Here is a 120,820-nt window from a genome sequence, read left to right as displayed (position 1 = left end):
GGTGCATGAGGTTGAAAATCTGCTCGTCTAGCCACTAATCCGTATATATATATGGGTTTAGTGGTTAAGACACTGGCGTTTTAGGCTCAAAGCTTGGGGCCAGTGGCGTAAAAGGGACAGATCGGGGGTGAGGTTCCTCCCCCCCCTGGTGGGTTTCACCTGGAAAATTAAGAACGGGAAAAGGGGGAAAAAGAGAAAGAAACGGAAAGGATAAGAAAAGGAATAATATGAAGAAAGGGAAAAAGGGGATAGGAAACCGGGGAAAGAAAGAACATAATGAGAAGAAATGGAAAGTGGAAGGAAAGAGGGAAAGGAAGAAAACGACCGTGTGAGAAAGAAGAAATTATCACGAAATACTAATTAATGAATGAGAAAGGAGAAAACATCTAGAAAAGGAGCTTTTTCATGAAAATTGATTTCTTTTGAAGCAAAAGGTAAAGTTTTATATCATGAAAGGGGACATTAATTTTGTCAAAGAAAAACATAGGGCTAGGGTGCACAATTTTTCCGGCCAAAATGGGGCACACTACATAGGCTCATCCTGATCCGTTCATAATACATTAAAATGTATATAATTCAGGCTTTCTTATTGATGACATTATGTTCACCTAGTTGAGTTGGTTCTCGTCCCATCATTTTAACAGTTGTCACACCTGATGTTCCTGGCATCGAGTGTGTTGTGTTCAGACCGCCGAATCGTTGGATGTTACCTACTTCATGATGCTGCCGATAGAGGGCGGATATCTAAAGGGAGAAAGGAAAAGGTAAATGTCACAGCACCAGAACATCTCCAGGTACGATTTCCACGTAAACATTGTGCGAGAGCACATACACGGAAGCTTATATAACTGACAACCAAATGACGCGTATCTTCCAATATTACTACTACTACTACTACTACTACTACTACTACTACTACTATATACTACTACTACTACTACTACTACTACTACTACTACTACTACTACTATACTACTACTACTACCACCACCACCACCACCACTAAGCCTACTACTTCTACCACGACTATTTCTACCACTCCGCTACTCAACTACTGAGAATGGACCGTGCTGGAACAAAAGCTAACGTGAAAAAACGTTTGGAGAGATATTGGACATTTTAGCCCAACGTATGTCATCGCACGCATGGGAAGCATTATAACTACTTAATCGTATTATCGAACATATCCACTTTTTAACAACACGAAACAATAATATTTATTGATATCAAGAAACGTGATTGAATGACTAAACGTGATTTCCAAGTTTTCGCATCTGTGGATATTATTTTACCTTGGGAAGGAAAAGTGTACAGAGAATAGTTGTCGCACAAAAGATGATGAACCCAGAGGTAACGGCGTAGGTCACGTTGAGGGAGTTTACGTTGAAGAGTGACAAGGGAACAGCCACAGCGCAACACAGGCAAGCATTGTATATAGATAGCCCAACATAGTAACTGTCATTCAGTCCAGGAACGCTAATTGTCCTATTCAAACATATCAAAAAACAAATTAGAAATTTAGAAAAGAACAAAAAAGTAAGACTGCGCTATTAATTATGGACGTCGATATGACAAAGATCCCCCATACTTCTTTACTTTACTGAGTTCACTTTCAGATTTTCGCATGATAGATACTTCATTATATTCGGATACCTTCACCCGTGAGCTACTTTAAATGTGTAAGTAGATTGTTCTAATATTACAATTATTACACGCTGATGGAATATACAATATATAGCAGATCAGATGGCCACATTGGCCGATCTACCTGTATCACACTTCCTACGTTTTCCCAAGCGATCATTTAAACAAAAATCAGAAGGGGGAGAGTAAAAAGGGCCAATTGTCTGATGACAAAATAAAGAGTATCAAAGCCCTTTCCATGCATTTTATTCTCTTTTGATGAATAATGTTATATTCTGCCCCTGCTATATCGAGATACCTTGGAGTCGGATTCGACCCTTCACAAACTTCATGAAATCATACACAGGCAACTACGTACCTCGTCTGGAAAGACAAGAATGCCCCAAACACCATGAGGAAACTCTTGTATACACCCAAGATGATAGTCCAAATTGTATTGAACTTGGTAGAACATCGTCGGTAAACATGGATGTACAGTACGAAATTTTCACGGTCTTTCTGGGTCTAAAAACAAAAACAAAAAAAGGATTTTTTTTAATAACGTAGTTACTGAAACAGGCCATGGAAGCGGCTATAGACTATAGCCGAATTCATATTACAGCAATAAACTCTTTTGATATCACTCAGGAATGATGTTATTTAATTTGAAAGTGAAGGTAGATTATGTCTCTGTATATGAGCAACCAAAAGAGTTCACCTGTACACACTAGGGCCAAATTTAATGGGCATGGTGAGTTTGTAAATTGTAACTAGGACACTTTGGTGTGTGTGTGTGTGTGTGTGGCCGAGTGGTCTAAGGCGCCTGGGTATACATAGAAAGTCTGGGGTTCGATCCCCGGCCGCGGCACCTATGCCCGTGAGCAAGGCATTTAATGTACAATGCTCTTTTATCCTGCTTATAAATAAATGGAAATGCTATATGCATTATTGATAACTTGGTGTGCACTTGTTAAAAAAAAAGTGTGTGTGCGTATGTGTGAGTGCAGTGGCCGAGTAGTCTTAGGCGCCTGACTATACATGGAAAGTCCGGGGTTCGATCCCCGGCCGCTGTACCTATGCCCGTGAGCAAGGCGTAAAATCGGCAAAGCTATTTTATCCTGCATCCACATAAATGAAAATGCTACAAGCATTCTTGGTAACTAGGTATGCACTTGTTATTTGTTTTTTAAGTGTGTAAATGTGCCGTGTTCGAGTGGTCTGAGGCGCCTGGCAATACATGGAAGTCCGGGGTTCGATCCCCAGCCACCTAAACTATTTTATCCTGTAATCAAATAAATGGAAATAATAATAATAATATACAGTTCTTGTATAGCGCATAACACATTATAAATAACGTCTCTATGCGCTTCCAAAGGACTTGGATATTATTACCCTGGCTTGCTTTAGGCTTTATTGGGAACTAGGTGTGCACTTTACAAAAAGTGTGTGTGTACCTACTTAATTTGTCTTTTTTCTCATTTTTTTTTTTGGGGGGGGGGGTGGGTGGTGGAGGACCTACCCGTGGTTGCTCGATCAGCTCATCAATCACGTGATAAGGATCAGCGATCTCCTTGGAGCCCAGAATGATAAGGTCAATGATTAAAAGCACCACAATGATGCCAACCAGATGTCGATCCTTTATCACCTCAAACAAACGAAAACAGATCATCATGAAATACATAAAATACCAACAAGCTTCGGCTTTGTTGAAAACAAGTAACTTGTAGGAAATTTGTTGAATTATATTCATATATATAGCTATAATTAAATTTATCTACACTCTAACGGTACTAATGATATCGATAAGAGGCTTTTATAGAACGCTTTCTATCTTGAATTCTATTCTGACCAGTACATTGTAGGCTATATACTCATTATACGTATGATTCTTGTGCAATATTTTATTACATTTTAGTGTATTTTTAAATGCAAAGTAAAAAAAAAATCGCAAGACTTTCAGTAATAGATTTTTCGGATAGGCTGTATAATGAATTCAAACGGTTTCTATTTCACTTGCATGGTCTAAAAGCAGTCAGCCTACTTCTCAGAAGATAGTCTATTGCTACATGGATGAAAGCCCGTGTTGGTCCATTATTATAACCGCTTGATCATGCAGAACTAGACTAATGTACATTTAGTCTAATTATTTAGTGCCTACATAATCTAATTTTTGCCTTTTCTTTTTATAATTATGTAAATAATTCCACTGTTTTCAGACTGTACATTTTTAAATATTGTATATCCATGTGCAGTTTAGTCTTTGTAACTGCATGCGATGCATGATTTAATAAATACCATACCATTTGTGATTTTGCACCTTGTCAAATAATAATTTGGTTCATAAACTGATCGTCTAATCATGCTTACAGACTAAGTGGTTTTAAATGGCTACTAGACGACATGGATAAAATATAAATGAATATTAGACAAATGGTGAGTGGGCTAAAAGGCGATTCGACGAAATAGTTCATTGAAGAAGTAGTTGAAGATGGACTATGATCAGTGGCGTACCTAGGATTTTCCAGAAGGGGGGGGGAGCAAATTCGTCCGCCAAAAAATTTGACAAGCAAGAAAAAAAAAGGTCTTCAACCACAAATAAAGGATTTCGTACCAGAAAAAAATTGGACAAGCAAAAAAAAAAGGTCTTCAAGAACAAAGGAGCGGGCCATTTGTGGCTCGTCGGGGATCAGTGGGCAGAAGTGGACAAAGTGGGCAAAGCTTTAAAGGGCTGGTCACACCGCCCGAGCGTTGTTGGAGCGGTCGTGGAGCGGTAGGGATAGAGGGTCGAATTTTGCTCACAAAATTGGGGAAAAATCGAGAAAAAAAAACAATCGAAATCGAAAATGGTGAACGGGTAGCGAGCGGTGATGATTTTTTCTCTCCGCTCCACGACCGCTCCAACAACGTTCGGGCGGTGTGACCAGGTCTTTACCGTCTCAACTCGTTTTCAGGAGACCGAGACGCAGCAATACCCATCAGATTTATATCTTATATCTTAATATTATAACTTAATGCTATATGTATATCTGATACTCGGATCTTTACCAATATGAACAATATATGACAGTGTTTATACCTTCCTGATGGTTCGTTTGTTGATGATGATATGATAGATCCTCCACATTTTGGTAAACATTCCTCCGAATGCTATAGTGAAAGCAAACGAGATAAGCCACACACGCGCCTGACAGAAAGAAAAAATATGAAGCTAATTTAATTTCAGAATGTCAATTTATTTCGTTTTCGAACTCCATGGGAGCTGATCCCCAAGCTATTCAAGTATTTTGCACTTTTATTGATTCCTAGTTGAAAATTACATAAACTAATAAATATTTGTAAGTCAAATCTTAATTCCTAGTTGAAAATTACACAAAATAATAAATATTTGTAAGTCAAATCTCAATTTTCTCAATTTTACTCAACTCTATGAACTGCCAGTTAGTAACAAAATGTGTGCGTTAAAGTGTAAACACTACAGTAGATCATTATCGAATGACAAATTGATATCTTACCCCGCATATGATGTACTGATGTTGAGGTGTTAACATTCCAGGGTCTATACCAAGTAAGATCACACATACATATCCTAAAGAGATTCCACAGATGGTGAGGTTGTTCAGATTTGGACTAGACATCTTAATAAACCTGATAAAGTGTTTACATTTGTATCAAACGTACAAATGAAAAGAAAAAAAATGGGAAAAAAGAAATAAAAAAGAAGAAATACGAATATGATGAACTACTCAGAATCCAATGGCGTCAGTAGTTGGAATGGGTTCGATTCCATGTCGTGCCTCAAGGGTCTGGGAAGGATATTTAAAGTGGGGGTGCTGGTTAATTCAAAGTTTCAAAAATACACCCCCCCCCAAAAAAAAAAAAAGGATTTTCACACCCAAATGAAGGGTATTTTTAGCAAAATATAATATAAAAACAAAAGTGATTTGGGCCAAATTTCGACAGGCGACGATGCGTACCCCAAAAAAATCTTGGGGTGCTTCCCCGCTTCCCAGGGAAATTTCTTCCCTCCAAAATGAATGGAATGAATTGGTGCAATCCTAGAACTTGCCCTGGGTGCCAATTTTGCATAGATATGCCACTGGGCACACTCCTTCATGGGTGTCGATCCCGGGGGAGGGGATGGGGGATATATACCCCCAATATTTCAGGTAAGGGGATGGCCTGTGTAATCAACCCCCCAATAATTTATGGTCGATAATTATGATATTTTTAAATGATGAATCATATGATAAGTTATATCAGAACTATAACTTTCCATTGCGAAGAAGCGGGTGAATACGCCCCTCTGGGAACTGTAGACCAGCACGGGTTGAGCGTGTTTTTGCCTTGGCTTTCCACTCTTACAACTGCTATTATAATTATTACTATCATTATTATTATCATTATCATAGTTATGACTCTCATTTCTTCATTCAAGTCAAATAAGAGAAGATAATAAAAATGAAATGAGAATTGAAAGAGTGTATACAAGAGATGTAATCATAAAAACCGACATGAGTCCTCAAAATGGTCAATTTTCAGGCCAAATTTTTCAAAAATTTCAGCTCGCGCTTCGCGCTCCCAATATTGATAAGCCCTTATACGTAGCAAGTCTTGTAGAAATAAAGTTAGACGTTATACTAAAACTTCGGTCTTATAACAACTACCCCTCCCCCATACAGACCTGGCATTCGGAGGCCATGGACCCCCCCCCCCCCCGAAAGTGTCACGACCAAGAAAAGAAAGAAATGGAAGGAAAAGAGGTGACTTCTAGATATATATTTTAAAAAATATCATGTCAGAATCTATCACAAAATTCGTTTTTGTATTTAAATGATCAGATTTTTTACTCGCTCGCAGATTTTTTTTTAAATGACACATTTTGCCATGTCTGGCTGCGTAAAAATGTTAGACCCGTAATGCCACTGACCCACCTCCCCCCCCCAAACTAAATGATAAAAAATCCCTCACCGACAGAGAACAATATTTGCGTCAGTCATCCCATGGACCTAGGTCCATGGTCACCCCCCCCCTACCATGAACACCGATCGACACCCATGTACCCCTTCAACTATTTCTGAATACTGTAGTCTTTGTGACTTTGTGATCTATTTCGAATAAAATACAATATTTTGAATTTGGTTGGGGTATAGATAACACAAAGATTTCACTTTCTTTTAATACGTTTTAACTATCTTTTAATTGCTCCCCACCTTCACGAAAAATACTCTAACTTTCATTTCATTAATTGGTTTTTGCAACATTTTTCATAACAAAATTCTGGACAAGAAAATACATATATGAAACTTGACATCAAGATAATGAACAATAGTTTTGTATATAAATCCTCAAACATATCTTACATAAATGAAAATCATTAAGTGGTATTTTCTGTTACACAATAAATAGGATGGTTGCAAGGGTCGTCACAAAAGCAAAGCTTGAAAACGTAACAACCCTGGAAAATAGCCAAAATAATTAATGTCTACTGTCATTAAACGTGCAGGTGCATGAGGGACGGGGGGAGGGGCATTGGCGGCGGAAGCCAAAAATTTTAGGAGGGGACAACAAAATTTTTTTGACAAGCAAAAAAAAAAAAAAAAAAAAGTTCTCAACCAAAAAAATTAAGGGAGGACGTAGGCAAATAAACTGACAAGCAAAAAAAAAGTCATCAACAACAAATTTAGGGGGGGGGGCCGTCCCAGTGCACCCGCTTCCGCCGCCTATGGGGGGGACTTGCATCCTCATTCTCAGTCATATACGACTATAAAGGCTTCCACTATACATTTAATTTAGGTAATCATTTGTAAGAAGTGTTTTATTATTCCACTTTTACCTATTCTTCCTATTTCTGATATTGAAAATGAAGAAGAACAGTGATAAAGACACTCCCATTGCAGCAAAGACGCTCATTATGATAACCGATATTTTAGAGATAGTTTGGACTACCAAGATCTCATGCGTGCGGTCCTCGTCAAATGGTGGTTGTCCGTCTGTTCGTAAAGAGAGAGAAATGTTAATGTTTCTTCCTGTATCACATCGAATGGGTGGTGAGAAGACCATATTTACCACTGTCGGGGATGGGGGAGGGTAATTGCTACATTTGCAACTTTCAAGGGGCGGAAAATTGTAAAAGAATGATCATGATAAAACAAATGAAATAATAACAAATAAAAACAATATAAACAAACAAACATTGAAACACTTGAGTATTCATCATCTCAAGAATGAAACAATCACCAACATTCAAAGGGGTTAGGCTCCAGAAATGACCATCCCCCCCCCCCCTTAAAAGAGAAGAAAACGGTTAAAAAAGCTGATTTCCAAAGTATGGTTCTTCAATTAGTTCGATATTTATCCATATATTGTCAGCAGGACGATATATATATAATTATTTTATATATATATATATATATATATATATATTATATATATATTTATATATATATATTATATATATATAAATCTTTGTGTAATAAATCTATTATGTGCATTTTAAGTACGAGAGTAAGAATCATCAAATTCTGTGCACAAAATAATAAGCTTTTTCCTCCATATCTTAAATTTTGTAAAAGTGTCACCTCGAAAATAATATATGTATTAAATGCCCTAATACAAGACAATAATAGATTTTAGATTTAGATTTATTTCCGTTCAACAATTTTTTTTTTCAAAATACAATCAAAGTAACAATATATATTCAATATAATAGATATTACAGACAAATCAATGACATTTCGTAACAAATGTTGAATATAAATTAAACAAAACTACAATTTGTTGCAGTAATTATATCAATGAAAAGAAACAAGAAATGAACGGAGGGACTTGCCAAGAAAAGCAAAAGCTTGTAAAGAAGGCAAGCCCCTAAACTTAGTTTCAATGCTAATTATAAACAAACTATATATACAACTATATACAAAAATCGAGACGGACGCAGAAGACAAACTTAAAACAAGTTATCCACAAAATGTCAAAATAAAACGAATAAGCGACAAAAAATAAGAGAAAGTAGTTCAAATAATAATAATTACAGTGGTAACACACAAAAAAGGACTTACAAAATTATAATAGGGAGGGTAAAGTGGCAAAGGAAAGAAAGAGGGAGATAAGGGAGGTGCAAATAAAAAGTGCAAATGAAAAGAGGAAACATGGCAGGTGCACAGGTCGTAATGTATTGTATCATGTTGTAGTGTTGTTTTTATAAGTAATGTTTGACAAATTTTAAAGGTTAAGTTATTATGTAGTTTTAGGTTATGTGTTAGTTTGACTTGTTGGTGTGGAGTATTGACAAATGAGCATCTTTTTAAGTTTGCGTTTGAAAATATTAAGGTTTGTAGATTCTTTAAAGTCGTTGGGCAGTGAATTCCAGTACACAGGTCCAAAAAAGATAAGAGTTTTTCGCTAATATAGTACGGGTAGGGGGAAGGTGATAACAGTTACGTTGTCTGGTTGGGTAATCGTGTATAGAGGAGTTTTTACAGAACATATCTGAAAAAATTGTTGGGAGATCATCTTTGTTTAGTTTATACATAAATTGGGCGAGTTGGAAAAGATATAAATCGCTCACTTTAAGAATATTATTTTGGAAGAATAGTATATCTGTGTGTGATCTGAATTGGGTTTGAAAAATTATTCTAAGAGCCTTCTTCTGCAGCAACAGTATTCTTTGTAATTGTGTTTGGGTCGCACAACCCCATGCCAAAATGCCATAATTAATGTATGGTAATATTAATGTATGATACAGTGTAAGTAAAGTGTGAGATGGGAGAAAATATTTGAGTTTGTTGATAATTCCGATGTTTCTTGAAATTGTTTTGCAAATATTATTGATGTGTGGTTTCCATGATAGCTTATTATCAATAGTACCCCCAAAAATCTGGTCTCTGAAACATTTTCAAGAACAGTGTTATCAAAAATTATGTTATCAGGTATTGTATTTATTCTGTTACTAAAAAGCATAAAATTCGTCTTTTGTAAGTTAAGTGATAGTTTATTCGCTTTAATCCAGTCAGTGACATGTATAAGTTCTGAGTTTACAATTCTTACAAGTTGGTTTAGGTTATCATGTGAAAAGAAAATGTTCGAATCGTCAGCAAACAATACAAATGTTAGTAAATTAGAACTTTTTTTAATGTCATTAATATATGTAATAAAAAGAAGAGGACCTAATAAACTACCCTGTGGTACTCCACATGTAATGGGAAGAGTAGAAGAAACAACGTTGTTGACTGACACAAATTGAGACCTGTCTGTTAGGTAGCTCTTGAACCACTCCAAGGCCTTCCCCCTGATACCATAAAAAGAAAGTTTATGAAGAAGTATTTCGTGGTTAATGGTATCGAAGGCCTTGGAGAAGTCCAGGAAAATACCAACAGTATGACAACCTTTATCTAGGGAAGAAGTAATTTTGTTAATAAAAGTCAAAATTGCATGCGAGGTGCTATGATTTTCGCGGAAACCAAATTGCGAGTTCGAAAAAGTATTGTATTTATTAAAGAACGTAGTTGTACGAGTATGTATAAGTTTTTCGAGAATTTTAGATAACGAAGTGAGCAATGAAATAGGACGGTAATTAGAAACAAGCTGATTATCACCTTTTTTGTAAAGGGGGATGACTTTGGCTATTTTCATTAGGTTAGGTACCTTCCCTGTGTTCATAGAAACATTAAATATGTGGACCAGAGGATCGACGATAGTTAAAATAATTTTTTTAAGTAGGAAATTAGGAATACCATCGAAACCTGGGCTTTTCTTGGTCTGTAGGTTATTAACAATATTAATAATTTCTCTTGTGTTAGTAGGATTAAAAAATATAGAGTTTGGATTTGGGTTGTCAAGAAAACTGTTGAAAGATTTATGAGTTTGAATACAAACTATCTACGCCAAACAAAACATTTTATAACAAGAGAAAGAGTCGGTTTTAATGTAATGTATGTCCTTACTTGTAATATGTTTTCAGATCATTTAGCGGCTTATTAATTGCATGAAAATAATTATCTTATATACTTACTATTTTGCTCCCATATTTCCTCGTTAGGCAAGAGCCATTTAATAACTTGGCCTTGTTCTAAAGTTCCTAAGACTACACGTTCTCCATCTTTAATTGATCATAAGAAGAAAAAAAATGGGGGGATATTTAATTCTGGATGAATGGGATGAAGTAGAAGTGCGTTGTCTTACATACGTATTAAAAACAATTACGAAAAACGTCAGCAGAATCAGCATGATAATCTGCTCTGAAAAAAAAGACATTTTTAAAATAAATGTTGGTACTTTATAGAACATACGATATACCTGGGCAAACTTTTGCCTGTATATTGGTGATCAAAACAGCAATAGAGCAATTGGTCAAAGTATTGGTCAACTGGATTGTGTCTGATATCACCTTGGCTCGGAATTATCTTCTATTTCTCCCTATTTATTATTGATATCAAGCATTGTCTTCAATTCAAATTATCTTATAAAACGCGTGCTTATCCATGCTCTAAGAATGGAACAATAATTACCTTTAATTTGTTCAATGACGAAAAACCCTGTTCTGTCACCGTCTGCTTGGAATCCCACCGGTCCCTAAAATCGATAATATCTTAAATCTTAGAACTTAAAATCCATATTTTATTGTTCGAAATACACATGAAATGAAATACTCCGAAAATTTGCTTTGCCCAATTGATCGTGGGCCCGGCAGCCGCTGTGCAGCGCCAGATCGACGAGGCTCTATCCCTTTAATCGTTGAACGCCAAACAGGGTAGCAGCAACTCCCATCTTTTAACGTCTTTTGGTCTAACGCGGCCGGGGTTTGAACCCCCGACCTCCCGGTTGTGAGACGGACGCTCTACCAACTGAGCCAACATCACACCGGTTCCATAATCCATAAAATACAAAGATAAGACGAATGTGGGAAATGATAGAATTTGATGAATAAGTAGATTCATCAAATTTAAGCATTATGTGCCTAATTTTGTAGTAGGATATTTAGAAAAACAATAAGTCTACTCTTTGATTCCAACATAATTTTTGTCCCCTTTCGCCAATCCCCTTTTCAGCGTTACAAATGGAATCTATGGGAATAATAAGAAATCTAGAATTGCGAGGTGCTAAAGTCGAATCACATTTCTTTTGGCTGCAATGTTACACGAAGAAGCACATGAGAACAGTCATAAGCCGATTCAGAAGAGAATGGGAATTCACAAGGCTTACCGATACACCATAAAACTGTGATTTGAGGATGTGGTTGTAGAATGTTCTTGTCATGTTCCTGTCATTGTACGTGTAATCGTGTAGACTTCGATTACCAATAAAGGCACGAGATTGGTTGAGACCGTATCCGATAGCCCAGATACCATCGTGAGCATTCGCTGCTACATCGTGGCTGGTCAATATCGTCGAGCCCAGGAACCGGGACATCTCCTTTCGAAAGGACAGGGACGTCTGAGGGTATGTATCGAGAATCAAGAGGAAGAAAAATGGAAGAGAATATGGAATTGAGACGTATCCCTAAGGATGAACTTAGTTGATATGAACATGAATGACGAAGTATTTTTTTTCTTCGATTTATATATCCGTCTCAGCAATTGATGTGCAATAGAGTACAGGAAAGAGACGTCACATCGATTTATAATGGTTGCTAACGAGGAAAACTCTGTCTCTAAACCATATATGCCCAGTGTGAGGATTCCTTGCTTAGAACCGTCGTAGACTGTGAGATGATAACTTCAATACTCTAGTGGAAAGGAAGACAATGCGTTTCGTCAATATCCAGTTCCTCCCGCCTTTTTTCAAATAGATTTGTTCGTCAGTACTTGCGACCAAGACGCGAGAGGTCGCATTAATATAAGCTTCGTCCGTCCCGCCTCATCTCACCTGTGCCGTTGCGACTGCAGTCCTTTGCCTTGCATTCATGTTGAAGTATACGGTAATTACACTCTGCAAGACCGTCATCATATCGTCATCTGTGCACCCTAGATCCACTGGTTTGTCTGAGGTTTTCCACCAGTTGGACTCCAGAAAACCGCGAAAGATGAAGATTCGTTTAGGACCGTACAATTCGCGCATAAAGGCCTAGAAATGAAAATATAAATTTTAACCTAGTCGTTTATTTTAACAGTAATTCCTATATAGACGCGGCTTGGAAATGTCGTTATATGTACATGAACACATAAAGCGCAAAAGTACACACTTAAAATGCTGGGCAACATACTGTCCACTGTGTCGGGCAATATATATATATATATATTCTGGGCAATGCAATTGAGCAAATTTATCACCCAATTATTAGTTTTAATGACCCAATTTGGACAGATTTTAACCAATAGTTGTGTGGACAGTATGTTGCCCAGTGATGGTTAAAAATTTGGCATTTTTGCCCAATCTTTTTAAGAGTGTACTCTCTAAATGCAAAAAGCTAATCTAGTCCCGTATCATACTCTCGGAGTGATAGTAGGGACCGATCATTTTCATCAAAATAATAGAATAGGAAAGAAAATGAAAGAGAGAAGGGTGAAATATGATATTATTTTTTAAGTGTGAAAATCAGTTACACTAAGCTTGCTCGCTTAGTTCGCTTGTAACCTTTTATACATTTTGCCCGATAACCTATATCTGGTTCCTCACAATTTTTGGCTCATTACGCCACTGGTGTGGAGGAAATTAACTATGGCCCTACCTGGGAAGCACCCCTAAGATTTTCTTATAGGATGCTGCGTGTATTATTCTCCATAGGTAGCACCCTGGAATTCGGGTAGGTGTGGAAAAATGTATTCAAAATGGCGTACTTTTTGTCTGTAGTGACCCCCCCCCCTTTTTTTCTTCTTTTTTACTTTTCTATTTCTATCTTAATTTCTATAATTCATTGAGCTCGCGATAAGCACAATGCGGTTGCGACTTTGCCTATAGATGACCTCCTTTATAAGCGCGCAATTATGTTCAAAGTCGTCTTTTCCGTATTGTAACACCGTTGCACTAATCATGGAAAAGACAATGAACATCATTATTGGTGCGGTCCATCAAAAAAACAAAACTCTGCATATTAAGATTGTACAAAGTCTGTTTTGCCGTCTATGCACTTTGCGTTGATCCTGGAACGACAAGAATCATGCAGTGATTATGGGTGCGTTAAAAGTTCATCTCGCTCTAAGTTGTTGCTATTAAAAAACGGAGGGGGGGGGGGGGTGGGAATATAAAACGAACATGTAGGCCTATTAATAAAGGATTTACCTAAATCCATTAAGGAATAAAAAAGAGATGAATTTTCTGAATTTTTATTTTGAGATATCACTTGCAAGCGGCTCACTAATAATGTCATGAAATTTTAATCCTGCCCCCACAAATTCCCGAAAAAATATTTCTAAGAAAATTGAATGCTATTTGCCACTGCATCATGGAATGTCACTATAGAGACACATAGGCGGAAAGGGGGGGGGCGCACTGCCGAGCGGCGCACATATTTTTGCACTTCACCGATGCCATAAAAGAAAATGTTGAAAAAGGGGTAAAGTCTGACCCTGTCAAATAGGCCTATTCCTTTCAAAATGTAAGATAATATCTCCGGGGGGGGGGGCAAGACTCGAACATATTTTTGAAAAAAAAAATAAAAACGATAGAGTAAACGGACCGAGCTATAAATGTATTTGGTGCACATCTCACATTTGCACATTTTTCATAGTTTTCATGAATGTTAAGGAAAAAAATGTGTTTTCACAACAGCTGATCGGGAATCCCCCCCCCTTCCCCTTGCTGTGTACAACCATTCCCTGAAGTCAACTTATACATATCTCATTATAACAGAAAATATACATCAATTTAAACATGTAATCTTTCTAAAACATATACAATGTATATAGAGAGATTGAAAAACTTATTCAAGAAAGAAACAAGCAAATGTAACACAAATTATGCATGTTATGTGCGATTTCAAAATCTCGTGTACTAACCCTTTTATTGCGATGAGGCCATATCTTTTGTATATTAATTGAGATACTATTTTTCAACTACATATATATATATATATATATATATATATATATATATATATAAACACACACACAGGGGCGTCGATCCTTATTTTTCAGATGGGGGGGGGGCAAAATCATGAATCAACTTTCCAAAGGCGCTCGATCACAAAAAGCAAACAAACCTCACACACACAAACACACACACACAAACACGCACACACACACATGCATAAATATATATTTATCTATATGACTCATGAGATAGAGACACATATCTCACCGAAAAATTAATGCCAGCGCGAAGCGCGAGCTGAATTTTTTTTATAGTATACTGACCTGAAAACAGGTAAAGGTGCCTGTTTAGGACTGTTTGTAGTAACTCATGAGGAGGATACACTACACATATATCTTTATATTCTGACCAGAAAGCTTGATATTCTAAGCATTTTTGGTACCAATGATTAAGATGGGTATTTAAAAGAAACAATAGATGCGAGCGTGAAGCGCGAGCTTAATATTTTGATATTTCGATCTGAAAAAAATGACAGTTTAACTTGGACGTTTTTAATAAAGAACAAGATTATATCCAACAAAAGATTATTGCAAATCGAAGCGGGAGTTCTTTTGAGGTTCAGAACTGAAAACAGGGCATTCTATTCACCTATTAAATCATGAAAAGTATGGGGTTTTGCTACAGAAATTATGCGAGCGCGAAGCGCGAGCTGAAAATATTTATATTCCAATGTAACAAGCGGACAATTTGAGCACGATTTTAAATAAAGAACGAGTTGTGTAGCTCAATCTCGCTTGCTGATTTCTGTGTAACATTTACCATCTTATTGTATGTTTGCACATGCGGAATTATTGGGGGAGGGCAAAACGATATGTTTGCCCCCCCCCCTATTTTCATTGGTGGGGCGATCACCCCCCCCCCCCCCGGATCGACGCCTCTGCATATACAATGATACTACATCATGAATCATTTGGAATACATCACCAATCCAGGTTTATATATCATCATTCAAATTTCATGAACATGATGTATAGGCCTATATACAGAATTTGGTATTTATATATATTGTGATGCTTTTCACTAAATCTAATGCAATTTGTAATGATGAGTAATTTTTATCTAATTATTTGATGAAACTGGATATAATTCTTATGACCTGAATTCAGAAAGAGATCCTTCAAGACAGAGCTTTGGAAAGAGTTCTCCAGTTTTACAGGTATCGTTATCCTTGTTTTAAACTTCTTCCAGGGTGATCAGATGAATAACTTTTAACTTCATGGAAGATGAAAATAAATCAAATTTTGTGGCGTAAACATTTAAACGTTAAAACAAAGGTATTGACAAACTGTATTTATACATTGAAAATCATATTTAGTGGTTGAAGGTCTAACGAATATAGGTCTGGTTGCGTAATTATACACTCCCGGTATAAGCAACGGGTTTTAGCAAAGTTTTGGACTAAAATATCGAGTCATCTTCATAAAACACTATAGTAGCTGTCTTACACTAAAGGCCAAAGATGTGGCACAATGTGGAATGTGTAAAGAAGAAACGTGACTGACTTTTTCTCACTAAAGCATCGGAAAATAATATCAAAATTAAAGGATTTGCTCCACAGTTTTGTATGATTCTGGGATTTTTTGAATAACAAATTAAAGATTTCAAGACATCTGTGGGCAACTGTCCCGAACCAGTCCACTCTGTAAGGGCATGCGGTAAGCTTTGTTATTCGTTATGACCATTCAACAATAAAAGTGCCGCTGATCATTCTTGACCGGCGCCGATCTAGATTTGGTTGGCAATAGGCCCTTCTTCTTCATTATTCTACCGGCGCCTATTTATTGGAATCAGGGCCACTGATCATTTTGGCGCCGGTTAAGACAAAGGCAGCGCCGATTTGTCTTGACCGGCGCCGATATAAACAAATAGTGTTAATTTTTTTTACCGACGTCACGTAAGATACAGGCAGCGGCAATTCATAATCGACTGGCGCCGATGTAGAACCAGGAGGCGCCGATTATTCTTGACTGGCGCCGATTTTTAACCAGGTGGTGCTGATTATTCTTGACCAGCCCCGATTTAGATATAGGTGGCGCTGATTATCCTTAATCGGCGCCGGTTAAGAACTCAGGCAGCGCCGATTTTTCTTTACTGGCCCCGATTATTCTTGTCCAGCGTCGATTTAGATTTAGGTGGCGCTAATTATCCTTGATCGGCGCCGGTTAAGACTCTGGCAGTGCCGATTGTTCTTGACTGGCGCCGATTTATAACCAAATAGCGCTGATTATTTTTGATTGGCGCCAGTTATATACAGTCAGGGCACTGCTACCGGCGAAGTTGTTGGGGGAAAAACGTTGTTAAAAGAAAAGATAAGGAAGATGATATGATTGCGCTTTGTTGGGGAAAGTCTTTCCTTTACTGTTGCTAATGTTATATCAGTGTATGATTTTTTTAAGCGGCGCCTTTTCTTTCTTTTACTTTTCTGTTATTTTTTATTTAGACCGTCGCCAGCCCTTCGGCGCCGCTCAAAAATTAGGGGGGGGGGGGCGCACCCCCTGGATCCGGCGATGAGACATTACCTAATACATGCTCATATGAGAAAAATACTTTTAATACATCTCATAATTATTATCATGAATATATACTATCCTTATCATCGTCATTATTACTATCATTATGCTTATCATTGCATATTCGTCATCTCGTTCACTTTTATCATCAGAACTTATGATTTTCACTTATTAGATTTTATACACATTATTTCAATATTTTTTCATTCCTTTGTGAAATTCAATTATTCTTGTTATATCCTATGTACTCTTAAATCCTATTGATATATCCCTTTGTAGCAAATGCATTCATCATGAAAGAATGAGTCCTGATTTGTTTTTAATTCAGTCCTTCAAGATATCGCATCCAATTAAGAGACAGCCAACTTTATTTTGCGGTTAATATAATTCCCTAAGAGAGAGAGAGAGAACATGCGGTGATGAGGAATAGACTTAGTCGTCGATATGATTCCATAATAGAAATATGATGAATGACAGTGAAAATGACGCACAACTACACTTACCTCGCACAGTACTTTTCTCGCCGTCTCCTCCGAGAAGCTAGCTATCATTATTCTCGCGTCTTTAGACTGAGAAGACAATAAGATGAAGATATGTAATGCATTATTAATTTCAATTGATTTTTTCTAAAAAAAATATACAGAGAATTAATTCAAAGAGTCATTAAATTGAAGGAAAGGGAAGGTGCAAAATGAAAGATGAAATAGAGTGAAAGTTATAGCAAAATGAGTTCTATAGTGTATAGAGAAAAATATCACATGTTTTTTAAACATACTGTGGACTCATATACACACTTAGTATTTTCTCTCTTTCTCTTACGCACACACACTTAAACAAGTGCAGTAGTGCACCCTCGCATAATTATGCATGAGTCCACAGTGTGTTTAAAAAATATGTGATATTTGTCTCTTTTGATTTGCTTTAGAACTACTTTTTAAAAAGTTTACTTAGTAATTGTCTTCTTTGTATCGAAAAGAAAGGAAAACATGTATATTTGAGCTCTTATAAGGTAGTCCTGCATGGACATAAAGACATTATCTCCTCATGTCCGATGCATGGGCCCCATGGTGAATCATTTTTCAATTCACCGTCGGCATACATTGCCATATCCAAATGACATTTACATGGATTTCAAAAGCGTATTATTCGAGATTCAAGACAATTTATTGTCATGCATAAGAATACACAAAATATCGTCGGCCTTATGCCAAAAGGGCCTTAACTGCTTTTGGCCATTCCGAGATAATGGCGTTTAAAGGTTTTGGCCTCTCTAATAATCAAAAGTTTGTGGTCGTTTTTTTTGCTTTTGAAGCCAATTTCGATAAACGTGTTAAGTTATTAAGTTTTACATGAAATGTGTTAAATTTATTATAAAATATTCAGAACCCCTAAAATCGGGTTAAGGCCCTTTTGGCATAAGGCCGACGATATTCGCTTTCGGGAATAAAGTTACAAACATGAATACAATAAACAATGGCATAAATAATACATTTGACGAACAATCATAACTGTTAAAACTGGTAATATGAGGTTCAATCGACCGATATGCTCTTATGAAGTCTAAAATTGGCCTAAAGATCATAACTGCACCTATCAAATTGCCGGACAGATCTTAAAAATCCTATAGGAAAAAGAACGAACGTCTTTATGTCTCTTCCTTCAACCCCCCCCCCCCCTCTCTCTAGTAGCGTACGCAGGTGGGTTATAGGGTTACCCCCGTAAGAATTAACCCCCCCAAAAAAAAAATAATAATAATAATAATAAATAAATAAGAAAATAAAAAAAATAAAAATGAAATAAAATAAAATGATAAAAAAAATGAAGACCTTTTTTTTTGTCAACATTTCATTCAGCTTCAAACAACCCATCCCCCTTTAAAATTCCTGCGTCCGCTGCCGATTGATATATTGATAAATTGATAGATATTTGTTTCAAATCATAATTCATTTAACGACATTCATGATACCCAACATCAGGAATTGGAATAGCATGGAGATTGGGCTGGACGAGATGTAAAGAGGGACAAATACACGGGCGATTCATTACACTTGCCTTTAATCTGTCCATTACACCAGCTGGGTCATAGTAAAATGATTGCCTTGTTACCAGAGTGATATTCCTGTCATCTAATAAACTGTGCAAATCTTCCATAATCTGAAATAAGAATATAAAACCATTTTTTTAATGTGAGTAGATTTTAGTCAAATCAAGACCGGTTCATATAAATTTGGATATATTCAAACTCATAACATTACCAGAAGCAAATGACAATGAGCATTACTCAATTATGCTGATTATTTAGTTACAATAAAGTGACTAGACTTCCAGTTGAACTGAGAACAAAATTTAAGCGACATAACAGTAGCAACAACAAATATTATTATACAGTTTCACAAATATTCGATTATTCATTCTGTCATAAAATTTTCATCGTTCTTGTCTTTGTCATTAATCCGTGGGCCTACGCTCAAATCAATGCTAATTTTCATCCAAATCCACAATATAAAAATTATTGCTTCTTAGCTGAGTAATATCATCGTTAGTGCCATTATTTATTGGTTGAAACAGTTCATAAATCATTCTTTTGAAGGAAAAGATAGAAGGCTATGATTTGTTTAAAGATTATTAAAAGTTTTGGGTTAAATACTGTCAAAATTTGGGGATATGTTTTTACCGCAATAACAGTTAACAAATTCTAAACCAAACCAGAAATCAGTTCATATTTTACAAAACGGAGCGTTATAGCTTACCCCCCCCCACACACACACTAACCAAAACACACCACACACATCCACCCGCATCCCCCGATACACACACACACATACGCACGCGCACACCCACTTAACTCCTCCCTGACTCACTGACTTACTCCAGCATGTGGCTCAGTGGCTTCCGTTATGGTGGAAATCTTCGACCAACCAAACCGTTCGCAGATTTGTAGTTTAACCTTGTTCAGATCAGACGAGCTACCCATCGTCCGGATGAAGAATGGATAAAGAAGGTGATCAGATAGCCCGATAGCAGAGTTAGCAAAACCCATCTACAGATGCATGGAAAGATGGGAACCAAAATAGGTCCCGTTGTAGAGTATGGACAAGTTTGGGCAAGGTATGCATGCATATATCACAATTTCCACACAATTCATTAAATGACTTGCGAACATGAAAGAGCACCACTTCGGGAACTTTGGGGGAAATTGCAAAAGGGGGTAAGTGTGCGGCTTTAGAGCCACCCATCATCCCCAGCACAGTTATTCTACATGTATATATTACACTCATCATACATAATGTACGTCCGGAAGAACACTCTCTATTTAACCGCCATTGGTATGTTTACAGTTTATACTACACAGACCAGATTTTCATCATACTTGTTTTCCTCACTTTTCTTCTACAATATTATGGATACCTTATTTTCGGATTAAAAAATGTCTCAAATTTATTCTAATGCTGCTGAAAATTTGATTATGTATTTACGATTGCCATATGTTAAACGTATTTAAGTATCAACAACTGTCCGAGAAAAGTGTATTTTTAAAGTGTTAAGATTGTTTAAAGTGTACAGATAGATACGCCAACGTCATTCACCTGAATGATGCCCCAATTACCAGTGACTGCAGCTAATATCTTGGTAGTTTCGGCCTCAATGCTTCCAACGAATGCTATCATGGATGGCTTGGATAGTATCATCTCATAGAGCAGGTTCAGTGCAAGCGCTGTAGACCCCTGTCACAATGGAGGAATATACAAGGAGATCAATGTCGGGTAATACTATATTCAGCATACTAAGGGGCTGGTCTATATGAGAGAATGGAGTATGGGGATGCATAAAGGTTTATAATCCAACACATTATTTCATTCATCTCGAAGATAATCAGGCAAGGACGAAATATCGTGGTTGATCACTAGAGAAATCAAAGGATGAGGATTGGGTGTATAAATATCTTTTACAATTTTTTTCATTTTTTCTCAATACCAATTACGATAATGCAGTGTAATGATAAGAATTAGAAATAGCAAATCAACCGTTCATTCATAATAGTGTTAATATGATACTTACAACGATGGCGTGTGGCTAGGAATTTGGTAGGTCGAGTTTGTGTCCATGTACATATATAATTATACAATTTTGTCAGCTGATGTTTGGAAAGCAAACACTATTTTATCATGGGTGACTTTTTTTTAATTAATGGACTAAGATTGTATGTCATATAATAATGATTATGTAAATATTCTTTTCAACCTTTTCACATTTTCCATTGATTAATTATGTAATTTGGCAACGATATTAGATAACATATAGCCAGTCCCAAAAATGTCATAGATGCTGGTATCATTACAACAGGTGAAAGTGATTACTGATTACCTTACCCCTCTTGTCATAATTGAAGTTCCTTTTATCACGAATACGAATTCAAAGATTTATTTTTTACACATTTACAAAAAAATATATATAATGAAAGCTTTCCAATAACAAATGTTAACATTTAAAAAAAGACTGATAGGTCATGGTTTAATACGGATATCAAGAAAATGTGCAAACGAAAATAATTTTATATAAGAAAATTTGAAAGAACACCACTTCCTAAAGAGAACATGTACATAAGATCTTCATTTGTAAAAAGAAACGTGAATTCTATAATTACAAATTTGAATGTAAAATGCAATTCTAGAGCCACTCAGCCACATGGAAAATAATAAATATTATTTCAACAAAAAATAAGAAAAGAAATATTGATTATAGTATTGAAAACAGTGGAATAGTGACTGATAAAATTGAAGAAATTATAAATATACTTGATGATTTCTTTTTAGAAGTATTGGTTCTAAAATACATAAGAGTACAAGGTTTATGAAAAATGTTATTTGCCATTCTATGTACTTAACTCCAGTAACAGTGAGAGAGGAAAATGTATGATGTTATTTTAAAATTGGATGCGAATAAAAGCGCGGGTTACGATATTATCAGTCGTAAGGTAGTTAAATATTCAGCTCATGCAATAGTTTCTGTTTTATGTAAAATTATCAATATGTCTCTTGAAAAGTGTATTGTTCCGAACGCTTTTAAACTCGCTAAAGTAATTCCTATCTTTCAGAATAACAATAAAACATGAGTAACTAACTACCAACCTATATCCAGTTTATCAGTTTTCAGCAAGGTATTAAATTGATAGCATTTATTTTGAAACACAATATGTTATATAACAAACAATTCGGTTTCAGACAGGGATGCAACAGTGCTCATGCATTGAGTAATTTTAATTTAGAAAAATAGTTGAGGAATTTGAAGACAAATCATTCACGATTGGAGTATTGTTAGACTTATCAAAAGCATTCGCTTGTATCGATCATTATCTTAATTGATAGGTTTTCATCATACGAATTCAGAGGGACAGTAATGGAATGGTGAATCAGTTAATGAAGAAATCGAAAATAATGTGCATGCATCAACAAAATTTATTCAGAGTTTCAGGATATAAGAGTAGGGGTACCACAAGGGTCTAATCTAGGCCCTCTTCTTTTTCTATTGTACATAAATGACCTGCAACACGTCAGTGACATTTAATTACTTATTTGCAGACGTTACAAGTGAATTCTTACCTCGTAAGGATCCCATTCAATTACATAATATCTGAAATTCTGAAATGGAAAAAGAGGTCACTTGTGGTTCCAAGCCAACAGACTTCAAATTAACACAAAGAAGACATCTTTTATGATTTTTAAGCCCAGAAATAAGAAAATTAAAGAAAACGCAATAAGACTGTGCATCAATGATTTCGAAATTTAGAAATTGCAAGATACAAAATTCCTAGGTGTCACAATCGATGATGGCATGAGTTAGAAACAACATGTAAATAATACTTCTATGAAGATCTCATCAACCATTGGCGTACTTAATACAATTAAAGATGACTTACCATTGCATATTCGTGTAAAATTATAATGATATCCACGCATCTCTTCCGTTGCAATATCGTATGGGGGACTATGCAAATTATTGACGGTTATTTCATAACAAATCGCAATCTAAACAAATATAATACGAGAAATCGACAATTTAAACATTCTCTTTTACCGTTTTACTTTTTCTAGAACAGCCACAAGTCACAGCGGACGACTCGTATGGAACAATTTGCCCCCTAAAATAAAGCAATGTCCTTCGCTAAATCCATTTAAAACAAAATGTAAATCATACCTTTTAGATACTTCACCATGCTTTCGATGAATAAGTTGCCTGTTTTATTTGTATGTTTTTTTTTTATTTTTGTATTTTAGTTGTTGTTTATTCTTATTCACTTATTAGTTTGTTGATTTTGAATATTTGGGTTTCTTGCAATCTAATAAATTCACTGTAAGATGTTCAGTAATAAATATTAAGCAAGGAGTAGCCTAGATAGGCCTATTTGCCGTTTTGCTATACTCTTACACATCCCATTCATTACCTATGTATTTTGCTATTTTTGTTATTTTGTCGATATTCATTGTTTACTCCATTATCATGGAAACATTCGATTGATTTGATCTCGATGTACTGTATCTTGTATGTTTTAAGAGATTTTAAATAAATGATTTTAAATTTTAATATTTAGAATCAACAAATTATTTCATTCATCTCAAAGATAATCAGGCAAAGGCGAAATACTGTGGTTTATCACTCGAGATAATTATTAATGGACGCTACTCAGGAAATTTTTAATTAAAAGAGGACATCTTTAAGGGGATGTGTCGTAGGTGCCAGGTAAAACTGGCAGAGGTAAAACTGGCAGAGTTAAAAATGGCAGAGGTAATAATGGCAGAGGTAATAATGGCAGTGGGAAAATGGCTCTGCCATTTTTTACCTCTGCCATTTTTACCTCTGCCATTTTTACCTCTACCATTTTTACACCGAGCCGTGTCATACACGTTTGGGGTTTAATGAAAATAGTGGACATACTGATATGGTAAAAAAAGGGGGGATCGAAAGATTAAATTTTAAGATCTCTCAGAGTCTACACCTTCATAACTTGCAAAAAATAAACCGGCTATAAAGGAAATAAAAACCATGTTCCAAATTTATACCAATGATTTCCCGAAGATAATCAGACATGGGCGAAGAATTGTTGTTCATCACACACAAAAGAGGATGCGATTCCTGAAAAAAAGCACATTTCATTTCATTCGTTTATTTCCATTTTCAACAATTACAGTTTCTTCTGTACATGTTGACATATATAAATAACAAAACAGATTTCAAATATTCCTGTACAAAAAATTATATTCAAGATTATTACAAATCAGGTTGGAAATGGAGGAGGCTGCTAAAAAGCGGAGCTTGTAGAGTGCAGCCTCCTAATAAATATTCTTGCAGTTGTTTAGCATATAAAAAATAAAGTAACAACTTGAGCATGACCAGTTGAATTAAAAGGTAAAATGGGAAATAAAAATAGAAAAGGAAATAAAAAAAAGAGAGATTACAGATCTCCAGAATCCAGCCCCAGCACTCACAGACGGACCTCGCCGATCAACAGGGAAACGAAAAGAGATGTAAAAGTGTACGTGACATGATAAACATGTTTGATTAAAAATACAAGAGTTTGAGTGATGAAGAGTTAAATTCAATGGTTATCTTGAAGAAATTTTTTGAACTTATATTTGAAAGAATTAAGGCTTGGAGATTCTTTGATGTTACTATTAATAGTTCCCCAGAGTCTAGGGCCTTCAAAAGTAAAAATTGATTTTGCAAGGATGGTCCGGGGTAGTGGTAAATGAAATTCATCGGATTGACGTGTGGCATATTTGTGAAGGTTTTTTTTGTTAAATGAAGAATTAAATATGGGTGGTAACATATTATTGTTTAACTGATACATGAATTGACCTAAATCATATTGGTACAGTGTTTTTATTTTTAGAATGTTATTGTTTAAAAACAACTCATCTGTGTGAGATCTCCAGGACAAGTTGAAAATAACACGCAATGCCTTCTTTTGTAAAAGCAATATTCTATCTAGGTAGGTTGAGTCTGTGTTTCCGCAAACAAATGCTCCATAATTTAGATATGGTAAAATTAATGTTGAATAAAGCATTTTTAGGGAGGAAGTTGGAAGAAAAAACTTAACTTTGTTGATAACACCAATATTGCGTGAAATTTTACGACATATAGAGTCAATATGCGATTTCCAATAAAATATTGTCAATACCATCGTGACCACGGCTTTTTGTTTTGTTTTTTAAGTTGTTCACTATATCTATTATTTCATTTCTATGTACAGGTACTAAAAATAAAGAATTTGGATTTGGTTGGTGAATGAAATCCGTATATTTCTTCTGTGTTAAAGGTATATATCTGCAAGACTTTTTCCAATTTGTGTGAAGTATTGATTGAATATATCAGCTATACGAAAAGAATCGTGTATTTCAACATTATTGTGCTTTATTGTTTTTATGCGTTCTTTTGTGCTTTGTTTATTTATGGCAGTGTTTATTGTTTTCCATGTTTTATTGATGTCGTGTTTGATTAACGAATTAATTGATTTGTGAAATATTTTCGTTTTTCACTCCGCAATAGTTTAGTGAGGGTATTTTTATATGTAATATATTTACGATGTGACTTTTCTGAGCGATTGATTTTATCAGCATAGTACAAGTTATTTTTGCGATTTATTGATCGTAGTATTGATTTCGATATCCAAGGAAGTCTTGGACTTTTTTTTATAATTATTACATTTACTGACCAATGGTACATGTCTATCTAAATGTGAAGTAAAAATTTTCATGAATATATTATATGCTGCATTTGTATCTTGAGAACTGAACACCTCAGACCAATCCGCGTCTTCAAGACCATCTTTCAAGCTCTGTAAATTATTTGGTGTTAGTCGTCGGAATTTATGTTGCTGGGTATCTTTTTTTGCTAACCTAAAGGGAGTTCTTGAAAATATCGGGAAATTGTCAGAGATATCAGATAAAATTATTCCAGACTCGGGTAAAGTAGAGACATTACTAAAAATATTATCAATAAGGGTTGAAGATTGGTTAGTAACCCGAGTGGGTTTTGTTATCAATGGTAAAAAGGATGATGTAAGCATGATATCCAAAAATTCATGTGATCTATTGTGATTATCTTGTTTGCAGACGACACAAATTTATTTATCTCTGGTAATAATGTCATAGAAATGATCTCTACTTTGAATCTTGAACTTAAGTCTATTCATGAATGGTTCACAACAAACAAGCTTGTACTTAATCTAACTAAAACATTTTATATGATCTTTAAACCCAAAAATAAGCATATAGATGAGGAAAATATTAAAATATGTATAAATAATTATGAAATTCAGCGAACAACCAATACCAAGTTCTTGGGTGTCTATATAGATGAAAATCTAAGTTGGAGTATACACGTTAATGATATTTGTTCCAAAATTTCCAAAAGTATTGGTGCAATGAATCGTCTTAAGAATGTAGTACCCAAACAAGTCTTATTAACTTTGTATTATTCAATGATCTTGCCATATATCTCTTACTCTTGTATTGTATGGGGACACTGTGCCGATTACCTATTGGATCGTGTTTTAAAATTACAAAAACGTGCAGTCCGTATCATTAGCAACGAAAATGCATTTTCGCATACTGCTACAGGTTGCTATATTCATGTTCTCATATTTCAAAAACATCTTGCATTCAAATTTTAATGAATCTTTAAGGCTTAACAGTTTTTTTTCCATTTTTATGATACAAGGACCAGTAGCCATTTACGCTTGCCGTTATACAAATATCAATTTTCTCGTACAACTATATCTTTTGTAGGAGCGAAATGTTGGAATGACATACCAAATGATATAAAAAATATGCCCACTTTATCGTCTTTCAAACGTAATTATAAAATGTACCTTTTCTCTCGATCTCAAAACAATGCACTTAAATGATTTTTTTTTAACTAACTCAAAAATATCGAATTACTTGTTTGTTCGTTTGTCTGTTTTGTTTTGCTATTTCCTTTAAAATATTAATTAATGATATAAAAATATGCCAACTTTATCGTCTTTCAAACGTAATTATAAAATGTACCTTTTCTCTCGATCTCAAAACAATGCACTTAAATGATTTTTTTTTAACTAACTCAAAAATATCGAATTACTTGTTTGTTCGTTTGTCTGTTTTGTTTTGCTATTTCCTTTAAAATATTAATTCACACATGCAACTCAATAATTTTACTGATATCCTTTCGGGGACTAGCCCGTGATAGACCCTTGGCCTTTGCTAGTTCCATCATACTCTCAATTGTTATGTTCATGCTATTGTTTAAATGTTGAATACTCTCGTTTGTACTTGTTTTGTAAATTTTGATTGTATTTGATGTTTTTTATTGAGATTATGAAAATAAATGAACTGAACTGAAATGATTAGATTTAGATATGTCTATATTAAAGTCACCTACCACATAACAGTCTTTATTATAAAAAAAACCGGATTTGGTAGAAAATCTTGCAAGTATTCAAAAAAATAATTTGTGTTGGAGTTAGGAGGTCTATAAAATACTGCGATCAGTATGACCCCCCCCCCAAAAAAAAAAGAATTAAAAAAGGAAGTGATTAAGGTATATATGTCATGTGAGTTCGGAGTTAGGGGTAATAAATCTTGAATTATTATTAGTAAATAGATCTGGTGATGAATCAACAATAACCTTGTTCTTGCATGCACTGACCTTGGTATCTCTTATGACGAGGTGGATGAAGTGATCAGGTAGGATGTCAGTTCTGTTGTTCAGGTCATCTACTGCTAGATTCATGGCTACCATACTCTGGTTTGCATACTCCTCCTCCCATCCATTACTACTTAACGGCAGGAGAACACCTATGTAGAGGGATATCAGCCCGGAATCATTAGATACCTTTGCTTCGATTTCTTCCACTTCAAAGTGACCCGATATCCCAGGAGTCATAATTGCGATGCCCATCGCCAGTGTACACAGCAACAAGTGTTTATTGATAGGGGGTCTTTCTGGTAGCCAAGTCATTGCAGAAAATGGCCAATTATTGTTGATGGTAAAGCCGCGACGAAACAAATTGAACCACAATGCGCTTCTGCATGCTCCAGAGATTGTCTTGATCCGTGTTTGAATTCCTTCCTTCCTAAGGAAGATGATTCAATTCATTCTCCAGAAACTTCTGAACGCGATGTGATGACAAACGCTCATTTTTCTTAATAATATTAAAGCCTTTGTAGACGATACATCTTATCTTAATGATCATTTCTAGACATGAACTGATCTGATTATCTGAAGATGAATCTTGATGTAGGCCCAGCCTACTTATTTTTTTTCATGATGGAAATCTTCAGAACTAATTGAAAAAGTGAATGTGCTCACGCATGCGCGAAAAGAAGATGACGGCAGCGATTTCTGATCGACGATCAGAAACCAACAATATGTTATTATTTTTCTGAACAGTGAATAGTAACTTCCTATTCTATCCTCCTCCTTCAACCACGCTTTTACATCTCCTCTTAACCACGCCCTCGCCTATTCATCATGAACGATAAAGATATCACTACCCCAAGGTAGATGACTGCATCCAGTACTCTTTTATTACTTTGTGGTTTCCATAAAAGTTGTTAAGTGAACACGTTTCGTGTTTTTTTTTTTTCAATTTTGCATATCATAAGAAAGATGCATTTCTGTATAGAAGCACAGATGCTGAAATCAGAATAAGAAGTCATATGTAAAGATTCCTTTCCCATCTTCTTTCTTCTGCTACTTCTACCCCCCCCCCACCATCCGGCACCTTCTTCTTCTTGAAATATCAATACAAAACCTCCCTTGTGTGAATAATTTTGGTAAGATTATGTGTCAGTTTCATTTGGTGACAGAGGTCATATTTTGACCATTTGTCCAAACCATAATTCAGATTTATTTATTTCACACCTCTTTAAAATACACAAAAATACATAAATATAAATAAAATTCTTATACAACAGAACAGATATTGACAGTATAAAGTATAAGTAGTCATAAACAGAGAGTAAAACAGTAAATAAAAACAATGATTTCCGCTGTACGACGGATGTGGGGGAAAGGCAAAAAGCCACACTTATCAATCCCGATTTTGGAAATCTTCTAGGGGTCGCGGAACATTTTTCAAAGGAGGGGAAGGGCTGACCATGTAAAATAAAACACATCCATATGGTCATTGTTACGTTTTTGTACATGGTTTTGGAACAAATTGGGGGAGCCCAACCCCCCCCCCCATGTCTGCCGCACGTCTTCCGATCACTTGTGGTAAATTTTATTTATACCTCATTCAGAGTTGCACAATCCTTTGTGCATATCCCTTGAAAAGTAAGTTTTGTATATTGCTCATATTACCGGACTATAGTGGTATCAACAAGGATATATGATTTCAAAAGCATGTTTTTCTTATGAATGATGTACGAGAATGTCGTCGGGCAGGAATCCTTTTCTATCCATCTGCACGATCTGCAAGGAAAATTGAGCAAATAAAGCACATTTCTGTCAAAATTCCTACAATGAAAATTTCCACAATACAAATCAATCACCTCTTCCATCGTCTTCTTTTCAAAGTATATAATCATCCATTTCAATCAATTGATTTGTATAATCTCTACCCTCATTCTCCCATTATATATTACCATCACCATCTTTCCATAATTTTCTCACATCTATATTCTTCCCCCTTGCTCCTCTTCCTCTGAATCCCGACCTCTCTCTCTCTCTCCATCTATATTTATCATTCATCTTCTCTTCCTCCTTCACCATCGCCTCTCTTCTATCCCCTTTGCTGCCCCTCTCTTCTCTCTCCCTCTCTCCCTCCCTTGCTCTCTCCCTCTCTCCCTCTCTACATAATTGCTCTCTTTACCCCCCCCTCTCTCACTCCCACTCTCCCGCTTCTTCCGCTCTAGGTATCCCCCATACCTTCAAAACTATCAGTGTTTTTAGTTATGTACACAGTACATGTACTTGATTTCCACACAGATGTGTATGGGTCAGTTATCACAATGACAGTTGTCAGTTAACTGAACATGATACATCACTATTTTCTCTCCAATGTATATTTGCTTCAAAAATTTTTAATTTACTGAACAAACATGTATATTTACATGGATTCGTCTAATCAAAATGCTTAAAATGCATAACAGAAGATGCGAGTATAGAACATTGAAGATTGTGAAACCTGTCCAAAAATCGATACTTATTTAGGTTTACAGGTACACTTTGAGAAAAGTGGCTAAACTAAGGAACTGTAGCAACCCCACAGTGGGAGCACCTTCAATGGGTGAGATGTGCACATTTCTGGTCTGAAATTGTGGCTGTGCATCTTTATGTACTGTTAAAGGACAAGTCCACCCCAACAAAAAGTTAATATGAATAAAAAGAGAAAAATCCAACAAGAAAAACACTGAAAATTTCATCAAAATTTGATGTAAAATAAGAAAGTGATGACGTTTTAAAGTTTCACTTAATTTCACAAAACAGATATATGCACATCCTGGTCGGTATGCAAATGAGGAGACTGATGACATCAACTCACTATTTCTTTTGCATTCTATTATATGAAATATTCAGATGTTCACCCCCTTGTCATGTGAAATGGAGTTTTATTCCTCCCTGAACATGTGGAATTAACATTGTTTAACATTATGTGGTTCAGTCAAGTTTTTCATTGTTGTTGATTCTATAAAAACTGAAAAATTGTATAATTCAAACAATAAAAAACAAAAGAAATAGTGAGTGATGGACATCATCAACTCTTTCATTTGCATATCACTGAGTTGTGCATATAACTGTTTTGAGAAAAATAAGCGAAACTTTAAAATGTCATAACTTTCTTACTTTACATCCGATTTTGATGAAATTTTCAGCATTATGCTTGTCTGATTTTACTCTATTGATTCAAATCATCATTTTTCGGGGGTGGACTTGACTTTTAAGGTGCACCAAGACTAGAACCCTGTCCAAGGTGCAGAATGTAACAAATCTTCTTCTAGTGTACAGCCATATCAAATGACTGATTTTTTATATTTTATCAAATCTGTCCAAATACAAAACCATCTTAGACACATTAAGGCAAATAAAGTACTTATAATTAATTACCTTAGAACCCCATCATACAGTGTTTTAACAATATGTTATCCAAAATTGTGAGTTTTCATGATCAGATTATGAAATAAAACTATTCTAATTAGACTGCATGGGAATTACAGACCCATCAGCTTTTCAACTTTACGTCACTTGTACCTATATTTGCCAAACAAGACTGAGGAAAAATTACAAGTATGAATTGCACTTTTTGTAAATATGGGTATATACATGTAAGTGTGAGACGAAACTTTCACTGAAAATTCAACTTAGTGGTTACTTTGTAAGTAATTGTGATTTCTATGAAGAACTTTTAGAGGACAATGTTAATGAATGCAAGGCTAACAGGGACTGATTGAAAGTGAAACATTTAGATTAATCTAATCACATATAATGTCAGTGGTAAAGTTAAGGAATAGATAGAAAAACTGATTATTTTCCGTCATATTCAGGTAAATTTGAAATACCAATTTGATGAATGTCATCAAATTTTGGTGAATGAATGAATGTTTGTGTGCAATGGATCATTCCATCTTTCACCAAATGAATCATTCTGTCCAGTGCACAAATGAAAAAAAACAGTCATTATTTGTTTAATGACACCTAAAAGTAGACCCTTCTCATTTGACATTTATGAATTTATATGCAAAGAAAGTGCATGCCATGCATGTACCTGAGCAAGGGAGTGCAGTCTTGATTGTCACATACATACATGTAACAGTAAAACACGCTGCAAATATGCATGTTTTTACGTGCAGTGCAGGTCATCTCAATGAGCATGCAATGGACAAAATTGTATGGATCCTAAATTGCATGAATAATGACGTCATTGTAAAATGGGGTGAAAGACAGATATCAACACCCAATTAAATGACAAGGATCTATCAAGGTGCCACATAAAAAAGTAATTAATACAATATTCTTTAATTAAGTACAGTTCCAGTATTGCAACTATAAGTATTAAATAACTTATCAAGTCATGTTCCATATTTTTTTAAAAATAGATCACTTTAATCCAATCAAATTGATGATAATTTCAATCTCCAAGAATAACTTTTTAGATAACCACATCTTCAATACTAAGACCAATGTTGGACATTTGGTCATAACCAGATTCCACTGCCCTTTCACCAATGTCCTGCAGTGGTCTCCAACACTATGTTTCTACTTGCTGAATACTATTAACCCGGCTTTAACAAGGCTACCCTGATCGGACACTCGAGCATTCAAGGGAATTCTTCCTACGGGTACCCATTTATTACCGGTACATGGATATTATTTACTACACTGATGATTGAAACACTCTCAGTGCACCCAATTATATTTCAGTAAAATACAATATCAACCTTCCTTCAGCACATAAAGACACATCTAATGTCTTGTCGATTAGTGAATTCAAATGAACCTCTTATTCACAAAAAAAAATTTAGAGACTATCATCTTTTAGCCGATCTATCCAGTCCAATTGAATTCTGTTAAACCAACTGAAACGATCGAAGGATTATCATGATCTACTGACTGTATTGCCTTAAACCAAATTAATTGAACCCTTTGTTCATGATGATGATGACATTGAAAGGCATTTGTATAGTGCCAGTTTTCTCTGAAAAACATTTAAAGGTGCTACTTCCCGCGACGTGACACACATTAGTCACACAGTTTCTGGAAAATATACATGTAGGTCCTATGAAAACAGCATTGGGGTAAAAGATTTAGTGAACACATTCTCCACCACGACCTCTTGTCAATGGATCCACAGACATTTAGAAGAATCCATACTTGGCGTTGGTACTCTTTCGGTTCTGTCGATTTTCAGCCCACTGATTTTTAAGTTCCAGCTCCCTTTCCTTGGCCTGAATAGGAAGAGATATTTTACAAAATTAAATGAAACCATATCATTTAACCATGGATAACAAGATTTAATAAATTTACTGATGAATTCATTATCTTGTCAGAAAAAAATACTATTCATAAACATTCACCTAATTTTTTTATTATTTGACTTGAAGCATTACATCATTTGAAGCTTGTGTATAGTTTTGGTAAATCCACCAAAATGCACCTATCACTATTCCAATTCATTGCTAGCTAAAATGAATGGATATGCCCTATAACAGTTATGATGTGGAGGATATGAAATGAAAATGTGTTTTACAGGATAAATTTTGCGATTTTACATGGAAATTTAACTTGATCGGGTTACCCGATCAAATTAAAATATCTGTGTGTTTTTGTCTTTCAATTAAATCCTATTCCAAATAATGGAATGGGCTGAAACTTTCAAGATATGTTCTTTGTCTGTAACTTTTGGATATCTTATCACTAAATTTATAAGATAAGTGCTTGAATGCCCATTTTTTAATTCAAAACAAGCATCGCCGAGAGAGGGCGCTATATATCCAAGATTTGAATATTTGAAATTTTCTCAGAGAAGTGCAGTTGGAAAAATATCTAACGGTCTCTACGCTTCAGTAAGACTGTCATATTAGATGATATTCGATTATCAATCACATTATTGACCCTTTACAAAAGCTATACACAGGCTTTAAAGCGGAGGAGTAAAAAAAGATATTCTTAAGAAATCTCATTTCATGTCTGTGCTATATATGCAATCAATAGTGATTACTATTAATTGCAAGAGTCTATGGCAATCCATTAAATACTTAAAGGGATGGTCCGGGCTGAAAATATTTATATCTTAATACATAGAGTAGAATCCACTGAGCAAAATACCAAAAATTTCATCAAAATCGGAAAAGAAATAATAAAGTTATTGAAGTTTAAAGTTTAGCAATATTTTGTGAAAACAGTTGTCATGAATATTCATTAGGTGGGCTGATGATGTCACATCTCCACTTTCCGTTTTCTTATGTTTACATAAATCATATTTTTTCATTATTTCATACTTGTGTGAATAATGTCTCCCTTATAATGAAATAAGTTGCAGCAATACATATCTAATGCACTAAATCAGTTGTCAATCAAATTTTTCTAGTTCTTGGAGGAAAATTTTGAATAAACTTCATTTCATATAATAAAATACAAAAGAAGAAGTGGAGATGTGACATCATCAGCCTACCTAATGAATATTCATGATGACTGTTTTCACAAAATATTGCTAAACTCTAAAAATCAATAACTTTGTCATTTGTTATCCGATTTTGATGAAATTTTCGTCATTTTGCTCAGAGAATTCTACTCTATTTATGAAGCTATAAATACTTTCAGCCCGGACCATCCCTTTAAATGTTCAAACTAATCACGTACAATTGATTGTATTACATTTAACAGTGCACGGAAGATACAAACAAGAAGTAAAATTTTAAGCCTAAATATTCCATCACAAATAATAAAAAAGAAGTTCATCTCAGCAAAATTAAGAAATTCTCAAGTTTTCATCTTCAATAGAATCTGTAACATCATATTAATCATGAAATTTAACCCTTGTAGACTTCCCAACTTCAAACAAAATTTTATATATCAAGCAGAAAGTAAATGCTAACTTCTCAGAAGAGATTCCTTTTCCAACATTGACTAAAAATGTTAGATGTCTTCTAAATATCAGCCAGCATTTCTTGCCAAAATAATACCAGCTGATCATAACAAAACAGGGAGTGGATTACATGAAGCTGTGTCTGAGAGATGATAAAGTGAGTTACCTGGCGAGCTAAATAAGTGATCTGATGTTTTCTCTTCTGTTGGGATGTAGGAAGCTGCTCTTTTTTCTAGGATAAAAAAAAGAGATATGAAAACAAAAAAATGAACTGATTTATTTCAATGTACTACCTTCTCTGTCCAGACCAAGAATGATATCATTAACAGGCCGACACCAAACTGGTAGAAGTGTAAAACTGATGATACTTGTCATAGTGTTGGGAAAAATCTAAGAATCTGGTTTTGATTTCACAGGCTACATTCACATTCTGAAATGCATATTGACTATAACATTATTTTAATGCACTAAATTGTAATAAATGAATTTGACAATTTAATTAGATTTAGCACCAACTATCAGTAAATGTTGGTCATATAAATGCAGAGTCAATGAATTTGTAAAAGTAAACTGATAACTTGGAAACTGATTTTCAATTCCATAATTTCATAAAAGGGCAATTCCATAAAATGATCAACCTTTTTGTACGTCCGAACCCCATTTTTCTCAAGTCTTACTTCATTTCTTAAAGTGACCAAGTCATGGTCCTTTGAGAACATTACAGACAGTCAAAAGAAAATGAAATCAGACAGAAAATTTCATGGAGGTCCCACAGATAGGGGGTCAGATGTACATATTTTATGGAATTGCCCAAAATCAATAATTGTACACCTGTTTAACACATGCACCACTAGCATTCATTAATAATGAGAGGATTGGGGGTCAACCACTCTTTTCTAAGACATACGAAGTATTAAACAAATTAAAGAAACGCTTAACTGAATGAAGAAACCCAAGAAAAAGGACGATTTATGATTAATAAGTAAAATTACAAGTGAGATCCCAGGAAATTGCAATGCTTTAATGGAGAATTTAATCACTTTGCATGGTCTTGACAATTGTATTCCGTTTGGTCAACCGATCTTCCATAATTAATGTGCATGATTTACATCACAATAAGAGGGCAATTTTTTAGGCACACATAAGGAAATGCACAAATTTAAAAAAAGCATCCATCATACCATGTGTTTTACATATTAAACTTCATTTTTTTTATATTTATGTTTTTATTATAAATCATCCAGAATCACGAAATTTACAATAGACTGACATGACAAGATCCCCCCCCCCCAAATGAAAGAAGAATGTCTACATACCAATTTTCCTCTGTACTCTTTTTCTTCTGTCATGGATTTGACCATATCCTGCAAGCCAGCAGTAGGTCCTATCTGATCATCGGCTTTGATGTCAATGAACTGGATTTCTTCCTTCCCTCGTTTATTCTTACCAACCATTTTGGCAAACTGTGAATGGAATAGACAAAATAATAGGTATATATTTTTTTAATACAGTCCCCCACAGAGAAGCAATATTTGTCTTTTTTCAAGTAAGAAAAAAAAAGATATTTCAATTTCATTCTTGGCGATAATGGGTCAGAAGAGATTGATAATAATTTCAAATATGAAATTTCACTGCTTCACCATATTTCAAAATCATTTTAATTTAATGGAAAATTGCAAATACTGAAATAGAGCCAATTGATCATTCAAAAGCATGTATACATTAACTAATAGCATATATATATTCTAACGATAAGAAGGATAAGAAATGCTGCAGAGAGTTACTATAATAGTAAGACCTTTGCCATCCAATGGTAACTTAAATGAAATTCTTGATTTTGATTTGCTTTTCACCACTGTTTCCATGGTATTTCATGATAGTAACCATTGGATGGAAAAGTTAAAATAGTAGATGAATCACATTACATAATTGACAAACCCTTTCATCTTGAAGGAATGATTGACTTGAAGTCTCTGAGCTGGTAGCACTCTCATTATACCCTGTATCAGCACCCTCTTGATATGGCTGATTGTAGTACTGCATAGCTCCTTGACTATCCAATCCAGTTTGACTGTACAATCCATACGGCTGGCTTCCCTCACTGGCTTGTGCATAGTTTGATCCTTGTAAAGATTGTGCATTGTACTGAGGATTGTACATTGCATGATGACTGTAGTTTGATAAGGAGTACCCAGCATTGTTTGTTTTTGACGAGTTAAATACAAGGGGTTGATCATTTGTGGGGGGTACCGTTGGTTCCGTGATACCGGGAGCAGCTTCCACCCCCGGATCAGCCCCACTCATTGTAGTCCGACTCGTTCCGGTATCAGATTCAGTCGCTGATGGTTCAACACTCGCTTTGCTACCTTGACTACTCAAGTTCAAAGGATTGGAAGCAACAGGTTTACGTTGCGCACCTTTTGTGGATTCTTCCATAGTTCTTTGCTTTAAATCATCGCTTCCTCCCATTGAAAAGAAATTAACACCATCACCATCTTCTTCATCATCATCATCGCTATTGTAACCCATCACTAACGGATTGCTCCCAGATGGTTTACTCTGTACAGCAGTACTTGTTACAGGATGAGAGGGCTTTGCAGATGGAGCTGGAGCCTTAGGAGTGGTTGAGGGCTTTCCTGGAGGCTTGGTAGGAGCTGCAGCAGGCTTCTTTGTGAGAGTGTAAGGGATGAGAGGACGTTGCGCCTCCCTACGACTTGCTATTTTGGGCTTAGGCAGCATTGCAAAGAGTCCAGTTCCCTAATATAATGCCATTAATGAAAGAAAAAATACAAGAAGTAATCAAACTTAATATCATAGAGACACATATCATCAGTCAAACAAATAACAATACACCTGTCTACTTGTATATTCCAAGTGTATTGAAAAAACAATTGTACTAGACAATTGAAAGAGTACAAAAGGCTTGCAACTTTGCAAGACTTTGCAAAAGTGTGCATAATGGACTTAAATCATTATGGTCTTATTAAATTCATTGGATTCCTATCAACTAGGCTTCAAAATAAAATGATGATCTAATATCTGAAGCTTCATTAACCAGCTTAACATTGTGCTATAGCAACATGTATGAATAGAAATTCTAAATAATCAATTAGCATTGCCACACCTTTCAATATGGTGAAAATATTAGACAAACTCTTGACACGATCCATAGAATCAAACAACATAATACATAGAGTCACATAGAAATAAGAGAAGCATGTGCAATACATCAAGCAAATATGTTGTTTGCATTAACATAAATGTATGAATAAATCCTCATTAAAATAAAGAGAGTAATGATTTACCTTGGTGCTCTTTGGTCTTTTTGCCTCTGGTTCATCATCATCAGAATCAGGCTGTAAAGATGACAAAAGACACTATTAACAAATACAAAATGCCAAGATATGATAATACCTTGAAATTTGGAGCTTGCAAATAATTTCAACAGGATTTCATCATGCCGTGAAACTAAAAATAATTAATGAATGAAAACTAAAACGACAATAACTCTAGACCCTTAAACATGTGATGTACATGAAAGTATGAACATAAGTCTTACTTACATCGGGCAGTGCTGGCAGGCTTATTTTCACAGGCTGTTTCTTTTTTGGAGGTGGTAAATTCAACAAACCCTTAGAAACTGTTTTATTATCAGTGAGTAAACCTGTGGACTCTTGGGCCAGGTTTGGTTTAGCGGCAGACATTTTCGCTGGTGAGAGGGAAATATGAGAATAAAGAAATCCACTGAGATATTCAGCTTTAATTTGAGTTTACAAAATGGAAAATAGAATTAGAAAAAATTGTGGCTCTGAATACTTCTAGGAAAGGAAAAAATCTTTATTTTACAAATCCACTCTGAAATCAAACTGGTATTTAAAAAAAATCTTGAAAAAAGGAGAAACATATCAATTAGAGTTTGATGATGAAGTTTTAACTATGTAATATTAAATGATAGCAGCTAACTCATGTATGAATTACATATTTATCATTTTTTAATGTTGCAATCATGATCTTGATGTATTCCCCACAAACATGTTTTAATCCTGTGTGAAAATGACAAAAATAAATATTTTCGAGAATGAAAACAAAAAGATGGTCTAACCAAGAAATCAATATTTTTAGTACATTATCATTGACATTTAAATATTGAATAATTATTAAAGATGAAAAATTGCATTTGATAGAAATGTGGACTAAAATTTGTTTAGTCTGGAGATAAACCAGGGAAGCATTTCATAACAGAACTTGTTGGGAATTTTATTGTTTTATCCGACAAGTCCTGTTTTATCTGACAGTGGTCATAGTAACAGTGTTTTCAGCCAATCAAAATCAAGGAAAGCTGTCAGATCTAATATGTTGTCCAAAAATATTGATAAAACGCTCCCCTGTATTACACCATCTATTTATTTAAAAAGTGAAAGAGTGCACCATTTTGCATAGAAAAGGTAGCAGTTCGTAGTTTCATGTGCTGTCATTAAAGCACTTTAACCAGGGTGCTACATAACTTTTTAGATTCACTTGCCCTGTCGGGCACGTAAATTTTTAAATAGTTTGAATATACTTGCCAGAAATCTATTTCACTTGCCTTAAAAAAAGTTTTACCTCTTCAAAAAAAATATATTATGGTTTAAGAAACCATTGACCTTTTTTTTCTCTCTTTTGACATGAACTGAGAAACCTTGTTCTTGCATTTATTTTTACAAAGTAATTTTATCTTGCCCGCCATGACCAAATTTAGGGTCGGTATATCATATTGATCCTAAGTTTGGTAATTCTACTGTGAGAATTTCGCTTGCCCAATTTGGGCAAGTAGTTTTGGTCTTTACTTCAAAACACTTGCCCGACTTTAACTTTTACTTGCCCATGGCAATCGGGCAAGTGCTTATGTAGCACCCTGACTTTAACCTATATGTGATTCATTCACTGACATTTTATTGATGAGCTGTTCTGTGAAGATATCCTCATCGTGACTTTTCAAAAACAGAGTAAGTGGACAATATATTTACCTGCAGAATTTGGATTTGCACTTCCAGTCTTCTTTGGTGGTGGCAGACCAGAGAAGAGTGATTTCTTATTGGAACTCCCGGACTCTGATCCAACTTCCTCCATAGCAGGAGTACTGGGGCCCTTTGGCTTTGGTAGAGAAGCAAATAACGATGACTTGGGAATAGAGGAAGGTGTAACATCTGCATGTTTAGCCTTCAAATCCATGTCCTTAGACTTTGCTGGAAGCGACGGGAAGTCTTCGCCATCACTGCCTTCACTTTCATCACTACTGCCATAGTTGACAAGACAAGACATTTTGGCTTTGACAGTATTTACCTTGCAATCATTCAGACCAATATGATCCAACCTAGGAGAAAGTATAAACTGTAAAATCAAATTCATCATGAGAATGGTCTGGTGAGTATTGGTGAAGGTTTGAGGAAAATCCATCAAAGATTTAATAAGTTATTGCAATTTTAATTTTTTTGATTTCTGACATCATATGCAAGCAGCTTCCCATCCGTGTTGCATGTATCGTCGATTGAAAAAAAAAATAAAATGTTATTTTCTCAGAAAAATAAAATGGGTTTCAATGTACCCTCAGCATATATCAACAACAGACAAGACAGCTGGCAGCCGTCTGTTTCAAGGAGTTCTTTTACATTTTAAATCTCTTTTAAAATTTTTCCTCAGATAAAGATGGCTCGCGATCGTGCAGCCGCCATTTGGGGATTAACAATGCAAAATCCCCCTAAGGACTCATCAATTTTTGTCTTTATATCATAAAAATATATAAAAAGAACTGGACCAAATTCTGGATTATGATTCCATTTTGGCCTGAAATGCACCAAAACAGGAAAAGAAAATCAACTTAAAAGGTAAAAAAAAAACAGTGACCACTTCCCTGGTTTATCCAAACTTAGTACATAAATATAAGACAATTGAGTCCCAGTCCCTGTACAGATCGAGTTAGAACTTCGGTCTCTGTAATTGGTGAGTGGAGCCAACAGAGTTCAGGGGAACAACCAATATAACAGAGACTGAAGCTTTTAGTCTACAATAGACAAACTATTTCATACCTGATCCTGAACGCAGAAAATTTGTAGTCATCATGAATATTTAAAAATTGAAATTTATGCTTTTATGGGGCAGCTGCTCATTTATCATGTCACGAATCAAGTACGATGATACACCAATCTGGTGGACTGTACTTTAATGGATGATGATGAATCCAAAAGTCTAAACTTATCTTAAGTTAAAATTCTACACGTTCTTAAACTTTAAATGGATTTTCCTCAATCAGTAGAGGGGCTAGTCCAAAAATTGGGATTGTCCCAGAAAACAAGGATATCCTCATAAACCAAGACAAATCATATCTTGATAAATTGAGATTGTCCTTATGGGGATAGTTTTTTCCAACTTACCACTGCGAGACATAGACGGTAATTACAGGGAATTCAGAGTGCTAAATATAGATTCAGTGACCTCAATTCCCCCCATCAGTTCACCGTCCATTTTTCACGACTTGCCGTCTTCCAATAATCTTGTTATGAAACCTGATATGTTTTTGACTAGTGCACTTGATTGGTGTCGGAACTTGACAGAAGAGTGAACTTTCCTAGATTTCTTGTGTGGGAAATCTTTGAAAACTGAGTCTGAGACAGTCCCTGTAAACTGGGACAATCCCAATTTTCGAACCAGCGCCTTTTTTAATACTGTCGACATGTAATGTTTGGACCTCATTGGTACTAGTAGGAGTGTGTCAACCCTTCATTTTCTATTAATTATTTCTTGCATTTTTACAGCAAACCTTTCATCAGGGTGAACTTCCTCTTAAAATACATATACACACCTAAGCTGATTTCTACCCGGCTAAGGCTAAAATAAGCTTCACCGCCGGCAAAGTCTTGCGAAATTAAAAAAGCGCTAGGCGAGCTAGCGGCTGCATAAACGATAAACACATAACTACCAACAAAATTATCAATATGTGGGTCAACGTCACAAGAATATAGATCAGCTTAACAATAATTGGGAGCTAAAATCACTTAAATTCATCGAGTATACAAACACAGTAAAGCAAAGCACATTAATAAAATATCAGTCAGCTTATTAAATGAATCAACTTTTCATCGACACTAAAACTTACGCCTTACGGTAGCCGTAGGATGATGATCAAGAAATAGGCAACAAAGTCAGCGCAGAAACAGAATCGAGGTTAGCAGAAAGAATGATGACGTCAGAGGTATTACGTACTGTACTAGTACTAGTAGTAGTCACTTTTGATGGCTTTTTTTTTACATGTATGCGATGGCCATGTCGGACGTCGGGGGGGGGGGGGGGGGGAGGTGGAACCCAGCACCAGTGTAATTTCACATGGGGCGATTGCAGAAAAAATCCTCCTTTATTATAAGTTATAATATAACGTCTGACACAGTAAAATCGTTATAAATTACCACCTTAATTCTTGTCTCGTAAGCCTCCTCCGATCCGGTCCCTCGATCCCCGGGCCTCGATCCGGCCATGCAATGATGCAGGCCTCTCGATCTCCCCAATTCCTCTCCTCCATGGCATATATAGGCCCATATAGGCCTAGTCGGTCCGCCAAGATACATAATTATATACCTCTCGTTGAGCCAACTTTTTTGGGGGGCCTACGGTAAGGGGTGGCAAGTTGGACGAATAGGGCCGTTCACTTTATCAAAGCCTGAAGATTTTTAAGATTTATGATAGGGTTAACTCATAGTTAAAACTATACTGTAGGCCTAACTAGCATATACCTTCACCTTGACCCCATGGGCCCCATGTCTGCTCTTTATCTTTCGTAAGCCAATTTAAATCTTATACAAGTTGCTTTGGATATGATTGGTTGGGTTGGTTGGTTTGGTTAGTTGGTTGGTTGGTTTGGTTAGTTGGTTGGTTGGTTGGTGGGGTTGGTTGGTTGGTTGGTACGTTGGTTGGTTGGTTGCCGGGGTTGGTTCAGGGTTGGTCGGTTGATCGATTGATTGATTGATTTTGCCTGGTCACCCAAGCAAAGCATTAAAAAAAAGTAGGCTTGGACGTACGGGATATTCCCCCATGAAAGCTCAATGTGAAGCCTGGCAGTGGGATCCAACCGACATGTATGGAATTTAGGGATAGAATTGTCATGATAAATGTTTACTATACACAATAATATATATCAGGGGCTACTACTAGTAAATATATATATACATATTATGTTATTATCATTATTATTAATGTTATCATTGTTATTATCATTGTTCATAATATAAATCATATATTAGTAGTAGTACTACTAGTAGTAGTAATAGTAATTAGCATCAATATTAAAGGTCAAGTCCACTACAGAAAAATGTTGCTTTGTATAAAAATAGAAAAATCAAACTAGCATAAGGCTGAAAATTTCATCAAAATCGGATGTAAAATAAGAGAGTTGTGACATTTTTTTCCTCAGTATTTTTCACAAAACAGTGATATGCACAACTCAGTGACATGCAAATGAGACAGTCCATGATGTCCCTCACTCACTTTTTCTTTTGTTTTTATTATTTGAATTATACAATATTAATTTCATTTTTTACAGATTTAACAATAATTAAAGACCAACTTGACTGAACCATAAATTATTAACCAATGCTAATTCCACATGTTCAGGGAGTCATCAGTCGTTGTTTCACTTGACAATGAGGAGAAAATTAGAATATTTTATATTTCATATGATACAAAAGAAATAGTGAGTGGATGACGTCATCAGTCTCCTCATTTGCATACCAACCAGGATGCATACTATTTTGTGAAATTCAGCGAAACTTTAAAATGTCATAACTTTTTTTTTTCACAACAGATTTCATTTTCAGTGTACAGTTATGCTTGTTGGACTATTATTTCTTTAATCGCTAGAGGGTGGGTATTCAATGAATACCCTCTAGCGATTATTTCAATCCGCAATAATGAACCTATTTAGTATTATTACATCTTTATTCAAATAACATTTTGTTGGGATGGACTTGTCTTTTAATATTGTTATTATCATCATTATCATCATCATTGTCATCACCATCATCATCATCATCGTCATCATCATCATCATCATCTTCTTATTTATTGTTATCCCTTGTTATTATAAATTTCTTTTCTTTCTAAAGCACCTCTTCCTTTCCCTTCTCCATTTTTCTTCATGGGGGAGGCCTCCTCGGCCCTCATGGATCGATGGATCCGCATCTGGAATATACTCCCACGCGGGCCCCACCCTAGCCCTTTCACGGATTTATAATGCCTGTGTATTTTCTTGACACTGTCACTGCACTGATTAGTGGTCACACCATACCAAACTAAATGTGTATGCCACTCTCGCTGAGGGCGCAATACGATCCTCGCAAAAATCGTACCAATAATAAAATTGATGATCGAAAAGAAATGTGGGATACAGAGGAGTGAAGGGACGGAGGTACGAGAGATCCCGAAAAGGTCTTCAATATGGAAGAAAAGAAGCAATCTCATCTTTATATAGCTACAAAATTAGACCCCCGAGATGATCTCGAAGAGGTATGGAAGTCTTGGTCCTATGAACCTTCGTTGTTTTAGAAAAATAAGATATTAAAGTGTGTTTGTCAACGCTGTATTTTGCGATTCAATACGTACGGTACGCAGTACACTGCACTCCATTGACCAACTGCATTATAATGCACGTATTTAGTTATATGTGTGTTGCTGTGAAAGCCCTCGAGTACACACTCGGGCGAGGAATATGTGTGTGTGTATGTTGTGTGTAGTGCAAATTTGCAACTAGACTAGCATCCAGACCTCACTCAGGTTGAAGTTTTAAGATTTATGTGACAACATCGACTCTAGTCTAGTGTTTTATGATTTTTTTCTTTAATGATAGTGATAGTGTATACATTTAAATTGAAACTTTAAAGAAAATATCTGTTCATGGTTATTTATGAATGATATTACTTTATTTAGCCTGCCCTAGAATAAAAAAGTTTGGCTGGTATGGTACTCGACTCCTCGAGGTCTACATCTAATCTAGTCCTTGGTGAAGTTAACCAGTTACCGTGTTTTTCGACTAATTTTTGAAGATGGATGGTGTGGATATGCCCCTGCCCTTTTTGTAGTAGTCATGACATGGCCCATTAAAAAAAATTATAATGGGTATATATTTCAATTCTTCCTACCCTTGCTTCATGCTTTGGACTAAAGTCAATTTCATTATTCACATAAAAGTCAGACATAATTAATCACACTTGAAATTTAAGATAATATAAATGATTCTAAACGACAAATGAAAGGATGATTTCTGTTTTATAGCAGTCGACCTAAACATGGTGCAGATCAGGAAGGGGAGGGCATGAATAGTAATGGAGGGGGCTTTAGGGGCTCTGAACCCCCCCAAAAAAAAAAATTAAAATAAAAAAAATAAATGAAAATAAATAAAAAATAAAATAAGATAAATTTAAAGAAACATTAAAACAAAAAAATGATTTTTTTGTGTGAAATGATGAAAAAAAGAAAGAAAACAACTAAATACAGAGGGAGAAAAGATATGACTCGCCCTTAGTTTGAATGCCCTAAATTTCTTTAAAATTTTGCCATGCTGTGCCCCCTCCAAATTTCTGGCTCTTAATATTGAAGCTACTTGGCACTGTCATGTTCCCACTTGTTACACAATATTTTGTGTTTTTACTACCCCCTCTTTATAAAGTAAGCATTTGTTGCATATGTATGTAGATAATCTGGGTCCAGTTTCATAAATATTTGTTGTAATAAAATATGAAATGTTTCTATAACAAATTTACTACTGAGCCAATCAGATTGAAGGATTTCAGAAGCAGGCGCGGATCCAGGGGGAGGGGGGGGGCACAGGGGGTACGTGCCCCCCACCCCTTTTGAGAAATTTGTAATGTAGAAATGCCATTAAAACCGAGATGTGCCCCCCTTTTGAAATTGAAGACCTTTTTTTTTCGGATATATCCTTAATTTGTGGTTGAAAACCTTTTATTTATTTATTATTTTTTTGCTTGTCAAAATTTCCCTAAAAATTTTTGCCCCCCCCCCCCTTTGGAAAATCCAGGATTTGCCCCTGAGGAGTAACTGTTATTGCAATGTGTTATTATAACATGTTTTATGAAACGTATCTCTAGCACAAATTGGCAGATGGGCTTCAGGAGCAGCATCTGTCAATTGATAGAGGTACATTCTACATAGAATTTTGAAGTATGTCATTATGATTATTAGTGCAAATTTTGTTTTATACAAAATACATTATTACTTGGTAAATCAATGTTTTTTCTAATGAATGTTGAGCTACTTGGTAGAGCTATATGAGGTAACCAAAAATTATTTGTGTTAATTATTGCATTATTTTTTTTGGGGGGGGAAATGTTTTTATTTTTCAACTGATTTTGATATATTTTTTTTTCCAGTTAATCTTGTAGAACTGCATGAGAACCTTTTAAACAGAATTTTGTGACCAATAAGTTATTTTTATGCCAAATATATTTGAAAGTTGCACAAAATTCATCCCCTTCATTTGTCAAACCTTTTTGGGTCCCCCCCCCCCGCCATATTTTATTGCTTTAGGAGGTCAATGCCTTATTATAGTGTAGGTCTACTACTCACTTTGCAGGAATGTGAATGAGCACAACAATGTTGGTATGCTACCAGGCAAAACAAATTATTTTCTTTTTGGGGGGAGCTACTTTTCACAAATTACTGCCTGAATTTGTTACATTTAGATTTATTCATTTTCCGTTCACAATGCACAACAAAATAAAACAATACACAGTCAAATTTAAAGTACAACATCAATCGAAGTAAGGTATAAACAATGAGAACTAATGCAAACTAAAGTAACTTTGACTATAATAACTACCGTATATGAAACAGAACGGAGGGGCTTGCCAAGAAAAGCGGAGCTTGTATGGGAGGCAAGCCCCCGTTGGATAAGCACTTAATAAGCAGTAAAATTGTTGAAAGAATGGGGAGTTTTGGGGGCTCTCTTACATTTCCATGGTTCTTTTTCAGAGCATTTTAGGGAAAAACTGCTCTGAGACTGTAATATTTTACTGGTTGTTGCATTTAACTTTGTTTCTTAAAGATAAATTCCAGTTTTGGTAACGATCTCAAAATGACTTTTTACAGAATCTAATATAATGACCACCCAAGTGTCTGTTTGTATGAATAAAAAATATGTGCCAAAGGATTCTGGGAGAAATTGTGTAATTGCTGAGAAATAAGCAAAATAAGCGCGGATTCGGTCACTTCCGTCGGGTCTTTATTCCAGCAATAATAATACACTGTCCCACGTGTGCCTATCTGTGTTGGTGATCTTCAGTGTGAACGTTTTTCAGTGTAGATAAAGATTTCACAAAGTTAAGTTTATGTAACTGTACCAGATCTAGATCCTCGATGATATACTGACAATTAAGCCTGGTTTTACAGACTTTCTCATGAAATCAGTGTTTACTGCAACTACTGACATTTCTCTTTAATTTTCAGAGAATGGAACGTGGCCATGATGTTATATCCAAGGCAACAGCAGGACTTTCTCCTAAGGAGACCCATGATGCTCTTACAGCGATGGTAATTCAATGAAATACTTTAATGCATGTTGATGGAAATAGTAAAGTCAAAGTTATTCAAGAGCAATATTTTTTTCAAAATCCAAACTTGGTTTATTATGAATTTATTGTGAAAGCAGGATGAAAGAAAACATGATGAAAAACTTATAGGTGTTTGAATAACAACATCATTGATAGATGCAAATTACAAGTAACAATTTTATGACATGTATTTGGGCCAACTCTCAATCTGTACACTCCCAATAAAAATACAACAATATTCAGATTATATCAAAATGGTAAACTACTCAGAGTCAATGTGCAAATTAGAATAAAAGAGGAAGTCTATGGATACTTTTTTGTCTGTTTTATTACCATTATAGATCATTCCATTCCAGATTACACAATATGAAAATTTAAAGTGACATCAAGTTGGTTTAATAAAAAGAAGAGAAATGAAAGAAATGTAGTGAAATTTTTGGCAAAAATCACAAAATCTTATAAGGTCATAACCCTGTTCTTTAATGGATATTGGTCAAATCTTTATAAATTAAAGGTTTCTATTATTTGTATGCTTTCGTAAAACAACCTGATAACAGCATGGACTTTTTGTACAGTTTACAGTGCTGCTATGCTATAAAATGAATATGATTTTTATGTGTGTGAATTTGAATATACTTCTTCCTATTTTTTTATGAACAGGTTAGCAAAGGAAGCCAACAACATGAAGAAGTGACTTTAGGTCTTATGTACACAATTTTTACTCAAACATCAGCTGCTCAGAAAGTAAGTTCAACATTTTTCCTTTCTATTTCTATGTTTCAATCTCATTTTTATTATATTTTTAGAATTTGTATGTGTGTGTGTGTTTTAATATTCTACCATTTGATAAACAAGACATATCTCATGCATGTTCCTGCATGTGTATTCATATTTTTGCAGATAAAAATGAAGCACAGAGTGTGCACTACTTATCCAATGTATTACATATTTGAAAATTTGTGAGACATCATTATAAGGAATTGCAAACAGTTCCTTTGATACTATTTTGTGAGAGTATTCCCAAACTTATATTTGAAGTTGAATTTGATTTTTTTCCCACTTTTACAACAAACAGGAGAAGTATATAATGCAAGACAGCAATAATTAGATTGACTTGGTATTTTACATGAAATATGGGATGTAATGAAAATGAGGAGCCTTAATAAAAAAAACAAAGTTTGAAGAAAATTAGGGTCCCATTGGGAGAATAAAATGATATCAGTGAGTAATAGGATATGAATTTGAATCATTTATGCCCTGTTCCATCTAATCAGCTGCATCATTGCAGAGTGACAGATATTCTTTAACAGCTTGGAGCTTGGGATAAAAATGCCTAGCTAGATTCATCTCCTTACACTTAAAGTTCCCTGGTCTAATTTTTTCTTTTTCTTTAGGTTTACAGAGATTTACAATTGGTCACGAGAGATGGCATGGGTATCGTGTGGAGAATACTGAATCATGAAGAAAATTAGGGTCCCATTGGGAGAATAAAATGATATCAGTGAGTAATAGGATATGAATTTGAATCATTTATGCCCTGTTCCATCTAATCAGCTGCATCATTGCAGAGTGACAGATATTCTTTAACAGCTTGGAGCTTGGGATAAAAATGCCTAGCTAGATTCATCTCCTTACACTTAAAGTTCCCTGGTCTAATTTTGATTTTTTTTTCTTTAGGTTTACAGAGATTTACAGTTGGTCACGAGAGATGGCATGGGTATCGTGTGGAGAATACTGAATCAAATTATTATTGAGAGATACACAAAGTTGCTTGAAAATGTCAGAACACAGGTGAGTTGCTTACTTAATTATCATAATAAATTTATAGTTGGTGCATACTGGTAGGTGTAACTTCTGTATTCCTTAGCATCAGCAAATAGTTTTGCTGGACCAGTGACATACTATTCATGCTGTATATGTATTTTAGTAATAAATATTTGGAATTGATGGTCTTATGCTTTATTTGAACCACCTCCTAATTGCAGAAAGAGCGGGTATTTTTCTTGTGAGTGATTCATTTGAAAGTTGTAGTAGTATTATTTTGTATAATGATTACTATTATTAATACTAATATACATTTCATGTGTAATAAAAGGGGTACCCAGGCTGGAAGTATTTGTATCTTAAAAAGACTTAAGTTTACTGTGCAAAACACTGAAAATTTCATCAAAATCTGATAACAAATAACCAAGATATTTAATTTTCTAAGTGTAGCAATATTTGTTGACAAAAGTTAAATGCACCCCATAATGAATATGCAATAGATGGACTAATGATGTCATGCCCCTATTTTCCTGTTTCTTGTGTTATTAAGTGGCATCATAATTATTTCACATTTTCATACATGAATGCCTTCCTTGTTACAAAATAAGTTGCAGCAGTAATTATCTTACAAATTAAATGAAAAGTGGATCTATTTTTTTTTTCATTTTTGGAGGACAAAAAAATTGAATGAATATAATTAAGTATAATAAGATACATCAGTTTGCAAAGAACATTACATTTTCATGAAGACATATACCTGTAACTGTTGCGCAGAAAAAATGCATAATTTCAAAATGGCATTGGTTTGTTATTCATCTTCTGATTTAATGAAATTTTTGTTTGTCTGATTTAAATCATATTATTTTCACCCTAGAGCATCCCTTAAGAGAAAAAGGTTGTTTGCTTATTGAGTTGTCAATACTGGTAATTGAGGCTCAGAGTGTGCATATCCTTATCCTGAATGCAGACTTTATATGATTGATAAGAAATGCAAATGAATGCTCAGATTGAATTATGAAGGAGATGTGAATTTTTAATGAATGCATATATTGTTCTTTGCAGGTTGTGTGGTTAGCTCGTGAGCTTGTTAAAGGTTCTGTGGTGAATGCAGATCAAGTGATTTCATCATTAATCAAGCAAATAGCAGGTAAGCATTCATCATAACATTCCCAACTCTTTTCTCAACAAGGTATTGCACACCGCTCCATCCTTTTTATTTGCACATCACCATTTTAGTGTAAATGATAGCCATCATCCCCATTTAGCTTCATGGTATCTACAAGGCAAAATATAGCTGATTTTGATGAGCTATAATGCAGAACAAAATACCGATAACTCTAAGTCGCCCTTCCATAAGTTAGATAATCACCTAAGTTGAAGCAATGTTTCTTTAGACCCGATTATTACAAATATATGTTATATACCGCTTTTAAGTTGAATTTCTCTTTAAGCTGAACAGATTTCTGTGACCCCAAAAGATTTGACCTAGGCAGAGTTACCTGTACTTTTTCCTGCAGAATTTTGTTTTTTACAATAATGTTTCAGTCTGTTTCCAAGGTATCATAGACCAACAGAGTTATGCCTGTACTTTCCATAGATATTGATTTCATTTTAATCCTTTTTTTTTTAAATTTCATTTAATATGTGTTCAGATATATGTAATTGAAATGGGCATAAATATAGCAGGTAAAAGTAACATATTAGTAAAGGTAACATATTAATTACAATCGGTTTGACTTACTCCCTTCCAGATTTCAGCCATTATCAACGCACAATTTGTACAGCTATTGAGACATCTGTTGTTTTTCTTCTTTTTGCAAATGAAATTACTTTAATATCTAATTGTTAACTTTTTGATAACTGTTATCATTTTCCTGCCATTGCATTGATATTCATTCCAAATTTTGGTGAAAACTTTTTTGAAATCATTGCAGTTTTTGAAAAAGTATCTAGAAATTTACTCATTCTTCATTTTCTTACATATTTCAGTTTTTATACAAATATCTTACTGTTTTTATGACTGAATATTCTCCAGAATTCAATTTTGATAAATTTAAATGAGATTCAAGTGGCTTAGGATGTGGAAGGAAGAAAGATTTTTTTTTTGCAAATTTGTGAAATCTGTGAGTTATTTCTAGCATCTGTTCATGGAGCTTGTTTGATCTTTATAAACTTGGTACCAAAAGATGTGCAAGGCTTAATAAAAACTTGCTTAATGGGTAATAGCATGTGGCAAAGTCTTTCGCTGCAGTCTTGATTTTTGGAACAAAGGAGCTTTTACCCCCCCCCCCCCTCCCCCACACATATACACACAGATTAGTTGGTTTTGTTTCAAAGGAGAATCCAGCCTCAAAATTCTATTTGACCTATGTTTGATTTTGCAGTCATATAACTACAGGATTTATATGAACACCTTTTCTTGAATGATTATTCCATTTGAATAGGGGGAGATGTATCACCAAAGAACATGTGGCTAGCTGAGTCCATGCTGGATATTTTTACTGAAAATAGGTAAGATTAATTTCTCAGCTTCTTTGAATGTAGGTGAATCTCTGCCCTATACTGTGCTATGTATTTAAAACTACTATGTTGAATGCAAGGCTAGTACAATATTTTATTGAATCATTGCCAATTTGGAAATGTTTCTGATGACGCTTTTATTATGTGTGTTTTTTTTTCTTCTTGCAATAACGTTTCAGTCTACTTCCAATATGTTATGAACCAGTGAAGTATATGCCTCTACTTTCCATAGGTTTTTGTTTTATTTTTATAGATTAAATACAACTTTTTAATGCGATTATAGTTCCTTGTATTTAAATGATAGACATCAATATATTGCCATCTATCTAGAATTGATTTATTCATAGATGCAGTATTACTGTATACCTTTGAATATTACAAAGCGATCTTTATTTTTATGACAGGTCATGGCTTGACAAACATCCCACCCTGCTGGCCATGGTACTTTACACATACCTAAGAATAATTGAAGACCATAGCAGTACATCATGGACACATCTCAGAGATCGGGAAGTAGAGTTCTGTGTACAGCTTATTCGGACAAAGGTTTGTACTCTCAGGCCCATAATTTGAAGTCAGGTTTAATTTAAACTCTGGTTTAAAGTTTGGGTTTAACTATGGACAGCCAATAGTGGCATAAATCTCTAACAGTGTTATTTCATTGTATCAGCTCTTTTCCGCTCATATCATTTAAAACAGTTTTGGAAGAATAAATAAAATATCTTTATTCACCATTCACAATTTCAGAAAGAGTACAGTAAACATAAGAAGCAAACATGTACGGAAAATGTTGACATTTTTGGCTTTCCATAATTTTATCACAGAGTTAGACCATGGTCTAAGTTCAGAATACGGGCCTTAGTCTTTATAAACAGAGAAAAGAGTAGATGAGGGTTAATTTCTGTTGTCACACCAAACGTTTTTACCTAGCCATAATGTTTTCTCATTATTCTGTCACCTGTTATTAGATGTGAATTGAATCCTAAACACAACATGTTCAATATTTTCCTTTATTTTGGTATAAACAGTTGTATTGGATGGAAAGATCAGAGGGGGATTCCTTTATTTTAAATGGTCATTTAACTGATGCCAACATTGACTCATCCAAGAAGAGAGTAAATTAAAATGTATATAGAATAAATCCTGTCATTTGGACTTGCAAATTAATAAAGAATGGTTTTCACATCTGACCCTGGATGCTTCTAATTTGGTGGTGGGAAATATTGTCAGTGATGCACCACTAACGTGATTGGTGAGACAAATCGAGGGACTACGGAGGTGAAGTCCAACCGAGGTTGTATCACACTCCTCTCCCTTTGTTGTGAGTGTGATTCTCCATGCTTACATAGACAGCCTCAATGACTCCACTCTTTCAATCCAACAAAGATTCTGTGGCCCATATCCTGAACTGAAGTTGATTAAAACTCTGGTCTAAAGTTGTGGTCTAACTATGGCTTACCAATTTTGACACCAATCCCTTACAGCACAAGTTTGGTGTATCAGCTCAATTGACTGGAAATAGGAACTAGAATTGTTATATTCACTGTTAATATCATGAGGAAAGAGAAAAATAAACACAAGACACAAGCATTTTGAATTAACTTTTAAACATTTTGGCTTCCCATATTCTTAGCACATGGTCTAACTCTGTGCTAGACCATAGTCTACATGTAAGTTAAACCAGACAGGAGGAAATGGGCCAGTGTCCTGTATGAGCACATCCCTATCTTAAAACAGGCCTCTACAAAAAAAATTTTCGTCACTTGCCCTGTTGGGCAAGTGATGAAAAAATTTGCTTGCCCAATAGAAAAAACTGCTTGCCCAATTTTTTAAATAATTTTTTCATTATGACGGCACTACTCTTATTTTGATTAAGGTATACAAAATAACAATTGAGAATCATGTCCAGTATAAAAGAACACACATTGAAAAGGATATTTTCAGCAACGTAGGCCCGAGTCTTTACGTTTATTTTGGAGAAAAAAAATCGATATTTTATGGGTATTTATGGTTTTAAAAAACCCTTCAACAAAAGTTGCTAAAGTTTCATATTTTGCATCTGCGTAACATATTTCCTTAGAATTGCTTTCATTTACCGTAGTTGGAAACTATAAAGAAAGCCAGTGAAAAATCTTCAGCTCTTTATTGACTCAGAAAAAATTATTTTATCATCAAAAGTGGAGTGGCTAAAATGTCACATTTTGCATCTTTAAATCCATGAAATGGTCATTTATTTTCCATATTTCCTTGATTTGAAAAAAAATTAGTTGGAAACTATCAAGTCTTTTCTTCATCATTTAATGATGTTTTATTCGGTCAATAATTTTATCTACATGTTTTCACATGCTACTTTTTTTCTATTTTGAGGAATACCTGTTCACGTATGATTTTTAAGTAATTTTTTCACTATGCTTAGAATCTTGGGTGTGTGTGTGTGTGTGTGTGCGTGTGTGTGTGTGTGGGTGTGAGTTGAACTTTGATATAAATGAATTCAATATCTAATTTCTACTTCGCCTATTCCAGTACAATAACCTGTACTCGGCCATGTAATAAAGGCCCACATACCCTAACTTTTCCTGAAGTTGTTTGAAAACGCAGACTTCTACGAAAATTGCATTTCTCTATGGGGGAGTCTAAATTTGGTGAAAATGTATTCACTAATAACTTAAATATACACGACAATGAAGAAATCATCAAACTTTATTGGAAGTTTTGAATAATATACCCGAAATGTAAACTCTGTCTGAAACAGAAAATCACCATCATTGAGGCCTTTACTGAGCGAATTGTCCCCCAGAGCTCTGGCAGAGAGACAGAGCTCAGACTGGCTAGCTAGTATGCGCACGTGTGTGAGCCTCCCGCCGGCCTTGTAAAATAGATGGAGCTTTGTTTGATGATTTATTGTCTGATATTTACCTCATCCCCTAAAAAAGGGAAACAGATGAATTTTAAGTCATAATTAACAAATACGGCAAGTTATTTTGGATGTTAATAGGCCGTTTTGAAAAGCAAAGCCGAATGACATGACAACTCACCAATGCGAGACTCTGTGATTTATTTCCTGTGTAATTCTAATTATTTTATCACAGAATTGTGATATCGGAAGGGGGAAAATGTGCATTAGAAATTGCACATGGTGGTAGTCATAATGGACCCCTATACTACATTCAACTGTTTCCCGGCCATTTCGTTGCCGATTTTTTTCATACCTGGTTCCATGTATGGAAATACGTGGTACAGAAAAAATAACGCAATTTCGGAATTTGAAACTGCGCTACTCGCTATTTTTTAAGGCTTATTCATGATTTTGAGTGTGGATTTTGGATGATTTATGGAAAAACGAGGTACTGTACAGAAAAAAAAGACGCAACAACCACTTGCCCGATCGGGCAATTGACTTTGAGAGGTGCTTGCCCGCACGTCATTTTCACTTGCCCCGGGCAAGCGGGTTTGTCGCGCCCTGCTTAAAAGTTATGTTTACTAGTCATTACAGAGTACAAGTAACATCTTTTTTTCTTTCTTGTTTTGCTTGTATAGTTCACTGAATGTTGTAGAATAGGAAGAGATCTGATCAGATTGCTTCAGAATGTTGCAAGGATACCAGAGTTTGATAGACTATGGAAAGACATGCTGAACAGACCGCAGACACTCAATGCGCAGTTCACAGGTTAGTCCTTTCATCAAGGTTTTGAACTAAACTTGATATTAAATCATCTTGCATACATGTATCTTTGTATGCCCTGTATTACATTCATTCAATAGTTACTGCAGAGCTGCCAAGTAGTACGGATTTTCAGTATGAGAAGAATACTGATGGTTTCATGCAAAATACTGATTTCTCAAATTTCAGTTTTATGTGTTGTCCTATGGTATTTCTTTGAAAATACTGATTTCCTTGTGAAAATACTGATTTTCAGCTGTAAAAATACTGAAATGCTCTTGTTCAGGTTGGCAGCTGTTATTGCTTCTCAAATTATTTTTTTATATGTATTTAGATATAATGAAGTTTTACAATGAATACAGTATTGGTATATAGTACTTTTTTGTGAAAAAAATATTGATGTCAAGATTATATCGATAATAGCAAGATGGAAAATGTGTACTGTGATAGCTTATTTGGTAGAGCAGTTGTCTCGCAATCTGGTAACCCAGGTTCGATTCCCAGTTGGCATACAAGTGCCCTTTCATAAGGCTTTTATTATCATTACCAGATCCCTCAGAGAAGATATTAAGCCTTCAATCCTTTGGTTGCATGTTTACATGCACTTCTTCTTTCTTAGCAGTTAAACATATTATCCCCACCATCACCACATTTCATCGTTTGAAGTTACTTAAGTTTGTGATCTAGTCATGGAATGTTGATGTATGTTGAAGATGTCATAGAATTGAATAAATAGTGTCAATATTAATGCATCTTTTCCTAATCTTTCATTCTCAGGCATCATGCAACTTCTGAACCAGAGGACTCCAAACAAATTTCTTGCCTGTAGACTTACACCTGACATGGAAAAGAAAATCTTATTTCTGACATCAAAGGTAAGCAAATTTACATTTGTCTTTTTTTTATTACTATTCAGTTTTTTTTCACTATTCATTTTTTTTCACTTAAAGGATGCAAATGTCAAATTCCAATTCCAGTTAAAATCATAGAATAGTCAACCTGTTTTATGTCTGACACAGTTTTTCTCCATTCTTATTTTACTTTATGTACTGCTCAAGTAATGATGATTTAAGAACAATATAACCCTTCATATGAACCTGAAAACAGAGACAAATCACTTAAGGAAAAGCCCTTATATAGGGGGCGGATGGGGGAGGGAATGCGTATTGTATGGAATTTCTTATTTATTTTCCATTGAACTTCTCATCTTTTATTTCTTTTAGGTTCGGTTTGGAAATCAAAAGAGATACCAAGATTGGTTCCAAAGACAGGTTAGTCATGAAGTTTGTTGTTTTTCTTCTATTATTTTGTTATTTATAATGAAATGTTTAAATTAAAATGGTTCCTTATATTCTTTTTATTAGCAAGCTCTACATGACTTGTATATTTTGTATCATATTTGATGATGTGATATTTTAGCAGTACAAAATATAGGAAGAAGGGTAGAAGACTATACAAACATGTATGAGTTAACTGGTGTGACTTCTTTTCACTTTTGCTGAACATTCTTGGATCACTAGAGAGCCCTTTTATAGGTCACAAGTACCATACCATCCTTCATTTATTTAAATCTACAAACACTTCACTCTTAAAATGAATGCTTTACATGTGTAAAAATCATACAGTATAAATACATTAGATTACAGCAAACCAGAATCTAGATAAAAATAATTGCCAATTTAACCCTAATTCTCCCGGGGGGGGGGGGGCCATAATGGCCCCCCCTCAACAATTTTCGCGATATATCTGCTGCGCGAAATTTTTTCACCTCGCAGCTCACTGACTTTTTACATTCAAGTCTCGCGCAAATTTTGAGACCAAATTTGTGACGCGCGGTTACGACATTACGCAACATTGTGCAAGTGCATGTCAGACCCAAAATTGCTCATAAACGTGATTTCATGTACAAATCCAATGCAAATTGCGTATTTAGCCAAAATTCATAAATGTTTCATTATTTCTACTTTTACTGATTAAACTTAATTAATTTTGCCTTGTTTATGATCAGAATTATGTCTGGAACAATTTCCATTGAAAAAACAATAAAAAAAAAGTAAAAAAACTAAGAAATACATAAGAAATTCATAAAACAATAAAATACATAAGAAATTTATTTCCAAACCAAAGTTTTTTTGAATTACGATTGTTAAGAATGCTACAAAGAAAATTTTTACCAAAAATTAGCATTCTAGGAGCTTTATTTAGTGAATTAGAGCAAAAAGTATGATTTATGCATAAATTAGCATAATTAATTCATATAAAATAAAATCTCATTATTTTGGAAAATTTTACCATACAGCCTTGTAGATTACATCGCACACTACCAGCGTGCAAATTTTTGCGTCGCTCGCACGATCGGCGGCCGAGATCTTAAGGGGGGCCATAATGGCCCCCCCGGGAATGACAAGAATAAAAATACCCCGGGAGATTTAGGGTTAATAAATGATGTAATCTCAATAGTGTCTCCATTTTGGTTTTCTTGAATAGTACCTGCAGACGCCAGAGAGCCAGTCACTGCGGATTGATCTGATCCGTTATATCTGCTGCTGTATTCATCCATCCAATGAGGTGCTCTGTTCTGATGTCATACAGAGATGGGCTGTGATTGGCTGGCTTCTTACCACATGCACTGTGAGTGGGCAATTTCTCTGAAGCCAGTTTAGTACAGAATTAGTATTAAGAGATTCAGGATATAGGCTCATTATAAATTCAAGATTTATTAATTAAATGATTGATTGTAAAAAGCAACAGCATGCATTAGACTTATTTGATGGTTATTTGATGGTTATTTAATTAATGGTTAGCATCGGAGGAGTCAAGGTCAGAGCCGTTATATTTCTTTGAAATAATTATCACTTAAATTGAAGAGATATACTGAAAAAAGGGGGAAAAAGAAAATTCAAAGAAAATATTTTACAGTTGTGGGAAAAGCTTAGAAATATCATTGGCTTTCTAAAACAGATTTTCAAGAGTAACGATGATTCACTGTAAAGGTTTTCTTTTCAAATTCCTTTGTATTTTCATGGCATAAATTGTCTGGCTGACCAATTTGTGTTTTGATGTGCATTGAATGTGATACTCATGCAGAATTTTATCATTTATCATCAATTAGGCCTGTGAATTGTAAATAATATTTCCCAAACGTTTTAGAGAGTTTCTTCTACAAATCAAACTACTGACCCGACCCCTGTTGGATGAAATTTACTATTATGGTAACTTTGACATCCAGGCTTAACTTGGATTGAATCCTTGATTTTGATTGGCTTTTGAGCATTGTTTCCATGGTAGTTACCATTGGAAGCCAAAGTTACCCTAATAGTAATTTTTATGCAACAGGACCCTGAACTAAATTTCATGTGTACTATACTGAGAAGTTCTTTGAGTTCTCTTATATTCTGAATAACCTTGCATTTTTTAATTATTTTTCAGTCTAATATTGCTGCATCTTGTGTCAAACTAGCTCTCTTCTACGACTGGTTGTTCTTCAGTTCTAGTAGAGGAAACATTATGGACATAGGTGAGATACTCAGAAAAAAATGTCATTTGTGCTGACAATCTGAAAATGAGTTTGAACAGGGGACTATTTCATAAAACTTGTTATAATAACAAATTTTCAAAAACAATTTAAAGCTGCTGGAATTACTCAATATGGTTGGCTGATGGTAAATTTGTAGGAATTATGCATTTTTTTATAAGAAGAAGTCTTATAAAATGGGACTCAAAATTCAATGAAATGACATCCAAATAGTTTGTATGTATGATTAAGAAATATGTGCCAATTGATTATGGCAGATAATGTTTAATTGCTGGGGAATTAGCATAATAAGCATGGCATTCTTATTATGTTGACAGCCTTATTCCAAGCAATGATAATACATGGTCCCACATGTGCTTATCTGTGTTGGCGCTCTTCAGTGTGCTTGCTTTCCCGCATAGATTTCATGATTTCACAATGTACTAGTTTATGTAAATATGCTAGATATCGAGCTAAGATGATATGATGACAATTGACTTTGCTTTTAAAAAACTTTCTCATGACATCATTTTAGCTGCGACCATTACAAAGGAAGAATTGTAAGTAAAGCCCACCCGGGTGATTTGAGGATAGTCAAAATGACATGGAAGAAGCAAGTGGAGGAGAATAGATACATTGGGTCGAGGATGGGGGATGAAATGAATCGTGCAAAGTGGAGCTAGCAGTAAGAGGGAGATGAATCTGGCCACTTCTGCTCCATAGGGACAAAAAACAGGACATGCACTACTTCTTACTACATGTTATCCTATTTTCATTCATTTCAGAGCCTGCAATACTGGTGATGCACCATTCATTGCGCACACATCCTGCTATTAGCGTTACATTACTCGATTTCCTCTGCAGAGTAAGTGTAAAGTGAACTTATGTGTAATATTTATCACCTGGGCACTTTTTCATGAAGCTTGTCAGTACTAACAAGTTGTCATTGTCTGAAAGTTACCATAGTAACAGTCATCGACCCGGAGAGCGTTTCATCAACATTTTTTGTCGGACTAGTTGTCAGATCTAATAACTTCCCTTGAATCTGATTGGCCGAGAAGCACTGTTAGTATGGTATTTGTCAATAAAACAGGATTTGTCAGATAAATCGTCTGTCAAATCCTTCATGACACACTCCCCAGTGCTTCTCAGCCAATTACAACCAAGGATTTCACTGAAATTGACAGCATTGTCAAGTCAGTCAGTACTGGCATCTTTGATGAAGTGCCCCCTAAATGTAAAGTATTATTTTTGTGTATGGTCAGGTGTAGTGTTTCATGAAAGAACTTGTCAGATTTTTTTATCCGACAAAGTCTGTTTATCCTACAGTTACCATAGTAACAGTTGATCACATGTGCCTCCCCGCCAATCGAAACCAATGAAAGTTGTCAGATCGGACAACTTGTCCGTTTGCAAATGTTGATGAATGGCTCCTGAAAGAGTTTTTGATTATTAATATGAACCCCATTTGGAATTTCTACTTCAATTTTTGCACGTTACCAGAATGCAAGTTCCGTGAATGTTAGATAACGATTAATACTTAGTGATATAATGATGTGATTATGTAACATAATACCTGATTCTGCTATGAAGAGCAGTGTAATTATGCTTTTTAGATTAAAAAAGTTCAAATAATTATAAGTGTATTGTAGTGAATTCATTTAAATTAGATACAATTGCCCATGTTTTGAGTAATATTTTTTGTTTGTTTGACTTTTACTTGATTGCATTTTTGTATCAATCTAGGCCAGATTATGCATGCTTTCTCCCGCAGTAAAAATATTTCAGATATCTACCTCTATTCTTGTTGTTTTTATATGTTTATTGATGAATTCTAATCTTCAGATAATTCCAAACTTCTACCCTGCTTATGAGAGCCAAGTGAAGCAAGGAGTCATGGGGTCATTGAGATTCATCCTGGAGAAAAGAGTTTTACAGTAAGTATAGTAACACCCTCCCTCTTCCCCCTCCCCTTCATTTTGATTCATGTCAACACACTTGTTCATTTTTTTGTCTCACCTGCGAAGCAGAGTGAGACTATAGGCGCCACTTTTCCGACGGCGGCGGCGGCGTCAACATCAAATCTTAACCTGAGGTTAAGTTTTTGAAATGACATCATAACTTAGAAAGTATATGGACCTAGTTCATGAAACTTGGCCATAAGGTTAATCAAGTATTACTGAACATCCTAACAAAGGTTCATGTCACATGACCAAGGTCAAAGGTCATTTAGGGTCAATGAACTTAGACCATGTTGGAGGAATCAACATTGAAATCTTAACCTGAGGTTAAGTTTTTGAAATGTCATCATAACTTAGAAAATATATGGACCTAGTTCATGAAACTTGGACATAAGGTTAATCAAGTATCACTGAACATCCTGCATGAGTTTCACGTCACATGACCAAGGTCAAAGGTCATTTAGGGTCAATGAACTTTGGCCGAATTGGGGATATCTGTTGAATTCCCATCATAACTTTGAAAGTTTATGGATCTGATTCATGAAACTTGGACATAATAGTAATCAAGCATCACTGAATATTTTGTGCAAGTTTCAGGTCTCATGATTAAGGTCAAAGGTCATTTAGGGTCAATGAACTTTGGCCAAATCGGGGGTATCTGTTGAATTACCATCATAACTTTGAAAGTTTATTAGTCTAGTTCATTAAACTTGGACATATGAGTAATCAAATATCACTGAACATCCTGTGCGCGTTTCAGGTCACATGACCAAGGTCAAAGGTCAATGAACTTTGGCCGAAGTGGGTGTATCAGTTGAATTACCATCAAAACTTTGAAAGTTTATGGATCTGATTCATGAAACTTGTACATAAGAGTAATCAAGTATCACTGAACATCCTGTGCGAGTTTCAGGTCACATGATCAAGGTCAAAGGTCATGTAAGGTCAATGAACTTTGGCCATGTTGGGGTTTTTTGTTGAATAACCATCATATCTCTGTAAGTTTATTGGTCTAGTTCATAAAAAGTGGACATAAGAGTAACCATGTATCACTGAACATCTTGTGCGAGTTAGAGTAGTATTCAAAGTCAGCACTGCTGCTATATTGAACCGCGTGATGCAGGTGAGACGGCCAGAGGCATTCCACTTGTCTTTGTATTGTATTCACAAGCAAAACTGTAATGTGATACTAATATCTACCAATTACTTTTCAACAAATCAGGGTTCTTTGACACAAAGATTAGTAATTGATCGTGCGCTTGAATTTCACAGTTGATTGACATTGCAATCAAGGCAATCAATCGTATAGATATTCTTCTATGATGAATGCTAAGCTTTGTGTTATGTGCCGTGGAGACTAGAATCATTCATTCATATGGCCAGTTGTGTAGATTTTAATATATTGAAATAGATTTGTTAATATAGTGTTTCTTATTGTATGATGCTACTACTTTGGACTATTTTTTTCAATGGATCACTATATTTATAAAAAAATGGACATGGTATTGAGGTCAATCTTTTGTTATTTTAAAAAGAAGCCATGACAAGCAATCTATGTGACTGCTTTGTGTAGATTTCAGTGATGATATTCAAGATTTGTTTTTTGTTATCCTTTTTTTTCAGGTCACTTTCACCATTATTTGACAGCATCAGAACGGACAAAGAGATGAGGGCGATGATCAGGGAAACATTTGCAGAATTTTGTGTAGCAGATGGTAAGCTGTTGACTTAATTGCCTGATTATTCAAAGAATAAAGCAATCGATGCTGGGAAATCTGTAATGGATCTTGTTAATTATCACTCATAGCAGACAGTCTGAGCTGGTAATTTACAAAACCGTATTGCCCTAGATTGGGAAGGGATAGAATATTGTTTGTATGTTGCTCGATCTCTATTCACGTATTGACTTTCCATGCAGAGACGCCGCAAAAAATGCCTTTTTATTTTCGCCGGTCTCACATCCGGACATTTGAGGATGCGTAGAAAGAGATACGCTCCATAATAATGATCTGCGCAGCAACAATATACGTCATGATAAAGATAAGAGGCTCTGGATATGTGTCCCCAGGGACGCAATCTTATAATTACAAGTACGTCATAATGGTAAAGTGCAGAGCATGGCCTCTGATTTAAACATGACAAAGTAGGACCATATTCTCGAAAGAAATGTCTCCATTTTCATGATTTGCTCTAGATATCTGATTTTGATGATAATAAAAATATTGACTGGCTCTTCTTTCGGGGAACATATTATTGCCCTTAAAAGAACCATATTGCCCTCATCTAAAGACTTGGGGGCCAATATGGTTCTTTTGTGGGTAATAATTTTTCATGTTCCCCTCAAGGCCAGACAATATATTGTAATTAGTTTAAACTTCTGCCTTCCATTGTTTATGCTGTCATGCAAGTCCTCAGAAAAAAATACACATTTGACAATTGATTTATGTTTCATGATAAACATTAAAGAATAGTACTAGAAGTATGCTGCAATAACGTATGAATAGTCATCACGTCTGTGGAGTGATAACTCAAATTTAGATGTGACAATGACGATGGTGATGATGATAATTGTTATGATGATGATGATAGTGGTGGTGTTGGTGGTGGTGGTGGTGGTGGTGATGATGATGATGATGATGATGATGAAGCTAAAAACATTGAGAATTTACATGATAACACTGCACTGACATTAACAGTATACCAACCATGTCAAATGTTAAATTCACTTAAAAATGGAAAAATAAGAAGATACAACTTTTTTAATGATTCTCTTTCCTCATCAGCCAAGCCACCTGACAGTCCAATCTCAGAGAGTCCTGTGGAACCAGCATTACCAGTAACAACTAATAACAATTCTGGTAGTCACTTTGATCATAGCCATAGAAGACATAGTAGTGAAGACGCAGCATTTAGTGATGAAGAGAGTGAGGATGATAAAGGTACGTGTCGTACAGCTTTTAACCAAAGTACTTCATCTACGGCGGTTCAGTTCTCCTTGTACTCAGCAATGCCCCTTTAGTCTTTGCATTTGAAAGCCTGAATTCAAACCTGAACAACCTCTTTATTTTCCTTTTTACCCTTTTTACACAGAATTTTCTTAGCCCCGGACTATCGCTAACCCCGTACTACTTTTTTTTCTTTTCACACATGCCAAATTGGTATTGCTAACCCAGGATAAGAAATGCTTGCTTTTTCACACACGAAACTCGCTAACCCCGGACTAGTGGTTTTGGTCGTTCATTCGTAGTACAAGTACTTCACTCGCTCCCTTTTTACACACGCTAATATTTCCTTAACCCCGTACTATAGGTGGGGCTAAATTGCCATTTAGCCCCACCTATAGTACGGGGTTAAGCTTAGCCCACTTTCGTTTTACACTAGCGATCTTAACCCCGTACTATCGCTCTTAGCACCGCAATTGCTGGGATAACCCTGCTTTTTTGCAGGGCCAAATAATCCCGTACTAAAGGTGGGGTTAGCCCACTTTGCAAAAATGCTGTGTAAAAAGAAAGTGGGCTAAGCTTAACCCCGTACTATAGGTGGGGCTAAATGGCAATTTAGCCCCACCTATAGTACGGGGTTAAGGAAATTTTAGCCTGTGTAAAAAGGGTATTTGTTACCTTTTGATTTTTTTTTTTTTTTTTTGTTACAAAATTTGTCTGCCACAAATTAAATAATATAATTATATATTATAAATGAAAAAATAATCACTCATTTATGAATTTTAGCAGAAACAAATTTTGTACATGAAATCACATTCATAAGCAATATTTTGGTCTGACATGCACTTACATAACGTTCTTTAATTTTGTAAACACATAACGGGCGTCACAAATCTTGACTCAAAACTTGCGCAAGACTTGAGTATATAGTCATTGCGCAGCGTGGTAAAAAACTTCCGCCCATAATTATCGCAAAAATTGTTGAGGGGGGCCATAATGCCCCCCCCCCTTGGAGTAATAAGGTGGAAAAGGTTTTACATAAACTGTCCTACATACAGAGGTCCAAGTCCTGATCACATCTTTCTGATGATGGTGTTAAAGGTCGGTCCCAGAAAAATCATATCTGATTAATACACATCTGTAAAACCTCAATTATACACACACACACATGATACAAATTTTCTTAATTGAGCTATCATGGAAGGAATGTGTAAAGATGATTGCTCTGACCCTCCGTTAGGTCAAAGCTGGATAACAACCACTGCTATAAACATTCAGGTTTGAAAATAGACACCAAGCACAAGAAGGCAGTATGCTAACATTCTGAAATGATATTGCTTTGACAGGTGGGCGGATAAACCCTCTTGATGTGTTGTTCAGACCAATCAAGCAAGAAGAAGAGGTTAATTTTGACCACCTTCTAGAAGAGATGGAAGGAGAGATCAAGGAAATGGCTTCATTACTTCATGAGCAAAGGTATACATTCATATAAGCCTGTTCACGGTTGTAAACTGCGCACGAGCATGAAAAAGGTCAATTGAGATAAACCATGAAGGTGGCTTTCAAATTTCACTGACATAGGCATTTGTGATTTGGTGATTATTCAAGTATTCCTTTCAAAATATTCATTTTATCACATCCAAGCTGAAGAGTAATAAATAGAGCCTTCATATTTGACAGTAGCCTAAACAATAGTCAAATGTACCAAGGGCAGACAATAAAACAGATTCCAAACTTTATCCCTGATGTACTATTCTAGTCACCTGGTCAATACGATGCCTTTTTTTCTTAGAATTTGAATACTCTACTGGTAACGCTTATGCAACATCTACATTTGAAAATGATAGTGCTTATCCTAATGAAAAATCACAAAGGTCATTTGAGAAAAGTTGATCATGAGCTAACCGTGAACTGGCTATAAATCATATGTCACTGTTTTGTTTTTGCAACCTCTAGCATTAGTGAGGGATGTAGATTTTGTAGAGGCAACTCTTCCTCATTCCAATATCATGATACCACAGCAATATGTTTGACTCAGGGCGAATCTGATGTATATAAATAAAATGATACATGCTTTGCATCATCTGTCGTAAAGTGTTTTGGAGTCTTAATGCAGTTGTATCAACAGAGTTTTTGTCTCACCTGCGAAGCAGAGTGAGACTATAGGCGCCGCTTTTCCGACGGCGACGGCGGTGGCGGCGGCGCCGGCGGCGTCAACATCAAATCTTAACCTGAGGTTAAGTTTTTGAAATGACGTCATAACTTAGAAAGTATATGGACCTAGTTAATAAAACTTGGCCATAAGGTTATTCAAGTATTACTGAACATCCTATTAGAGTTTCATGTCACATGACCAAGGTCAAAGGTCATTTAGGGTCAATGAACTTAGACCATGTTGCAGGGATCAACATCGAAATCTGAACCTGAGGTTAAGTTTTTGAAATGTCATCATAACTTAGAAAATATATGGACCTAGTTCATGAAACTTGGACATAAGGTTAATCAAGTATAGCTGAACATCCTGCATGAGTTTCACGTCACATGTCCAAGGTCAAAGGTCATTTAGGGTCAATGAACTTTGGCCGAATTGCGGATATCTGTTGAATTCCCATCATAACTTTGAAAGTTTATGGATCTGATTCATGAAACTTGGACATAATAGTAATCAAGCATCACTGAACATTTTGTGCAAGTTTCAGGTCTCATGATTAAGGTCAAAGGTCATTTAGGGTCAATGAACTTTGGCCGAATTGGGGTATCTGTTGAATTACCATCATAACTTTGAAAGTTTATTGGTCTAGTTCATTAAACTTGGATATTATAGTAATCAAGTATCTCTGAACATCCTGTGCGCATTTCAGGTCACATGACCAAGGTCAAAGGTCAATGAACTTTGGCCGAACTGGGTGTATCTGTTGAATTACCATCATAACTTTGAAAGTTTATGGATCTGATTCATGAAACTTGTACATAAGAGTAATCAAGTATCACTGAACATCCTGTGCGAGTTTCAGGTCACATGATCAAGGTCACAGGTCATGTAAGGTCAATGAACTTTGGCCATGTTGGGGTTTTTTGTTGAATAACCATCATATCTCTGTAAGTTTATTGGTCTAGTTCATAAAAAGTGGACATAAGAGTAACCATGTATCACTGAACATCTTGTGGGAGTTAGAGTAGTATTCAAAGTCAGCACTGCTGCTATATTGAACCGCGTGGTGCAGGTGAGACGGCCAGAGGCATTCCACTTGTTTTATAATTGTTTGCAAGTCAAAGCTTATAATCCTTAACTTTAGACATAATATCTGGAATGGAGTTATAAAGATTAATAATGAAAATATTGCATGATTTACAATTTATGCATTGCTATACGGCAGGACTACAATTTAATACTTGTCCACCTGAAGAGTTTCTGAGAGGGTGTCTGTAATTCACTTTTTTTTTAAATTAAATATAAGTGGACAGTTATCAGATTTAAATCTAAAGAAGACGGTATTGTTCAACTTACAAATGTCACTTTTGGAAGTTTTTATAATAATAATAATAATATAGGTATATTTACCCAGGGTAGCCACTTCATTATCGAAAACTGTTCTACCAGCGGGCCCTGCTATTATTATTACCCCGGCTTTAGCTGAGCTGCCTAGGCGCTCAAGCATTCAAGGAATTTCTTCCTACCGGGTACCCAGTTACCTCACATGGATTGAGTGCAGCACAATATAGATGAGTTTCTTGCTGAAGGAAATTGCGCCATGGCTGGGATTCGAACCCACGACCCTCTGTTTCAAAGTGAGTAGACTAATCCACTGGGCCACAACGCTCCATGGTTGTTTTGTGGTGTATAGTCTAAGTTGGGAATTGTGTGATTTTCAAGTATTTTTTTGTTTCACTTTGTTCACTTTGACAGAGATGAAGATATGGAATTGCAGTGTGAGACAATGCAAGAACTGTGCACCTCATTACTGAAAATGGTAAGCCTATGCCATAATAATTAATTAGCTCTTTCAGAGTTGTCAATTGGTGTATATATACACCTAACTTCGATAGAAACTAAATATGTTGGCACTGTCAGAGTTAAACTTCAAGCCTCGTAACAGTCAAGAATTTAAATATGTGAATAAAATGTATTAGATCTGATATTGATATTTGATTTGATCATGAAGATGCATTTATTCTTCTCTCAAAAATATAAAACATTGTTGTAATTCAAACAGAAGAATTTAAAAAAATGTATAATTCATTGTTTAATTCATGAAGACATTGTTTTTATAGTCGATTTGACATTTTCCGAACCTAGAAATGTTCTTTCCGATGAAGTTTTTTTCATGATTCGTGTTCCTATGGGGTCCTAGAACAAATTCAGCTTGGTTGCCTAATGTTGCCGTTTGGGCAATTTTGCTGATTTGCATAAATCCGAAATGGCCGCCAGATGCCATCTTGAAAACCTAACTTTTGAACCCCTGTCCACAAAATGATGAGTAATAACTCGTTTTAGGGGTTTAGAGATGTGTAGAACCGATTTCTGTAATCATTTTTGCAATAAAAGGTCATCTTCAGGTCAAATCCAAGATGGCCGCCAAATGCCATCTTGAAAAATTGACTTTTGTTCCCCTTACCCCAAAATGACAAGTAATACCTCTATTTAGGGGTTTTGGGGTGTGCAGAATCCATTTCTGCTTTCTATTTTGCAATATAATGTTATCTTCAGGTCAAATCCAAGATGACCCCCATATGACGCCATCTTGAAATATCAATTGTTGAACCCTTTGCCCCAAAATCATGAATAATAACTCTATTCATGAGTCATTTGGTATGTTGATTCAATTCATGCAGTTATTTTGCACAAAGGATAATCTACAGATCAAATCCAAGATGGCCACCAACTGCCATCTTGAAAAATTACTGTCCGAGGCTTATACGTGTTAGAACTAATGTAAAGGGATTTCAGTAAGAATACTGAATCTTTTATTAATTCTCAAGTTCAAGGTCAAGGTGAAGTTAAATCTTAGATGTCAGATTTCAACATTAATTGCTCAATTTTGAATGAATCCTCTTTAGGTTTGGGCTATGATCCATTTCGAGTGTATTTTTATTTTTTTAAGGTCCATCCATACCTTTGTACTGAAGAGGTTTTTAGGGTCTTATTTGAATTTGAAAGTGTTTTATCAATATTTTGTTCTAAATCAATGTGTCCAATGATTGGTAGGCATCAGTTCGCCTTAAAAGACGATGGTGTAGCGCTAGGCCTTACATTTTCGAGAGTGACTATAGAGCTCCACTCTAGAGTGGCAGTCTCTAGAGCAAATGTTTACAGTTGAAGGAGGATGGTGCTGAGACACGTTTATATAGAGATGCTGTCCTAGCCTTCCTCCTAGGCCTTTGGTCTGCCAATTTAGCATTCCGATTATTTTCTGACGTCTTGACCCCTGTACTTAGTAGCTCTCCATAGAATGGCGACTATCATCTACACCTTCATAAGTGTTAGTGTCTATGCTGGCAAGTTTTATGTCACATTTGCAGGTGTCTTACATGAGCTCCAATACATAACAACAACCTTATTAGGGAGAGCACTTCTTCAAGGTTCAATAGTCTCGGAAGTAGTTTTTTTTCTTAATATGGCGTTTGGTCATGTTGGATTATTTTGACCTGGAGATGATCCTATATTGTAAAATTATTAACAGAAATGGAATTAACTTACAATATAACTCATGAAAAGAGGGATTATTTTATGATTCTAGGACAAAAACTAGAGAATTAATAAAAGAAATTAGTATTCTTACTGAAATCCCTTTTCATTAGTTCTAACATGCACGTATAAGCCTCGGAAAGTAATTTTTCAAGATGGCAGTTGGCGGCCATCTTGGATTTGATCTGAAGATTATCCTTTATGCAAAATTACAGCATGAATTGAATCAACATACCGAATGACTTGCGAATAGAGTTATTATTCATGATTATGGGGCAAAGAATTCAAAAGTTGATATTTAAAGATGGCGTCATATGGCGGCCATCTTGGATTTGACCTGAAGATAACATTATATTGCAATAAAGAAAGCAGAAAGAGATTCTGCACACCCCAAAACGCCTAAACAAAGGTATTACTCGTCATTCTGGGGCAAGGTGATTAAAAGTCAATTTTTCAAGATGGCATCTGGTGGCCATCTTGGATTTGACTCGAAGATGACCTTATATTGCAAAAATGATTTCAGAAATCGGTTCTACACATCTCTAAACCCCTAAAACGAGTTATTACTCATCATTTTGTGGACAGGGGTTCAAAAGTTAGGTTTTCAAGATGGCATCTGGCGGCCATTATGGATTTATGCAAATTAGCAAAATTGCCCAAACGGCAACTTTGGGCAACCAAGCTGAATTTGTTCTAGGACCCCATAGGAACATGAATCAAGAAAAAAACTTCATCGGAAAGAACATTTCTAGGTTGGTGTATTGAGCCTATGAGACTGTCAAATCGACTATTACCCTGGATTTGTCTCAAAGCAGAGCATCTAAAATTTTCATGAATTGCGGCTATTGTAATAAAGATTATAAAAGATTTGTTGATTTATCTTTCATTTGTTATAGCCTCTTCCTCCCTCCATCCTTGCTCTGATTCATTTATTCCATCCCTCTGTCTTTCTCACATTACAGGATGACTTTGATAGTGATGCAGCAACCCCTTTAGCCCTATTTCTGTGTAGTCTCTATGACCAGCAGTTTACAGGGGACATCTTACCACCAGAACTTAATGAAGAGTAGGTATCATTTCCTTTGGTGTGTATATATAGTATGTAGATTCTGCTTTTTATATACTGTTATGCACAATATATGTATTCCCGTTTTTTTTTCAACAGGGGGCTCTCTGCAGGTCGATGTAGTTTTACAAACTTATATTATTTATTCTCACAATGAAAATGTACCATATACAAAATTCACAACTTATTATTGAGCAAGTCTTAATCATTAAGTTCTGTTCTGATGTGACAAGCTCTCTATAAAATTTAAAAATTATGATTCTTGTCATTATTTGATGATAATAATCCATCCAGTTTTTATCATGCAAATTCCATTTTGAGAAAGTGCTCAAGGCAGTTTGGAGAAATGGAGAAAGAAAGAAAAAAAGAGAGAAAGAAAGAAAAGAAGCAAAATATGACAATAAAACCACCAATTGAACTGCTTTCTTAAACAATACATGATTTAATTATTTACCAAATATCCACCGCAGGTTAGATGCCTTGATTATCAGAAAAGATTCAATTTTGTTCTTTTTATTTATTCACAGAACAATGGATGATGCTCTAGGAAAACCACTGTTTGTGATGTTTAGGTAAGGCGATAGCGCTAAAAACTTTGACTTGGAATACCTTTTTGATATCTAAGGACTGAGCAAATATATCAATGTATAAGTTATTTAACTAATAGGTGTTCCATATTGTAATTCCATGGAAAATGACTATTTGCTGTTCTGTTTCACTTTTGTTGTGAGTGTCAAATCAAATCTACTTGATCATTCAAGAGGATAAAATTTCTACTTTATGTTCTGTTTCCTGCTCATTTTCAGTTAATTGTGATTCATGAATTATTTATTATGTCTCTCCCCAACCTCCCCCGCAAAAAAAACTGTATGTATCTTTTGGGGATTGACAGATAAAGATAACTTCCTTGCTTAGGGTTATAGTGCCCTAGCCAGGTTTCAATCCAGGCACGTTTACCACAACACTTTTTACAAAACCCCTTTTTATACAATGTGTGAACAAAACAATTGAATTACTTGTATAGTGCATATCACTCACATAAGAGAGTACATATGCACTTAAAAGATAAAGATAGAGTTTGGAAAAGAAATAAACAATATTTTTGTTACATTGAGATATAAATAACAAAATGAACAGTTACAAAGATTAATTACTTGGTGAATTACAGTTATGCTATATATCATTGCAGGAATCTTAGTCAAGATACAGAGGACAACAGCTGCCCTCTTCAACTCCTCATCTTATTCTGTATCATGTATGAAAAACAACCCAAGCTAGGCTACCTCCTTCTCTTCTTCTTACATGCAAGGTAAGTTTGATTGTATCAGATTTATGGAATGTTGAATGTACAGAGTGCACTCATCATCTTGCAAGTTGGCTCAGTTCTTGAATTATCTGCCATTGGTGACAGGGTTAGCCAAAGTGCACAAACACTGATGGTTAATTCTGCCTCAATAGTTTTTAGGAAAATGGAAAATAAATGGAAATGCAGCAAAATACTATGAAATATGATTTTTGAATATTTTTAGGTGTTGCCATGGTGTTTCTCAAGCATATTCTAGCATATTTCCATACATCACAGTATTTCCCAAGAACTTCCCAGGATTTGCAAATTTTCCCAGTATTTTCCACTTGGGCAGGAACTACCTAAATTTCCTGGCAAATTGCCAACCTGTTTGGGCAATAATGCCTTGTGTCGCACTCAGTGCTAGTGAGATTGGAAAGAGTTAGTGAATGAAAGTAATATAATTTCTACTTCCTTCTTGCTTGATGCAAGGTAAAGTTGCATGCGAAAAATTAATTTCCTGGTACGTCTAACAGAGCTGCCAAGCAGTACGGATTTTCAGTATTTAGTTCTGAAAAATAAGAATACTGATGGTTTCATGCAAAATACTGATTTCTGAAGTTTCCGTTTTATGTGTTGTCTTATGGTATTTCATTGAAAATACTGATGTCATCATCAAAATTCTGATTTTCAGCTTTAAAAATACTGAAATGTTCTTTTTCAGGTTGGAAGCTCTGGTCTAATTCCCAAGTTTTGTTCAATTAATTTCTGTATCTTTACAGCAGATATTCTTGAAGAATTACCTGGTTTACAGTCTACACTCCTGATTCTATTTTTCATGTGGTACAGTGGAATTCGATACTGTGAATATTCTAAATGTATAAAAAATCAAATGTATTTTTGTTCCTTTGCCTCTGCAGTAGTAAAGATGGTGACAGCAAACTGCATGTGTATGAAGAGGTTTGTAAAAACACAGGCTCAGGGGATCTCTCAGCTTGCCTTGTCAAAGACTTTCAGGTAATCTTAGTCAACACTTCAGTATTTGTACCAAGTCACCAATCACAATTAACTGTAGGGGTATTAGAGTAGATGTATTGATAATAAAGCTATGAAAATGATGGTGGTAATAATAATATCAGTAATAATTATGGTAAAGATATTTTAGTAAACTGGAAGTGCTGGTAGTGAAAGTAGTGTTGATAATGTAGATCAAACCACTATACTATATACTACTGGTAATAGAAATGATATAAACAACAAAAACACAATGATTAAAGGTGATGAAGAAAGGGGAGGGGTTAATGTGAATGAGATTTTGTAGCAAAACTTATGAAATTATCACTGTTCAAACTCTCTTAATTATTTCAAGTATACAAGCAGTCTGTTGCTGAAAAGCATATTAAATGCAATGATTATAATTACACCAAAATAGATAATATCATCTATTGGTATCATTTAGATTTGTAATTGGAAATCTCGAACATTTAATGAACAGATTTAATGAAATGATGTTTATCATCACAGGAATGTCAAGACAATGATGTTAATCTTCTCTGCTACCTAGTACCTCCAGTATACACCCAGGTAAGTACTCTTTCATACCGGGTATATATAATGGGGTATAGGCATGAGTTGAGGAGACACAATGGGCATGTTTCGAGAAGGGCTTTTGAGTTTGAGGTGGATGGTTTGAAGAAGGGGGGGGTAGAGACAGCCAAGATGACATGGAAGAAGCGAATGGCAGAGATTAGGAGGGTTGCTTATTAAGAATGGAGGATGCACTTAATCATAACAAGTTTTGTGAGAGGATAAGGGTTATTGCCGCTGGTGGGTAGGATAAGGTGAATCGGGGCCATCCCCGTTCGATGGGTACTAAATTTGATAAATCTAGATTCAAATCATTGGACCAACTTACCTTGGATCGATCTCCTCAGACTGATAAAACCACAACTTTGACAAAATTACAGTTGAATGTCCATAGAGCAACATGGTTCTGTTGCATTTGCGATTATGATATCTTTTTCATCAAAGGGAACTGCCATTGTAGCTTTTTTTTTTCAATAGCCAACCAAAACACAAGGATTACTTGCCAGTTGTCAAGTTTACATATTAACAGTGGGGTCTTGCAAATATCTTTGAGTTATGATGCTTACCTAATCCTCCCTGTCAATGATTGTTGGTATCCAACTGCTGGAAAAGAATGAATTTGTGAGAAGGCCATCACGGCAATGATGGTTAATCTGAATATTGAAGATTAGTCCCTTCCCAAAGGTCATGAATGCATTAATTCAGCCTTGAACTAAGGACCTTCAAATTCCAAGAGATTATTTTTTTTTCAATTCCAGTTTGCAAATACGTCGATGGGATGTTTAGAACTCCTTCACATCGTTGTATCCTGCATAGATTCTGCACAGGTAATTTTTTTTTCTTTAGTCCTTATCTTTTATGTAGTTTGTTCATGTGCACTTAAAGAGGAAGTCCACTCCAAAAGCAGGTTGATTCGTATAAAAAAAGAAAAAAAATCAAACACTGAAAATTTTATTGAAATCAGATTTAGCATGATAATAATAGGACATTGTATAATTTCACTTAATTTTCACAAAAAAGTTATGTGCACAACACATTGAAAATGCAAATGAGAGAGTTGATGATGTCACTATTTTTATTTGTCTTATTGTGTACAATATTTCAGTTTTTACAGATTTAATGATAAGGAAACTCTTCATCGAATCTCGATACGTTACTGCAATAGCAATTCCGCATGTTCAGGGAGGAATCAAACCTCATTTCACATTTTAATGAGAAGAAAATGAACATATTTTATATTGTGAAATGCAAAAGAAAGAGTGAGTGAAATATCAGTTTCCTCATTTGCATACAAACCAGGACGTGCATGTAACTGTTTTGTGAAATTAATCAAAACTGAAAATCATGACTTATTTAACATCTGAATTTGATGAATTTTAAAGTGTTAGGCTTGTTTGATTTTTCTCCCTCTTATTCAGATCAACTTTTTGTTGGGGTTGACTTCCCCGGTAAAACAATTTACAATTTTATATATTAAATTTGCCATTCCTTTCAATTCCATCATACTCCCTTGATAGGATTACTTGACTATTTCCATTAAGTGTATGTCCTTTGCTTAAAATATGTTTTTATGTGTTTACAATATACAATTACCCTATTGTTCTTGCTTTTGCATTGCATCATTTGTGTCATCCAGTTTGGAATAAAATTACCACTATGGGCTATCAAAACACTTATGATCATGTACATGTGTGATATGTATTTTTACCAGTTGATATTTATAAAGAATTGTCTTTTTTATAATGTTGATGATATTCTGGTACTCGTATTTTAATCTTATGAAATATTCAAACATCTCATATCAAGTGAGGCAAAAGAAATCTGCATCATCCGTACTCCATGTTGTCTTTTCCTTATTGCAGTTACAAGGCCTTATTTGTGATGTGATGCAAGGTAGTCTGGTAATATTCAACAAAGATAAAGTAGCATCATTTCTAGGTATGTATTACCAAACAGCATTTAAATTTAAGAACTTATAGAAACCTTTTAAAAAAAAAATGTATATATATTTATCCAAAGTGCTGACATCCTTGTCCAAGGTGATTCTTTCCCAATAATTAAGTTTTGAATGGAATGTGGCCAGAATGAGAAGACTCATCAGCTGATCATGGAAAAAACAACAAATAGTATAGAATGTTTATTGTATATTCTTGGCAAAATACCCAGTTTGACGTCATACTTGAATACTATCTGAATCGATTAATTAGTGACATCGAAATAGATAGTTCAAAGAATTTATTTCAGAGATTATTTTTATTTTCAATTCTTGAATAATAGAATATGATAAGGAGATACCACATGAACAAGTTACTGGATGTTATCTATAGGCATGCTACAGTACATGCATGATTTGTAATGTCTTTCCATTTTACAGAAGATACGTTAGATTGGGAGACATTTGAGCAGTTTTGTGTATGGCAGTTATTACTTGCTCACGATGATATTGAAGTGAAACACCTGGTGTCACTCATACCCAAACTCAAGTACAAAGGTTTGTTTACATTGCATTGCTCATGATATTTAATTATTTGATTATTTGTAGGCAGTCTTATGGCCTAGTGACCTCCAGGGTTGGGATCAATTACAAAGTAATTGATCAGTTACATATGACACTAATTAATTACATTTTTAGAGTATTTGTAATTAAAATTTTTAAAGGGAGAGTAATTGTACTTGAAATATTATAATTGACTTAAACTACTGTCAATTTTAATTACATTCAATTAAATTACTTTATTACTTAATTTATTATTCAATTTACTCTGGATTGTTTATTTGTCTTTTCCCTTAGCTATATAGTGCTCCCTTGCATGAACCTATCTTTTCCCATGATAGGGAGGAAAGAGGAGGCACTGTTGCTTTAAAGAAGTACACAAATGAGTGGTGCTACATACAACATATAAATTGATCAGATTTATGACTTTTAGAAAGCAATTAAATTGTAATTGTAATTGACAAAAGTAATTGGTAATTGTAATTGAAAAAAATGTTATTTAATTGAAAACTAATTGTAATTGAACATTTCTTCAATTACGTAATTGCAATTGTAATTGTAATTGAAGGAAGTAATTGAGCCTAACCCTGGTGACCGCAACACCTGTTGATAGGAACCCCTCACTCCAAGGCACATATATTATTGAAAGGATTTTGTCTAGTTTTATTCTGTATGTTGGGATATTACTGATTGTATGATATGGATATTAGGTGGAGTAGAGTTGGTTGTTCGGTTTGATGTTTTGTATTTCTTTTTTAGCTGAAAGACTGAAAGGGGCACACATTTAGTGCTTTTCTTGTTTGTCTACACATTCCAAGATCGTATTTCATTCCACGGACTTAGGTGAATTTTTCATAATGGTGCAGAAAGCACAAGTTGCTAGCTGAGTGGTTTCTAACAACATTGTAGATGCACAAGATGCCTATATCATCACTAACTTCACTACTCAAAACCTGTACATTATTTGCTTTATGAAAGGGCCAGGAGGGATGATTGTATGGCGGAGAATGGGTTCAAATCTGAACAAGTTTTCACACAGTCAAGAAGCTACTTTTTAGCCGAAAAAGTTAATAAATAGCTAATGCATGTCTCATGTTTGTGCACGACAAAGTTTCATCTTTTTTGTATCAGTTTTCTCCATGGTACTATGAATTGACTATGTTGTATTATGTATTTCCCTCTACAATACATTATTGTAAGTAATAAAACAGAAAAGAATAAAATGGATGAATATATTTGTAATATCTGCCTTTTTTTTGACAGAACACCCAGAGGCATTAGCAAATGTGCTGTTGATGCTGAAGCTGGAAAAGTAAGTCAATTATTGCAATTTATTTTTGTATCATGTTGTACCCGACTGATCATTGGTTTAGTATATTGCAGATACCATAAAACAATCAACCTTTTTTATGTTGGACCCCCCATTTTCTCCATTCTCACTCCAGTACATGAACTGCTCAAGTCATAATGATTTTAGAATATTAGTGTTTCTAATGAACTACAAAACAGAGATAAATCAATACAGGAAGGTGTCAGAGTTTTAATGATTATATATATATTCATCAGAATCTCATTATAATCAACATTAAGAAATGTGAAAGTTATGCTATCTTTACACATGGGCACTGTAATAGGAGGCATAAGGATTCATCATATGATTAGTTTTTAAGACTGATCAGATTGGTTATTGTGTGTAACCAATCATTCACTTACTGATGTTACAGGTGATTTCAAAATTGAGGTCATAGTCAACATTTAGACGTTTGCGATGTCTGTTAAAGATAAATGCCAGTTGTGGTAACGATCCCAAAAATGACTTTTTACAGAATCTAATATAATGACCAAAGTGTCTGTATGAATAAAAATATGTGCCAAAGTATTCTGGAAGAAATTGTGTAATTGCTGAGAATTAAGCAAAATAAGTGCGGATTTGGTCACTTCCGTCAGGTCTTTATTTTAACAATATAATACATTGTCCCACGTGTTCCTATGTGTGTTGGCAATCTTCATTGTGATCGTTTTTCAGCTTCGATTTCAAGATTTCACAAAGTTCAGTTTAACTGTAACTGTACCAGATCTAGATCCACGATGATATAGTAATACTTAATCTTGGTTTTACAGACTTTCTCACGAAATCAGTGTTTTACTGAACTACTTTCATTTAGCTTTAATAATAAAGATAGTACCGTCAAAATTAGTTACCTCTCCAATCATCCTGAATCCTCTTCACCATTTTATCCTAATTTCTGTAGTGCGACCCAAGAGTTCTTGAAACCCCTGTTGAGTAGGAAGGTTGACCACAGCGATAGATTGACGACATCCATCTTGAGTCATTGGGCTTCGCAGGATGAACCACACCTAGCAGATGTCTTCAAGTCAATCATGACCAGAGCAGCGAATGCGGCTAAGAGGATACGACAGAAGTAAGTTTCCCCATAAAGTAGCTCGAGATTTCTAATCCAGGGCGTGGAATAATGATAAAAATGATAATAATTATTGTAATGATTATAATGATAGTTATATGAATAATATTGTGACGGAACCGCTGAGCGGCGGCGTGGGTTCGGTCCGCCGGCAGCTCGCTCTTGTCAGGATGCCTGCCGCCGGCGGGTGTGTCACCAGGTCGATTTCCAAACTTTTAGTCGTGGATCCGTTTGGCAGAGATATACTGCCGCAGTTGACACTTGCACACGCCTCGATCCTGTCAGTACCACCACCAGGCAACCTCCAGACGGCTACACTCTGTGTTATCAGCTCCAAAAGCTCACCCGACCATATGCATCTGATTCCTGTAGTTAAGCTCCTACGACCATATGCATCTGATTCCTGTAGCTAAGCTCTCTCGACCATAGGTATTGGTTTCTCTGTAGTTGAACTCCTACGACCATACCCATGGACTCTGTTAATTTCATCCGTCGTCTGCTTACGACCAGCTACTACGTCTGTTCAGTACAGCAACCACGTCTGCTCCGTACTGCAACCACGTCTGAATTCCGTACTGCAACCACGTCTGAATTCCGTACTGCAACCACGTCTGTTCAGTACCACGACCACGTCTGATACCGTACTGCAACCACGTCTGAATTCCGTACTGCAACCACGTCTGTTCAGTACTGCAACCACGTCTGTTACCGTACTGCAACCACTGACATCTGTTCAGTACTGCAACCACGTCTGTTCAGTACCACGACCACGTCTGAATCCGTACTGCAACCACCGACATCTGTTCAGTACTGCAACCACGTCTGGTTCTTCGACCATATGTATGGGTCCTTCTGCAGTCAGGTTCCCACGACCACACCCATTGGCTCTGCTCTACTTGTAGTTTTCCCCGTTGTCTGCTCCGGACCTCCAACCGTCTGCTTCCAGACCAGCAACTATCCGCTTCAGACCAACCCGTCTGCTCCAGACTCCGAACCGTCCGCCTCCAGACCAACCAGACTACCAAAAGAGCAAGCCCTGGTATAGTCTCTTGCTGGCGTGCAAAAGACCCAACATACAAGGAAATCTAACCACAGTCGTCGCCTAGGATTCTAGGTTTCCCCGTGGAAAGACATGCGAACGATCATATAAATCATTTCGATCGCATCCACCAACTTTATTTATTGGATAGCGAATCCAAATCGATCTGCATACTTTACGTGCAATGCACCCCGTGGGCGCCGTATTTCAACAGATCATCGGCAAAGCCTCACGAGTACACCAACTTACTGTACTTATGCATTAATTATACAATATCTGTTATAGTTAACCTCTGTTACAATCTTAAAACAGCTATAACTTTGGTCTCCAAAACCGGATATGCATGAATGACATATCAAATTAAAGCTTTCATTTAGATCAAGCTAGTGATAACCATAATAATCAGTTAAGCATCTCCAGAAAATTGTTATTCCACAAAAACGGTTAAAAACATGCATAACTTTCAATGTCCTATCTACGTCGTTATCACTGTAGAAACATGCATGTAATCTCGCCAGCTACGTCAGAATCATTATGAATCAACCAAAAATAATTTCCTAACACGAAATAAAACCCATTTCGTGACAATATTAATCATAATATTGTGATGTATCTGTAAAGCGCTAAGACACTTCGTTCCGATGTATTAAGCGCTATATAAAAAGCGGATGATTATTATTATTAATAATGATGATGAATGGTGTATACACACATCATTCAAAGATGCTTGTTGAAATAGCCCACAAACAGTTTTCTTTGGATATAAACAAGCTACATATATAAACAAATTTACAAATCAATCTAAAATATATGATGCAAGTATTCCAAACATTAGCTTGTATGCACGATTTTGCATCACTCATTGAAATTCCGAACTATACATCCTCATGTGGGGAAATCTGCCATTATGGGCTTGAATAAGGAGTAGAATTAAGGGAGAGAAGTATTTGTGTCAGGGGAGAGGTTTTGCAATCTCAAGCTCTTTAACATTCATTTCGAGAAGTTCCAAGTTTTTGCAGGCTGGAGAAGACAGAATTCATTGAATGGTAGAGAAAAATCAATTTTGTGTAGGCCCCTCACAAGTAAGGCATGTTGATGCAGCCATATTCATATGACTGCCCATTTCATCTAATTACTATTGTCACGTTATGTGGCAGTCATGGGCCACTTATCATCATTTTATGATGGCAACATCTGGCCCAAAGAATAATCTATAAAAGAAAAAGAAAAAAAGGTGAATAGCAACAAATATATATGTAATCCCAAATTTATATTGAACCAGTTCAGCATGTTCTTAATGCTTCTAGAGAGCATTTCATGATGAGTGTTGTCAGTGATTTTCACTGACTAATATTACCCTCAGCCAATCGGATGCAAGGATTTCCAGTAGCGTATAACGTCTTTTGGTGAAAACCTCTGTTAAAAATCTTCATCAATTGCTCCCCAGTATGATCTTGTATGTACCATTTACAATTCTTTATCATATGTGTCCACAGACAATCAGCCAAGCAGACCTACCCTACACCACTCCAGATCTTAGGACACCTAGATGGACTGAGGCATACATCAGCTATCAGACAGACACTGTGTAAGTCATGTGTGGGGAGATGGATAACAGGTTTTGATTTTGAAATAAAGATTTAAAGATGAAATCAAGTTGTGGTAATGATTCTTATAAGGAGTTCATCCAGAATCCAATAGAATGACCACCCAAGAGTCTATTTGTATGAATTAGAAATATGTGCCAAAGGATTCCGGTACAAATTGTGTAATTGCTGAAAAATAAGCAAATAAGCACAGTATTTCACTACATTTTTTGGCCTTTTTCCCAGCAATACACTGTTTTAAGTATGATTGTCTTTCAGCTTAGATTTTATGATTTCACAAAGTTCAGTTTATAATAATAATAATAACAATTTTATATACCGTAAAATTGCAAAATTGCGTCTAAGCGGTTAAGAGAAAGGAAAATTAAGTATAAAGGAAATAGAAATAGAAATACTTTGCACAACAAAATGTATAAAAACTAATATTACAATTTACAACTTTCTACAAGTTTATGTAACTACTAGATCTAGGATGATATGGTGACAAGTGGCCATTAAAAGTAAAAGAAAGTAGTTGCAGCAAACAATTATTTCATGAGAAAGTATTTTAAATCAAGGTTATTTGTCAAAATGTTATCATGCATCTCGATCTGGTGCATTACTGTGAACTTATCTTTGTAAAATCATGATATCTTAGCTCAAAATTGATAATTATGAATGTCACTAACACATAAAATCATATTTGGACAGTGTATTAACATTGCTTTGAAAAATACCTGACATTTGATGGAATTCCATGCTTATTTTGCTCATTTCTCAGCAATCACGCATTTTCTTCTAGAGCTATTTGGCACATATTTTTTCTTATTCATACAAACACTTTGATAGTATTTCATCAGATTCTGTTCGAACTCAATTTGAGATTGTTACCACAACTGGTATTTATCTTAAACCTTTGCTTTACAGACCATCTCATGAAATCAGTGTTTACTACACTTTCATTTATCTTTAACCCATTGGATCCCATCTCTAAAACATTACATCCGATGAGAATGATAAAATTAATTTGTTGATAGTTCCAAAATAATCATAAACTACATGTTTATCAGTAAGAATGTAAATTGCATGCAAACAGTCTTGCAAGGTAGGAAATAGTAATGATAACATTGTGACAACCATGATACAGCTGTCAAGTATTTTCAGGAATTTCCACCAATTTCACCTCACCTAGTTAAGAGAGTGGCAAATGTCAATGAATGCCTTGCCTAAGTACCTACAACAGTTTCTATGTGTAGCAATTGTAGCAATGACAAATTTTGCAATTAACATTTTGATTATTGAAATATGGCAATGTATTGAATTTACATGTGTATAAGCTTGCCACAAGTTGAATATTTAGAAAGTTGAATACCCTGAAAAGAAATTCTCAAATGCATATCAATGATACTTTTTTAACACAAATATTTTTGTGATCAGCATGTTAATAGTGTGATCTAATTTTAGTATACTTAGTACTAGAAGAATTGAATATTTTCAATTCTTTGCAAAAACATTTAACCATCATCATCGATCACTTTGACATTTGTAATATTTGTCTTCCCCTCACTTCAGTTTTCAGCCAAGAGCCATTATTACAAGGTCTGCAACAGTTCCAAAACGTATGCACAGAGAACCAAAAAACAAAGTAAGTCAACTTATTATATGCTACCTGATATTAAGTCTTTATCATGTGCATTATGAAACCTAAGGATGTTGGATTTTGTTCAAAGGTGATGTACTAATGGTAATTTATTTTGGAAACTGAATGTAAATAATATTAAAAAGCAATTGAACAAAATACTTGAATGTGTGTGACAACCCTGCGCTCGCTCAGCTGCATGCACTTATTGCATCCAAATTCATTTATGTCGAATGACAAAAATATTAGTTTTTGTCATATATAACAAATAATGGATATTTTTTCATTCATTCAATGTATCATCATCTTTCACCTCGTGCAGTAATCTGTTTATTGCACTCATAAATATCGACATTAAAACATTTTCTTTTTCTCTCTCCATTGTAGGTATAGTGATCTATTTGCCCTAGTAGATGATTTTGAGGATGCTTCGAGGACAACCAGGAGTCGGCTAGCCAGGCGGTCACCTGGTAACACAAGCCCTAGGGCTAGGAAGAGCCAACCTGTCAATGATGAAACATCATCTTCATCAGAGGTAAAATCAAATTTCATTTGATCCATAAGGGTGTATGGTCATAAAATTGTTAAATGTCCATCATGCTCTCATGGGAGAAAAAATGTCAGTTTCTTGCTAAGGGTCGTGTAGGGAAATTCCTTTTCTTTTTGTTGGAAATTCCCGTGTATTGCCATTATTATCCTTTTTTTTGGGGGGGAGGGGTTGCACAATGTTGTCAGCTCTGTTTACAAGGCTTCTGCAATACAAATGTGAATTGATTTCTTTGATGGGCAGCTACCAAAATAATTTCAGTATTTTTAAAGTATCAAAATATTTCAAATTTATTCTTATCAATCGTATATGTGTACATAATGATGTTAAGTTTACTTACTTGATGTATCTTGCATGTGGCAAAAAGAGGTTTTGTTCAGAATGATAATTACAAAATGTTCATTTAACATACATAACATTTTGGATGAACGGTCATGAAAAAAACCTCAGTATATATATATATCACCATAGCCATTGGACCAAGATTTACTCACAGTCATTTATACAAAGGCAACATTCTTCCTGTAGAGTTCATCTCTACCCTTATGCAGTTTATTTCATCTCTTGGTATCAATGTTTGTTTTTTCTTTGTTCTATATCTTCTACAGGACGAGGAGGTGAAATTCAAGTCAAAACCTGCCAAAAAGAGGAAAAAAACAATGGCGGCGAATTCTGATAGTGACTGATTATGCTGCTTAGAAATATTCAGACATTCCAACAAGGATGAATAACATTCATAATGAGCACTGAGTCTAGGAACACAGAGAATAACTCCCGACTCCTTTGTTCTGTTTTTAATACAAACTCATCGTGGAACATATCTTTGTTTGTGTGTGTGCGTGTTTGTCTTCGCAAGATGTTCCCTTCCGAGCTGAGGTGCTATGCATTTGTCAGCTTACCTGCTGATCATTGCTTCATCTCCCGCCTATTCTTCTACCATTGACAGGGATACACTCAAGCTACCATTTTATATTCAACGACCTGCTTGATTTCGGTGAAATACCCCATATCTTCATCTATCCGTTAAAATGTGAATTGCTTGCTCTACTTGAAGAAACCCTATATTTGTGATGCTACTGTTACTGTGTGATCCGGACACACAATGCGAGAATAGGAAATCAGCTGATGTTGGTTGTCAGATATGGACTTATGTGAAGATGATGCACATGACAGGAGTCAAGAGAAGGATGCAAGCTACATCAAGAGAAACCTGTTAATAATGTTTATGTGACGGCATGAATAGGAACATTTGCACTTCAGGATAACTATCAGGATTTTCCTCAAAGGATCTTATAACCCTTCACACACTACGTGATCCAATACGACTTTTTGATAAATTGTGATTTCCAAGAAATTTGTAAATTCCGCGAGGAATTTTTTTTGGAGTTCGGCATAATGCTTTTAATACCAAACTCAGAATTATGCTTTGCTGCAAGCCCTGTAGCCGGAGAAAAACCCAAATCAGCTTCATTTCGCAACCAGTGATGATGTCATTACAATTTGGAATTAAATTTGCTTTTATCCTTACAGGGAGTCTCAAATAAGACTGAAATTTCAATTTCAGAATTCATCAGCTATTGGAAATTTGATTGTTAAGATTTGTAGGTTGGAATATTCATATCACTTGCTATTACAATTTCTTTGAAAATCAAGTCACAATAGTTCTTGTAGTGTGGCTTTCAACATATCAAGAGTGAAGAATCAACCACCCTTGCTTTCACTCTGTTTTCTGATTTATTGTGATTTAAATTGTAAAATTTCATGCTTACCCAGATTTGTTCTTATTGTCAATAATTGGATTTTAATGATTATGTAAAATCCTTAAATTTAGTCAGCAATAAAAAATATTAAGATAGTGAATTATCTTGCAAGCTTCCAATCCATAAGGTACATTCTCAGATTACAAGGGTACTTCAATAATTATGAAATAAAATTCAGTTCTTTGTACTAAAAGAAATTAACTTGATATAACTACATATCATGGTTTGGAATTCGGTGTACTTTCAGTCTTGGGTCTATTTTGTTTCTTCATTGGAATCAGGTTAACACTTTCAGGTTACATTTTTAAAATTCATACTAAAATATTGTCATTCAACGTAGTGTTAGGAACACATTAGTGCATGTGTGGTAATTGTATAATTCTGTCTATATATAGCTAAAATAAAAATAAATGATTGGAACAGAGCAGTGGTTGGTTTAAAGATTTGATGTTGGTATTAAAGAAGAAGAGGAATGGAAGAATCAGAATTGGAGGGACACACAGTATTGAAGAAAGGTAACTGTAATTGGTGATTGAGCAATCTCAGCAGTGGTACTTTAATGACAATTAATCATCAGACAGATATATGCTCAGGGAAGGAAAAATCTTAGAAGGTTAGAGAGATGAATGTCTTGATAAGTGAAATAAGATGACAAGGTGTGGAAAGTGGTATACTCAAGAAAGTTGCTGGTATATCAAAATACGTGAGAGATCAGAGGTAGTCCGTTGCCATGAAACCTGTGGATAAGTCTATACATTAACTGGATTGGCACGAACCTGCTGGTTGTTACCTGGTTACTGTAACACTTATCTGACCAGTAAGTATATTTGGAAGCAGCATGTTTTCTCTGCAGTCTTAACTGCGGATCTAACAATAATGCACTACATTTAAGATATGTGTTCTCCTGGAGATTGAAAAGCATTCATAGATAATCGTTCTCATTGCAAGTTTGAAGGGAATTTGAGAACAATGGTTCATAGAAATATAAATTCTACTTTGTAGAATTCAAGAAAATTCACAATACACATCGAATAAACTTTCTGATAAACCCTATTCAGGGATGTGTATTGCATTGAATACACACGCAAAGATAATTCATTAAGCTGATATAAAGATTGTAAATTTTTTCAGTAGAGACATGGAGTAAGAAGTAAATAGCATTTAAGTGTATCAGTTATATTTTATATTGTCTACAAGATGCATAGAAAACATCCTATCTAATAGACATTTGATATTGCTCTTACTTTCAGTTATAAAGTGCTGCACACACGCTACTCCATGTTTTGGCCACTAAAACACTAATTCAACACCTCAGAATTATGAGCTTGCAATCCAATCCATTGTCCACTTTGCAAAGTAGACAGGATTTAATGGCTTTCTTAAACTGGTCAACAGAGGAGGCCGTCATGACTTCAGCAAGTAGATGATTCCATGGTTTTGCAGCTTCCACAATCATGAACCGATATTAAATCATATTTGATAAATGAAAGTTTTGCTTGATTTTAAAAGCTTTTTTGAAATTCCATAGAATATGTTTATCCGACCCTTCATTGACTTGATCTTCCTGAAACGATTTGACTCTGCTTTGCACTTCATATGAAAAGATATTATTCTTTCAAATTATCCTGGTTTTAGTGCTCAATAAATGAACTGAAATGGAAAAAATAGGGGTCGGATGTACAAAAGTAAGATTATTTCATTGACTTGCCTTTATTCTAAAATTGCATTAAAACTGTTTCCTTGCTCACCAGTCTGTAAGCTCCCCTTATCTTGTGTGAGTTAAATCACTTTAAAGCATTGCATACAGTCTGTCTGTTATGAAAATATTTTGACTCACATTTACTTGTGAATAATTTTATTCAACAATTAAGAAGGTATCAATTATCAATATTGGAGAAAAACATCAAGCTTTTGACCTTGTACTTTGGAGATGTTTTTTTTCTTCAATATTTTGTCTTGATGAAATAAAAAAAATGATTCAAATCTGTTTAAGACAGAACAGTGTTGTCATGGAATTATCATGAAAATGTAGTGTACCTGGAGCTCAGCTGAATCTTGCTATTTAAATCAAAGACAAATCTTTTGTGATTATGAAAGAAATTCTCTTTTTTAGAGTTTTATATGTACCAGAAAAAAAAAATGTGTCTTTTGGATCCAGACCTCTATTGGATGAGATTTGTATCATAAATCTGGTGAATCTTGTTTATTTTTAATGAGTTTTCCACATCTTGTTTCAAAGTGATGTTCTTTGTATAAATCCTGAAGTGCACATACTAATTGTACATGTATATTGGCCTGATACTGAAATAGAACAGGCATTTTTCTACATAAAAGTTGAAGAAAAGAAGAAATATTGTATCTAGTTTGTGTCATTTATTTTGCTTATATTTGTTTTATATAGAGATTGTATGTGTTTATTTTAGATGATATTTGAGCCCAGTATTTGAGATATTTTTATTAGCCCCCATAAGGCATGTGGTTTCATAATACATGTTTACCATAGACCCTTGCATGAGTTATTTTTGGGGAATGGAGCTCAACAGGTTAAAAAAAAGGGGTGATCATCGGCTGTTTTTCTTTCATGTTTCTTTCTGTCTTTCTTCGTTACCCCGTGTTAATTTCTATCCTTATCACCAGAGGCAGCGCCCCACAGGGGGGGGGGGGGGGGGGCCAGTGGTGTACCGTGACTCATGGCATTGGGGGGGCACCAGCAAAAATCTTGAGTCACTATGTGAGCGCGCGAAGCGCGCCCAGTTGCTGGGTATACTGACCTATTAGAGCCATTTTAAGGACAGTGCCATCAAACGGAAATGTCTCTCACTGGTCAAATAATGCAAGCGCGTAGCGCGAGCTTAAAGTTTTTTATATTCAGACCTAAAAAAGGACATTGTAATCAATCTTTTGATACGTACTTGTCTCGCTAAATAATGCGAGCGCGAAGCGCGAGCTGAAATTTTTTGTAAATATTGACCCCCAAATAGGAAGATTTTAAGGACTATATTTCAGAAATCCATTAAGATTATACACATCTCACAGTAGTAATCTAATGCGAGTGCCAATAAGCGCTTGCTTAATTAGGATTGCATCTAAACATGCACATAAAGCACTTGTCATCATGATTAACATACCCATCTCACTAATCAACTCTTGCGAGCGCGAAGCGCGAGCTGAAAATGTAGGAAATTCAGAACTGAAGAGGGACATTTCAAGGCTTGTTTTTAGGAATCCACGAAGACCATACATAGTCTATACTAACCAAATGATGCGAGCGCGAAGCGCGAGCTGAAAATTTTTGATATTCAGATTAGAAAAAATGACATTTTAAGGACTGATTCTAGGAACTCATATTTCACCAATCCACTACTGCGAACGTGAGCACGGACAGGAAATGTTTTATATTAAGACCTTAAAATGGGGTAATCACTATAAGTAGTCATGAAGAAGCACACTATTGTACATAAAACAATAATATTAAACTCGAAGTGCGAGGAAATATATTTGGCAGTTTGTTGTATGTTGACTTGCAAACGGGAGGTTTTAGTATAGCATGATTATATTTCTCGGTAACAGACAATGCGAGCACCAGGAGCAATGAAGACATAGGCCCTGAGCAAATTATGTCTCATAAAGTTATGAAAAAGGGTTTCTTATGTAATATAACATAACATAATTATGATATAATATAACATTATAATGAACAATAATGTCTTCTTTCCCACTACGTTTCTCTTCCTTTCTCCCTCTTTTTCTCCTTTTCCCCGTTTTTTTTTTTTTTTGGTCAGCCGATTGGGGGGGCACGTGCCCCCCGTAGTTATGCTGGGGGGGGCTATGATTTTTCAAGTAGCATGCACAAAAGGGAAGAAAGAAGAAATGAGAGCATTAAAAAGAAAGGTTTGGGTTGGCTGTCCTACCATATTTTTCAAGTAGCATGCACAAAAGGGAAGAAAGAAGAAATGAGAGCATTAAAAAGAAAGGTTTGGGTTGGCTGTCCTACCATATTTTTGAATTTTTATCACTCGAGAAAAAAATTATTTTGACCCCCCTTCAACAATATACCCTGGCACTACTTCCTTTCTTATCACACCAACATAGTACATCCCAGTAGAATAAATATGAAAAATTATTTATCACTCTGATCAACAAGTCGTAATTGTGTCACCACTTGTTGCCTTTTTATCCATATTCGAGGGGATAAGTGTTGTTTTTTATCGTTCATGCTGTTCACCTCTTCCAATCGTATTTGTCAATGTGGAACAAAATTGTCCCTGTTAGAATCTTTAAAATTCAATGAAAAAGGGAGTTATATCTTGTGTCTATAAAATGATTTTGGTCTGGACAAGTCCTTATAAAAGAAAACTTATTGTTACCTCTTCTCAATTGTTCAAGTCAGAATTGAAGTAATAAACACAAATGTAAATAGACAGATCAGAGGGATAATTTATCATTTTTTACTCTGGTTATGATCAGAGTAAGTCTGCCGACAAGCTACTTCTTACCTCAATTATTAGAATGAAGAAAAAATCTTTTTTTTTATTTAAATGAATCATATGTTCTTTAGTTTTGTTCTCTCTGGCATCAACATGACAAGTGGTTAAAAATTGAAAAGTACAAATTAAATTTCATTAAGACAGTATTTCTGATCAGTGATCACCTACAAATATTTGCAATACCTCTCAAGGGGGGGGGGGGAATCCGTCCACTCCAGAGAAGTAAGTAATGGCTCTGGTCCACTCGACCTGCAGAAAATCGATTCCGCCGAAAGTGCGTCCTCTATCGGTGTACAGGCGCGAACGAACGTATCGAGCTAGCTAGCTAGCTAGCTTTCAAGAGCAGAGGCAAGCAGACTTCGGCGGAGAGCTAGAGGGGCCCGACTCATGCATGATTTACAGATATATGTAAGTGAACCGTATGGGTTTTTTTTCGCTGTAGTGGTATTTTAGGTATAGGTTGTATTTCTGGTTTATGAAAAGGGTTAGGGTAAAGTTTATATGGTATTAAAAAGTCCTAAACACAAGCAAAGAACTCATACTCGGTCCCTTGCGTTTGATCCTGTGTTGGCAGTAGAGGCGCACAGCCAATATGGGAGACTCTCTCCAATAGGGGAGACAATCTCCCACATTGGAGACTTGCTTTGCAAAAGGACAAAAGAAACAACGCCAACAAAAGCATGATTTTTTCCACCCAAAATTTTGTCTCACTGAGGTCAGAAGCCCATTTGTTCTGTGTGTGATTGACAACAAAAATCCTTATCATAACAAAAGTAGACGGTGAATTTATAAAGTAGACGGTGAAAAGGGGTAATTTTTCATGAGGAATCTGCTTATCACATTTTTATTTGCCGCCAAGGTAATCCTTTTGCCGCAAATTCAAACAAAGGAAATTGGTCTCCAAAACTGGAGACTGTCTCTGAAATTGGATACCCAAATTCTTCACAAAAGTCTCTGATATAGGAGATAATCTCCCACATTAGTGACATTGGAGACAGTCTCCAATATTGGCCGTGCGCCTCTACTGGTTGGTGAAATGCAGAGCTACCATTATGATGGTGGGCCCCAAGTCTGCGCACCTAACAATTTGAGTTCAGATTTAACATGAATTTCTTCTTGTTTCACAAAATCTTTTGGTTAATAGTGTTCCTTATATTATTAAAAGTAAGTAAGTGTACCAAATTTCTCATTAAAAAGTGAAAGGAAATATAGGATTTTCTTTAAAAAACCTCGGGCAGTCATTTTCAGATTGAAAAAAAAATGGTACCCCATGTCTACGCACTCATTCACTTTGCACACGATTCATGGGATTTTGATGACAAAGGCTGCATTTTGAGGCCGTCACATGAAATGCCCTGAATTCATAATTTTCCACCATTTTGAGTCGGATTTTTTTATGAAAACCTGTCTATGTAGTGCATGTGTAAAGTTCGTGCTTGTTGTGCATCTTCGGTTACTAAAATCGGGCAGATACGCGGGTGCGCAGACTTGGGAGACCGCGCAGACATGGGGGAACTGACCATACCATTTAATACCAAGTCTCGCGCATTGTGCGTGAGACTCAAGCATTTTGGACTCTTGTTCACCCCCTCAAATCTCTGTCTCACACAACTATCACAGCCTATCCCCATATGCTTTGTACACAACAATGTCTGTGATCTCACTCAGATTCACAGAAAATCTCATGCATATATAGCTGGTCTTTGAACTTGTCATCTCTGGAAATGGTGGGATTTTATGGGGGGGAAAATATAAAATCCATGCAATATCACAATCTTTAAAAACAATTAAATGATTAAAACTAATATGCTTACTTTCCACAAAGTTTCAATTTTCCATCACCATGCTTCTGTCAGTCTCAAAATTGGTGATTCAGAGCCAACATGAAGTTCCTCACAAGTCAGTAGAGGCGCACGGCCAATATTGGAGACTGTCTCCCATGAGAGAGATTATCTCCAATATCAAAGACTTTCATAAAGAATTTTGGTATCCAATTTCAGAGACAGTCTCCAGTTTTGGAGACCAATTTTCTTTGTTTACATTTGCTTAAAAAGGATTACCTTGGCGGCAAATAAAAATGTGATAAGCAGATTCCTCATGAAATATTACCCCTTTTCACCGTCTACTTTGAAAATTCACCGTCTACTTTTGTTTTTATAAGGATTTTTGTTGTCATCCACACACAAAACAAATGGGCTTCTGACCTCGGTGGGACAAAAGTCTGGGTGGAAAAAATCATACTTTTGTTGGTGTTGTTTCTTTTGTTCTTTTGCAAAGCAAGTTTCCAATATGGTAGATAGTCTCCCTTATTGGAGAGAGTCTCCCATATTGGCCGTGCGCCTCTACTGCACGTATAAATAATTTGCTGCCGATTTCAAAACATCGCATGCGAGAGGGTCCGAGCTCGGACCAGACCCCGGTACCTCGTGCATATCGCATCCGCACGCGATGTTTTTAAATTGGCAGCAAATTATACACGTGAGGAAATTAATGTTGGCTCAGACTAAATCATCAATTCTTTGACTGATAGGAGCATGGAAAAGAAGTGAAACTTTGTGTAAAGTAAGAATATTAGTTTCAATTATTTTTAGCTCATCCGGCCCGAAGGGCCAAATGAGCTTTCAAAATGCTACTTCTTTGCCATTTCAAGTCCAATTTCAACAGAGCTACCAAGTCTCACGCATCATGCGTGAGACTCAAGCATTTTGGACTCTTGTTCATCCCCTCAAATCTCTGTCTCACGCAACTATCACAGCCTATCCCCATATACATTGTATACCCAGTTATTGTGTGACCGGACAGGTTGTGTGTCCGGATGATCAATTTTAGAAAGTCGTTTGGAAAAACTTACAAGCGAGTTTTCATCTTTTTTTAGTACAAAATGTTAGGAAATATTATTATAAAGAACAAAATAGAAGATGATTACAACTATTAGATTCTTATTTTTAGTGTAATCCAAAGACAAAAAAGAAGGCTCCAAAAATATAGTGTCCGGACACCCGACCCCCCATCCTACACAATGTCTGTGATGTCACTCAGATGAATTCACAGAAAATCTCACGCATAGCTGGTCTTTGAACTTGGCATCTCTGTTTCAATTCTTTTTGCTTTGTATGATAGCACTAGGTGGGGATTTTTCAAAACTTCTACACAGAACTTTGAAATTCATTAAATATGCTAATTTATGCATATTTCAAAAAATTCACATAAAATGCTTCTTTATTTGTTGACCGAATTTTAATTCTTTTGATTCTTTCTTCCATCTGGTAGAGCTTCAAGAGGTTCACCAAAATTCTACTCAGAATTTTGAAATTTTGACTAGTACAATTTTTTATGCTAATTTATACGAAATTAATCTGTTCATATTTTCAAAAATTCACACAAAAATGCTTTTTCTTCTTTAATTGCTGACTGATTTTGATTTTTTTTTTTCCATCTGGTAGAACTTCATGAGGTTCAACAAACTTCTACACAGAATTTTGAAATTTTCAGTAGAAAATTATTTATGCTTATTTCTGCTAATTTATGCAAACTTTATTCATAAATCACAGAAAATGCCTCTTCTTTATTTGTTGACCGATTTTGATTTTTTTTCCTTCCATCTGGTAGAAATTCATGAGGTTCACCAAACTTCTACACAGAATGTTGAAATTTTCAGTTGAAAATTATGCTAATTTATGAAAAATTTATTCATAAATCACAGAAAATGCCTCTTCTTTATTTGTTGACAGATTTAGATTTTTTTTCTTCCATCTGGTAGAGCTGCATTAGGGTTCACCAAACTTATACACAAAATTTCGAAAATTCGTCTTGAAAATTATTTATGCTAATTTATGCAAAATCTATTCATAAATCACAAAAAATGTTTTTTTTTCTTCTGTTTTCTTTTGTTTGCTTTATATGATAGGTCGAGGTGGTGATACAAAATTTCAACACAGAATTTTGAAATTCATTAAATATGCTAATTTATTCACATATTTTCAAAACTCACAAGTATTACTTATTTGTTGATTGATTTTGATTATTTTTGTTCCATCTGAGAGCTACATTAGTTTCACAAAGGTTCTACACAGAGATAAGAAATTTGGACAAGAACGTTATTTATGCTTAATTCATATGTAATTTATTCATAGATCACAAAAAATGTTTCTATGTCATTTTTTCATCAATATCAATTTTATATTCTCAATTTATGAACACTATAGTCATAGTGTCAACTGGGCTGAAATTACAATTGTGTTAAACTTCGTTGCGAGATGGCGGATGAGCTCCACATCATTGATGTGCTAGTTAAAGGTTGTGATGTTGCATGAATTTTATTTTTCACCCATAAAAACCCTCCTTTGTCACTCGGAATATCAGATCGACTTCACGTAGGTGGAGCGTAGTGTAGCAGTAGTGAAGTGGTGTGGAGCCTGCACAAACTTCACTCGAGGTAGGAATAACCATGATAACCGCTGTTTCTAGGGATTATTAAACAATTTCCGACGTTCTGCCATAGTAAGGAACATCTCTATTGGTGTTAATCTAAAATCTGTTCAAATTCTGTGAAAATATTTTGCAAGTTTTTGCGAGTTCCAAGTCTGTTGATTATGAGCTTGACTGAAGTTAGCGATCAAATTTCATGCAAATATATATGACCGGCTGTCCTCACGTGTGCATAAATTTTTATTTCTAACTTAAACTAAAACAAAAGCAAAAGGCTTTAGCCTCCTCCCCCTTTTCAGTATTGTATGATTTGAAAATGTATATTGATAAATTTGTTATGTGTCCATCTTTCAGGAGGATCATCTAGAATTCAGGAAATAAATTCCAATTCTTCAAGTCATCATGCCTGTAATGTTACGACTTGCCCGGCATGGATGTACCAACAGGCCCTTCTATCATATCGTAGCTATTCACAATAAGTTTGCAAGGAACAGCGGAAGAGCCTTGGAGCAGTTGGGCACCTACGATCCCATGCCCAATAATCATAATGAGAAACTGGTCAGTCTGAATGTTGAACGGCTCAAGTATTGGCTGGCAGTAGGAGCACATCCCACACCACCAATGTCACATCTGTTAGGTAAGATTCCTACATCGTGTCAATAGCCTCTTATCGATCACCATCAATACTGCCATCATCACCACTACCACCAACATTTATCATCTTCATCATTACCATCATTATCTTCTCTCATCATGATCATCCTCATAATTACCATCTTCATCCCATTCCCAATCATCATTTCAAATAGAGCTACATGTAGAAAGCCAAGATGCAAATATGATTGGAAAAAAAAGCTGTAGGATGTTCATGAACTCATGTTATATTTCCTTCCATTTCCCCTCTTCTCCCAAAGGACTGTCTGGATTGCTTCCAGTTCATCCAAGGACCTATGTCATAGCAAGGAGAGCTAGACACAAGGCTGATATCAAAGAACAGACTGCTGAAGCAGAAGGCGAAGGAACAAGTTGATAAGATCTGATTAACTTTGTCACTGAGATGGATGCTATCATGAACAGACTCGACACATGGATAAAGTGGTTGATGAATGTAACATTTGATTGAACATGTCTGATAGCGAGTTACACGTATGTTTTGGAGCTTGATTTCATCAAAGCTACATTTGGTGCATCGATCAAGGTTTTTTACTCTGGAACTTGGGTCTTCGTGAGAAGGTACATATCTTGTGCTAATTCAGACACTGATTTCTGATCTAGTCTGTATGATCTTTTAACATTAACAATAAGTAATTTTTTCCCCACAATATTTGAGATGCAATGTCTTATATCAGCAGTGGGAAGATATGACCAGACAGTGTGAGGAGGATGGGGGTGGGGGCAAAAATTTGTAATGCCAGTTGGCACTAGTGATCTACATACTGTTGATCTCAACTTCCATATTTCAATTTCATTGACCCAAGGTTTGGTACTAAATGTTAATTGTGTTGGTAAAGAATTTTAGTTGTTGGGAACATGACAAAATTTATTATTGTTTCTATTATGCGATCCGCATTTAATTTTCTACATAAATCAATCAGAATACCAGATTTTAATGTCATGATCCAAAAAGACCTCAAACTCTGTATCAAATAGTAACTTCCCCAATGCTGCTTGGATTACAGGTGCACACCACAATGCCCAGTAGCATTGTAATGTTATACTCAAAACAATTCTTAATTTAGATCAGTTTGTAGTCTATTAATAGTTTTTTTTTTCACCTTTACACATTGCCTTCAATTAGAAGTTACCTGGCAGTGCAAGTGAAACAAAGGGGAAAATATCACAAAGCGAGCATAGCTTGCTAGTTTTACCTTCTGCATGCTATAAATCAAATTATTAGTTGCTTTGTTAGCTCATTAATCCACCTCCTGGTTTCTTAAAAATCCTAAAAAACATGAACACGTGAGATAATCTGTGCAGAGTATGGATAATATTAATATGAAATGTTCATAACCTTATTAAATGTATGTGAAACTTTATCGATGGTGTTGGCATTATTGTATGTTTGCATGTCCTGCTTGTGCTGCTTAGTGTAGGCAGAAAGGACACTTTTGTGTCTCAAAAAGGATCAGCTGTGTGAAGAAAAAATATATAAATGTATTTTTTTCAAGATAAAATGTAGAGATTTTGGACAGGGCATCACTGGATAGATTGTCTCATCATGAAACCAAGACTACAAAAAAAAGATACATGTACAATGTTTTAACCTACCCAAAGAAGATCTGAGCACGATTACAGTACTGAAGTACTAAGCTTTGTTATGGAAGGAAAAGGTTTACAGATATCAAATTGCCAAACATGTCCGGAATATTGTTAAATCCAAGGGGGCAGCAATCTCCTACGTACCAGGTATTGTAAAAAAACTAAAAACCCGTCTACATCTATTTGTATCTCACTCAACTGGAAAATACGACAACTGACATGGTAAATTGTGTGACACTGAAAATGGTTTGTTTCAACTACTTTATTTACATATAAAAATACAGGTCTCAAAATATACACATATACATTACATTATGTAACAAGTGGAATGCCTCTGGCCGTCTCACCTGCATCACGCGGTTCAATATAGCAGCAGTGCTGACTTTGAATACTACTCTAACTCGCACAAGATGTTCAGTGATACATGGTTACTCTTATGTCCACTTTTTATGAACTAGACCAATAAACTTACAGAGATATGATGGTTATTCAACAAAAAACCCCAACATGGCCAAAGTTCATTGACCTTACATGACCTTTGACCTTGATCATGTGACCTGAAACTCGAACAGGATGTTCAGTGATACTTGATTACTCTTATGTACAAGTTTCATGAATCAGATCCATAAACTTTCAAAGTTATGATGGTAATTCAACAGATACACCCAATTCGGCCAAAGTTCATTGACCTTTGACCTTGGTCATGTGACCTGAAACGCGCACAGGATGTTCAGTGATGCTTGATTACTATTATGTCCAAGTTTCATGAATCAGATCCATAAACTTTCAAAGTTATGATGGGAATTCAACAGATATTCCCAATTCGGCCAAAGTTCATTGACCCTAAATGACCTTTGACCTTGGTCATGTGACGTGAAACTCATGCAGGATATTCAGTGATACTTGATTAACCTTATGTCCAAGTTTCATGAACTAGGTCCATATATTTTCTAAGTTATGATGACATTTCAAAAACCTAACCTCAGGTTAAGATTTCGGTGTTGATTCCTCCAACATGGTCTAAGTTCATTGACCCTAAATGACCTTTGACCTTGGTCATGTGACATGAATCTCTAATAGGATGTTCAGTAATACTTGATTAACCTTATGGCCAAGTTTTATTAACTAGGTCCATATACTTTCTAAGTTATGACGTCATTTCAAAAACTTAACCTCAGGGTAAGATTTGATGTTGACGCCGCCGCCGCCGCCGTCGGAAAAGCGGCGCCTATAGTCTCACTTTGCTTCGCAGGTGAGACAAAAACAATGATGATAAGTATGTGGGCTGAGGGAATAAGATGTCCTCTTCATCAGCATAATTTACAGAGGGTAAGTGCAACCTCATGTCAAGCTGTTTCTTTTTTAATGAAAGCAGAATTGTAAAAGAAACATGTATTAGTGAGGGTTTGGTGAAACTGCATAAAACAAAAATAGACAGATTTTTAACATTTTAATTTTGCGATGTCTAATCCAAGCAGCTCCCCGTTTGTGATATAGCATACAATGCTACTTAAAAAAAAACACCAGTGCATTTAATATCATTAGACACGGTCATATCATGCATGTATATTAGAGAAATACTTTCAGTCATCTTGAACCATTACATCATTTGAATTCATGGGATAATATCACAAGACATGAGAGGCAGCTGCTTGAAGGTAACTTCACAAAATCATTAACTGTTATTTTTAGTATGTTTGTCAACCTTTCATTAATACATTCTCTAATTTTCTTCTTTCATATGATATAAATACTTGATGTCACAGAGGAATTCTCCTTTTACATAACAATCATAAAACCTTAACAAGTCAATATCAAGAAGACAACAACTAAGCCAGTATTTCAATTTAGTTAATTTTGTTAATTTTTCATAATTTACAAAGCAGAATTTTTCATGAAATATTGTTTCCTTTTTTTAGATTTGAAGCTATTAAAACAATAAGAACCCTTTAAACGTTTGTGAGGAAAGAATAATATACAATTTGCACTGTTAAAAATATTGCTGCCAAACAAGAATGCTTTGATTTGGAACATGCAAGGAAATGGCGTTTCCCTAATTTATCAAAATGGAAGATTTAAAGTAAGGCAAAGGATATGGGGCAATCTCAAAAACTTTATGCTTTTCTTCCAATGTTTATTAGGATTAAGGATAAACATCTAATCTTCACTTTTATCTTGTTCTCAGGTTACTCCTTGCAATTGCATTAAATCACTTGGTATGTAAACACCATAGCCCTCCTTTCGTTATATTGCTGGAGCCTGTCTCCCCTATGAGAATGGATTATGTCCCTGTTGCCTAGCAACTCGTAGAGCACAAAAGAGTTTATCATCTGGTGGGAAGCTGTTCCAGTCTCTCCATTCCCAACCTGTTAGTGAAGTAGATAAGATTTATTATATTAATTTTTCTCGATCCAATGCTCTTTAAATACAGGGGGATGTTTTACATAGATTCAAGCCTGTGTTGCAAGAAAATATTTGCGATCAATTGCAAATATTCTCTTGCAGTTTTACAACTAATAGATCACTGTTAGTTATAGCAAATCAGATTAAACATCTTGTTTCAAGGAGCAGATTAGCAATCAATCACTAATTTGCAATAAACTGCAAGACATATGATTGATTTAGGGACCGAAAATAGACTTGCAATTGATCGCAAGTTTCTTGCAACACCTCAATAGAAGAGTTGCACCTTAAGTGGAGTATGGTACATATTATGCATCACCACTGCATTGGTCAGATCATGCTCTGAGAAAATGCATGCTACTGCCATTATCAATGAGATTGTGTGTCAACATTTTACACGACTTATATTTATATTTTATATACAGAATATATATATATAATGAGAGAGTATCGCTCTGACCATTTTAATAATGTGTGAAGAGTAGGTGATAGTGACAGGGGTCATATCAAAGTCTTCTTAAGGTTATTTTGTCTACCGTGCGTGCATTTTTTACAAATTATACATTTTACTTTGTAAATAACACATGCACGGTAGACAACATAACCGAACTTAAGAAGAATAACACAGTCAGTTTTGTTTTCGCCAAAAAACTTTCATTGAAAAGCATGAAAATGAGGATTTATGCGAGATTTACAAAAATGGTCAGTGCTCACTCAAGTGTAACATTCTGTCAAAATTTTTACTTTCATTTGATAGATGAGCCATATGTAAAAAAAATTATCTTTATGCTGTGTATTTTTCAATTCCAAGGACTCTTTCAAAGTGTAAACTTTTTATTGATACTGTGTATATCCCTCGATCTTGAGGGCTTACTAGGAGGGCTGATTTTGTATTTGGATGTCTTCATTTTTTTTCTGGCATAGAAATCGTATTTCGATAGGAAATTATTGGAAGCAATCCTAAAGTGTATTTCATTAATTTTTCTGATCTTCATTTGGCAGATATAATATTTTTCAAATAATTCTGTGTAAAGGCCACCGCACATCTACGACTGTTCGCGATCCGATTTCAGAATAAAATGTAGTAGAATGTGATGCTAATATCGAGACATGGAATATCTTACTATGTAATGTTCTAAATCATACAAATACCTCTGTTCAAATCAGTGACTATGCCATCATCCTTCATGGAATAAGAGCAAATTTAATATCTTGTTGTACTAATGACGTCACAGCAGTCGTAAGATTGGGTACGATTTAATACTAATTTGGCCTTTACTCCAAAATGAAAGCTTGCAATCTTTCAAAATGGTTATATTAGTATTCTTTCGATTAATTTTAACCTCAAATAAAATGATGTTTCATTCACATTTTCAGAAAATGAGCAAAATGCGATTTGTTCCAAAATCGGATTGCAAACAGCCGTAAGGTGTGCGGTGGCCTTTAGTCTTGTTCAATTCTGTGAACATTTTATTTTTTGTTGTTACAAGTACCAGAGTTTATAGTCAAAATTTCATAGGGAACAAAATGTCCTACCAAACTTGGACACCTAACCATACTTCAATCTGTGGTATACAAACCCACCTTCACATTTATGAGGCTCCATATTTTCTGGATCTTTCTTAAATTCTGCATCCACTTCACCCCTCATGAATATTGTGATATAATGGTAGTCTTCCTCCAAGTGTATTGCATTGACAACAGTTGAGAAGACAACATCCATGAGACGAAGCCCTGTTTCTTCTTCTGTCTCTCTCTTTGCACAATCCACCCATTCTTCTCTGAAAGAAATTTTTAAAAAGGGGGATTATTAGTTGTTTAAGGAACTGAAATTTTCTGCACCCATTCATTTCATGAAACTGTATCCTTCAATGTACAAACATAGCATACAAAAAAATTAAAACTGTGTACAAAGCTTTACAACAAGTGCATACACACACCTGTTGCAAAATATACGGCCAGAACTCGGAAGCACATACATACGGTAGCCACATTTTATTTCATTTTCTTTAGGAAATGCATTAATCCCCAACTGAGAATATATTTCCCTTTCACAGTCGGCTGTGGAACAACAAACATTTTGAAAGGGTTGATTCTTGACATATTGCATTTGTATTAAAGTGTATAAATATTTTCTATTTTGGCTGTACTTCATTGTTTTAGATCTTGGCTAACTTGGCCAAGTCAAAAATTAGGTGCAGAGTTGTCCAATGTGGTATTGGTATAAATCTTGAATTTGCTGTTAAACATTCAAATTGAGTGTAGTTTTATTCCAATGATTTTCAATATGAGTTCAATTGATTTATTGTAGTCTAGTTTCAGTCTTACCATGCTTATATTTTTCTAGGGAAAAGTGCGAGGAAATAACTTTTCATTGTAAATAATTTGCATTCAATACAAACATTTGATTCATACTCCATTGGACAACTAAGCACCTAATTTTTAACCTGGCCGAATGCTGTATTTCATTATTTGTGCTGAATCATCCTGACCTTTTACCCATGCATGTTTCCAATATCACGAAAAATTTATCTACCACTATTACTACTACAACGACTACTACTATAAATGATATTAGAACGAGTTGTTGTTTCCCAAATGGTATCTCATTTAAAGAAACAAAGTTTAACAGTGACATGGTGAAGAAATTTGATTGTTCGAATATTGAAAGATGGCTTACGATAACAAAAAATTGAAATGTTTTGAAAATTCAAGTATCAGACCTCACTCAATATCCACACACCATCAATCTGGACTCCTGTATCAGCCACATTTTTTTCTGCCATTAACCAAAATCATTTAATGGTATCATATACAATTTCAAGTCTTTATTTAAGTTTACTTTAAATAATGACAAAAAGACCTCTCTAGAACACTTCCCTACATTTCCAGAAATGTCATTATACCCAGGCAAACAAAAAGAGAAAACATGCAACAGCATAGTAATAGAATCTAGCCCTGAAGCATTGTTTTACACCCATGATCTTTAAAACTGATCAATGGCTGTGGCTTATTCTGACACTGAGGCCACAACAGGAGCTTAGGTTTAAAGAAAAAAAATCAGAAATAATTTCAAGGCATGATCTATCATGTATCAGCACATTGTTAACTGTGTTCGTTCTGGGTATAGTATGACATTCATGATATCTGTTTAACCATCACACCAACCCCATTTGATGATCTAAGCAAATAAAATCAGTGGAACAATTGACAGTAAAGAAAACCACAGTAACTCTACACTAGACTCTTCAATATGCCTTGGACTTTCATCTTATCACTTCTGGAAGTTCACAAATCATTTAACAATAACAGTACTAGACATTCACACAAAGAATACCTAGTCTACCCTTAGACATAGTCTAAGAGCCTATATTGGGCCTCAGTACATTTACTGCAGCAGCCCTAACAGTAACACGCATTGAAGTGTAGAGGTTCCCGCAACTTCCCAGGGCTACCCAAGTTATGTAAATCTCATTGCAGAATTTAATCAAAGGACAAAAATAATGCAAAATGACTCTCTTCCTGTTCAACCAATCTATACTTATTTAGCATCAGACATTAAAGGCAAAATGCAGCATATCGCTTATCAGCAGATTAAGATAAATATTGTAATTTTGTATTGCAACCAGGGCTCGACATTAGACTAGTACTAGGAGTGGCCCGGAGCACTCATTCAATGAACAAGGTTATAATATAACCTTGTTCTCAGTTATATCTCCATGTGTGACAAAATAAGGGTGGCAATGTTTGGCTTATTTTCTCTTTTTCTTTGGGGCAAATGCTTGATTTTTTTACACTGACAGTTTCCCTTAGACCTGTTAATTCATACTGCTTGGCTCTTATTTAAATTTGATTCTTTATATCATTTTTTCTTAATTAAAAATAGAGATCAAAAAATGAAAATTTTCTTGCCATATTACTTTCCACCAATAGAGGGCGTACACAAAAATATGCCAAAAATTCAAGTTTTTGAGTGCTCTGGCGAATACAAAAATTATTCCCACATTACTAATGATAAATAGATTAAAACTGTATGGAAATTAGTAATTTTGGTCACAAAAGTGATATTTTAATGATTTTTTAAAGTGTGTGCTCTATACAGCATTGGCATACCATAGTCCTACCTGTACATTCTCCACAGGCCAGATGGTAGCAGTGAACAAGTGGCCCGGAGCAACCAAAATTGAGTCGGGCCACCAAAATTCTGTAAAAGCCCACACTTGGTGGCCCACTCGGCCTCGGGTAGTAACATAGTTTTGATAAATTGTAGTGTTTTCTAGACTAGTCACAGAGTTTATTGTTTTAGGGCCACCAATTTTCTTTGCAATTGAATTGCAGGCAGGCCACCAAAAAAATGAATGGAATTGACAGCACAAAGAAAAAAGTTAGTGTGGAGCCTTATCGTAACAGACAAGAAGACAGTAAACTAATGATTTCACTATCTCATTCTCACTCAGTCGAGATGCACGTAGCTTTGCCCCAGGCTCAGCTCTGCCGGGATTCAAGCGTTGGTTCGAAAACTAAAAAGGGATTGCAGAGCGATGGGAACTTGGAAGGGAAGTTCCCCACTCCGGCCGGGCCGGTGGAAGCCCCCGCCGCGCCGAGGCCCGGCCGAGTAGCTCTGTCTATAAATTATGCTATATAGCCTAGGCGCGCTATATGATAACACAGAGAAGGAACAGTGTAATTTACCCGAATTCTAAATGTCCACCAGGAAGGGCGAAAGTCCCACTGCCAGTCGAACCTTTACGTTTGCCAAGTACGACACAATTAGGATGTGTCTTGCTTGTTACAAAAACTCCAACGCCAATTCCTGGTCTCTTCACGTGTTTCTCCATGGGCGCTGCCATTTTTGTTTCATGAACTTGAGCTGGCGCTAGACTCATACTTGGCAAATGTTGAAGTTTGTGTACGGTTTCTATGGTGAAATTCTGCTAATGAAAACACCGGTGTTGGTTTCACCTGACATCCAATTTCAGGTTCGTTTACTTATTTTTTTTAGCTTGGAAAAATGTTATCATGCACATACTATATTATAGAACTTTGCAATAGGCCCCTGATGACTTGTTACTGTCAGTGATTTTGTCAGTCGATCGACAACGCAGGCAGGCTGGCGCTGGTGGTGGCACTGGTGCACGGTCACGGAGTGCTGGCTGGGCCTGGCTAGCTCAGACGGCATGGTCGGTTCGACAGTGGCCAGTGCTTGCAATGCTGCAAAGTGCAACAGCTGCAAGCAAGTCTGCATTACTCAGTCTCACTGAGACTCTCAGGCCCTGTTATTTAGTTGGCAGTCCCGAGGCTTTGCATGCAAAACAAATATGGTAAATGTCAGTTGGCAGTAATTTTGATTATCATGTGTGTTCATGAGTTCGTGAGATGAGAGGGGGAGAGCTCGAGTTGAGTGATTAATTGTATGACTATGAAGGTGGGCCCCAAGTCTGCAAACCTAACATTACAATTTGAGTTAAGATTTAACATAAATTTCTTATTTCACAAAATCTTTTGGTTAATAGATCTAGTGTTCCTTATATTGTTAAGAGTAAGTATACCAAATTTCTCATTAAGAAATGAAAGAAAATATAAGATTTTCTTGAAAAAAACCTCGGGCAGTCATTTTCAATTTCAGATTGATTGCTTCAATGCCTTGCCTTAATCACATATCTGCACGTAATATTGTCACTTTAAAAAATGGCTTGGATAAACTTTGGCTATGCAAACAATTCTATGTACCATGACGACACACACGCATCATGTATCAGTTTTGCAATTTGTTATCCATGACCATTATGACTTCGTTAATGACCGGGAGATCTATACTCCTGTATACCAGATGATGATGATGATGAAGAAAAAAATGGATCTCCCATGTCTATGTCTGCGCACTCATTCACTTTGCACACAATTCGGGGATTTTGATGACAAAGGCTGCATTTTGAGGCTGTCACACGAAATGCCCTCAAGTCATTATTTTTCCACCATTTTGAGTCAGATTTTTTTTATGAACCTACCTGTCTATGTATTGCATGTGTAAAGTTTGTGCTCGTTGCGTATCTTCTTTTACTAGAATCGCGCAGATACGCGGGTGCATAGACTTGAGAGTCCGCGCAGACATGGGGGAACTGACCATACCCCAACCAAAAGTAGATTTAGATAAAAAGAGAAAAATCCTATTATAAGCATACACTGCAAATTTCATCAAAATCGGATGTGAAATAAGAAAGTAATGAAATTTTAAAGTTTCACTTAATAAAAAAAAACAGCTATAGATAGGCACATCCTGGTTGGTATGCAAATGAGACTGATGACCAGATGACATCCACTCATTATAAAATAGCTCTGTATTTTTAAGCATCGTGATTGGCCAATACGCGTCACGTGACATCCAACTTTTTTGGTGCACTGTACGGCAGTGCAAAAGGTGCGTAACAAAAATTGATATTGCACGCTCGAGCAAACCAGTGCGATAGAAGTCCCGGGAGAAGTCCAAATAAACTTTACTGTAAATTTTTAAAAATTACTTGTTTCTGTGTTGCTATTTTATAAAACAATGCACTCGCTCTGTCGTGCGTTAAAGTAAATGCAGAGAAAGCTCGGTTTCTTCAGATGATGCACACTGGGCAAATTAATGTTGAAGGACAAAGGAAGCAGACCATCAATTAATATTGCAAATTTGTAATGAAAATTAGTTCAATTTATTTTATGACTTCAAATTGACTTTGTGATCAGTTTCAATTCAATTTCTATTTCAAGTTTGCAAGTTTCTTGCAATACCTCCATTCCTTTCCTATTCAGATGTGTTCATTCATTACATTCTCACATCTGATTCTTTTGTTCAACATTGTAGTATGTAATTATCCCAAAATGTCCATCTCCATCCTCTATCTCTTATTGGTTATTTTTATTTTGGACTCCCACATTTAATAGTTGGATTGTATACTCTCTCTATTTTGATTGGTTGATTTTATATAATTTGAATACATGTGTGTTATTCTGTAATATGATCCAATATGATTTGAGTTTAACTGCTCAGGCAAAGAAGCCATCGTAGTAAAACAGTATAATACCAGACTTCATCAGATTAAGTTCTGTAACTTTCTTTGTTTTCTGAGTTTCTCTCCTTTATCTCCGTTTGTTCTGTTTGATGTGTGATTGAGCTTGTGTTATTTCCCCATCTAGACAAAACCCCACAATAAGAAAGGGTGTCAAACTTCCCCTTGGAATCACTTCCATTGAAGAGTGGACAGCATCCACAAGAAAAACAACTCTTTTTCACATTTTTTTTTATTCTTGCGGATGATGTCCACTCTCCAGTGGCAGTGAATTCTGATTTTCTCGAATTGTGAAACAAATTTCAATTTCTCTCTGAACACTGTCATTGATGTTACTTATTGTGATTTTATGAAGGGTCTCCTTATTGTCCTTATTGTAGAAAAGATTTTTATCTATGATAATTCAAACAAAATACAAAAAAGAAATATGGCATGACGCCATTGAGTCTTTCATTTGCATTATAATCTTGTGTATGAAAATAAGTAAAGATTTAAAATGTTATAACTTTCTTATTTGTAATCCGATTTTAAATTCATATAATTATTTATTTTTTTATTTATTTATTAGAACATATTCAATCAGGTACAAAAGATCAGCATAAAACTGTTTTTCATTATTGACCTGATGAAAACATAAAGAACAACGTAAATCATGCATGAAAGTGAAATCTAAATCAAATATAACAATACTTAGTAACATAAATAAACAAATATTGCTACTTAAATGATAATATGAATCAAACTAAATATTTTAAGTTAGCAAAAGAGAACAGACTTACTAATTGTATAATTTATTCGCTGATAAAAACACTGAATAATGAAATAATTATGGCATTACAGAAAATCGAGTGAAACAATGGCAATAAAATATAAATTGGTGTTTAATACTATAAAATGGATATGGGTTCAGCCTTTCTGTAAATTAGACGAAAGTGGTAAATTGGGTTCAATAATGGCAATGAGACCAAATGGTCAGTAGACGAATTGGTAGTTTTAGAGGAAACTGGATTAAACTATGTGGGATATGAGTCTAAAAAAAAGAAATCGGACAGAAGTGGATGGAGACCAAGTGGCAATTTGTCTTTCTTGATATTGATTTTTGAGCTTCATTGAAATTTGTGGATGACTGGATGTTAATTTTCTCAACATCCTGTTTTATTTGAAAAGGCTGGGTTAATGTTAGTCTGAGTGTACGAATTGATGGAAAATATGTAGAATTCAAATGGGAAATAAGGAAGTCCAATTTTTATAGATTTATAATAGAAGTCAAAATGTGAGAATGTTAGGAAGAGAGTGGAGAAAAAAAATCAGGCTTTTTAAAGTGTTGTTTCCTAAATCAAGCACAGTTTTTAAAAAAAATGCTTAGTTAAACAATCAATTTTAGATGGTGTTTTTAATAAGTGTTCAGAATCTAATTCTGCATTTAATGTGTAGAAACTTTGTAAAAAAAAATTATTTTAGTATGACAGTAATATTGCTCAGGCATGGTTATTCAGGTTTATATTTAAAGTTTTGATTGTTTTGATGTTCCATCTCCATAATGATGGTGCATTAGATCAAGACTTGCATTATAATTTTTATTTATGTAAAAGTATATTTTGTTTGATTTAAAATGTTAGGCATAGGCATTACATATAGTCAGTGTAGGCTGTATATAATTGTACAATAGATAGAGAGAGTTATTGTTATTATTTAAACTTATTGAACGTGTAAATGGTATGCCAGAATATTAACTAATGTGTTTTGTTTATTCATTCTTAGGTTGGAACACCTATGGACCAAGCGAGACTTCACAACATTTGTTCGTGGTATGCAGATAGTTTCTCCAATGTTTGTGGTGAAAAGTTAAAACAAGATGCTTGCTGGATGATTTCCTGATGCCTGGGGCCCTTCGCCCAGTAGCAGTAGTCTGCTACATCTGCGGGAGGGAGTTCGGATCCAAATCCATTGGAATACATGAGCCACAATGCATGAAAAAATGGAAAGCAGAGAATAGCAAGCTTCCTAAGCACCAGCGTAGGCCACTTCCTAGGAAACCAGAGGTATTCCCTTCAATTGGTGGGACGTCATCCCAGGATATAGAGCGGTTTAACCAAGCTGCATTGAAGTCATCACAAGCTCAGTTGCTACCATGTCCAAACTGTGGGCGCACATTCCTGCCAGACAGGTTACCAGTCCATCAGAAGAGTTGTAAGGGTGGCAATGCAATAGACAGGAAGAAATTGGAAAGTGCTGGCAGTGTATCTAGATCTTGGTCGGGGCCAGAGACCCAGACACCTAGACCACCCTCTACACAGGAGAGACCTGGAACAGCTACCCTTTCCCGTCCTAGTTCTGTTACCCTTCAACAGAGGAAACACATAACCATCAAACCTGTGAAAACCCCAGTTGAAAGGCAACAGGGCAACACCCAGGGGGGAGTCCGTTTCCAGCCAACACCACCGCCCCAACCTAAATCTCAATCAACATCTACAGCACAGGCTTCTTCACCTAGGAAGCCTCAAACTGTCATCTGCTATATCTGTGGAAGAGAATTTGGAAGCAAATCTATCTCTATACATGAACCGCAATGCATGCAAAAGTGGAAACAGCAAAACAGTCAACTCCCAAAACACTTGCGCAGACCTCCTCCCAAAAAACCCCAAGGCCTTGGTCAAGGACAAGCCATGGGTGGTGATACAGAAGCTTATAATGCTATAGCTTCTCAAAGTGCAAGTTCACAGCTTGCTCCTTGCTCAAATTGTGGGAGAACCTTTGCTTTGGACAGGATAGAAAAGCATGAATCCATATGCAGTGTGAAGTCTGGAGCTGCACCGTCACGTGGCAAGACACCATCTGGAGGGAACCACCAAATCAGCACTTCCAAATCTGGGAGTGGAACTCAGAACTTTCAACCATCTCCTCCTTCAAAGCCAAGAACACTTGTCTGTTATATATGTGGCAGAGAATTTGGCTCCAAGTCCTTGCCAATCCATGAACCTCAGTGCTTAGAGAAGTGGAAAATACAGAATGGCAAGCTTCCCAGGGAACTCCGTAAGCCATTGCCAAGAAAACCAGTTGCTTCTAGAGGATCATCAGGAAATGATGCTGCCTGGGATGCTGCTAAAGCAAACCTTGTGGCCTGCAAGAACTGTGGCCGAACCTTCAATCCTGATAGAATAGAGAAACATCAGTCAGTATGCAGACCGAAAACAGGGACTGTGGTCAGACCAACAACAGCCACATTGAATATTGGGAAGGAGAACCAGATGAAAAGCTCAAAGCCAAGGGTTGGTGTTAATATTTACTTTGATGAGTCCTCAAATCTTGTTCTGTGTAATATTTTATTTTTAAAAACGGGGGTTTCTTCTGTCAACTGAAAAATTGTATTGTAAGTTTTAATGGCTTCTTTTACAATTTGTAATTTGAAATACTCCCATTCAGTTGGTCCCAAACTTTTGGATGTCAGGTTCTAAGACTATAGCCTATAAATTTTACCAAATTTATTTTGACAGCTCTTATATTGTATCATTATTTACAATGAAGATTAAGTTATTTGGCAATTCATGATATAACAAAAAAGGCATATATAAATTTTCTAGGTTGATTTTATATCTTGTCGACATTTACCCTATAAATGAATAGCAACCTATTTCCTTTCTTTTCTCCAGACTCCGAAGACTCCTATCCCTCGTCGGCCACCTACTGTGGTCTGCTACCTCTGTGGACGGGAGTTTGGTAGCAAGTCAATATCCATTCATGAACCACAGTGCCTCAAGAAGTGGCACATTGAGAATGATAAGCTACCCAAGAAGCTACGCAGGCCTGAACCAGTTAAGCCTGTTGTAACAGTCATCCCTACTACAGGTAAGTGTCCAAATGTGTGCAAGCATCTGTCTTAAACAACTAGGTAGTGCTATTTTATGACAAGATGGCTTTGAATATTAAAGTGGGGTAACAGATTAGTGGAATTAATTCAATGTCCCAAGGCTGAATCCAGGATCATACCTAGCTTTGCACAGAGGCAATTAGGGACAATTGTCCCCTTTTTCTTTGTTGGGCAAAATATTGAAGATTCATTCGTCCCATAATTTCTAACAGCTTAGCTTGTAGGCTGACCTTGTAGACCTGCCCTTTGCAAAGCTGATGTCTTCCAAGGTTGTAGATTATATATGTGAATTGAATCATTGTCTGGCTAATGGTCCTCTGTTATTTTTTTGACTGTGGTTAAAAAACTGCTAAATGGGTGATTTCAAAATTGGTGTTGCTGCTTGCTCAATTTAAATGTCAGCATAGTATACAAATAATGAATGTAAGCGCATGCATGCAAGGCCAAATAATGAACGATGTGCGAGAAGAGCCAATGGATATACCGCACCGAGGTCCGCAGGACCGAGTGCAGTATATCCATTTGGCGAGTCGAGCACAGAATTCATTATTTAGGTCCACAATGCACAAGAATGCATGCATCGTCTGTTTTATACAACCCCCATGTTACCAAATTGCCAAAAGTGCTATTTTTGATCTAAATTCTAGATAATACTAGATAATTCCAGACCTCGCACTTTCCTGCACTCTGACGTCAGATTGCAGGATATTGCACTTTCTATGCAATAGTGCAATTCGCTGAATGTCATGTGATCCCATTTGGACCAATCAGATTACAGAACATTCTTGGGAGTTGTATAATACCAGGGACTAATTTCACTGGGTGTTGAGATGTCAATTATGTGATCTGAATAATTTTTATAAATTCATGATAGGTTTTGGAGCTAGGGGAAGCAATCTAAATCGTGCTAACACCAGCACCAACACTGAACTTAAAATCACCCAATGAAAGTACACACTCTATTTTATCATAATACAGGTGTCAATAAAAAGTTTGGTTTTGATAATTTGTTAATGATAGAGCTGCTGATATTACCAGAAGCCTTATACATTGGAATGAATTTTTTTCTCTCCCTCCCTCTCACTAATTCTCTGTCTCCTTGACCTCAGGGAACAAGAGTGGCAACTATAATCTTGATGCCATGAATGATGCAGCATGGAAAGCTTCACAAGCGAACCTTGTGCCTTGTGACAACTGTGGCCGCACCTTCCTACCAGATAGATTATTAGTCCACCAGAGATCCTGCAAGCCTAAGAAACAAAGCCTTGAAACACTTTGAATAAATCACGTTGACGATGTAAGTTAGTCTCGTTGCCTCTGAGCCTCTGATGATGTTGAAATAATATTAAAATGGGACTGCTGAGAATGTTAGTCCTATCAAGTATTGGTAGATATGGCAAACTATTTGAGAGAGATCTTCTCCATGTAGAGCTCACAAAATGGTGTTAAACTGACCTATTTCTTTTTCTTGGGAACCCATTAGTCTGATTTCATGGAAGTTGAAAGAAACTTTTTTTTTCGAAGTTCAAGATATCATCAGCACTGGGCAAGTACATGTATTCTACAAGGGAGGTGTCAAGCATTGATTGATCTAAAACACATCTGCAAGATGAGCTTATTTGACACTCCATCTATTGAAACAGGCTGGGAATAATACATATTGAATACAGTATTTCTTCACATGACAAAAGATCTCTTAAGTCTGTAATGACAAGAGATATGTTTTTTTATACTTTACAGGAGTATAAAACAAACTTTAATAGACCTTGGCTTTGTTATATAACCAGGGCTCTGTAACACAAAGATTAGCGATAAATCGCTAAATGAACTGACTAATCAGTATCAATGTTACACGCGCATTAGGCTTAAAATACTGACCAGGGACCAATCAGTGCGGTTCTTTCATATTTGCAATTCATCACTAATCTTTGTGTTACGGAGCCCAGATTTCAAAATATTTAAGTGTGTGATTATTCACTATTTGCATTCAGATTCCTGACAGTTATGTGTCCATGTCCCATACATAGGTGCCCATATTTCAAGGGGAGGGGGTTGAATTCTCAATATAGAGGCTACTTTGCCTGCTTTTATTTAATCCCAAATTACTTTGTGAATTTGAACCTATTGCTAATTCATTGGTCATTTTTCTGAAATTACTGAGAGTATTATGGACATTTCAGAGGCTAAAATGCCCTTGCTGGGATATCTCTCATTGTTCGAAGAATACATTTGGTTCAATGTTGCCTGCTTTGATATTCAAGTATAGAATAAATACCTCTTTCCCCATACTTTTGGATTTATGCAAATTTTATCTAATACCACTAAGTTGTAAATTTTTGGTGTGAGTGATATTGATTTGATATTGTTATTTTGTCAAATTACAATATCTTTAGACAACTTTCAATCTTCGTTTAACTCAATATGATATGACAGCTCTTACGTTTAAGAATGTATTCAAGAGAAATAGATCTGTTCATTCAAAAATGTTTTGCCTTTGAATGGAATGACACAAAATTAAAACTTAATTAGGGAATGTTTCTTTCTCTCAATTTTTTTGTTAAGTTTCTGTGAAAAATAAAAATGTAAATATATGAATACAGATAGATTTATATTGTAATTAAGATTTGTGTTTGTGTGATAGGTATAGTGTGTTGTATTTTGTCTGCAGAACTATTTTTTCTACATCTCAGGTTTGGAACTTGTAAAACCAAATAAGAGAGTCTTAATGTACAGATAACATACCTCGTATAGAAGAGTATTGGACAATAATATGAGATTTAGGTTTTAACCGAGAAATCAAAGCGTGTGTGTCATGCTCCCATGTCTGGGGAATTTTCTATGTATTAAAAAAAATTGGTAGATGTATTTTCCTTGCATCTTTTTATAAATTTCTATTTTTATCCTACCTACATGTATTCAGCAACATTGACAGGAGTGATATATATCTTATTTAAAGATATTGAAAATTAGTAAGAATACTACATGTAGTACTACTTCAACAAGTACTGGATACTTTGAGTTGATTTTTTATTTATGGAGAATGCATCAACTTTATCCACATAAATTTTGGGATCAAGCAATACCAGTTTCAAAACTTATTTGAAGTTTTGGTAATTCTGTAGATCATTCATTTTCAAACTTGTGAAAACATTTTCAGATGAAATCTAAAAGTATGTTATAAAACACATGATAAAAAAAACATGATCAAACATTCAATATTTGTTTGTAAATTTAACAATCAAAATCTCTTGTCTCTTTTATTTATAAAAGTGTGGACAATGAAAGGAATGGCATGTTTTCTCTTTAGTATTAAAATTTTTAAAAATTCCAGGATGCAATAGCTATTTACAATCACTAAATTTGTGAGAATAGGCTACTCAAAAAGCCTTTATTTATTAAAAATAGGAACATTGCATAGAAAGTGATCTAAATCTGATCAACAGTCAATACACTTTTGTGAGATAGGAATGCTAGAATTATAGTCCTATGTAATCCACATTATGATAACCAAAGCTTTAAACATACTTAGAGAGATTTATGACTTGTGTCCAGTTAATAAGATCGCATGTTCTAACTGAAAAAAATAATTCTGAAAAAAAAATCTTGGAATCAGCGGAATTTGAAACTTTCATAGTTTCATTTACTACTTGCTGGTGTAAAATCCAGCTAGTTCCAAGAGTTTTTTCATTTTTTCATGTCAAATCCGATAGTTGGAAGCCTTTGTGAAAGTCTGAAACATCTTTTCCTTATTCAAAGTTTCCTAGCAAACCTTTTAATGAATTCATATTTTTTATGAAGAATATTCTAGAATGATCCCCAAGATATATTTAACAATTAGAGTGATTGTAAAATTAGCATAATTCTTTTGTGTGAAATTTATAGATAGACAGTATAGTCTGCATAAGTTGACTTGAAGTCAAATAATCACCTTAGTCAAACATTTTTTTTTTCAGGCTGAGGGCCCTGTTACATAGAGCTTAGCAATCGACATGGAGCTGATTTCTAAGATTGATTCCATTGATTATTGTGTATGATAAATCATAAAAATCAGTCCCAGAATCATCCGCATAGCTTTATGTTGCAGGGTCCAGGGTTAAAGATACATTACTTTGTCTTAATGGAGAGACTTACACATTGGGGGCCCCCGAAACATGAAGCTTAGCAATTGATCATGGAGTTGATTTCTAAGATTGATTCCATTGATTATTGTGTATGATCAATCATAAAAATCAGCCTTATGATCAATTACAAAACTTTATGTAACAGGGTCCAGGGTTAAAGATACATTACTCTGTCTTAATGGAGAGACTTACACATTGGGGGCCCCCGAAACATGAAGCTTAGCAATTGATCATGGAGTTGATTTCTAAGATTGATTCCATTGATAATTGTGTATGATCAATCATAAAAATCACCCTTGTGATCAATTACAAAGCTTTATGTAACAGGGTCCAGGGTTAAAGATACATTACTCTGTCTTAATGGAGAGACTTACACATTTTGGCCCCAAAACATGAAGCTTAGCAATTGATCATGGAGCTGATTTCTAAGATTGATTCCATTGATCATTTTGTATGATCAATCATAAAAATTAGTCCCAGAATCAGTCGCATAGCTTTTTGATACAGGGCCCAGATTATTTGAAACAATTATTTACATCTTCAGAGTCAAATTTCGCCTAATTTAATCAGATTGTTTCAATCCCAAGGTATTTGAATTATGCAGATTCTACTATACGATTCTGAAATTATGATTTTCTTCCAATATTTGTGAATCACTTTCTATTCACCTTGATAAACTCTATGCCATAGATGAAAAAAGCTGAAGTATATATATATGTGTGCAATTTGATAAGAAATTGAATTTGATAATTGTTCTTCTTAATTCATTTACTTGTATGTATTTTAGAGAAATTGTGTACTGATTTTAGTGTTTATAAGATCAACTGATATATTTTAGAAATACATTCCAATGAGCATTGGTTTTTATTTGTAGCATACCATTATGGATGTGTGAATGGGTTGATGCTATTCCTGTGTAACCTTTATGAAGTTGAAGTGGTTGACATAGTTCAGATATTATTTGTATTTTGTAATGATAAAGTTTATAGATTGTAAAATTGAAAATATTTTATTTGGATAGATATGTAATTCACTAAGAAAAAAAATGTGTGTTTATGAAAAATTTTAAATCGTAGGCCTTATAGGACTCTATTGATGTCACCAGCACACATGCTTGTATGAATTTTACATGATTTTGATGAAATAATAATAATGCAAGGAGAGATGATTTCATGGAAATACTCCACACTAGAAATGCATTTGAATTTGCTTATTTGAATTTATTGAGAATGTTTAATTTTGCAGTTGAAGAAAATTCAAAATAATGTTTTTCTTAAATCATTGATCAATTAATATTACTTCTTGTCACATTTTTGTAAATTTTGATTTGTTCTTTGTCTTTGTTGGTGGTTATTGTTGATGTCTTTAATGAATAGTGGGTCTTTTTGTGATATGGGTATCTTTGCTATCACTATTGATCCTTGATTTATTACGTTGTGTAGACCATTCAACTCTAAAATTCTTTCTATCTCACCGTAAATCGATTGCAGCTGATAGTGTACCCCGTCCACCCCTTCCCCAAAAGAAAGAGTGGGAGATTAGATATTATTAAAGAAAGAACCCTTTTTTAAGGTATTAAATGAGAGTGTGAAAAAAGAACCCTTTTTAAGGTATTAAATGAGAGCATGAAAAATAAAGGTAGAATAAAATATTAGAAATATATAAGATTAAGAAAATTAAGAGTTGAATAAAGAAAGATAGAAAGCCAGAAACAAAATAAGACTGAAAGTAGGCCTATACTGATTACAGAAAGAAAGGAAACGTAAACAAAGAGATTATTTAGAAATAAGGGGATCAAGAATAAAAGAAAGAATGAAGAAAGAGAAGTAAGAAAGGGATATAGGGGGATGAAAAATGAAAGAAATAGAATTCATAGAAAAAACGGATGAAAAATGGATAAGAGGCAGAAGTTAGACACATTTTATAGAGGACAACAGAACAGGAAGAAAGCTTAGAAAGAAAGTAAGGAGGGGGGATTAAGAAGGATTGAATTCAGCTAGAGAAAAAAACAAAGAAAGGCAGACTATAGAAAGAGAGGAACGAGGGGGAAAAAAGAAGGACAAAGGAAAGTTAGAAGAAAGAAATGAATTTGAGAGAGATCTTGGTCGAGAAAGGAAGACAAACCCAGCTTTTTAGCAAGCTGACTTTGGGCCAATATCGGCAACATCGCTGTTGGTGAGCCGGCATCCCGGGGGGGGGGGCACTTCCATTCACGAGTGGATACCATGCGCGACCATATGGTCTCGAAAAGCACCCTAAACACGTAATTTCCATATTCTGAAAATGCATCCCTTAACAAGTATTGGGGTGTGAAACCCTACCCTTAACAAATATTGGAAACAAAACGATCCTCTTGGCAAATATTCCCTGAAATGAACCCCTAAACAAGTACAGGAATGTTTTATTGTTACGCCGGGTCCTTCGGTCGTCGGCTTTACCTTATTTGGTTTATAGTACCAAGGAGCTTCTTGATAGTACGACCCCACCTTCTACACCTCGCCAAAATCGGACTCTAAACACGAAGTTTTGGGGCAAAAAGGACATCCTTATTTATTTATTTATTGATATGTTCATATTCCACAATCATCAAAGTACATTTCGTAATCATGTTTACAATGAAAAAATGCATAACATATGCAGGATTGAAACGTAGCAATGAAATGCAAAAAAAGTAAAAACATTAAAAAACATAAAACATTATAAAACATTTTAATTTTGTTTTATCATCCCCGCAAATTCGACCCGAAACACGTAATTTTCATAGCGAAATAGATACCCTTTTTTCATTATTTTTGTGTTTTTGACACCCTTATCACGTTACGTACGTAACGTGCCTTATCGTGAAAAATACATCCTTTTTACGTGTTCTTTCGGTCGCGCATGGTATCCTCTCGTCAATGTAAGTGGCCCCGCCCCCCCCCCCCCCCGGGGCCGGCATTGAACATACATCTGATCACGCCAATGTCGGCATTGTGAAATGTTGGCAACGTATCGCAAAAAAACTATGTTAGGCCAACGTAAATATTTCAAACTTTATTGCTATATCGAAAAATTGATATCCAAGTAATATCACGCCATCGTCATATGTTGACAGATAGGGAAAGGTTGACAAAGTGTCAACTTTTATATTGGACAATTAACGTTCTTCGGACTCCTTTATGATGTCGCAAAATTTGTGTAGAGCAAACATCAATGCAACGTCATTCAACAAATCGTCAATCGCGAAATGTTGGCAATTAGTCAAAAATGTAAATATGTTGACCTGAATTATGATATCGCAAAAATTGATATCCACCAACGTCATGCCATTGTCACAATATTGACAATATAGGGAAAGGTTTGGAAAGTGTCCAGATATAAATGTTGGGCCAACGTTGTAACTTATACTTCTTTACTATGTCGCTGAAGTATTGTTGGACCGATTACATCAATACAACGTTTACAGTCGCGAAATAATGGTAAAATCATAAAAAGCACAACATTGCCTGGGTCAATGTGAATATTTTGACCCGATTATATAGAGAAAAAAAATGAACGTCACGCCAACATCACGATGTTGACAACAGGGAAAGGTTGGGAAAGTGTCAAAGCATAGGTGTGTGTGTGTGTATTTGAGTTTTGTCAGACGTGTATCAATCAGATATGATTATCTACGTCTGGGACCGACCTTTAACGTCACCATCCGAAAGACGTGACCAGGGCTCGAACCTCTGCATCAATTTGTAACTTCCCCACAGCTTGGATTACAGGCGCACGCCACAACGCCCAGTTTCAAAGCATAGGCCTAAATATTGAACCAACGTTGTATCTTCGACTTTTTTGTGATGTCGTAGTTTTAGTGTCGGGACGACATCAATACAACGTCAACCATTCCGTCAGTCGCGAAATGTTTGGAAATGGTAAAAAAAAATAATAAAACCCACAAATTTGGGCCGATGTAAATAATAGTGACCTGAGGATAAAATTGCAAAATTGACATCCGTCCAACATCACGCCAACATTACAATGTTGATAATATGGAAAGGTCAGAAAAGTATCAAAATATAAATGTTGGGCCAACGTTGTAACTTTTGACTTCTTTGTGATGTCGCAGAAGTAGTGTCGGGGGTCGGGCCAACATCAATACAACGTCAACAATTTCGTCAGTCGCGAAATGTTGGGAAATGGTAAAAAAAACAAACACACACAATGTTGGACCAATGTAACTATTTTTACGAAATTTATATAAGGGGATTGGAAATTATTAAATCACTAAAGTGTAGGCTCTATCTCACAGATCTCACTGAGTTCACAAGTGTTCGTTTTCTCCCCTCTCACTGTCTCTGTATAAAAGTTCTCACTTCAATTCTTTCAGTTCTCTCAGAACGTAAATCAACTATCCGTACATCTATTCTCTCAAAAGTGTGGAACAGCAGAGTGAAACAATCAGAGCTGACTTTTAGGTTAGACTGTCCGTTTATTATAATTACGCGTTCGAGGAACAAGACACAATCCAACTATACAATCGATTGAAATGGATTCCAAGACATGCCCCGAGAATCTTTTCTCGAAATGCGAATTACCACCCCTTTTATAGAGAGCTAAATCGAGCAAAGCATCCTTGAGCTAGTTTCTATCCCTCTCCCAAGAACAACATTCGTCCTCGGCCGAGATGGGCTGCACGCGACTGAGAGTCGGTCCTTGATGTTGCATAACACAAGGGCAGACTCTGTTTACGAGCGAGCGAGACCCTGGACTTATGCAAAACAGAACTGTCCTCGGCGTGAGGTCAGGCGAGGTCGCACGCGTCAGAGATCTGTCATCGCTTGGCGAGGTCGCACGCGACTGAGAGACTATCCTCGCCGTTACGTAAGCGAAGGACAGTCGCTCTTGACGAGCGAGGCCCACGTAATAAATAATGTTTGACCTCAGCTGGGAATGTTGGAAGGACGCTCAGGCAGAGCGAGATGTAGACATCCCGCAAGTTGTGCGATTTACAAGCTCAAGAAGGCTCTGCTCTCAATGGATATCAAGAATGACAGTATAGTACAAATGAATACCAAGAATGACAGTATCGTCACCGTTTTTACGAACCGGCCTGGGAGTCAAAATCGATGAAAAAATATAAAATGACTTTTTTCAGTATTTCGACTCAATAGTCAAATATCTTTTATTTCACAAATTTGTAGGTCTTAAAACCATTTCGTTACGTCATTTTTGACGTCATGAGACGCTCTGGGTTCATGAGAATGGACGAATGCCGTTTTTACGAACCGGCTTGATACGCGCGCCGCAGCTAGCTCGCCGACTCGCATCGTCTGTTTGCTGAAACTTCGTTTTTACGATCTGGCCTGAGGCGTCAGCTTGTTCAAACTTGCATCAGGTAAGTTGTTTATTTTTCTTATTTAAAAAGGAAACATTTGGAGAAAAATAGCTGGTAGTTATCTTTTAATACTTGTGATCAAAATCAAACAATTTTCTGTTTAAAAATCATCAAAATAAGACGAAAATTAAACCACTTAAATAACTGACATTAAGTTTTTTTATAGTCCAGCCCCATGCGTACTAATCTGTGTTACTATGAAGCAGTAACGGTAGAATATGTGTCTACAGAGCTAGGCCTAGATCGACTTAGTCAGGAGACTTCTAAAGAGTAAGCCCATGTTAGTGAATGATTTTTACTCTTTAGAAGTCTCCTGACTAAGTAAGATCTACTTGCTGTTAGAATTATGCTGATCTAGCCTCGATAGACGTTGACCTCTAGTCAGGGCTGCCAACATCGGATAAATACTAAAATAGTTTAGAGTGAGACTCCCATAGGCCAATGATATATTTTGGGGTCAAAATGAGTGAGATCAATAGAAACACATGCAAATGAACTAAATTTGAGAGTGAGAAAAGACCAAAATGAGTGAGTCTCACTCTAAATGAGTGAGAGTTTGCAGCCCTGGAACAGGAGATCCTGCGTCCAGAACTGAACCTTATGTAACCTTATGTAGGCCTATGTATTATTAACTGGCAATGATTCACACTAGATCTAGGCTACTCCACTCTGTAGGATAATAAATTCTAGGGAACATTGCCAGAAAAAAAGCTGGCAGTGGTAGTAGATCTACATGTAGATTCTCGAACTTTAAGTTAAATCTAACAGTTACAATGGTTAAGTTAGACCTATTCACACTCAAGCACCGAGATATTTCATCAAAATTTTCACTTTAGATATAATTTGTGATAGATCTATCTAGACAGTCTAGACAATAGACATTAACTAGATCTAATATCACTCAAAAAAGTGCAGAACTAAAAAGAGAGAAAAAATTAAAGTCACTAGTCGTAGATTTAGAGATCTAAGTTAGACAGCTTACCCCGCCACAAGCTGTGTCGCCACTCGCCAACACAGTGTGTTACCGCGGGTGAATTCATCGACCCGTTCATGTGCTATTGTCACCTATGAGGTCCGTACATGTATATTCGGACCCCATTGGTACTTGGAGTGGGATAGTAGGCCTAAAGTTGTGCCTAACTGTCATTATTAGTCTAATGTGAGATCTACAGACTAAAGTTAGATAGCAAAGGAATAAATATATCTTCTAAATGCTAAGAGTTTAGGCCTAAATGCTTATAAATACTCTTTGTATTTCAGCTGGAAACTGTTGCTTTCAGGTAGACCAATGGGTGTCTCATCAAACCATACCTTCGACAGTTAATTCGCCGTTCATTGTTTGGTGATTTCCAGAGCTGTTGCCTGATTTTAAGAGTGAACAGATTCTTACCTCTTCAAACGCATCTGGTGAGTATTTCATCAACAAAGATTTGGCTATTGTCTTTACTTCCACATCAATATGGGAGAATTGACATTGTACAATGTCCAAATTACACTTGGGGGAGGGGGGGGTAGGGGTTTGAAAGGAAAATAATGTAAATTTCCTTTTGGAATAGAATTCAAACTCTCACTCGAAGAAATAACAGACTTGTTTTTGAACATTTTTTGTATGTTTACCTGTGATAATGCTTAGCACCTTTTTCCTTAGCCCTGTTCAGTTTCACACTGCATTGCTTAGCACTACAATAATCAGGCTAAACCTGCTTTTTAGCAGGGCTAGATAGTACAATATTCTTTACCATGCTAGCCTCCTTTCATAAAATGCAGTGGGAAACCAAAGTGGGCTAAGCTTAACCCCGGGGAATTGGTGGTGCTAAGGCCCCTCTTAGCCCCACCAATCTCCTCGTTTTTTTGTAGTATGCTATATAAAAAACATGTTTCTCTATCCGCTTTATAGTAGAGAGAAATATGTATAAAAATATAAACAAAAATAAGCCTGTTTAAGGCATGACTTATAAATTGATCATGCAAAGAAAAACATTTGCCAGTTACTTATCAATACTATATGGGAATAACAGTTCCTCTGATTACAAAATAAGTCCTCGTTCTTTGTA

General features: G+C 35.5%; 7 protein-coding genes and 1 long non-coding RNA gene across 12 annotated transcripts in view; 4 read left to right on the top strand and 4 right to left on the bottom strand.

Moving 5' to 3' along the window:
* Positions 1-572: 572 nt before the first annotated feature.
* On the bottom strand, positions 573-4,792 carry LOC121415010 (gamma-aminobutyric acid type B receptor subunit 2-like). Its single transcript, XM_041608045.1, has 5 exons — positions 4,700-4,792; positions 3,143-3,268; positions 2,003-2,148; positions 1,293-1,485; positions 573-744 (listed from the first exon to the last, which is right to left on the bottom strand). The coding sequence occupies exons 1-5, from the start codon at positions 4,757-4,759 to the stop codon at positions 577-579; spliced, it is 693 nt and encodes a 230-aa protein (XP_041463979.1). The 5' UTR covers positions 4,760-4,792; the 3' UTR covers positions 573-576.
* A 6,962-nt stretch (positions 4,793-11,754) lies between these two features.
* Positions 11,755-28,079, bottom strand: LOC121414897 (gamma-aminobutyric acid type B receptor subunit 1-like). The gene is made up of 7 exons (XM_041607947.1): positions 27,843-28,079; positions 20,747-20,884; positions 20,029-20,199; positions 19,212-19,313; positions 17,663-17,728; positions 12,487-12,684; positions 11,755-12,054 (listed from the first exon to the last, which is right to left on the bottom strand). Exons 1-7 carry the CDS (start codon positions 28,077-28,079, stop codon positions 11,755-11,757), a joined length of 1,212 nt encoding a protein of 403 aa, XP_041463881.1.
* Positions 28,080-32,231: 4,152 nt separating this feature from the next.
* On the bottom strand, positions 32,232-41,925 carry LOC121415526 (proline-rich protein PRCC-like). Of its 2 annotated transcripts, none has more exons than XM_041608756.1 (8): positions 41,858-41,925; positions 39,732-40,095; positions 38,289-38,434; positions 38,031-38,081; positions 36,664-37,482; positions 36,042-36,188; positions 34,892-34,957; positions 32,232-33,085 (listed from the first exon to the last, which is right to left on the bottom strand). In XM_041608756.1, the coding sequence occupies exons 2-8, from the start codon at positions 40,024-40,026 to the stop codon at positions 32,996-32,998; spliced, it is 1,614 nt and encodes a 537-aa protein (XP_041464690.1). In that variant the 5' UTR covers positions 40,027-40,095; positions 41,858-41,925; the 3' UTR covers positions 32,232-32,995. The 2 variants fall into 2 exon arrangements, with proteins under 2 accessions (XP_041464690.1, XP_041464691.1); XM_041608757.1 differs by having other exon boundaries at positions 39,732-40,078.
* A 2,175-nt stretch (positions 41,926-44,100) lies between these two features.
* On the top strand, positions 44,101-87,142 carry LOC121415525 (integrator complex subunit 3-like). The gene is made up of 32 exons (XM_041608755.1): positions 44,101-44,256; positions 47,212-47,295; positions 47,976-48,059; positions 48,993-49,106; positions 50,142-50,226; positions 51,524-51,590; positions 52,004-52,145; positions 55,137-55,266; positions 56,038-56,135; positions 56,484-56,531; positions 57,748-57,891; positions 58,690-58,777; positions 59,560-59,639; positions 60,620-60,711; positions 62,359-62,450; positions 63,519-63,674; positions 65,024-65,153; positions 67,585-67,648; positions 70,326-70,429; positions 70,957-71,001; positions 71,619-71,738; positions 72,635-72,731; positions 73,239-73,298; positions 74,060-74,128; positions 75,164-75,239; positions 75,676-75,792; positions 77,059-77,107; positions 78,048-78,218; positions 80,754-80,845; positions 82,416-82,488; positions 82,870-83,017; positions 83,638-87,142. The coding sequence occupies exons 1-32, from the start codon at positions 44,188-44,190 to the stop codon at positions 83,713-83,715; spliced, it is 3,066 nt and encodes a 1,021-aa protein (XP_041464689.1). The 5' UTR covers positions 44,101-44,187; the 3' UTR covers positions 83,716-87,142.
* A 2,457-nt stretch (positions 87,143-89,599) lies between these two features.
* LOC121415524 (28S ribosomal protein S16, mitochondrial-like) lies at positions 89,600-95,740 on the top strand. Of its 2 annotated transcripts, none has more exons than XM_041608753.1 (3): positions 89,600-89,684; positions 94,059-94,341; positions 94,619-95,740. In XM_041608753.1, the coding sequence occupies exons 2-3, from the start codon at positions 94,107-94,109 to the stop codon at positions 94,732-94,734; spliced, it is 351 nt and encodes a 116-aa protein (XP_041464687.1). In that variant the 5' UTR covers positions 89,600-89,684; positions 94,059-94,106; the 3' UTR covers positions 94,735-95,740. The 2 variants fall into 2 exon arrangements, with proteins under 2 accessions (XP_041464687.1, XP_041464688.1); XM_041608754.1 differs by having other exon boundaries at positions 89,606-89,677.
* A 1,412-nt stretch (positions 95,741-97,152) lies between these two features.
* LOC121415522 (nucleotide triphosphate diphosphatase NUDT15-like) lies at positions 97,153-103,252 on the bottom strand. The gene is made up of 3 exons (XM_041608752.1): positions 103,059-103,252; positions 99,951-100,147; positions 97,153-98,329 (listed from the first exon to the last, which is right to left on the bottom strand). Exons 1-3 carry the CDS (start codon positions 103,250-103,252, stop codon positions 98,232-98,234), a joined length of 489 nt encoding a protein of 162 aa, XP_041464686.1. The 3' UTR covers positions 97,153-98,231.
* A 6-nt stretch (positions 103,253-103,258) lies between these two features.
* On the top strand, positions 103,259-111,142 carry LOC121415521 (zinc finger protein 474-like). Of its 3 annotated transcripts, none has more exons than XM_041608750.1 (4): positions 103,259-103,345; positions 107,177-108,684; positions 109,075-109,261; positions 110,393-111,142. In XM_041608750.1, the coding sequence occupies exons 2-4, from the start codon at positions 107,293-107,295 to the stop codon at positions 110,560-110,562; spliced, it is 1,749 nt and encodes a 582-aa protein (XP_041464684.1). In that variant the 5' UTR covers positions 103,259-103,345; positions 107,177-107,292; the 3' UTR covers positions 110,563-111,142. The 3 variants fall into 3 exon arrangements, with proteins under 3 accessions (XP_041464684.1, XP_041464682.1, XP_041464683.1); XM_041608748.1 differs by having other exon boundaries at positions 109,066-109,261; XM_041608749.1 differs by lacking the exon at positions 103,259-103,345 and adding an exon at positions 103,577-103,687 and having other exon boundaries at positions 109,066-109,261.
* Positions 111,143-118,487: 7,345 nt separating this feature from the next.
* LOC121415520 overlaps positions 118,488-120,820 on the top strand; it is a 6,665-nt gene continuing 4,332 nt past the window's right edge. Inside the window, exons 1-2 of the long non-coding RNA XR_005970017.1 lie at positions 118,488-118,766; positions 120,027-120,173. This is a non-coding gene — a long non-coding RNA (uncharacterized LOC121415520). The remainder of the gene's footprint in view (positions 118,767-120,026; positions 120,174-120,820) is intronic.

Source organism: Lytechinus variegatus, chromosome 5 (genome assembly GCF_018143015.1).
Source record: "Lytechinus variegatus isolate NC3 chromosome 5, Lvar_3.0, whole genome shotgun sequence".
NCBI lineage: Eukaryota > Metazoa > Echinodermata > Echinoidea > Temnopleuroida > Toxopneustidae > Lytechinus > Lytechinus variegatus.
The sequence above is the reverse complement of the archived record's forward strand: the minus strand, read 5'-3'. Positions and strand labels throughout refer to the sequence as shown.

Coding starts and splice junctions, on each gene's coding strand:
- LOC121415010 (XM_041608045.1), bottom strand. CDS start 4,759: ATGTTTACCAAAATGTGGAGGATCTATCATATCATCATCAACAAACGA. Junction 3,269..4,699: donor ACAAACGAACCATCAGGAAG/GTATAAACACTG, acceptor CGTTTGTTTGAG/GTGATAAAGGATCGACATCT. Junction 745..1,292: donor GTACACTTTTCCTTCCCAAG/GTAAAATAATAT, acceptor TTCTCCCTTTAG/ATATCCGCCCTCTATCGGCA.
- LOC121414897 (XM_041607947.1), bottom strand. CDS start 28,079: ATGACTCCTGGGATATCGGGTCACTTTGAAGTGGAAGAAATCGAAGCA. Junction 19,314..20,028: donor CCACTGAGCCACATGCTGGA/GTAAGTCAGTGA, acceptor TTCTTATTTCAG/ATTATGGAAGATTTGCACAG. Junction 17,729..19,211: donor GTGTAATGGACAGATTAAAG/GCAAGTGTAATG, acceptor TTGTCTTCTCAG/TCTAAAGACGCGAGAATAAT.
- LOC121415526 (XM_041608756.1), bottom strand. CDS start 40,026: ATGTCTTGTCTTGTCAACTATGGCAGTAGTGATGAAAGTGAAGGCAGT. Junction 38,435..39,731: donor TGCAAATCCAAATTCTGCAG/GTAAATATATTG, acceptor CCCTCTCACCAG/CGAAAATGTCTGCCGCTAAA. Junction 34,958..36,041: donor AAGAGTACAGAGGAAAATTG/GTATGTAGACAT, acceptor TTTTTATCCTAG/AAAAAAGAGCAGCTTCCTAC.
- LOC121415525 (XM_041608755.1), top strand. CDS start 44,188: ATGGAAGAAAAGAAGCAATCTCATCTTTATATAGCTACAAAATTAGAC. Junction 47,296..47,975: donor ATGATGCTCTTACAGCGATG/GTAATTCAATGA, acceptor TTTTATGAACAG/GTTAGCAAAGGAAGCCAACA. Junction 71,002..71,618: donor CCACTGTTTGTGATGTTTAG/GTAAGGCGATAG, acceptor ATATCATTGCAG/GAATCTTAGTCAAGATACAG.
- LOC121415524 (XM_041608753.1), top strand. CDS start 94,107: ATGCCTGTAATGTTACGACTTGCCCGGCATGGATGTACCAACAGGCCC. Junction 94,342..94,618: donor ACCAATGTCACATCTGTTAG/GTAAGATTCCTA, acceptor CTTCTCCCAAAG/GACTGTCTGGATTGCTTCCA.
- LOC121415522 (XM_041608752.1), bottom strand. CDS start 103,252: ATGAGTCTAGCGCCAGCTCAAGTTCATGAAACAAAAATGGCAGCGCCC. Junction 100,148..103,058: donor GGTGGACATTTAGAATTCGG/GTAAATTACACT, acceptor AATTTCTTTCAG/AGAAGAATGGGTGGATTGTG. Junction 98,330..99,950: donor GGAGCCTCATAAATGTGAAG/GTGGGTTTGTAT, acceptor CTTCACTAACAG/GTTGGGAATGGAGAGACTGG.
- LOC121415521 (XM_041608748.1), top strand. CDS start 107,293: ATGCCTGGGGCCCTTCGCCCAGTAGCAGTAGTCTGCTACATCTGCGGG. Junction 108,685..109,065: donor TGAAAAGCTCAAAGCCAAGG/GTTGGTGTTAAT, acceptor TCTTTTCTCCAG/ACTCCGAAGACTCCTATCCC. Junction 109,262..110,392: donor AACAGTCATCCCTACTACAG/GTAAGTGTCCAA, acceptor CCTTGACCTCAG/GGAACAAGAGTGGCAACTAT.